Consider the following 144,179-nt stretch of genomic DNA (forward strand, 5'->3'; position numbering starts at 1 on the left):
GGGATTTTTTTCCATCCGCAGATGAACCCGTGGCATCTCGGTTGCCAATTGTTATGGAGAATGGGAAAAATGGAAGGTGTAGTGGTATTATTTTTGTGATTATCATTCTTCATACTCACACACGCACACACGTAAATACTCCCTGTTCATATGTGGCCCACACGTAAAAACAAACACTACACAGTCAATAATTAATAAGAGCAATTAGTATGTGTTTCAGCGAGGCTGAAAATTGTATTATCTTTTATATATTTTAAAATTGTTAAATCCCTCTTTTGTCAAACTTAACCCTGTTCGTCGACGCAGCGATTGGTCTCGTTCGACGGGGAATAAAATCAAGAAATCGAATTCAAGATCTCAGAACTCTCAACTCATAATTTCAGCAGAGATTCAATTTTCATCAAATTCCAGATATTTATCATGATCGTGTTTCGACATGAAACCTTGCTTGCTCTCCCTTCCCTAGTCCCTCCTCCTCTTCTTCCCCCCAGGGGTGAGTCACCATTTTCGCGGGTTTTCATCGAGAGGAGCATGACGTGGTCATCCCGTGACCCCTCCGCGTCCAATCGGAAGGCAGACAAAGTTCAAGATCTGGAGAAAAGTGGAGAAAAACGCGGCTTTTTTTGTCGATGAAATGATGCTGTTCGGACACACTCTTCTCTGTCTCCGTGGGTCTCTCGCCCCGACTCCCCCCCCCCCCTGACCTCTCGTTGTCTATCAAGGCAAGGGGATTCCGCTTCCTGAGCTTGCCTAAATAAAAGACCCTCAGGACTTTCCATGGTGTGCTACGACTTCTTCGTATGACGCTGGTCAATCACTACCCGAGTACGATTGCGATGTCAGCCGCCTACAGAATGCTACGTCTCTGATATCAAAAACACCACGCTGATCCGCTTTCATAATGTCTTCCTCGGTTACGCAGCTTCCACCTCATCGCGACTAGAGCTGTCTTCCTCCGATAGGCCGCATCCATGATGATGAACCCCGATGAATTCTGACGGTCAACTAGATCTTCCGTCGTCGATCATGCTCTTATCCTGGACCGTAAGTAATTGAACTCTAATCCTCTGACAAAGCATATGTTTCGCCCAAGTAATGTCATTACCCTCCCCCATCTTGACAGCTACACCGTCATGCGAGTTGTAAAGAAACGGTAAAATGTGTTAAATTTTTTGTCTGTATAATTCCATAGGGGGCCCCTAAGTTCATACTAAGTGTTATTGTTTTGCTCATTGTACATTAAAATTTTCATTATTTAAATCTCTCATTACTTGGACTCCTGGTGTCAATAGTTAGTCGAGATTGTGTTGTTTTTTTGTTGTTGTAAGTTTTGCAGCTATAACGAGCCTGGGTGTATGGAATAATATCCCTCCCCTCTCTTCACGGCCACCCCTAGTTAAATTTCTAAATAAGTTATAGTAAACGTTAACAACTAATCTAAAGAAGCTACATAACACAATCACTCGCTTCAGCTCCTTTGCCACCTGAAAGGAAACATACATACATACATGTCACATGCAAGCACTGAACAGAAATGACAACAAGTGCTTAACATCAAGTAGAAATTGTCAGGAAAGAACATGACAAACATCGCAGTTCTGTTAAATGAGCGGGACAGAAGCAAAAAATAAATAAAATAACAGTGATATGGTGAAAAATATTCCCATGAAACATCACAGTCCATCCAATGAATATCCAGGATTACAAAGCAGTGGGAATTCGAGAGACTAAACACAAAATAGTCTCACAAAACATCACAGTCCAGAACAAAACCAGCGTTGTGGTAATTCATGGTTCACCGCAGTAGATCGTAGAACTTACAAATATATATATGGGTACATGTGAGTAAATGCAAATACATAGAAAAGATTATACAAATACAACGCCACAACAGGCAAACTGCCCAACGAGGTGGCTGACTTAAGAACATCATGGATCCCCTACCTACTACTGCTACACCACACATGCACCCCCACCCCCGCGGAACCCCCAACGAATCGGTACATGCGGGAATGTGCGTGTACGTGTAATGCAACCTGACGAAGTTTTTTGTTTCTCTGTAATGCTTGTTATGTGTAGTGCTGCCATCTGCCACCAGTTTTTCTAACTATGAGTGAAGTGTTATGATTGAATGATTTATCGTTGTAGGACTGTTGCTCTCTGTGGCGAGACTTTTTAACGGGGAGATCGGCTCGAATTTGCGCCTTGAAGTTGGGAACCACAGAAAACCAACTTCAGCCTACCACCAAAGATACATGAATATGTGAAAAAATATAAAAAGGCAACGGAAATCTGAAGAACATCATTGTCCTAATTTCACTAAGATTTGACAATGGGAATTCATGTGAAACCTCGTTGTTCGATGAAAGAACGAAAATTTTATGGCTCGTAATCGGAATCACCTACATCATGACCCTGTACAATAGCAGTCACTGGTCTAGGATGGATGAGAGTCTTGATTATTTTCAAGTTGATTAATGAGTATTTTTTTTATCGTGGAGCCAGAGGTACTGAGCACTGAAGTCATTCACGATTGAACATCATTTGCCTGGACCCGGATGTGTAGATTCGCGGTCAAAGGGTAAGTGGTCACGTAATTTTCACTGTAACTTTTCCTCGGGTAAGGTTGATAACAAAACACTGGTTCCTTGTTTTCGGAGAACTAACTTCGATGTTTTGAGAGGAAGGTTAGAGGAAGTTTTCAAAGACCGGTTGGAATCAGTAGGGGTGGTAAGTCAATGGGAAGAATTTAGTACTAAGTCATACCCTTTGTTCGAAAAAAGTGTATTTGTACATCGCACCCTCTATGGTTAACGGATAGCGTGCGGAACCTTTATCTTGAAAAGAAAAGAGCATTCAGAGAGTATAAAAGTGGACGAGGTGACCTATCATTGTTTACTGATAAAAGAAGACTGTTGAAGAAAGCGATAAGGGATAGTAAAAAGCAAGTTGAATCTAGATTGGCAGATAACATTGGCTCGATACGTCAATAATGGATGTAAGGGGACAGTTGACCCTAGGGTAGAGAGCAATGTAGGCATGTGTAATGCTTTCAATGACTTTTTCGCGTCGGTTTTTAATGGAGATAATGATATTCAATATACGGGTGTTGCATGTGGTAATAAAATCCTCAACGATATTCAAGTAGAAGACGTGGTGGTCATAAATCTTCTAAGAAATGTATGTGCAAGCAAAGCACCAGGAACAAATGATATCTATCCCAGGGTCCTCGGGGAATGTGCTAATGAATTGTTGGGGCCAGTCGCACAGATATACAGGAGTAGTGTTGCTGAGGGTATCGTCCCAACAGATTGGAAACTTGCTAACGTTGTTCCGATATTTAAGAAGGGTAGTAGAGAAGCGGTGTCAAATTATCGTCCAGTGAGTTTGACGAGCTCCCTCTCGAAAATTTTGGGAATTATCATCAAAAGGCAGTTTGTGAAGTGGATAGGCGAGAACAATGTATTGTCGGATAATCAGCATGGGTTCAGGAAGGGGAAGTCATGTGTAACTAACCTTCTTTGCTTCTATGATCATGTGACTAAGGCTTTGGGTAAGAGCAAAAATGTAGACGTTGTTTACCTTGATTTCCAGAAGGCATTCGATCTGGTCCAACATGGCAAACTCTTGAAGCGTTTACACGAGATTGGAATTGGGGGTAACTTGCTGAATTGGATAGAATCGTGGTTAAGAGATAGGTCGCAACGAGTTATGGTGAACGGGGAATTCTCTGGTTGGACAGATGTCACAAGTGGAGTTCCTCAGGGAAGTGTCCTTGGCCCCATACTTTTTTCACATTTTATCGATAAACTCGATCAGGGTATCGATGGGATTACTAGCAAATTCGCACATGATGTGAAGCTAATGGGAGTAATCGGGAATGAAAGCGATAGGGAGTTGCTCCAGACCAACTTGAACAAGATTGCAGCATGGAGCATGACGTTTAGCGTAGATAAGTGCATGGTCGCTCATTTTGGTTCGAACAACCCACGGTTCTCTTACGAGTTGAATGGTGTCACTATCCCGGATGCAACTAGAGTCACCGATTTGGGAATTCTCATTGACGAGCGACTTAGGTTTTCTGAACATTGTTCAGCGGTTGTCAAAAAAGCGAATAGAATGCTTGGTCTCATTTTCAAAAAGGTCTCTTCGCGTTCTCCTAAAGTCATTCTTCCGCTTTTTCGAGGATTAGTTCGTCCTGGACTGGAGTATGCTGTAAGGTTTTGGAGACCATTCCTACAGAGGGACATAGAATTGGTTGAAGGGGTGCAGAAAAGAGCTACGCGTGTCCTTATTGGCACACAGGGCTTGAGTTATGAAGAGAGACTTCATTTTTTGAATATGTTTACATTGGATGAACGTAGTTGTTGAGGAGATATGATCGAAGTGTTCAAAATATTCAATGGGATGGATAGGATGGACCATGAACTTTTAGCACACCGCCAATCGACTGCTTTTACAAGGGGACACCAGTATCGATTGGTGAGGGACAATGCAAGGCTATGGTGTCGCAGGGAGTTTTTCTCTAATAGCGTTGTTAATAAATGGAATAGCTTACCCCTGGAGGTAGTAAATTGTAACACAATTGACACGTTTAAAAAGAAATACGATAAACATGTTTGGATAGCTTCTTGATTTACCCATTCTTAGAATAAGACAACCATAGGTATTCTTTATGGGCATTGTATATATTGTTTATAATTTGTGTTGGTTGCTGTTTTTTTTTTAAATATATGACATCCATACTTTTATGGGCATCTTTTTATCAGCCACCTCGTTGGGCATTTTGCCTGTTGTGGCGTTGTATTTGTAATGGTACGCTGTGCCCTCCTCCCCGCATTTGCACTTTTCTGTTCTCTTGTGGAACCTGGCAAGGTAGGCGGGAAATGGACCGTGTTCAGAAAAGAAGAGGATCATTTCCCTAGTCCATTTCCTAAGCTTGCAGTTAACGGTGGGGAGCAGAGTGAAAATTTTGCGACCAGTCTTTCTCTCGTTAGACCATCGATGACCATACCATTTGGTCATCATTTCTTCATGAAGAATGTTGGTTGCCCATGACCTAGGGAGAAAGATCGTGAAATATGGTCGTCGCTGATTTGGCCAGTTGATCGGCCCGTTCATTACCATATTTGCCCTCTTGGGCTTTCACCCAAGCAATTTTAATATGTGGATTGTCACATAGAACTTGACGGATTTGTCGGGCCGTACGATGTTGAAATAATGGGTCTTTGATGGAAAATATGGATGACAGAGAATCAGTGTATATACTCACTGCTTTTTTAAATTCTAGAGCCTTTTGGATGGCCATATAAATTGGAAAAAGCTCCGATTGGAACACAGTATTGGAGTCATTTAATTTACATGACCATTCGTAGATTTCCATACCTCCTTCAAGTATGATGAAGGCTGCAGCCACGCCGTTTTCTGATTTTGAACCGTCCGTGAAGATGTTAAGGTCGGTATTCTCCTACCCTATTTTTGCAGGTGCAGTGGAGATCTGTTCTTCTTGTGGATAATCCGCTTTGTGGTGAGTCCAACCTGTTGTCTTGGTCTGGAGCTGGCAAGAACTGATGTTGGTGCCATTCTGAAGCTCGATATTTTGTTTGTTTCTGTGTAGCATACCCTTTTTAGCTTCAAAATGCGTCGCGGCAGACGCGACAGCACTCGAGAGGGAATCGAAAATGTATTGGTTTATACTGTAAACGCACCGATACGCCACCACCTGCGGCGGAGGCGACGAGTTTTCGCGAAAATTTACATTTTCTTCGTGGGGAAGGCTTTTGTAACCTATTGAAAGGTCTATTGTGCGTCATCGTCTACTTCAAAGGTTGCAAGAAAAAGAAGGGCTGGAAGGGAAAATCAAGACACTGAACTTGGCGCTTTATTACTGTATTTCGGATATTTTTTTTGGCGAAAAAGTATCAGTTTATTTCCGACACAAACTGAGCTTTATAATTAAAATAATTACTGGCAAAAATTTTCTTTTTCTTTTATTTTTTTGTATGCAAATTTCAAAGTGTCTAGTTGTTTGATTTTCTCACTATTGCGTTCCCCCCTAGTCATGGGCCCTTGCAAGCGGAGGCCGTTCTAGATCTGTGTCGGGCTCCAGGCCACTCACAAATGAATTTATAGCGTGGAAAGGAGGGCCGTCTTAATAGTCATGGGGCCTCCGGCCAAGTGATTTTTCTGAGGCTCTGCACAGCAAATTCTTGAAAATTTCAACCGGTTCTCATTTTTGTGACGGCCCCGCGTTACACATGCGCATTTGCCCATGCGTTAAGACAGCAATGGTGGAAACACAAAAAGTAGGAATTGCCCTGGAGTCCGGTTAGTGAAGACTGCAAATTTACGAGTGCGTTATCTTTCATGCATACATGTAGTCAAACTTGATCATGACACTCTTCATGAAGTTGTTATTGTTTCGCTCGTTGAAACTGAGATAGAAGCAGGGGCCCAAATGCATAAGGGAGTCTAGTGTAACACAGAAGTAAAAAAAACAATAAATGATTCGGAAGCAGGCGGGTCTGGTGCCCCGGGCGATGGACCTGAAAGGGCACCGAATACACCCTTTAACTGCTTCTTCTACACGCAAGGGGTGCCAAAATTCCGGCTTGGGCCGTAACTGAAATTTTCGGCGCCCAAGGCAAGTAGGATTTTGTCCCCCCCCCAACTTCAAAATTCGATTATTTTATAACGGTGTTTCTTTATTTCTACCTAAAATTGCCACCTCCTGAATTTTGGTGACCTGGGGGTCTATTACGCTCACATCGTTATACAACGATGTCGTTAGTGATGTCACGCCCTTAACGCAACTTCTCAACGAGCCCCATAAAATAAATCTCAACGACCATCGTTAAAAACTTGATTTTTCTCAGCAGCCTGTGGTATGTCGTTATCGATTTTACGAAAAAATCTCTCGGCCGAGAGTAGCGTCAGGAAGAGCGGAATGAACCAATCAGATAATTTTCTTCACTGCTGATAAGTCATCATCACTATCAACGAGCACTTTATCACGTGCATTTATTTCCGTGTTTACCTCGTGTATCGCTATTTATTTGCCAAGTTTTCACCGTTCTTTGCCAACTGTTAGATTCATTTTTTTTAAATTGTGCTTTTTTATATACATTCGAAAATGGCAGAGGAATTCCATATCATAAAAAAGAGAAGCGCTAAAACTACTGCACATCAATATTCAGTTCTTGTCGAATTCGTTAGCACGAATCAAAAGGTGTTGGAAGCCAAACATTGCAATACTGTTCCATCCCAAATAAAAGAGTCACTGTGGACCAGAGTAACGGAACTTTTAAATGCAGCTCCTCACGGCCCAAGAAAAGAGAAGCACGAGTGGAGGAAGGTGAGTTTTTCATCCTTGTTAATTATTCTACATGATTTACGTCACTGAGACTCTAATTTTAAAAAAGCTGGGAGAAAACGTATGTTGTGGTGTTTTTTATTTCACATTGCATCAGTCGCAATAACCATTTATGACTTTAAGCCTAAAATTCTCAATGTAATGTTTTGAAATATTTTTCCCCACATATTTTTGTCAAGCTGAGACATAGTGTAATTGAATATCACGTGTTTTAATTTCATTACCTTTTAACACATTTATAATTGGCAGGTTTGGACAGACTTCCGATCGAAGGTGAAGGGGAAGCTGAGGGACACAGCTAAGGAGCGGAAGAAAACTACTGCAATTGAGAAAAGGGTTGCAGACATCATCGGCCCTTTAGAACTATATGGGGATCCAGATGTCCCATAGATTGGAGTAGGAATAGAGCAGGTTTGTTTACAACTTATTCTCGTGGCAACTGTTCATTTCTCTGTACTGTGGTATTGACATTCATTTTCAATACACAATAGCTGTGTATACATTAAAACAGTTTTTATAAGTGCTTTTTAAATTTGCAACAATTATTTCTGTCTTTTCTTAACAGGAAAATGAAGAGATTACAGTTTGATGTAGTGCAATGCACACAAGTTTTTCAAGAGGGTTATCTAATATTTCTTTCTCACACTTAATTAACAAAAATCACTAATTACATTGTTGCTTGTACTTGCACATTAATTGTGGGTAACAGCTAAATACCTGTGTAAATAACTTCATATTACACCCTTCTTCACCTTTTTATTCAGTAGCTGGAACAACTGCGGTATTGTTGGATGTAATTGATTCTGGTTGTCCTGCTGATGAAAGTTAGTGTCCTTACTATTACATTTAAAGTATTTTTTTTTATGTTTAGACAGTTGACTGAACCACAGGTTATTTTACATTTTTACGAAATCAGTTTTCAGACCGAATAATGTTCCATATAACTTTTTCTATGATTTCGTTGATCTACAATGTTATAATTAAATTTCCCTCAACCTCTTATTAGGTACACAGTTCATCACCGCAGATGTGACGTGTGGATATAGTGCCTGCACACCAAGTATGTTTTACATAATCGCAAAGTTGTGTAATTCACACATTATTCAATCTTTTTCAGACTCATTCAAATTAACTAATTTGAAGTATCTTAATTTGCACTTATTTCTTTTTGGTTAGGTACATCTACAGCCAGTCCGATGACGATGAATCAGCTAAAAACTCTGTGGCAGCAGTGAATCAAAGCAAGGGTAAGTTGAATTGAAATGCTAACATTAAATTTCTCATGATGGAAAATAATATTCAAGTTAGAAATGGGCTTGGGTGGAGGGTATCTCTGAAATAAATTGATGTAATACCATTCTACCACATTGAAACTTATGTGCAATGCTAAACCTACCTATAACAATATTTTCTTCGGTCCCTACAGTATCTTTGCGGACAGGTATTACTGTGTAATCACCTAAAATCAATGTTTTCAAAACCTGTTATGGTCAGATCATGACAGGTTTTTCTTCAAATACGTGACATTGTTTGAAAGTGTTTTTTTTTTATTCTTCAGATGGAATAAGTGAAACACCTGTGAGAGTGAAAAGGAATTTAAAAATATCGAGTGTTGGTATGCATTTTTTTCCTTCATGTTCTAGTACCATTCACATGCGTTATTATATTCGTCATTGTTTTTGAACTCCATTTTTCATACTTTAATTGTGATATTCATAATTTTAAGCAGCACATTCGAAATATTAAATACTTGTTTCCCACTTGACAATTTTCTAAAGGGATGAAAAAGCGCAAGAGAGAAATGGAAGATGCTGATATGGAGGAAATTTTGAAGACTGACCAAAAGGTCGAAAAAAATATTGGAAAGATGGTCACAAACATTGCGGAAACAAATTCCCTCATCAGGGAATTACTTTTTGAGGTGAGGGAGAGTCGGAAAGTAGACAAGGCCAAATTGGCAGCGGCAAAAGAACAATCCTTGCATTTACGAGATATTTCCAAATACTGTAATAAAAAATTGTGAATGGTGAATGTGTTTGTTACTTTCATTTAAAACATTCTAGTGTTTAAGCTGTTTCTATGCTTATACAGTGAAATATAAGACAATGGTAATGCTATATGGGAGTTGTGTTTACAGGTGGAATTGTTTGCATTGCATGACATATCACTCATCAGCCAACAAAATTAAGTTCAATGCTGAGTGTATGTATACCATCTTTTTCAATTAGATAAATTTTTATAGCCGAACACCCTCTATTCAGTGTAAATCAGCCTTCTATTATAACCGTTACGAGATTCTAAAGTAGGAATGCATTTGAATCCTCGGGTTTAATAAGAGAATGAAGATATTCTGCTTCAACTACTCTAAAAAAATTGCTGAATTTTATTCTGTCACTCTGTTTTAGTCATCTTCAACAAGCACTGCATCTCGAATGGAAACTAGTGACAAAATCTTTTCCAATTTCCTTCTGGTAGAAAAAAATGTTCGTTTCACCATTATAATGGTGCTGTTTGGGAAAGAGTAAAAACTGAGAACGCTAAGAAAGTTTACGATGCCAACTAAATGTGTCTGTAGCTGTATAATGAGTCTGGAAGTTACAAAAGGCGAAAACAAGTCAATATGTACACGCATCATGTTTGTGCATAGCAGCTCCCCGTGGATGACCTGTCTCAAAGTGAGTTTGATAGGCACGGGTCATTACATTTTCTAAAAGCGTATTTCAAATTTATTTTTTTAAAATCTACATTAATTCTTTAATGTTACATGCTGTACTGAAGATAAAAATATGAAATAAGGGAATTTTCTCTCCTCTTTCCACAAATCGACAGTTTCCTTATATTTGTTTTTCTGAAAAATCATGTTTAAAAATGGGGTGGGGGAGTAATACATGTGGGATATTAACAAAAGAAAACTTAAGCCAGAAAATCTGAACAGTAACAATTTGGGCTATTGAAGGTGAAGTATATGAGCACAAAAAGCGATGACAATGAGGTGTGATAGATTTGGCGTTACCCAGAGTGGACCACGAAGCGGCCTATCACATTACACCCCTTGAATGGAACTGTTCCCCACAAAAAGGGGCCACAATAGTAGACAGATCCTAATGAACAGTAGGTGTCCAACCTCACACTGGTTTTTGTATTGGTAAGCCAATTAGTAGCAGCAAAGCTTATAATTCCAATGTGTGAGGGCGCTCGCATCAGTGTTACAGTATATTATGTATATTTTATATATCCCCTTATCAATTTACAAACTGGACAAGTAGGCTGCACAACCTTGTGTTATTATGTCTTTGAGAGATCTGGAATCGGCAATGGGTTTCGATGATTTCACTGAAAAAATATGTGAGGTCGAAAAGAGACCAATTCTCTACGACAAAAGAACCTTTTCGGAGGAAGAGAAGGAAACATTTATATTTGAAATATTACTTATTACTTTACATTTTGAATCAAATTAGACGTTTTTGATGATTCATTTTTGAAAATGAATGCATGCGCTTGCCCATCATGTGAGCTCAAATTTTGTCATACTGCCAGCTTACCGCACCGACAGGAGAAGTGAAATATGCACTGAATGAGGCTCATATAAGCATATCCTTCTGGGTCGGGCGGGATCGAAGTGGAGCACCACTTTGAAGTTGTAATGCTAGTTCTTCGTTTTGAATTTCTTTTCCATCATTTTTCCTGACATAATTATGCAATACACAACAGGCTTTAACTATATGGTCACACATTTCAAGTTTAACATTTAATGGCCTATGAGAATTCTCCATTTGTTTGCTAGAATTCCAAATGCACATTCTACTGTTCGTCTAGCATAGGATAGCCTGTAGTTATAAATCTTTTGAAGTTTTATTTGGATAAATGGCCTCCCCCCCCCCCCACACACACCAGATGTTTCGACAGGGGAAAGGCCTCGTCCTCAACCAAAACAAATGGCGAGGGTGTGCCCTCATCATAGTTTGGTATTTCCGCTGCCGCCATAAGCACCGACATCAATCGCTGAAAAACAATAATCAGCATCTGCAATAGCCAACGAAACCAATGATTAATATTTTTTTATAATTGAATGCTTTTGAGCCAGAATTGTCAGGTCTTTCAATTCTTATGCGCTTTCCATCAATAGCTCCGACACAGTTGGGAAAATACGTGCGTTCCAAAAATTGTTTTTTATAACCAACCAATCGACTGTTTTTTCTGCCATATAAATTATCTGCACGTATGCTCAATGATGTCACGGATAGTTGTGGCACCTATCAAGTACTCGAAATACAGTGATTTAATGTTATTACCAGATGCAAGGTTTTTTAACAACTGGATGTTGCGAAGATATATTTTGGAAAAAGAGAAAATTCAACTACCCCTGCGTGGAATCGAACCCACGTCCTTTCACTTTCCGGGTGAACGCACTAGACTACAGAGGCACCGAATCTCTCAATCTTTCCTTGGAACTCGTGTACACTGAAAGGGACCGTACATGGACGGCCGGACCAGACTCAGGCCAAGCTCACAACTTGTTGTTGCAGAAACACCGGTCTAGGGCGTTCACCCGGAAAGTGAAAGGAAGTGGGTTCGATTCCCCGCAGGGGCAGTTGAATTTTCTATCTTTCCAAAATATATCTTCGAAACATCCAGTTGTTAAAAAACCTTTGTATGGTAGCGGAGAGTGACGTCATCCTTGTACAGATGCAAGGTACATGGGAAAGAAATAATATTGGTCATTCTCTCAAAATTGGACGAAAAAAAATGTTAAGAAGGGTTACATGAAGAGATAATATGTGACTCAATACTACGTGACTAAGGCTTTGGGTAAGAGCAAAAATGTAGATGATGTTTACCTTGATTTCCAGAAGGCATTCAATCGGGTCCAACATGGCAAACTCTTGAAGTGTTTACACGAGATTGGAATAGGGGGCAACTTGCTGAATTGGATAGAATCGTGGTTAAGAGATAGGTCGCAACGAGTTATGGTGAACGGGGAATTCTCTGGTTGGACAGACGTCACAAGTGGAGTTCCTCAAGGAAGTGTCCTTGGCCCCATACTTTTTTCACATTTTATCGATAAACTCGATCAGGGTATCGATGGGATTACTAGCAAATTCGCAGATGATGTGAAGCTAATGGGGGTAATCGGGAATCAAAGCGATTGGGAGTTGCTCCAGACAAAATCCTGAAATCATTCTTCCGCTTTTTCGAGGTTTAGTTCGTCCTGGACTGGAGTATGCTGTAAGGTTTTGGAGACCATTCCTACAGAGGGACATAGACAAAAAAGCCAAGATGGCGTCGAAGTCTGTAGACGCACGTGTAGTCTCGCTCTTTAAAAATAAGCTCGATTACGTGTTTCAAGCCCTCTCCTCTAGGCACAATATGGATACGACCATGCGGGAAGGTGCCAAGGCCATGGTGTGCGAAATGCTGGGCTCCATTCAGCTTTTAGATGCATTAATCAATGAAAAATGTTTTTCCACGGACGATGACCAAAAATCCTCGGCAAAGAACAAAGAAGCTCCTCTGACTTTGCCCGTCGCCACGTATGCGAATCCATCGCCAACTGTGCCAAATACCCCCTGGTCGGTTGCGAATAACAAGTCTGTCCGTGGTTCCATTGTGACTCTCCCTCCGAGTTCCGTATCCCCTGAAGTCAAGCAACTATCATCGTCGGCATCATCAGGTCAATCCACAACCAATGTCATCGCTCGAGGTGGTGATGATAATGATGCCCCATTCACTGAGGTGAATAGAAAACGCCGCAAGAGGAATGTGATGAAAGGTTCGAGAACCGAAAGCTGTCTTTTGTCCGCGGGTGTGTCAATCCCTAAGGATATATTGGAAGATGCGACAAGAACACTTCTGTTGATGACGTGATTAACTTTATGAAGGCTGAAAATATTTCGGTGAGTGACTGTGAACGGCTGAGCTCGGCTTCATATTCATCTTTCAAGTTAGCGGTACCAGCTAATGTAGGTGCAAATCTTCTGACAGACAGTTCTTTCTGGCCAATGGGTGTTGTGGTGCGTCGTTTCTACCCATCCCGACGTAGGGTCAGTGATATTCGACCAAATCCCTCAATGCCTAGCGAGAAAATTGATCAGCCCATAGCTGATGCAGCTGTGAACTCGGCTGTCATTGATATTCGATCGAATCCAGCAACGCTAAATGAGAAGTCAAATCTGTCCACACCTAATGCAGCCGTTAACGCGGCTGAGATTCCGGTCTCCTGTGATGATACAGATCAGGCAGTACAATCGGAGCAATGACTGTCTGACAAACTGAACTCTCACGTCTCTACTAAAGATCGGCTACTTGTTTATTACCAAAATGTTCGAGGTCTACGAACCAAAACCCATGACTTTTTTACTTCGGTTCTTTCCTGTAACTATGATATAATCTGCTTAAATGAAACATGGCTTCAAGACGACATTTCTAATTCGGAACTTTTTGACAATAGATACATTGTGTTTAGGCAAGATAGAAACCTTGTGCTCACAAACAAACGAACAGGAGGAGGATCTCTTATTGCAGTCAAAAATTCTCTATGTGCGAAAAGGATAATTCATGATGCGGCACCTGAAGAGTGTGTGTTTGTTGAAATTAAAAATGTCAGTTCCCGTGTAATTATTGGTGTAATATACATTCCTCCCGGCTCGTCCGTGGAGTTGTATCAGACATGTTTCTCTTTCATTGCCCACAATTGCGAATTCTCTGAATCTGACTGCATAATAGTTGGCGATTTTAATCTTCCGTCTTTAAATTGGATCAGTGGCGTACCTCAACACAGCTGTCTGCGAGATATCGAGCTTGAATTTTTATCATTTTTTAATTATCATGATTTTCAGCAACTGATATCTTCACCGAATTCTAATGGACATTACTTGGATCTTTGCCTTGCGAAGCTTCTTCGTGTCAATGTAGTAGTGACCACATGTGATGATCCATTAATTAGAGAAGACCTACATCACCCCAGTTTCGAGATTAATATTTTTTGTGTAAAAAATAGTTCTCGGGGTGTCGCTAGAAAGTACGTCAACAGTGAATACAACTTTCGTAAGGCGGACTTCTTATTATTATATAATCTTCTGGATCAAACAGACTGGTCTTGCCTTCGAGCTCACTATAAAGTAGACGATGCTCTTACTTGCTTCTATAGTTTAATCTTCGCTGCATTTGACTCTGCTGTCCCTCGAAAAAGTGATTCCAAAAAATATTTTCCTCATTGGTTCGACACTAATATAATCAAGGCAATACGCAAGAAAAATTCAATTAGAAATAAACTTCTATCTAGTAATGGTCGATTGCATCTTAACAATTTTCGTGACCAACGTAGACTCGTTAAATCCCTGGTCCGAAGTGCACGGGACGCGTATTATCGCCGCATTGAAGATGATATTTATACGGACCCTTCTACATTTTGGAACTTTATGAAATCTCAACGACGAAAACTTATTCCTTCATAATTGAAGTTTCTCGGGGTGAGTTTTTCGGAGGATGAGGAAATTGCAAACAAATTCGCCGAGTACTTCCAGTCTGTATTCTCTTCTCAGGTTCAAAGTACATCTTGGGAAGACTACAGTAGTGAACATCAGATAGCTAATAGACTTGATATTTTTGACATTGGTGAAATAACAAAGTGATGTTATCGGCGCTATACGGCATATGAAATCTGCCAAATCCATAGGCCCAGATGGTATCCCAGCCTTCATAATCAAAGCATGTGGAAATATTTTTTCAGAACCTCTCGTAATTCTCTTTAATATCTCCTTGCGTAAAAATATTTTCCCATCTTCTTGGAAGCTTGCAAATGTCATTCCGATTTTAAAAAGCGGTCTAGTATCTGAAGTCGCCAACTATAGACCCATTTCTATTTTATCCACCGTCTCTAAACTCTTCGAGCACATCGTATATTGCAAATTGTACAACCATATCCGTCTTGAATTATCTCCATCTCAACATGGGTTTTTGCCGAATCGGTCTACTGAAACAAATCTTGTTCATCTCACTCACGATCTTGCTAAGTCAATCGACGCCAACAAGCAAACAGACGTCATTTACACGGATTTCACTAAGGCTTTCGACAAAATAAATCACCAGACACTACTTTACAAACTCCGTTCTTTCAATGTGTCCGAGAACTCTATCAATTGGTTCACCAGCTACTTAAATTTGAGAACATCCCAAGTTGTATTTCATAACGGAATTTCAACAAAGTATGTTAGTGGATCAGGTGTTCCCCAGGGTTCGAATCTTGGACCATTGCTGTTCTTAATATTCGTGAATGACCTTCCTCGATGCTTCAGTGCATCAAAGTGTCTGATGTATGCTGACGACGTGAAAATTTATCGCGAAGTTGGGAGTCTGGAAGATTGTAGGTCTCTTTGTAGAGCCATGCAGTCTCTCCATGATTGGTGTGGGGCTAATTTCTTCCAGCTTAATGTTCGAAAATGCCACGTCATCAGCTATACAAGAAAATTGTCATCGACCGAATTCGACTACACCATTGATGCTGTTTCGGTCAGCCGTGTTTCCGTAATCAAAGACCTTGGTGTTTTCTTTGACTCCAAGCTTGCATTTACCGATCACATATATGATCTCACCAATAAATGCTTAAAACTGCTAGGATTTGTTGTGAGGAGCAGCAATAATTTCAAATCAATCACAACAATCGCGACACTTTTCAGGACTTACGTGCTCCCGAAACTAGAGTACTGCACTATTATATGGAGTCCTCACAACAATCTAGACTCACTGATTCTAGAAAGAGTTCAGAACAGATTTCTACGTTACATGTTTTACAGGCAATTTCACGTCTACATCAATGACGTAAGTACAACTGAACTGCGACGTTTTTTCCATTTCCAATCATTGAAATGACGAAGAAGAAGTTACCTTCGCTTTTTGTATAAAATTGTCAATAATATAATTGATGACTGCCACCTTCTTCAACTTGTTGATTTTTCTGTGCCAATTGGAAATAGGCCTGTTCGGCGAACTTTTCGCCTCCCTAAACCCCGAACAAATATTTTACGACGGTCCCCTATTTTTGAGATTGATTATATATATTGCACGTGCGATGTGAAACCCGATATGTTCAATTCAACTATAAGGGAATTTCTTAAAAGTATGTGTGAGTATTGAATATTCATGTTAATATGCTTTTTCCGTATGTATTTCCATTGGTTTTTTTTTTTGTAGTTTGTTGTATTTATGTTTTTGTATTTTTCTTCTCTTGTCCATCTCTGTAATTGGGCAATCCTTGACTGTTGAGACGTAAATAAATAAATATAAATAAATAAATTGGTTGAAGGGGTGCAGAGAACAGCTACACGTGTCCTTATTGGAACACGGGGCTTGAGTTATGAAGAGAGACTTCATTTTTTGAATATGTTTACATTAGATGAACGCAAGTGTCGAGGAGATATGATCGAAGTGTTTAAAATTTTCAATGGGATGGACCATGAACTTTTAGCACACCGCCAATCGACTGCTTTTACAAGGGGACACCAATATCAATTGGTGAGGGACAATGCAAGGTTATGGTGTCGCAGGGAGTTTTTCTCTAATAGGGTTGTTAATAAATGGAACAGCTTACCCCCGGAGGTAGTAAATTGTAACACAATTGACACGTTTAAAAAGAAATACGATAAACATGTTGGGGTAAATCGAGAAGCTATCCATTCTTAGAATAAGACAACCATAAGTATTCTTTATGGGCATTGTATAATATTTTATCATGTGTATATATTGTTTGTAATTTGTGTTAATTGCATTTTTAATTGGGTTGCTTTATTTTTGAAATATATAACATCCATATTTTTATGGGCATCTCTTTCTCAGCCACCTCGTTGGACATTTTGCCTGTTGTGATGTATTTGTATACATGTAATTGAGACTTCTATACTAGTAGATAGTATCGTAAATATATTATTTATTGGTATTAACAAGGCCATGGGAGGGAGGGGGGACTTGGTGGGTCTGGTCCCCCCCGAAATGTAAGAAACTGACTGAAAAATGGCCGAATCTATTGTTCTGTCATTTCCCCCCCCCCCCGGACTATATTTCCGACTATGGGCCTGATACATTGGCGTACGCAAAGGGGGGGGGGGTTCTATCTCCCAATCCGAGATTATAGTGTTATTTTGAGAAGACACCAACGAATAAGGCAAATACACAAAAAATAACCAAAGTCCTAATGCATTTCAACACCAATGGGTGCCGTCTTCAGAGGAAAAATTTAACCACTAGTCTCGCTGACCGAGTTTTCCACTTGGGTTGAATACCAAATCTTCACGCTCGGTTGCTCAGCGGAAGAAGTACGTCTGTTCACTTCAAACGTCGTGGTCAGAATGAAGCTGTCAGCCTGCGCAAGATACTAATGCAGCGTCCTAATTGGACATTTGCGGAATAGTGCTATCCGATTGGTCCCTTCGAATTTTCTTGTAATTCCCGCTCGAAATGAATTTTAGCCATGGTGTTGCGATCGGGGGTGTAGATTTATTATCGTTCACTAGTATATTTTTGAAGGCCCGAATATATGTGCCTTCGTAGAAATCTAGATCAACTGTGGACTTGACTTTGTGAAAAACTCTCGCTTCTTGAAATTTTAATTTATGACCTTCTTACCAACAGTGAGCAGCGATGGTCGATTTTTCACATTCCTGATTCTTAACACAGCGAGCGTGTTCATTTAATCTTGCTTTTATGGGTCTCCTTGTCTGTCCTATATAACCAAGAGAGAAATTACCACATGGAATGTAATAAAGCCTTGGAACTGGGAATTAATTTCTGCGACAAACCTAAATTTAACTCAATTAATTTCATTGCCCCTATAGAAAAGTCAGTTTCACGCAGTAAGATTCTACCTGAACAAAAAGACACCCTGAGATATCTCATATCCAACATTTTGGTGGATAATGAGCGAAAGAACAACAAGGTCACTGGGCTACTCACCTGACCAACGTCGAAGCATCAAACAACTGCAAAATGATAATAATATCGTAATATCTAGAGCAGATAAAGGTGGGCAAATTGTGATTATGCCTAAAGAGCAATATTCGGAGTTGATGACATCACATATTTTGAGTGGTCCTTATAAAGAATTAAAGAAAGATCCATCTGATTCTCACTTGAGAAAATTGAAAGAAGTTGTAAAAACCAGTGTCTCTCTTCCGAGCATGCAAAAAAGAGCGTAATTCCATCAAACGCCATTTCGTCACGGATCTATGGCCCACCCAAAGTGCACAAACCAACACTATCTCTCCGTCCCGTAGTCTCTAACATAGGTACACAGCCTCATAAAAGCTCGTTAAATTCTTTGTCCCAATTCTCTCTCCACTCACTAAATCAAATAATAATACAGTTAGAAATTCATCTAGCTTCGCTCAAATAATACGTACAATTGAACCCAAACAGCTCAACATGGTGTATTTCGACGTAGTATCAATGTTTACTAACATTCCCATAGGTGGTAGTATCAGTTGTCTAGAAAGACGACTTAAAACCCGCAATTTTTCACAGCCCGAAATAGAAGAAATTTGCAATCTCACCTTCACATGTATCTCACAAACAGCCTTCAGTTTCGATGACAAGTTTTACACCCAGACAGATGGTCTAGCAATGGGCAATCCCATCTCGCCGATTTTGTGTGATATATACACTGCTGGCCACCGTAAATGCAACACCCTGAAGGAAGCATGCAAATAATATGAAATTTACAATATGCATTAGCGGAGGTGAGATATGCAAATGATTAGAATTTCAGCGCAGACGCACATCACGCGCGCCTGTGGCACCACTTCAAAGCGCTATTTAAGGCACGGCAATTGTGTTTTTCTTGTGGTTTTTTCAAAAAAACGATCAATTATGCCTCGTAGAAAACAGCCATCATCTTTTGATCAAGTATCCGAGTTCGACAGAGGAAGGATAGTGGCCTACCGAGATTGTGGATTATCTTTCAGGGAAATCGGTAGTCGTGTTGGACGAAACCAAACAACTGTAATGCGGATATGTGATCGTTGGATGCAGGAGGGTACGACGCACCGACGTGTTCGATCGCATCCCCCTCAGTGCACCACTTCACGTGATGACAGGCGTATTGTGCGTATGGCAGTGACGGATCGCTCAGCCACATCACGAACCATAGCACAGCACATTCAGTCTGTACCGCATCATCCAGTGTCTGCGCGTACCATTCGACGCCGTTTACAGCAGAGTGGTCTGTCCGCAAGACGTCCATTGCTTCGTCTACCCTTGACGCAGAACCACAGATGTCTCCGCCGCCAATGGTGCGATGAAAGAAGGATGTGGACGGCACAATGGAATGAAATTGTCTTTACTGACGAGTCACGCTTCTGTCTGCAACACAACGATGGTCGGATTCGAGTCTGGAGACACCGTGGAGAGAGGATGCTGAACAGCTGCGTTATGCACCGCCACACTGGTCCTGCACCGGGTATTATGGTATGGGGCGGTATTGGATATCACTCTCGCACTCCTCTAGTACGCATTGCCGGTACTTTAAAAAGCCAGCGCTACATCTCCGAGGTGTTGGAGCCAGTTGTCCTTCCTTACCTTCAGGGCTTGCCCACAGCCATACTTCAACAGGATAATGCGCGACCACACGTGGCACGCATTGCCCAAAGGTTCTTCGTCAATCGCCAGATTGAATTGCTTCCCTGGCCATTGAAATCATGCTCCCACATGACTTCGAGATTGTATCCACCTTGACGGATTTTCTGCTCTTGCTCTAGTGTCTTCTTGTGAAGTTCCCACATATACGTATGAGTACTGGGGTTCACCATATCTTTTTCGAAGCACTGCGGGCAGCCGTGCCAATAACATCCTGAAAAAAAGAAACAAAGCACATATAAATAAAATGAAACATATGTAGTAAAGCAAACAAAGTAATAAAATTAATTAATATTACTTACAGTGAAACAGATAGACCGTGTTTGTTTCTGTACAGAAGCCGTCCACACTGAGACCAAACACTCTATTTTCTCCCGTCCCATTTCTGGAATGATGAATGTTCAGGCTATGCTTGTGGCTGAGATACGCTAACCATTCAACGCCTAGACGGCTGCTGTTCGTTTGATTGACGTATCCGTTAACAGGCACCATTCCAATCGTGCCTTCGTCGATATATTTTGACCTGTAGGTCGCCATACAGGCCGAGGCAATGGTGAGGTACTGGAATGGGTCGACGCCGGTTAATTCCAAAAACTCCTTACGAAACTGCAAGCAGCATCGTCGAAGAATATCAACGTCTGACCTAAAAAATGTTAAAAGAATGGAAAAAATAATCGAAACGAAAAAAAACAACAATGAATAAAATATACTCAATATGGAGGAGAAAACAACTTACTTGCAGTATTCGTAAGTATTTTCCGCTCTTTCTTCCCTCGTACCAGTTGTCGAATTTCGCTTTCACTTCGACGGCGAAAGCTTCCGGATTGAAGAAGTCCTTGGAAGGAAGGGGTCCATTGTAGTCCTGATTTTCCGGTCGGTTGAAAAGGTGGAGAAAGTACCCTTTCTTCAGTTCTTCCAAAGTCTATAAATTTAATCATTTGATGCTTGGTCAACATGTTATTGCGATATCTCTTGTCTTTCTTGGTGTTGCAATTTGGGTGGCCAGCAGTGTATATGGACGACTTTGAGAGTAAGCTATTGAACGTTGTGCCCTTCTCATTTTATCGAAGATACGTGGACGATACTTTTGTGCTTTGGGACGGCTCTAAAGATGACTTGGAGCAATTGTTGCTCGTTATGAATGACATAGACCCTCATGTTCAGTTCACAGCCGAATTTGAAACTAACAATGAACTCTTTCTTGGACGTATTAGTAACGAAACAGAAATCACAGTTCCATACCTCTGTCTATCGTAAGCCTTTCGCGGTCTCATTACCACCTCATTTCAGATCTTGCCATCCCATGCAACAGAAACTTTCGGCTTTTCGCACCTATGTAGCAAGAGCATTTAACATCTGTTCAGATCGGAACACATTAGACCATGAACTTGAAACCATCAGAGCAATTGCGATAGACAGGGGGTTCAACACCACGATCGTTGACGAATTAAGTAGAAAATTCTTGAAACCGCTCTAGAAAATATTACAGAGAGACCACTCAGAGAAAGTGTAGTCATACCCTACGATCCAATACTCTCACTGAAGATCAAACCGATTCTTAAAAAGTTTAATCTAACAACCATAGATGTGCCCACTAAAAAATTTGGTTTCATGCCCCCTAAAGATGCTATACCGCATAATAAACAATGGGGCATTTATTACATTCCATGTGGTGATTGCTCTCTTGGTTATATAGGACAGACAAGGAGACCCATAAAAGCAAGATTAAATGAACACGCTCGCTGTGTTAAGAATCAGGAATGTGAAAAATCGACCATCGCTGCTCACTGTTGGTAAGAAGGTCATAAATTAAAATTTCAAGAAGCGAGAGTTTTTCACAAAGTCAAGTCCACAGTTGATCTAGATTTCTACGAAGGCACATATATTCGGGCCTTCAAAAATATACTAGTGAACGATAATAAATCTACACCCCCGATCGCAACACCATGGCTAAAATTCATTTCGAGCGGGAATTACAAGAAAATTCGAAGGGACCAATCGGATAGCACTATTCCGCAAATGTCCAATTAGGACGCTGCATTAGTATCTTGCGCAGGCTGACAGCTTCATTCTGACCACGACGTTTGAAGTGAACAGACGTACTTCTTCCGCTGAGCAACCGAGCGTGAAGATTTGCTATTGAACCCAAGTGGGAAACTCGGTCAGCGAGACTAGTGGTTAAATTTTTCCTCTGAAGACAGCACCCATTGGTGTTGAAATGCATTAGGACTTTTATTATTTTTTGTGTATTTGCCTTATTCGTTGGTGTCTCCTCAATATTCTTGGGCAAAGTGGATCAACTCTTCTAGTGTTATTTTGCAGGAGAAAACGTAAAACCCCGCGAGAAAATTCTGCTTACGTCTATGGCCTAGTATTAAAATGTTTAGAATGCAAAATTAATGTTTTTTAATGTTATTAGTATTACATAAGTAATATAAATGTCATTACGATTCCAATAGTTTCAACATTATTAATATAATTTGTGTAGCACTAATAATATTTTCATTTTTGTACAGCGTTAATACTATTTTCATTTTAATAATATTGCAGATGCACATATAAAATCATTACAACTGTAAACTTTATCTTTATAATGTTGTGTTGTCAAGTATATTGCAAAAATAAAAATGTCATGTAAACACATATTGCATAAAAATTTTTAATTTGTCACTAACAATGGGGTGTGATGAAAATTAGAAACAAATATATCCTATTTCATCCCAATTTTTTTTTATGCCGCTATGTGATAAACAGCGATATATATTGACTGACTAAAGAAATAGCCACAGGCAAAATTTCATTTAAATGAGTTCGTGCGCGTGTTCAGGACATAATGAATGTGAGGGAAGTATTTATTTTTTATGCTTGGCTAAAACTCACCGATTACAAAATTCATTAATTCTTAAACGAAACGTTGCAAAACTATCTAATTTTTATGTTGTGAAAATAATCGTTTGCACAAAAATGTCCCACTTGCATAAATGGGTAAAAAATCAATTATTGTCACACAGCAAAAATAGTTTTTAGCTGGTTGACAAGAACTTGAAAACCCTGTTCCTGCAAACACGATTTAGTCCGATTCATAATGATTGCCATGTATATACATAAACTATTTAATAAGACCATATTGTTAGGAAAAAAATTTAGTAATGTTTTTTCTTTCAGGGATTGAAATAGAAAAGAAATGGAAAAATTTGAGAGACAGGTTTGTGAAGGAATTGGCAGTGCAGCGTGGCAAATCGGGTCGGGGTGCTATCCCGAAGGAAATAAAATATGTTCATTTCGAATCTATTATTTTTAATGCCTTAATGAGACCAGTTCCAATATAGCGTCTCCTCCGCCGGGTGACAGTGGAACAAGTGGTCGTGCCTATGAACAACTGGAACAGGTGTACATCAGCCAAAAGTCTTGTAAAAGAAATTCTAAAGATGGAAGTGACTATGAGAATAAACTGTTAGAGATAGCGAACAAAAAGCTCATGTTGACGAGTGTGATAAGGAAAGGAACTTCGCGTTAATGCTGGTTCCGATGATGAAAAGAATGAACGCACAACAAAAACATTACGCAAAAATAGAGATTTTAAATGTCATGGAATGAGCATTAGCATAATGCTAATTTTCATGCTACAGTTGCCGTTCGAACGCTATTTAGGGTTTTTCACAATGGAGATCACATTCCAATACAAAAAACTTGGTGTTGCCATTTGATATTTTCGAAATTTTCTCACTGTAACCGTAACAGTGACACTGTTGTTTTCCATATCATTCTTGAGCGCATACCTCAAAATACCTTATGCCAAAATTTCATTCAGTTTCTGTGAATGGTATGATAGTGGCCCATATGTCGGGATAGTTTTTTTATAATCACCCTGTATATTTAAGTCGAACCCAGGCCCTCTTGCATGCTTGCCTGGTATGCAAGAGGGCCTGGGTTCGAGTCCCGGCGGAGACGTGATGACTTTTCTTTCCGAGCTCACCTCAGCATAGTATCCGGAAAATAACTGTTTCCTTGTATTAACTTCAGTTATCAATGAATTACACGTTTCGAGCACAAGGCGAGAGAAGATGAAGCAACTTTGTGCAACACGTTGGTTGGAAAGATATGACTCGATGGCCGCCGTTGTGGAACTGTATGAACCAATTATGGAAAAAAAAAAAACTCCAGTTGATATCAGAATGGCGAGATAAAGACGCATCAACGCAGGCACATTCTTTGCTGTGTGCTATGACAACCTGCCAATTCATCATTTCTCTTCGTCTACATAGTGTGTTTTCTTCAGCATTCTTTTGTGCAGATTTTTACAAAGCTCCGCTATTGAATCTTGAAGGTATAAACAGTGAAATAAAATTGTTGAGGGAAAATACTGTTGAACTATTTGCAGAAATTTTCGCTTCTGCTTGAAGCATATCTGACAAATTAGACTGTCCAATGAAAATCCCCCGAATGGCTGACCGTCAAACTACCACGGTGAAAACATATTTATTCCTTTTCTAGATTCTTTTATTTCGCAATTAGACTTGAGATTTTGGAAGGATTTCAATTTTGCCGAAAGATGTTCCGAATTTATCAGTTTTCATCAGCTTCTGATGAGTCTTGCGTCACTCAAAGTTCTGCGCTGCAGATGTAGATTGTTTTTCAGGAAATCTCTGCATTGTGAACTGAAGTTGTGGTTGACAAAATTATCGAAACTTGAAAAATCTAAAATCCCCATGACTGCAACTGAAGCATTGTCAATTTTCCACACAACCGTGAAATAATAACAAAAGTATTCAGATTGTTAGAAATATTGGCAGTACTTCCAGTACAAGATTCATCGAAAGACTGGTTATTTGTGGAGATGAAGCTTACAAGGAAGAAAATTCACCACTGCCCCCACGGGGACTCTCGTCCGGCAAGCGAGAGACCGGGGTTCGTGTTCTACCATCTAAGCTATGGAAGCAGATAGAATATTTCAACCTTGGAGCGTATATATATGTTCAAAGACACCGTACATGGACGGCGTCAACAATCAACTAATAGCTCGTGAATGACAAAGGCCAACCAGATGGCCATATGCATATAGAAATTTTCTATATGCAGTACTTCCAGTGTCCACTTGCAGGAATGAACGATCGTTTCGACTCTTCGCCGACTAAAAACATATTTAAGAAATTCGACGAGCAGTTCCAGAATGAATGGACTCTGGCGCTGCTGAATATTCATATAGGACGTACCCCAATTGTGGATGAGGTTTTGAATTTTGTAAAAAACCCCGCAGTTTTTTTGGTGATAGCATTATGAATGGTAATTCATTTATTTTAATCTTACGGTTCTTTTTAAGGATGTGCGATTACAATAATTTAACTCTGTATGTTGGAAATTGCTATTTTTAGTTTGTATTTAAATGAAAGGCAGAGAAATCAAGCTTTTTTTTTCAGAAAGCTTTTAGAATTTGTCATGTTCTAACATGTCATTAGTCATGACGAACCAGCGAGAGCTGGATCGTTCGCTCTTTGTGGTCTCACCACATGTTAGCCCCCGATTTCACCTCATTACTATCTGATACGCCAAAAAAAAACCCTTAAAATTGGCAGTATAACGTGTAAAGCACCGGTGTCGTCTGCGATAAAGTTACAAACTATACAGTGAGCGTGAAGTTGGCTTCTTAGCGTAACATCCAAGCCACCCAACACACTTCGGGACAAACCTCTAGAGGCGGTAGATCGAGTACTACCACGACCTCCTATATAATATGGTTATATAGGAGGTCGTCGTATATACTACGTGATTATCCCCTTTTTTAGTCAGCCGTTTTTTTGCTAATAGCGCCACCAGTTGTAAGGCCATACTTCGATGTTTTTTATTAGTTGAAACGAAATCAATTACGAAATTTAACGACTAATTATCGTTATGCTAATTTTCCCTATATTTTTATTTTGAGTAGTCATTTGCTTTGGCGTAGCTTGACCTGATTGTTACTTGCTCCTTAAAAAAAATCAAAATCCAATCCAACTAATTATTACGGCCGGGGATCGTAACTCAGCGTCAATTCCCTGGTTCGCAGTTCATACAAAATCGACCTTTCGAGGAGTCGCATCGGGTTTGAGCAGAGGTCTTCAACCTTTTCCTAGTAGCGAGCACTGGCTGTATCCGTTACCAAAAAGAGCACTTTTACGGCGAGTTTAACTTACGAAAGCATGAAACGACGATTTCAGTCCCTGAATGCAATTCCTCCAAGGCATAGGCGGATATACGGGGGAGGGGGGCATGGAGGGCATTGCCCCCCCCCCCAGCGTCAAAGGTGGTGGAGTCTGATCTAAGGTATACGTGTATATATGAATTGACATCATTGTGCCTCCCAGACTTTCAAGTCTATCTCCGCCTATGCTCCAAGGTGTTTAATTGGAACGTTAAGTGCTCGCGAGCACGAAATTAGACACGAGCGTAGAACACTCTGGCTACTTTAAGGAGCACCATGGTGCTCGCGAGGAACGAGTTAAAGATGTCTGTCCTAGAGGTACAATGGAGGTAATGGTTTGGGGAACGGGAGAAGAATCTTTTAGAGAAAATGTGAGTTCAAAAAAATTTTCAAATTGATTGAGGTGGTATTTTTGAAGATATTTTCTTCCGATATCATTTTTTTTACAAAAATATTATTTTATCTTGGAAGAGGTGGCTAGCTCCCCTCTCCACGGACAGGTTTAGAAAAAAAAAATTACCGCCCCACCCCCCTTTCCTGAGGAAATCCTGCGTACGCCTATAATGGGCAGTATATAATGGTTGTATATATTTCATCATGATTTAGTTTTTTTTATTGCTCTTATTCGGTTGCTGTGTTTTTGATATAGTTTAGATATGTATTCGTCATTCAAATTTATTATGGGCAACTTTTTTTCAGCCACCTCGTTGAGCGTTTTGTCTGTTGTGGCGTTTGTACATATTTGTATTTCTCTGAGACAGAGATAAAGGAAACATTAGACAGTATGGTCAGTGACAAAGCTCCCGTAGAGGATGATATAACTGCAGGAATTATAGAGCTGTTTGAAGTCAATGAAAACCCATTCAAGAAAGTGAAGAATTCGGAAGTTTTCCCTTGAGGTCTGGGAAAGGTGAAAGTGATGCTGATTTAAACACCCCGGATTGTTACAAGCTTAAATTTCTGTTGCCGGTGTGGGGCAAAATCTTCGACAGACTTGTAACTAATAGATTAAAGTGTAGTTTGGAAACTAGGAATGGAATCAAACAGTATGACTTTGAGATAAGATCACTATACGCATTTCACTGTCGTTAAAGAGCTGGGTTGAAAAGAAGCCGCCATCTACTGGTAGCCGCCTGAAGCTCGTTTGGGAAAATATCTGTATTCTTTTTCACGGAGCAGTTTTCAACATCAATAACTTTTTCTGAAGCGTTTGAAAAATGACTGCCTTTGGTCAGCGCCCGAGCGGCAAGATACTCGTCTGGCAGTCATGTTTCAAACGCTTCAGAACTCCATTCCATTATTTTTTAATAAATTGAATACCCGCAACTGCTCAAACATTATTTTGTTTACATATTTCGAACCACGGTATTTTTTTAAAACGGTGATCGAACACTTTTCTCTCTCTGGGTGTTTCCAGTTCATAAATCAATTTTCAAGGATTAGAACGAAGAAAAATACTACACAAAAATTTGTGTTCAAAACTCAAATAACAGACCATTATCCAATATTAGGATACATTGATTTTCAAGATACATATAAAAAAGTAACAAATAATATTGAATGTACCAAAACCATAATTGATTATAATAAATTTGAAAACTTTATATCAAATATCTCCATCAAAAATATTAATGCTTTCTACATATTATAACACTTAACTCAAACCTGTGGACTAGAAAAAGGGCAAAAAGATCAACAAGTAAAAATAAATGGATTATAAAATACAAAAAGTATCCAGGCATAATTACATATGAAATGGAATACAAAAACTATGATAAGACACTGAAAAACCAAATTAAGCAAGCCAAATGTGAATATAAAGAAAACAATGGAAATATATAAACAACTTTGTACTCAACAAATAAAATTCTTACAAATCACCAAGACTCAATAACATTGACAAATCAACTTAACATGGACTTTATTACAAGAAACCTGGATAGAGAAGATAATGAACACATGTATGAAGATGACAATGACTGTGTTTCAAATTCAATGGTCAGCATGGAAATCGAAATACCCACTTTGAAAAATTAATAAATGATTTAAATGAACATAAATCAAGTGGGTATGACGGCCTAACACCAAAAATGTTGAAAATTATTGCACTATACCACATTGATATCTTAAAAAAGAATAATTGATTCTTCAGTAAGTAAAACTCATTTTTACGATGAACTTAAGTTCTCCCTTGTACATACAATATGGCTAACTACAGACCAATCTCAGTTCTTCCAATATTTTCAAAAGTTATTGAAAAACATATGAATGGCCAACTAATTAGCTTCTTAAACCATAACTTTATTGCATGCAATCAGTATGGATTCCAGCAAAACAAAAATACTGAAATGGCTATACTAAAAGTCTGTAATTATCTAAATAATGGTAAAAACAATAACAAATATTGCATAATAGTCTATCTGGATTTAAAGCAAGCATTTGATAACGTACACTTACATATATTAACAATAAAATTACATAAGGCTGGAGCCAGGGGACATGTACTTGAATGGTTCAAAACTTATTTACATAGACACCAAGCTGTTACTATAAATAAGGAAATTAGTGATTACCACGAAACCAAAAATGGTGGGTCCCACATTATTCTTAATTTATATAAATGACTTTTGCAAAATGCACCTGAACGGACAGCTAATCTCATTTGCAGACGATACAGCATTATATATAGAAGATGACGATGTAACAAATCTTTTAATAAAAACTGAAAATGACCTTAGAAATATCAATCAGTGGATGACAAAAAATAAACTTAAACTAAACATTAGTAAAACAAAATATCAATGCATAAAAACACGAAGACTTCATCATGACACTGAAATTCACGTTAAAAGCCCTAGCTGTCACCCACAGGAACAACATAACTGTAATTGTGAACTCATAGAAAGAGTTTACGACTATGAATAACTTTCCTGACACAGGGGTGCAGCAAAAAATTGCTACCGCAGGGAGTACCCCATCGAGGGGTTAGCGCGCCAACCTCTCGATGAGTATAAAAAACAAGCATGCCGTTCGGAATCGGCAATAAATTGTAGGTCCCGGTCTAATTAGCCTACGTGTGCATAAAATGACCGTGGTGTGACAAAAATGATCAAACGAGTATGAATATCTAGGAATAATCATTCAAGATGACCTAAAATGGAGTGCTCATTGCAACAAACTTTTCAAAAAACTTAGATTACACACAGTCCTGATATATAGATTGAAGTACCTAATAGATGCAGACTTTCTAAAAGATATTTTCTATGCTTGGGTGTTCTCTATAATAACCTATGGCTTATGTGCTTGGGGAGGTGCATACCAAACCAACATTGAAAAACTAAGCAACATATATGATAATGGACACATATCGTGAAAACAATAATAATACAGCTATATATTTACAGAATGATTAACTTCTTAACAAGAAACAACGAATGGTTACAGAGAAAAACGAATATCAAATACCAGAAAAGTTTCTCTTTCAATGCACCTAAAATAATGAATATTTTCCAATCGGAGCACCAAACAACTAACAACACTAACAAAAAGTATGAAAGATATCAATATGTGTTAAAACGTCTGAAATAATGAAAATGATATTTTCCTAGCATTATGAAATATTTTGATTGCTCTATTTCATCTTCACATGCCCTGCTAATAATTTATGTGATAGTGTCTAGATATGCTATGTCTTCCACACTGAATCGTTTACAATCTATATAATTCTTGAACTTTTTGCGAAACCTTCACAATTGTGAAATTCCAATCGTCTATTTTATGTTTTTTCTCATTACTTTGTCTTCATGCAAATAGAAAACCTAATAACATTGTAATGTATTTTGGTTCAAATTGGTGGCTAAACAAATAGAAATATTCAAAGGAAGAGAAAAATATGTATATATATGTATCACTCTTTGTATTACTTTTACTATTATTTTTTTCTCTCTTATTTTGCTTGTGTAAACAGAAGAAGATATAAATCTTATAGGCTTCCTGGAAGGAAAATTATCCCTTGGGGCCACACAGATGTCTTTCTTGTTTGTGTGTGCGCTCAATTTCATATGTATATTTGTGTATCGTCACATTGGAATAAATTTATGATTTTTTTCATTTATTTACGATTGATTTTACTTCGAGAAAAAAGAACCATCGTATCATTTTTTTGCGTTTTAAACGTACCATTGTTAGTGCGTTGTACATAATGGAACACTTTTTGCTACTTTCGGGGTTGTATGTATACTTTTATTGTTCTATTTTTCATTTAAATTTAATTTTGTGTTTTGGAATTGTTTTGATACATTGATTCATTGTTATGTCTTATTTTCTGAATTTTTAATGTTTGGGATCATTGTATTCATAAGAGAATAAAAATAAAAAATTAATTAACTTATGTTTTTATTGTTGATGTGAATGCGGTGTTTCGTTTGATACTTTTAGAATTTCTATTTTTTGGCCATCCATTTATAGAAATGTAGCATCCTGCAGTTCATCAGAGAAGGAAAAACTGAATGGCACACTTACAGAAACAATGAGCAAATTGTTTTTTATCCAATCTCCCCCAAATATTCCCAAAGGGACCCGTCAACCCAATGGTTCGTGCTGACTAGGTAAAGGGTTGTCTGTTGTCTAGATATTTATTCATTGAAAAATAAATCGCTAACAATAAAGATTAAATTAAAGGAAAAAAAAATTCTTAGGAGACAAGTAAAAAAATGTTTATTTCTTTGAGACAAGTGAAAAATTAATCAAGTTCAGCATCTTTAAGACGATTAAACAAAAAAACAAGGTATATACAGGGTGAACACGACATGTTCTGCCAAATGAAAGCGGGTGAAAGACGAGCATAAGTGGAACATGAAACACCCCTAAAACCCTGCCCTATCCCGCACTGTTTTCGAATTTTATGGTGCATAATCGATTATGGAAACAAACTCAAGTCTGAAAACCCCCAAATTTGTGATGTTTCTGAAAGATCTATATATATAACTAAGCACACATTTGGAAAGAAATCCTATAAGGTGACACACCAATTTTATTGAAATAGCTGGATTTTTTTATTGGTCGGGTACTAGCGCGGAAACATTACCGCAGTTCAAAATCGAATTGTCGCCAAAAATTTTCATCGCCAGTTACGCAAACACCCTTCTAGCTACAATCTGTCAAATTTACCAAAAACTTTTCCATTGAACCGCTTTCGAAACAGCTTACAATAAAGCACATCGGTGGTCTAGTTCAGTCTTTCGTTTTGCAATGCATCACTGAAATCTGCGTTCGTCGAAGTAATTGTAGTAGATTTTGGTGACAATTCAATTTTTCACTTCACCAATCTGTCAGCGTTTGAAGCACGCCATTAAATACAGATATGCCAATGAAATTCATGTGTGTTGCAGCATATAGTTTTTATACCAAATATGAGTTTAATTTGCGTGTAGGCCTCTCAGAAACTCACAAATCTGGATTTTGCAGACCTGATGGACTTTTCTTCTATAATCGATTATCCACCATAACTTGAAAACGGTTTGAGATAGGACAGAGTTGATGGGGTGTTTCATGATCCACTTGGGCATGTCTATCACCACCTTTTCTTTGGCAGAACATGCCACGTGTATTGTGTTTTGACTACCTTCAAGTGTCGTAAACAGACTTTTTTCAAAATGCTTCTGGTCCAAAATAAAAACCAATTATGGCATCTTTTTGTGCTAAAGTTCTTTTCCTTGTGGATCTATGTTAGATTCATCGATGTTGCCACTATTGGTAAATCTCACCCATGGGTTGTCGTGGATCGTGGCCATTCGAAAACGACTGGAAAATTCTCTTTCTTTTAAAACATCGGCAAATGTTTGGGGATAATTAGTTATAACACCATCCACACCTAGCCTGATGTAAAAGAAAAAAAATTCAATATATATTTAGTACCGAACTTCATATCTAAATATCTTATCAAAGAGTAATGTAAAATTGGCAAATGTTACTGAGTGAGGGGAGTCATTCAACTATTTTTCACATGATTAGACCGAACACACTGTATACAGGATGTTCTGTTAATGGACCGACAAACTCAGAGGGTTGGCTGTTTTATAGTACGCATTTATTTAAATACCACGCTACAGAAAACAATCCAATTACAGCAAGGTATGATCTAAATATTGTGAATACAATACACAGATATAAAATACATAATAGAGAAACACTAGTCAATACCAAATAAGTAAAATGAAGGCCTGCATAAAATCACCGGATCAATTAAAAATGAAAATAAAAACACACCACGATTAAAAATAAAATGGAAATATTTTTTAAAGGCTCAAATATACAAGAAATCATTTAAAGAAAAAAAATCGCTGATCAATCGGAGAGAAGCTCTTTGAATTTACCAATAGGTGTTGCAAATATATTAAATTCGTCAGGTAAAATATTATACAAAATACATTTATAGCACAAGACAGAACAATCAATGCACTTAAAGTGAGCTATATGAAAAATTTATTTGACATTGTGTTGTACCGTGTGATCAAGAATCCTATTTAGGATAACAGAAAAGAACAATCGATATTACCATTAACCTCCAGAAAAATTTCAAAGGAATGAAATTTCTTCTCATTTTTTGGAGACTGGTAATTAAAAAAATTTGTTGAAATTGTAATGTCATACGCTCTAAATTTCTTAAAATGCAAATATCTCATAAATGAGTTTCGTATAATTTCAATATCATCAATAGCATTATTGTAATGAGGATTCCAAACACATGCACATTCAAGTTTTGATCGTATTATACAAATACAACGCCACAACAGGCAAAATGCTCAACGAGGTGGCTGAAAAAAGATGCCCATAATAAGTATGGATGTCATATACACTGCTCAAAACAATTGGGGGAGCACATGGTTTTAACAAAATTACGCAAAGATGTATACCGATAAGTAACATAAAATGAATCATCCATAATTTAAAGCCTAGCAGGAAACGGAAGAAGAAAACTTCATATGCAAATCGAAGTTCATGACGTCTAAGAGCAGAAATCGGGATGTTGCAGAAACGTCTGTTTTACTGCTGAACTTTGAAATTCGATTGCGCAGTATTTTTTTTTGAGACAAGGTGACTTGAGGATGTCTCAACAACGTGATTTACCGGAATCCATGGCATGGTGTGTAATAGGCAGACTGGAATCCGGGCAAACACAACGTAGTGTCGCGGACGCTGTTGGAGTCGCCAGAAGTGTTGTTGCAAGGCTGTGGAATCGATTCCAAGAAACAGGAAATGTTAGACGTCGACCAGGGCAAGGTCGGCCACGCGCCACTACAACAACTGATGACCGGTATATACGGTTAACAGCCCGTCGAAACAGAACACAAAATGCTACGCAGCTGCAAAGACGGTTGCTCTTGGCAACAGGACGAAGGGTGTCCAGCCAAACAGTACGTAATCGGCTTCATGAGGGAGGGCTCTATGCACGTAGGCCAATGGTCTGCATTCCGTTGACCCCCCGCCACCGTGCGGCCTGAAGATGGGCTGCTGAACATCGAGATTGGGAGCAACATGATTGGAGCCAAGTGCTGTTTACAGACGAGTCCCGATTCAGTCCGGAGTGTGACACCCGACGTGTTCTGGTATGGAGGGACAGGGGCACTCGAAATAACGCCGCATTCGTTCGTGAAGGTCACAATACAGACGAGCTGGTTGGATGGTATGGGGTGGAATCAGCATAGGCGGACATACGGACCTGCATATCATTCGGAATGGCACTTTGACGGCCCGAAGGTATGCAGACGAGATACTGCGACCTCATGTCATCCCTTACGCTAGAGCCATTGGAGATTCCTTTATTTTCCAGGATGATAATGCCCGACCGCATAGAGCTCGTCTGGTAGAGAACATGCTTGAAGCTGAAACAATACAGCGTATGGAATGGCCAGCGTGCTCTCCTGACCTGAATCCGCATTGCTGCGCGACCAAGGCCGCCTGTTACTGTCCGAGACTTGCAGATTGCACTTCTTGAGGAGTGGAACAGTATTCCCCAAAGTCTGATCGATAACCTCATCGCATCCATGGCAAACAGGTGTGCAGCAGTCTTAGATGTTCGAGGACACCACACGCCCTATTAAAACTCATGCATCATGTCTAAACAGTACTTTTTTTTATCGTTTACATGTAACCAAATTGTTGCCCTAAATCATCTTTTCATGTTTTTTTCCATATTTTCAAAGAATTAAAGCTTAATTCCAAATTTTTTTACGTCTTTTTTCTGTATTGCGCATTGATAGGCGTTTACTATCCATTGTATGCCAATACGTGGCTGTCTCGCACGTTTTTCTTCACTTTTTTGCTTGATCCCCTAATTGTTTTGAGCAGTGTATATCTCCGGTATGCAAACAACTATAATTCAAAATTGATGAGAGGGTTGTTCTCAACTTTTGGACCAATCACCCTCCATCCGGGCTTTGTATCTGTGAAGAAAGCTGTGAGAGCAAAGTTCATCGAAGAGAAGGTTATTGCTAAACTGATAATCATGTCTTACGAGGAATATCAAGAATCTGCATACAGAGAAGCGAGAAAACACAGAAGTGATGGAATGCAGAAAGCAATGAGAATGACAAGTAATTATTTTTTCCACGCCACTGTGTGGAGTCAAAAAAAGACGAATCGGAACATCACTAGCATGGCTGCCTACGAAATACGCGTCGAATATTGAAAGCTCGTGTGACGTTACGACCCCTCCATTGCCCCACCAAGTCGAGGGAGAAGAGAAACGACCCAAGGGGGTGTCGAGACAGGGAGAGGAGAGCGACTTTCGGGACCTAAGGAAAAGGTCCTGGACTTGGACAATCCGAGAAAGAATAATGAATACATTAATTGATTCAAGTTGTACATATCCTTATAACTATACCAACAATATTTTTATGATTTTGAACCTTCGTCTCTCGCTCATTACTTTTTGACTTGATTATTACGAAACCAACGAACCAGCGGGGTCAACTGGCCTCACAGTTCGTAAGAAAGAAGCAATGGACATCACCAAAGCCAGCAAGTTCTTCTCGTAAGTCATTTACGCATTTCTACCATTGGCGAGGGAGACGATGGACCGGGGCCGTCTTCAGAGGCGAATTTACGGTTTTTGCCGCTTGTCGGCTACTGACGTATTTTTATTAATGTCTCCCGTTTATAAAGACCATTGAGGAAAACGTTGCGAAACAACGGGGTGGGTGGACTGGATACACATCGGTTAAATGAAATACACTAAATCACACAAGGAAACGCACGTCCTTCATCATCACACTTTATTTACGGGGAGACATTCCACTTAACATGTTGCCAAAAGGAGAACCACAATACTCTTCATGCTTTTGGCATAACCAGCCATTATAAAGGCTTCACATTTATATCGTAACACTCCTCCTTGCTAAATCATGACGAAAGGAAAAATAACATTGTTGCGCTTCATCCTCCTTGCCTGCAGCTGGTGTGCTGCTGCACTTCCTAGCCTTTGGTTCATTCTCTTCCTTCTCCGGCACCGTTATCGACGTCGGACTCGTAGTTCTTCGATTTCTTACCTTGGTGACCATCACCGTGTTTCTTGGACGGCAAAAAAAACTACTTCATCCTCTTCTTTCTCTCCAATACCATTTCATCGTCCCCTTTTTGTCTGCCGGCCTACGGCCTTTCGCTTCAGTAACTTTGATTCGTAATCTGAATCCGAGCCGATGTCGTCATCACTGTCCTCCTCGTGTTCGGAACCTTCTTGCTCGTCATCTTTAGCTTTTGTCATCGACGCCTTGCGCTCGCGATTTTTCGGACTGGCTTTCACGTCGGCGGTACCATCCTTGTCGGAGTCGTCGTCTTAGTCGCTTTCCTTGGCAGCTGCTTTAGCGGGTCTCTCTCGCCTTTTCCGATTAGAGTTATCGTCGTTATCAGTCGTCTTCTTAGCCGATCTAGCTGCCCGACCACGTTTCCTGGTTACCGGTTTCTCTTCAATGACAGCGTCACTCACTTTCCCAGCTTCCTCAACAGCGACTTGTTCTACTTCTTCTTTCATAACTGCTTTCCACATTTCTGCATCAGATGATTCCATCCAGGGGCGTCGGAAGTATTTCTAAACTGTGGGTGCTCGTCTTTAGTTTTATATCGGAAATTTTAATTTCTGAATCAATTCTGGGGGTGCATGCTTGAGCACCCACAGCCCCCCGGCTCCGACGCCTCTGATTCCATCGCATCTTCGATCTGAATATCAGCATTAAACTGCGCTTCATTGACAGCTTTGTATGACACTGGATTCTCATAAAAACTTGTACGTCTTCTTTGTCTCTTGCTGCTTCTAACATCTGGAGGTTGATTCGCAGCGGTTGTAGACTGTTTCGACTTTCCAACCATTTGCTCTGCATCCTTCAAGTCGGGCAATGCATCCCTTAGAGGGGCTCCAGGAGGTGTCACTTGTACTTCTTGGTTATTTAGATTGTCAGTTGAAAGGAAGTGAATTAATAGTCAATCTGTTTTTCAATTCAGGAGGAGTCAGTCTCATCAAACCTCACATACCTACTGGGGAAAAATATGTCTTCGTCTACGTTCCACAACTTGTATCCCTTGAGCCCTTCAGCGTATCCAATGAAAACGCATTCATGTGAGCGCTTTCCTAACTTTCCCTTTACTTCCGTTTTATCGATGTGCGCATACGCTTTACAACCAAAAATTTTAAGATGACTAGTTTTGACAGGCCTTTTTGTCCAAAGTTCTTCGGGTATACCTCCCTGGATAGCTTCAGATGGGCATTTCGCAAATAACAGGCGGTAATGACGGCATTTGCTCACAAGTTGTCTGGGACCTTCGAGTCTAAAAGAAGGCATCTGGTCATGTCGAACAGGGTGCGATTCATTTTCTCAGCTACCCCATTCTGCTCTGGAGTTCTAGGGACCGTGAGCTGCCTCGATATTCTATTTTTGTTCAAAAAATCGTTAAATTCATGACTGATATATTCCCCTCCATTGTGGCTTCGTAGAGTAGCGATTTTAACTCCATGGAAATTTTCAACAGTCCTTTTGAACTCAATAAATTTCTCGAGGACTTGACATTTGGATTTCATAGGCTTCACTACTGCATACCTTGAGTAGTCGTCAACAAAAGTGACAATATACCTTGACCCTCCTTTATATGTAGGCATGATAGGTCCTGTGGCATCACTATGAATGAGCTGAAGTGGCCTCGATGCACGTTTGGTCTCTCCTTTAGGGAAATGAATTTTTCTTATCTTTCCAAGGACACAAGTAGAGCAAATATTTCCATCTTCCATTGCTTCTGAACAACTGTTGACAGTGTCATACTGCTTCATGAGCTTCTTCACTGCATTCAAATGAAAATATCCTAAGCGTCGGTGGATAAGATCCTCATGCCTTGAGATACGCGCTTTATAAGTCCTCGCTTCTTCAACCTTATAAAGTCTCCCACTTCTATATGCAGTAAGGATTACTCTATTTCTTTCATTAAGGTCCTTGACCCCTTGAAATGAAAGTCATTTCCATCTCCTCGATTCTTCCCACTGAAAGGAGGTTACCGTCGAGCTCTGGTACGTACAGAACGTCAACTAGATAGAATGTTTCTTTACCACAGGATGTAACAGGCTTCAAAACAACTTCCATTTTCTCGGAATTCGAAGTGGAAATAGCTGACTTCACAGTTGTCAAATTGAGAAACATATATTTTTATGAACACATGTGCTCCGTTGCACCACTGTCTAGATACCAATCACAGCTAGACTTCTTGTTACCAGCGTTGGCAGTCAGTGTCCGATTCGCGTTCTGCGAAACTATCTCGGCCCGATGGGACGTGTTCTTCGACGGGCAGTTTCTGGCTATGTGTCCCCAAACACCACAGGCCTGAAGGACATTTGCTCCTCACTTGGGGTCACGTTCTTGGAGCTTCCCGCATTTACCGATAGGTGGCTTCGTTCGGATGGGATCCATCTAAATAAGAGAGGGGTCTGGGAGGTTTACGATAGTCTTAGGTCAGGTTTTTTACTCCCAGACCACGTAGTCGGGAATGCGGGTTAGTTAATGATAATCACCAACAGTACTGACTTGAAATTACCCACCTCTGACTTGGATGGCTTCTCGATTGACAACAAACCACCGGGCAAATTAAAATGTGTGTTAATAAATGCCAGGAGCTTGGGTAATAAGAAAGATTTTTTAGAAACTATGATAGTTGTGGAGGGCTTGAATCTTATAGCCATTACAGAATCTTGGGCAAACGATGGGGATGAATCTTTCTTACACATCTCAGGATACGATACTTTTTTGAGAAATAGAGGGGTGTAATGTGATAGGCCTCCTCGTGGTGCACTCTGGGTAATGCGAAATCTATCACACGTCATTGTCATCGCTTTTTGTGCTCATATACTTCACCTTCAATAGCCCAAATTACATGTTTATTTCTACACATCTTGCAGTACATGTCTTGCGTCTCGTTTTGTCCTGTACATGTTTGTCTTCTGTGTCCAACCCCTCATTGTGGGCCCCGCTCCGGCGGGGAGGGGTCCTCCCGGATGGGGCATTGCTTCTAGCGTATGCTCCATCCGGGACGCTGTCTACCTGCGTGGAGACCCGTAAGGCTGGAGATGGGGATCCTGGTTAGCCTGATGCGCTAGCTTTGGCCTCGGATTCAGCCGAAACGGGAGGCCTGGATTAGCCCCGTCTGGGTCAATCGGCTGGTCGCCTCGGTGGCTGAAGGGGTTACACTACTGGGCAGGTAGAGGGACCGGGCCTGTCGGACTTCGTGAGGTTTCTTGGTGCTGCTTCACGTCGCTCTTGGATCTGGAACGCGTCTGCTCGCCTGTTTCGGTGGTGTATAGTTCCTACCTAACCTGGCGTTGCCACTAACCTTCATCAGTTACGTGTGCGCGTCCCCTCGTAGGGCTCCATGGTGGGCATGGTCGGTAGGGGCCGAACAAACTATCTCCAAAATGGGGAAAAATACAAATGCACCAAAACGTCAACGTATAGCTATGAGCGAAACAATTGTCACTGAACCTGCTCCTACTGTTTCATTTTTCTTCTTGCATTCTACTGACACCGATAAACCTCTGGCCAAAGCATCACCATTCTTAATAGACAAAGCTCTCTACGGCGCAATAGGCACATTAAAATCAGTGAAGGCTCTTCGTTCAGGAGACCTTCTAATTGAAATTAACACACCGAAACAATCCGAACTTATTCAAAAGCTCACATCTCTTGGGAATATTCCCATAACAGCAAAAATTCATCCCACGTTGAATTATTCACGTGGTGTCATTTCAGATACTAACTTGATTAACATGGATGAAGAACTACTATCAGAAGAGCTGGCGTCTCAAGGCGTAACATCTGCCAAGCATATCATGAGCCGCAAAGATGGCAATCCAGCTCCATCACGTAACATAATCCTGACATTCTCATCACCGACATTGCCGAAAGATATTAAGATAGGCTATTATAGCCTCAAAATCCGCCCATACATACCTAACCCCGTAAGATGTTTCAACTGCCAGAAATTCGGTCACTCACGAACGGCATGCCGCAGTCAACCCACCTGCGCAAAATGCGGTGAGAAGGACCACATTTCGGACAACTGCACTTCAACATCATTCAAGTGCGTCAATTGCGGTGGCATTCACCCCGCATTTGACAGAAAGTGTCCGAAATGGAACGAAGAAAAAGAGATCCAGAAGATCAAGGTCCTTAATAACATCTCGTATATCGAAGCACGTCGTCGCATAACATCTAACCAAGCTCCAATAGTTGGTAAATCATACGCCAATACGACTTCACAATCACCGACTGCTAACAAGATTAACAATGTAACAAAAGTTTCTATTACAACTCAGACCGAACCAATTGCTAACACATCCACTCAAACTTCATCCAATCAACCATGCAATAGTTGTGGCTGCTGTTGTTCCGGAGGGAGTCCACTACCTCCGAAGAAGAAGCGGGAAAAGCAACAGCGAACACATTCAAAATATCTACTGGTACCAAACCGAAGATTAGTTCTGGAAATAAAACAAAAAAGAAACCTTTCAAGACGGGGTATTCCAAAAAAGCCATACAGAGAGCTTTGACACATCCCACCGTTAAAAATGTGTCACTTATCGATGATACATCGATTGGTGACATGGATCTTGACAATCCTACAGAATCCGGTACTACCCGCCGCAAGATTGACCGGAATAAATTTAAGGACCTTGAACCGTCTACTTCTATTTGAAATTTGAATTTATGGCCAACATAATTCAATGGAACATTCGTGGTGTTAGATCCAATTACGAAAATCTCAAGGATTTGATCAATCGATATCATCCTGTTTGCGTGGCACTCCAGGAAACTTTTACGAAGCCCTCGGAGACATGGAACATTTGGCGACATTCCCTGTTCCGTATCGATTACGATGACGGGAGTAGAGCCTGCCGCGGTGTTGCTCTGATGGTTCCACATCACGTGTTGTCGCGCGTTTTAACGCTGCGCACGAACCTGCAAGCCATCGCGGTGGAAATCTCTACAGGCCTAAGAATTACCATCCGTTGTATTTATTTTCCACAAAATGACACCATCTTACAGAGAGATCTAGAAGATCTGATTGATGAATTACCTCCACCATTTTTTCTTCTTGGAGACTTCAATGCACATAACATGATATGGGGTTCTAACAGCAACACCCCTCGTGGGGAAATGGTTGAACGGCTGTAAGACGACATGGACCTTGACATCATGAATGATGGCAGTTTCACTCATTTCCATGCCCCAAACAATAGTTTCACTGCAATAGATTTATCATTATGCTCACCTTCACTCTTGCCGAACTGGTCCTGGTCGGTCGATCCGTACCTCCACGGGATCAATCATTTTCCTCTAGTGGTTAAGTGCCTTGATCGAAGCCATAGCATACCTGAGGGTCCTCCTCGGTCGCCCGATGGGCAGACTTCACGGTCAGGATATGGTTTCGAAACCCGATGTTAACCACTGTATTGACCTTGTGACCAGTTGCATGATCTCAGCAGCCAATGAAACAACACCCAAAGTCTCCTCGAAACTTTCCTAAACCTTGGTGGAACCACGAATACAATCTTACGATTAAAGCACAAAAGAAAACATGGAGTAGGTTCCGGCGGTATCCTACCCATGACAACAAGTTGGCATTTTTAAAAGCAAAGGCGATAGCGAGAAGAACCAGGCTCCTGGCACAAGTTTACCACGGGAATCAATTCATCTAAAGTCATTTGGGACCGGATCCGAAAAATCAATGGTCATTATCAGTCTCATCCAATCACTATTTTAAACACCAATGACACTATCATCAGCGATGTGAGGGATATTGCGGATACCATCGCCGCCCATTTCGCCACTGTTTCCAGTGATGCGAACTATCCCCCATCGTTTCATCCCATTAAATCATCAGCCGAACGTACATCGTACACCTTCCGGCATTTTACACCGGAGGGGTACAACTCATTGTTCACCCTTCATGAACTGACGACGGCCTTGCAGCGAAGTCCTGACTCAGCTGTAGGGATCGATGCCATTCATTATTCCATGATTCGGCATCTCTCATCTGAATCACACTCACATTTACTCATATTATTTAATCGGATCTGGGTCAGTCACTCATTTCCTGACACCTGGCGAGCAGCCATTGTTCTTGTATTCCCGAAGCCTGGCAAAAATCCTCAGCAACCTAACAGTTACAGACCTATTGCTTTGACCAGTTGCCTATGTAAGCTCATGGAACGCATGGTCAACTATCGCCTTATGCACTACCTTGAGGTTAACAATATTTTATCTAAACATCAAAGCGGCTTTAGACGGTTCAGGTCTACGACATGCAATCTATTACGCCTTGAGACATCAATAAGACATGCATTCGTAAAGAGGGAGCATGTGATAGCTATATTTTTCGATATAGAAAAGGCCTACGATCGTACATGGAGGCACGGAATTCTTTCCGACCTCTATAATTGCGGCTTGCGGGGCAACTTGCCCATTTTCATTAAGAACTTTCTTGCTCGCTGCATCTTCCAGGTACGGATCGGAAGCACATTATCAGCTCCCCAAATTCAAGAACAAGGTGTACCTCAAGGTAGCATTTTAAGTGTAACACTTTTCATTTTAAAACTCAACGGGGTGTTGAACCCACTCCCGTTGTCTGTCACTGGCGCACTCTACGTGGATGATCTGTTGATATCGTATCAATCAGTGAATATGAGGTCAGCCGAGAGACAATTACAAACCGCACTCAACAAGATCAGCAAGTGGGCTCATGATAACGGTTTCTCTTTCTCCGCTGACAAAACCGTCGCTGTGCATTTTTGCCGGCGTCGAGACCTACACGATGACCCACAGTAGTTTCTCAATAACAATCTAATACCTATTGTAGAAAACACTAAATTCCTCGGCATCATATTCGACAAGAAACTCACTTTTAAACCTCATATGGCACAGTTAAGAGCTCGTTGCATGAAGACAATGAACCTCTTGAGGGTCATCTCTTCTACATCGTGGGGAGCTGACCGTAAGTCGCTCCTTCACTTATATAAAGCTTTAATAAGATCGAAGCTCGACTACGGCTCCATTGTATACGGGTCGGCACCTCGGAGCTATCTGAGTGTGCTCGACCCAGTCCACCATCTCGCCCTGCGGATTTGTTCTGGAGCATTCCGGACGTCTCCAATGGAGAGCCTGTATGTCGAATGCAACGAGCCATCACTGACATCAAGACGCCAACAACTTTCTTTGAAATATTATATCAAAATGAAGTCTTTACCAGGTCATCCACTTCATCGTGTCATTTTTAATCCCTCATTTCATAGACTTTTTGCTGCTCGACCTTCATGTGTTCCATCTTACGGTCTTCGTATGAGGACACTTGTGGAAGAACTAGAATTAGACATCAGTCGTGTGGCCCCAGTTGCTTGGCAACTGGCACCATGGGAGCAGTCTCTGCCACATGTCTCTCTTTCATTATACCCTAGGGCCACCACAGCAGATGTCATATACCGACAGATATTCTTCAGGCACAGGGGTAGGTACAACAGGTACTTCCCCATATATACCGACGGCTCCAAGAGCCCTGGCCATGTCGGTTGTGAGGAGACATCTTTCAAACTTCACGACACATTCTCTATTTATTCGGCAGAACTGTACGCAATCCTTCAGGCTCTACGTCATATACGACGCAAACGCCACCGACGATGAATCATCTATAGCGACTCTCTCAGCGCATTGCAAGCACTGTGTTCCTTCACTTTTCACACTCATCCATTCATTCATGCCATTTTTCATGAACTACATTACCTCACTCATCATGGTACTGCAGTAAAATTTTACTGGGTACCAGGTCATGTAGGAATACCGGGCAATGAAAAAGCAGACACCGCAGCTCGAACAACAACCAACATTGATAATAGCCTTTTGGTACCTTCAAGTGACCACTTCTCAATCCTCCGGGAAGTGATGCATCGCCGCTGGCAGGATCATTGGAACAATCAAGTTAATAATAAACTGCATGCCATCAAGCCCACACTTGGCCATTGGCGTTCGAGCTGCAGAACTAACCGAAAGGAGGAAGTTCTGCTTGCCCGGTTACGCATAGGACACAGTCGCCTCACACAATCATATTTGTTATTACGAGAGAGTCGGCCAGAGTGCCCACATTGTCAAAGTCCATCGACCATTGCTCATGCTTTTACTTGTTCACATCATCGTCATCATTTCACGACCGCTTTTGGTCAGAGTCATCTTTCACATCATGACATTTTAAATGACAATAGCGATGCATCTCGCATTTTTAAATTCATCAAAGCCATTGGTTTTTATAACAAATTATAGTTTCACAATTCATGTCATTGTTTTACGTTTGTTTTCCTTTTTATATGTTTTAGTTTTTTAACACGACAAAAGGACATTTTTCTGTCATGTTTTGGCGCAGTTTGGCCAAATTGGTCCTTGCGCCGAGAAATTCAAAATCCAATCCAGTCATACCCTTTGTTCGAAAAAAGCGTGTTTGTACATCACACCCTCTATGGTTCACGGATAGCATGCGGAACCTTTATCTTGAAAAGAAAAGAGCATTCAGAGAGTATGATAGGTCACCTCGTCCACTTTTATTGTTTACTGATAAAAGAAGACTTTTGAAGAAAGCGATAAGGGATAGTAAAAAGGAAGTTGAATCTAGGTTGGCAGATAACATTGGCTCTGACCCAAAATCATTTTTTCGATACGTCAATAATGGATGTAAGGGGAAAGTTGGCCCCCTCTCGATAGGAGGCTCTAGGGTAGAGAGCAATGTACGCATGTGTAGTGCTTTCAATGACTTTTTCTCGTCGGTTTTTAATACAGATAATGATATTCGATATACGGGTGTTGCATGGGGTAATAAAACCCTCAACGATATTCAAGTAGAAGACGTGGAGGTCCTAAATCTTCTAAGAAATGTGTGTGCAAGCAAAGCACCAGATGATATCTATCCCAGGGTTCTCAGGGAAGGTGCTAATGATTTGTTGGGACCAGTCGCACAGATATACAGGAGTAGTGTTGCTGAGGGTATCGTCCCGAGAGATTGGAAACTGGCTAACGTTGTTCCGATATTTAAGAAGGGTAGTAGAGAAGCGGTGTCAAATTATCGTCCTTTGAGTTTGACGAGCTTACTCTCGACAATTTTAGAAATTATCATCAAAAGGCAGTTTGTGAAGTGGATAGACGAGAATAATGTATTGTCGGATAATCAGCATGGGTTCAGGAAGGGGAAGTCATGTGTAACTAACCTCCTTTGCTTCTATGATTACGTGACTAAGGCTTCGGGTAAGAGCAAAAATGTCGACGTTGTTTACCTTGATATCCAGAAGGCATTCGATCGGGTCCAACATGGCAAACTCTTGAAGCGTTTACACGAGATGGGAATAGGGGGCAACTTGCTGAATTGGATAGAATCGTGGTTAAGAGATAGGTCGCAACGAGTTATGGTGAACGGGGAATTCTCTGGTTGGACAGACGTCACAAGTGGAGTTCCTCAGGGAAGTGTCCTTCGCCCCATACGTTTTTCACTTTTTATCGATAAACTCGATCAGGGTATCGATGGGATTACTAGCAAATTCACAGATGACGTGAAGCTAATGGGGGTAATCGGGAATGAAAGCGACAGGGAGTTGCTCCAGAGCAACTTAAACAGGATTGCAGCATGGGCAAAGAATGGAGCATGACGTTTAGCGTAGATAAGTGCATGGTCGCTCATTTTGGTTCGAACAACCCACGGTTCTCTTACGAGTTGAATGGTGTCACTATCCCGGATGCAACTAGGGTCACCGACTTGGGAATTCTCATTGACGAGCGACTTAGGTTTTCTGAACATTGTTCAGTGGTGGTCAAAAAAGCGAATAGAATGCTAGGTCTCTTCGCGTTCTCCTAAAGTCATTCTTCCGCTTTTTCGAGGCTTAGTTCGTCCTGGACTGGAGTATGCTGTAAGGTTTTGGAGACCATACCTACAGAGGGACATAGACTTGATTGAAGGGGTGCAGAAAAGAGCTACGCGTGTCCTTGTTGGCACACAGGGCTTGAGTTATGAAGAGAGACTTCATTTTTTGAATATGTTTACATTGGATGAACGCAGGTATCAAGGAGATATGATCGAAGTGTTCAAATTTTCAATGGGATGGATAGGATGAACCATGAACTTTTAGTATACCGTCAATCGACTGCTTTTACAAGGGGACACCAGTATCGATTGGTGAGGGACAATGCAAGGTTATGGTGTCGCAGGGAATTTTTCTCCAATAGGGTTGTTAATAAATGGAATAGCTTACCGCCGGAGGTAGTAAATTGTAACACAATTGACACGTTTAAAAAGAAATACGATAAACATGTTGGGGTAAATCGAGAAGCTATCCATTCTCAGAATAAGACAACCATAAGTGTTCTTTATGGGCATTGTATAATATTGTTTATAATTTGTGTTAATTGCATTTTTAATTGGGTTGCTGTATTTTTGAAATATGTGACATCCATATTTTTATGGGCATCTATTTATCAGCCACCTCGTTGGGCATTTTGTCTGTTGTGGCGTTGTATTTGAAAAACATCGAATTCTTCTCTCATTATTTCTGGAGTATCTCCCTGATTGTACGCGAGTTTTTCCTATATCGTCAGTTTTAAGAGCTCTATCGCTCACAGCTACGCGATTCGTTTGCGTATAGTCACGTAGTAACTTCCACAATCAGACGCGATTTTACCATTTTTGTGGATAGTTCGTTCTCATCACGCCTTCGCACTCTTTGGGTAGGCCCATTAACTTCACAAGAGCGACTTCCCTGTCGGTGAAACCATATCCACAGGACGCTACCTTTCGATATAAGTCCATCAATCTTCCCAAGTATGCACTTACGCATTCGTCAGGCCTCATCGACATATTAAAAAACTCTCTAAGAAGCTGTAGTGTGTGTAATAATCCGAACTTCGTGTGAATGTCCCTCAAGAATGCCCAAGCGTCCCTCGCTCTCGCACAGTCCGCGATATCGTCTAAAAAGTCATCTTCGACCACTAAAAACAGAAAAGTGAGGGCCCTTTCATTGGTTTACTTCTTGTCCGTATCCGGGTTCTATGGCATCCCAGCAGTCTTTCTGCACTAGTGCGGCGCGCGTCCGTATACTCCACGCGTTTTAATTGTCCCTATTGAGTTTTGGAATCTTCAATTCCTCCATCTCTATTAGGCTTAGTTCCACGCGTGTAGAATTTCTTCGATCCTTTGTGAAATTAGATTTAACTTATCTACTTCCCACTTACCGATGAAACGTCTACCCAGGAGCCTTCGTGCTGATAACGTGTTGCGAAACAACGGGGTGGGTGGACTGGATACATCGGTTAAATGAAATACACTAATCACAAAAGGAAACGCACGTCCTTCATCATCACACTTTATTTACGGGGAGACATTCCACTTAACATGTTGCCAAAGGGAGAACCACAATACTCATGCTTTTGGCATAACCAGCCATTATAAAGGCTTCACATTTATATCGTAACAAAGTGTGTTTGTGGCTTCAATAAAGGGAACATGTACAATACACTTAATAACGTACAAGGATACCGAACGATTGCGCAGACATCAAAGATGTACAGGATCATTCAAATCTGTCTCAGTTGCTTCAAGTATAGCCAGAGAAGAAACAAAAATACCAGCACACAGACTTCAAAAATATTGGGGAAAGGGGCTCCCTCTCTCTCGTTTGCTTGTGAGAGCTCAAGTATGCAGTTTCTTCACGACCGTGGGATGTCCTTTGATAACGTCATAGGAGGAGGCATCAATTACAGGACGCCTTCTGAAGAGCGTGCAGAGACGAAGAAATACGAAAAGAAAAATTCCTCCAAGATTGGTGGGAAATGGAAACTGCACTTTGGTTTCGCAGGACCATAACCAAGAGTTTGGGACAAAACTGAGAGCAATCATGCAGAAGTTTTTGGAAAGTTCTGCCAAAGAGACGAAATTGCCACGAATGCGGACGGAGGGAAAAGGGGGAACTTCTTATAAGAAATGCGTGTGGTCAAATCACAATTCTGTACATATTTTTTTGAAAAGAACATACTACCCTTCGTTTGAATCCAAGGCTCCCTGATTTCCTACCACCCCTTTCATCAAAATCCTTTCGACAAAACCTTCAACTGGAAAAAAATTTAGCATCTCAAATCTACATGAGCATTCTTGATTAATATCTGCCACTCTGTTGGGCGGTCAGCTAAAGCCATTCCCTACATTGCGTTGAAACCTATTTTATTATCCATTATTTTGAATATCTAGTGATATATTAGTATTGCTTGGGTAAACTGTTCGAAATCCCTTTTCTTATTCTTCCTAAAAACTCCTTTGTCATCAAGATAAGCCTCCTAGTAATCCCATCGTTGGAAATCTGTCTTTTATTAATTCATTTAGCGCTCAACATCCCAAAAAATTTTCCTACCTACTATGAATCGTTTTTCTGATTTTAGAAAATACTCCTTTCTGAAAAACTAGAGATTCGAAAAAATGAAAGAGTTGGCACATCTAAAGTCGTTTATCCCATGTATATACAACGATTCTCCGTGCACTATGACTACAAAGTCCCACAACATAAGACATAATTCGGGATCATCGTCAAGTTGATGTCCTGATCGGAAATCTAACAATCACTTATAATGAGGTTGTTCACAATGATTTGGACTTCTATGATCAATGATTTGGATAAGAACTACAGTGAATGGAATAAAAATGACCAAGATCCATTTGAAGTGGTCTGCTTATATTGATGGGTCTAGGTCAATATCTATGATCTAAAATACAGTGAAAGTCTCTGTTTAAACAACGAAGCCACTCTTTGAAGTGTAACTTACAGCTATTAAATTAGCAAGTGAAAAAGCAGTCGAGATGCGAGTGACAAATCTTGACGTATACAGTGATTCAATGTCGTCACTTCAGGCACTCAACTCTACCAAGAATGAAATTCTGGGCAACTGTAAGATTGCAATACGTTTACACTGAACACGTGTCCACATAAGGGAAATGTAATTGGTCGACCAAATAGCCAATGAAAAACTAATCGTTGACCTGAGTACATGGTTAACCAAAACACAGATAAAAACTATGTTGGTCCATTATAATCTCGGGAAATGGCAACAGGATTAGGCATCCTCAACAAAAGGACGTGCCACTTATAGTTTCTTCTCACACACTGATGGAAATAAACTTATCTCAACCAGTTTTTTGGATATTACCAGGGGTGGCACCACGGTAAAGAGAGCTCCTGTGGGGAAAGAGATGCAAGACAAGAACACTACTTATATCACTGTACGTGTTGGAAATCTGAAATGTAAAGAACAATTCCAGTGCCAAGTAGAAATCTGAATATGAAGATATTGTTTAGAAACAGGGCTTGCCGCGAATTTTACATCAAAGTGATAAAAGAATCAATGCATTTATATTTGTACTGGCAATAATTTGAGTGTTCTTTGTTTTATATGATCATGATGAAGTGATTGAAAAGTTTCGAATCCTTAGTATACAGGGTGCTCTGTTAATGGACCGACAAACTCAGTTATTAGTAGGCATCAAGAAGAATGAAAATTGCAATGGAACAAGTCAGAACTAATACTAGTTTATTACTAGTACTTTTATATGAATCTTAATTCTGTGGAAGTTTATCTTATTTGGTCATTGATTTTGTGTGAACCTTGTACTTTAAGGTTTTGCGTTGGCCATATTGATTTTGTATTACGCAATGTTTTTCTGCTAGCTCCACTTAAAATTGACAACCTGAGAGGTAACTTTGATTATTGTATATTAACACATTTTTTATGTATCGATATATATGGGCACGCAAGAAATTGCGTGCGTAGATATATCTTCTTGTCAAGGGTTACAATTGGATCAGCGGATGGTTTTGATAACATTTTGGTCTTAAATCTACGAACTGTTGGAGCGATGCCGGATTCCTATCGTAATATCGACCTTCAGAGTTATGTACGCCCTAAGGGGCAAGTCATGTAACTACTTGCTCAACATTAAGTTGGCGTATTATTTCGTAATAACTGTCCACGTTAGTCATGGCAACTTATGGCGAAAATGAAGTTTAAATACCCAAATGGGTGCCAAGACCTCGGGTTGCAACCCTAGTGCTTCCCGAGGCATAACAGAAAAATGAAAAAGCTGTTTTATCACCCTTTTTTTTATCCTCCTTCCTCCACGACAGCAATAGTCCAAGTGAAAATCGAAATAAATCCTTACGGCACATACACTCGTGTAATAATCCATAACCCACGTTATAAATCGGAATAATCCACACAAAATTGAATAAACGGTACGCGGATACTACCGGATTAAAAAAAAGAAAAATCACGAAAATGAAAAGTTACAAAAAATTACCGGAAAAATAAACTCTGTGTGGCATTTGAAGAGTTGCTATTCCTCGACCCAACAGAAGCAGTTTAACATCGTGAATAATGAGGAAAAAAATCGGTGCTGAAACGCGACTGAGCAGAATACGCAGCAACAGCACCATATCGCAATCAAAGCGAAATGAGACGAAGTTCAACAACTCAAGTGCAGAAAACGTTTCGTCCAATGGCTGATATACATGCATGCGAATATGCAAATAAGACACATAAGAGGGAACGTAGTAAAATTGTTACAGCTATGACCATAGATGTGATTTTGCTTTGTTTTTTGTCATGACCCCTCATCCCCGAATATAAATACAGTAAAACCTCGTTAAGTTTGTCATTTTTCTTCAGACCCTTCCAGCTCTCATAGACCACAATGTTATTAAACCTTCGGTTAAGTCGTCACTTTGAGAAAGAGGGACAGACTATTTTTATGGCTTCCATTAAAAAAAGAACTTGTTCACAGCATTGCCATATGCTTAAAAGTCACCATAAAATCCTATATACCCAAACGGAACAGTTTAAGTAACGAAAGTTACGCTGGGGAAGTTCATTTGCCGATTAAGGTTTTTGGAACGTTGGGGACTGTTCAGGCTAGATCTCATTTCTGCCTGGGCTCCATTAGAGAAACTGGACAAACCGCGAGACACCCAAGCTCTGTCGCAAGAAGCAACGTAAGCACTTCGGGGGGGGGGGGCATCTCCGGCAAAACCAAAATTTATTGATATGTCAAAGATTACATATTAGTGCAAGGAAATCAAAATTTATGTAAAACAAATTAATTAAGTTTAAGTCAAAGTGCAACGGGCGCGGATAATAAATAATCATAGAAAGCATGGACTCTACTAATTTAAACAAAATATCTTTGTTGAAAAAAATTAGACATTCTTTCCCAAGAGTTGAGGTCTTCAGTTTACTTTTCCCTGCCCAGGGCCCCTCCACAAAGTCAAGTGTTCGAGATTACTTTGTAGTTGCATCATGAACTACTGATGAAGAATTCAAACACTATGAAACTGTTATGAAGAACAGCTACTTATTCAAACAGTTGCTCTGTTAGTCTAAATTAAAAATTACTATTATAAATCAAAGTGTACAGTACATTTCACCACAATAATTTAAGTAATAAAAGATAAAAAAATTGCTATTATTTTTTCTTTCGCAATCTATAAATTTTATTAATATTGTTATTTTGATTCATACTTTAATAAATGTCATATTACTTTAAATTTATACGATTTTCATAACATTGCACATTAAAACTGACGGAATTCCGCTTAAGTCGTCACTCTGCTTAAGCCGTCATAATTTTTCAATAACTTGAGGTGACGACTTATCGAGGTTTTACTGTATTAAAAAAATGAATAAGAAATGCTGTGGTTTACCGTAATGCAAATATATTGTAATATTTGCGAAGCAATAATTGATAGCAGCCATGTATCACACGTTGGCGAGGAAAAAAATGAATTTGGTGCCTAATGGACCGTCTTACATCAGTACATCGAACTCTGGCGAGGGATCTACAGCCACTCGGCGAATTGGCCACACTTCGGGATTTGACACTAACATATATATACAGGGTGGGCAAAAAGTCCATAGAAACACAAAAAAATCATAAAAAACGCTTTGCAGGGTGAGCATCGCTAGGTCACGGGAATTTTTTTAAGCCAGGAAAAATAACAAAAAACAGCCGATAGGTGGCGCTGACGTACACACGTCAAAGAAAAAATACGAAAATAACGAACAGAATGTCTCCAAATCGTTTATTACAGCAGTATGTGTTCCACACGACCACCACCAGAGGGGATAACACATTGCAGGCGAGTCACAAACCCAGCAACGACAGAGTGCAGCAGGTCCACATACTCGGTTTACAACGGTGAAGTGGTTGTGGATTAGGATCACAGTCTTATAACCATCTGACTTGCATATTTCCACCGAAGTTGCTCGTACCAGCACCACTTCACGTTCTCTTAAAGTCATTCTTCCGCTTTTTCGAGGCTTAGTTCGTCCTGGACTGGAGTATGCTGTAAGGTTCTGGAGACCATACCTACAGAGGGACATAGACTTGGTTGAAGGGGTGCAGACAAGATCTACGCATGTCCTTATGTTATGAAGAGAAACTTCATTGTTTGAATATGTTTACATTGGATGAACGCAGGTGTCGATGAGATATGATCGAAGTGTTCAAAATTTTCAATGGGATGGATAGGATGGACCATGAACTTTTAGTACACCGCCAACCGACTGCTTTTACAAGGGGACACCAGTTTCGATTGGTGAGGGACAATGCAAGGTTATGGTGTCGCAGGGAATTTTTCTCTAATAGGGTTGTTAATAAATGGAATAGCTTACCCCCGGAGGTAGTAAATTGTAACACAATTGACACGTTTAAAAAGAAATACGATAAACATGTTGGGGTAAATCGAGAAGCTATCCATTCTTAGAATAAGACAACCATAATTATTCTTTATGGGCATTGTACTTGTATAACATTTTATCATGTGTGTATATATTGTTATAAATTTTTGTTCATTGTATTTTTAATTGGGTTGCTGTTTTTTTTTCTCAAATATATGACATCCATATTTTTATGGGCATCTTTTTATCAGCCACCTCGTTGGGCATTTTGCCTGTTGTGGCGTTGTATTTGTATAAGTATGAACCGGGGTGGAAATATGTCCCTAAGTGTGTGTGTGTGTGTGTAAGCTGCATTGCTTGTGTTTTGCCTTCATTATTGTGTCTTTTTGGTATTTATTTTTGTATCGTATATGAATGTGGCTGTCTATCTGTTGTTTTTGCAATGAAAAAAAACCATCTAGACCAGCGGATCTCAACCGGTGCTCCGTGGCCCTCGAGGAAAATAAAAAAAAGAACCAATAAATTTGAAAAAAATAAATGAGTAACTTTGAATAAATAAAAAATAGGCCTACGGGGCTCCACCATAGAAATTATATACTGGAAAGAGCTCCGTGGGTCAAAAAAGATTGAGAACCTCTGATCTAGACAAAACGTTGTATGCGGGTAATATCGAAGAGTGCACTAAGACAATTTTCACACCTACCGTTCTTTTCAAGCAGTTTTTGATTTACAAAGCCGCAACTAGGGAGAGCGGGTCCACTGTATCGAGTGCTGAACTAGAGGGGGATGTACAGGGCCACAACGACATGCGTGGTCAGCCGGGGCAAGCACGCATTTTGGCGCCCATTTTTAATATTGAAGGAGAGATGAAAGGTAAACATTTGTGCACCCCTCTGGCTTGGAGTTCGGAACATCAGTCAGTGCCGTTTTAACGCATGGCCCGGGGGTCTCAAGAGAAGAGAGGTTTCACAAAAATGAGATCCGGTTGAAATTTCCCAGGTTGGGCCTCCGGAAAACCACTTGACCCGGGAGCCCCATGATACTCTTAAGACGGCCCTGGTATCAGTCCCGCCTGCTTCTCCCTAGTTGCGGCTCCGGTGCCGGGGGGGGGGGGAAGTTTCCGATTTGCTGACTTGATAACAAGGGAAGGGGGTTTGGATAATGCTTACGTCTTCAACCACCCTTTATGAAATATTCTTGATAGCATCTTACTCGGTGCGCCAAAAACGAGAAAAACCTTTCGACACATTGTGGGCACCTTAAAGTAACATTTCTCTCTATTGATAAGTGCCATATAGAACCACTTTAGTGATCTCTAAATGTTTCGCAGATCCAAGTGATCTGGAAATGTGTCCGGGCCGCTTAAGTGCTCTAGAGCTGTGCCACGCATCACTCAAGTGTTCCGTAATTATATGCCTCGGATCACTTAAATCTGAGAATGTGCCGCGGGTAACTTGAGTGATGTAGAACCGTGTGTGCCACGAATCGTTCAAGTGTTCTGGAACTGTGGAACTGTATCCCGGATCACTTAAGTGATCTGAAAATGCACCACGGGCCGCTTAAATGCTCTGGAATTTTACCACGGGACACTTAAGCGATCTGTAAATGTGCCGCTTAGTTCATTTTTACAAAATTAGGTTTGAGGAGGGCAAGCCGCAACAGATGACCCTCAGGGCCAAGGGCTTTTATGCGATTTACCATATATGGCTTAGAGGTTGGGTCGCAATGAATTTATTGAAGATAAATTTTGAGTTCATAGCTTTCAAATAACATTAAAATTGATTATATTAACATATAAAGGTATTTTCCTCCGAAATTTTAATAAAAAAAAATATTTTTTGCATTAAAATAAATTTTTGATTGTCGGGGGGGGGGGGCCTCGAGCCCCCCCCCCTCCCGGTGTACGTCTCTGATTCCACCAATATGCGTTAGGATTCAGAGGGGCGTAGCTGATGACGAAATTTTGATGACAGGGAGAGGGGCTCAAAAATGGCTAAAAACTTGCTTTCGTAATACTTGAACGGCCCCTTTTTAGAAACGTCATTAATGGATGTAACGGAGCAGTTGGCAACCTCTCGATAGGATGGTCTTGGGTAGAGAGCAATATAGGCATTTCCGGTGCTTTGAATGGCTTTTTCGCGTCGGTTTTCAATAGAGAATATGATATTCAATGTACGGGTGTTGCTTGGAGTAATAAAATCCTCAACGATTCAAGTGGCAGATGTGGAAGTCCTAAATATTCTAAAATATATATATGTGCGACAAAGCACCACGACCATATGATATCTATCCTATATTCCTCAGGGAATGTGCTAGTTAATTGTTGGGGCCAATCGAGCAGATTTACAGGAATAGTGTTGCGCTGGGGGTATCGTCCCAAGAAATTGGAAACTCGCTAATGTTGTTCCGATATTTACCGGTCTTCATTCGGCGTTGTAACTCGGGGGCGACCTGTACTGTAACGTCTACTGACATTTCCGTTATCTTGGAATCGTTGCCAAAGCCTAGAGATGACACTTTGGGCAATTCCAAGTTCCTCGGATACTTCCATCTGAGTACGCCCACATCCCAGGCGGCCGATAATTCTACCACGTAAAAAATCATCCACATGCGTCCTCTGTGTCATAACTATTCGCTTATGGCACTGAGCACCTTACAGAACTCTTGTGAACAATTTCACTTCTTTGCCACCATTCCTTATATACCTCCCTCTTACACTCTCGTCATTGTGACGTACTATCGGCATCATCTGGTGGCTTCCTGAAATTTGCATATCATTCTTGCAGATGTGTGTGATAATTCTACAGGTGAAATTTTTACTTTAGATTTCGATTTCCGTGTGATTCTGAATTATCCTTAATTTATGGACATGAGTGTATTTGTTAATTATATTTATGAAATGAATTGTATATTTTTATCTACGATCACCAGTATGGATTGTATGATCCCTTGGTGATTTTATTTGTTCTCCGAAATGTTTAGGATGTATGAATAAATGAATGAATGATTGATAATAATAATAAAATATTGACAAAAAATCGGAAAATAAATAAATTTAAAGTAAAAATTCGACGCAAAAATCTAGTGGCTATAGACTATATTGAAATGTTGAGAGTTATACATTATCTCAAAAACTCCAACACCAGTTTCAAAATCAATAGCCCCAATGTACCCTAACATAGGCGTACGCAGAATTTTCTCGAGTGGAAGTTTCCAGATTTTTCTACGTTTTTTCCTGCGACATAACACTATAATCTTGGCTCGGGGGGGGGGGGGGGGTTAGAACACCCCGTCTCCTTGCGCACGCAAATATACACGTTAAAATACCCTAAAGAACATGAAATGTTTTTCTGTTGAGCAGTGGTATAGTTATCAACAAAGGAAGGGGGAGAAAGTCAAATTAGTAAACACATTGCATTCATAATCGCGCATCGACATTGCAGAACAATATAATGACATTTCTTCATAGTTCCTAGAAAGCACAGTTCGCACGAAACAGCTGCGTTTTGAAACGTATTTAACTCAAATGTTTGCTGTGGAAGAAAGTATTATTGCCTTGGCTTCAGACCAACATCACTTTCAAGACTATTTCAAGTGAGGGCTTAGTTTGGTTCTATATTCAAACCGCAGTCAAGTGATTTGCTTTATAGATATTTAATTCCTTTCAAAATTTTGAAATTTTTTGGCGATGATTGGTTAATGATAATACCGGGTGTTTAAAAAAACATTGCCGAAATGAAATGGCATTTCTTAGGCATAGGATAACAATCGAAAATCATGAGAACGTAGGTGCGCAAACACCATCCTGAGCCGCTATATGGGGTTGTTGCGGCGCTTGTAAATACTTCTGGTTGCGTCATACACATGACATTATTGAGAAGGTGGGGCAGTTCATTCAGCGTTGTGGTAATGCATGTGTCAGTGCGCCTGGCAAAATCTTTGAGCATATTCTGTAGTAGCATTGTTCTTAAATAAATTATTGTAGAAGGATTATTCTTTGCCGTCCTTGTACACTTGCGCACTTGTGTTCGTATGTGAATATAGATTCTTGTCGTATGCCTGAATTTCCCTTTCATTTTGACGATGTTTTTTTTTTTTCAAACACCTTGTGTAACCTTGTTGCTTCAGAGATACACGGTGCATTTTTGACGGTTTTAAATAGTCCTAATTTGTTTTAATGACTCCTTTTTTAAAGTTAAGACTTGAATAAACTTTAAATATCCTTCCACTTACCTCCCGTCGATATATAGCTCGCCTATCATTACTTTTTAAAATTATCCACGGCTATTTTAACATTGACACCACATTCTAATCAAATCTTCACATTTTTCCGATTGACTCAATCATTCCCAAGAATTGAAACCTTTTTTGCATCCACAGATTGCTTCAAATTCAGTTTTTCCCCCATACAATTATTAATTGGAACAACCTTCCATCAAATTCTGTATGTAGCATCAATCGCCTATGTCAAATCCCATCGCCCTCTTGTATAGGCTTCGACCAAATAATATTGTATAAATAAATAAATAAAAAGGTATCTATCTCAAATGTTCGTAATACAGATATCGACCCTAATTAATTAATTAATTAATTTCATTTTTAGAAAAGCATTTCGGCATGCAATAAACACAAATCAATGAAAAAAAATTAATAGTCAATTTTGGTTTAGGTTTGAAGAGGATATTTCGATACTAAATAAAACTAAGTATCTGAAATTTTCTAAAAATGTCGAAATGCATTTAAGCTTCTTATTTATTTCGAATATGTATTTCGTATCAATGATTTAATATTTTAGTAACTGATATACAACTGTATATTCTCATAAGTTCTTGCATTTCTATATTCGTATACATTTGGCGGCGTATAGATTCTATCAAGAAGTCGAATTCAAGTCAGTGTGACCGAGATAACATGAACGCAAGCTTCAGAACAATCCTAATCGTGTTCACTCTCCTCATTTTGTCCTCAACAGGTACGGCAAAATTAAATATTTGATTCAAATGCAATTTATTTTAAATTGATTGAATAAAAAATGTATTTACTTATTTTTCGGTGATGAGAATGATAATTTCAGTGAAAGTTTAATTTTAATGAATGCAAAAGCGCATTAAAATTTGACCGAAGCACTCTGAGTTTTTAATGAATAACATTTACGTGTTTTAATTTTCTGTTCGTTATTGTGAATTATTAAAATATAAGATGCAATCGAGGAGGGGAAAATATTATCTAGTTTCTCATTAAATGAAGAAATTTGTTTTAATTCAACAACAAAAACATGACAACTGGTACAAAAATATAAAAAACAGAGAAACACAAAAATACATTAATTAGGAATATTCACTCTGTAGCCCCAAGGGACTAGGGCAAGGATGCTCAACCTTTATGAGAATGTGGCACTTTATTGGCGACAATTGGTAATATCCCATATCTTCCCGTATTTCCGATCCTGAGAGGAATTTCCGGATTTTTTAATTTTTTCTTGCTTTGTATCCTGCACACTATCTTCACACCAAATTTCATCATGTTTCTAGGGCTGCTAGAAGTGCTTATGATTTTTGACGATACGTGAGTCAGTCAGTGTCAAAATAACAAGACTGAGTTCAAATGTCTCAAGAACTACAAATGATAAAAAAATGAAATTCAGAGGTTTGATTGAATTTGTAAATGGCGTCCCACCCCCATATATGTTGGTTTTAGAGTAATGTTTTTCAAGCGTTTTTTTTCCTGCGGTATGTTATATCTAAATTTAATTTCAGTGTTTTCGAAAAATTGATTCAAGTGATCGTTCAATTTTTTGCATATAGAAAATATAGTCGTGAGAATTTCGAAAAAGATTGATGCAAAAAAATTTAACATAATATGCATTAAATATGCTGTACTTATATTTATTTTTTCACAGTTCTAAAAGAAACCATTGTGTCTCATTTGCAATGAAATCGTGGCAGCTTTCAAAGTATAGAACACATCTCGGGACGAAGATGTTGCAGTTTTGTTTTTTCTCCATTCCTAAAAAGTTTGCCCATCACTGGGTTAAGCCAATTTTTCTCTTTGCTACTTTTTCCCTTTTTATGACTGAGTTGTTTTTGTTTTCTCTCGATGAGCACTCATTTTGCAAAGATTCCTAAACAACACCAAGATTGTTGACAAAATGGGTAGAAAATTGATGAAAACAGCAAGAGAAATCACTTGGAAAATATTACTGAGAAGCCACTCAATTAAACTGTAGTTATTTAAACCATACGGTCCAATAGTCTCACTTAAGATCAAGCCGATTCTCGAAATGTTTAACCTTACAGCCACAGATGTGCCTACTAAAAACTTTTGTTTCAAACCCCCTAAAGATGCTATACTACAGAATAAACAATGGGGCATTTATTATATTCCATGTGGTGATTGCCTTCTTGGCTACATAGGACAAACACGGAGACCCATGAAAACTAGATTAATTGAACATGCTGGCTGTGTTAAAAATCAAGAATGCGAAACATTGACCATCGCCGCTCACTGCTGGCAAGAGGGCCATAGATTCAAATTTCAGGAAGCGAGAGTTTTTCAGAAAGTGAAATCCACCGACGATTTAGGGCGGTATTCACCAACATGGTTTAAACTATAGTCACAATTTTTTGATAAGAGATCGATACGGTTATTGGTTAAATATGCAGGTTTTTAACCAATTTACATATATTGATCTCTTATCCAAAAATTGCGACTACAGTTTAAACCATGTCAGTGAATACGACCCTTAGACTTTTACATCCGGGACTTCAAAAATAAATTAGTGAACGACAGATAAATCAGCATCGCCGTGGCTTAAATTCATTACGAGTGGGAATTTAAATAAAATTCGAATATACCAATCGGATAGCTCCATTTCGCAAGCAGCCAATCAGATTGTTGCAAAAGTCTTACACGCAGATGCTTCGCTTCATTCTTGTCACGACGTTTGACTTGAACAGACATATTGTTTTTTCGTTCCGCTGAGCAACCGAGATTGAAGATTTGATACTCAATCCAAGTGGGAAACTCGGTCAGCGTGATACTCTTATCCTCTGAAGACGACACCCATAGTGTGTCCAAATGCATTTTTTTTAGTATTTCCTGGTATATGTCTTATTCGTTGACGATTTTTGGAGTATTATTAGGCAGTCTACTCTTCCGAATTCTGTTCAGGCTCTTTTCATTCTTTACACATACTTATACTACCCAACTCACGCACATGTACAAACTTATCTTCACACACCAACCCTGGGGATTTGTAAGTCGCCAGACAGCCTGCGAGTGCTGGGCAGTGATGAGAACGTTCAATTCTGGTCGTGCCATTGTTTTTAAATTTTTTTTGATATTTTATATTCGCAGAGTATGTTCTGAGCAAGGTATGTTTTAACTGAGGTAAAAATCTATATAAGTGAATGAGACAAAAATCGTAAAACACAACCGTATGTTATATCCACAGCATATCTTACATCCAGGGTGTTATAAGTGTACATGTGACTTGTATATCAACGCAGACTAACTAGCTACACGCATTGCAGGGAAGTTCGAGACATGCCCAGAACCATCCAGAATGCTGTCCAGACTTTCGTGAGGCCGGTTATGGGAGACCCGCATCACACTTTCAATACCTTCGTTGAACTCTGTTATTTATTGAAACACGTATTCATATACGTGGTGTTTTCTGTGTACTCTGCGGGGTAGGAAATGCTTTCCTGATAAGGTATTGTTATGTCACCCCGAGTTGCCTGGTTGCACCCTACACTTCCTTGAAGTTTTTAAACCTGGTACTGAGACAACTTGTACAAATACAACAGTATTGAACATGAAATTTCAATACCAAAATTACAAAAATCATATTTGTGAAAATTGACTACTGGGATCTCGGAATGAAATTTTGTTTTGGCGCCCTCCAGAACATTCGACCACGAGCCTAAACAATAAATCGCCCCGCCTTGGATCAGTGCCTGCTTTGGCTTCATTTGTAACTGAAGATGTCAGCCTTCCCTCCATTCGATGTTGAATATTTGTCTATGCTACATTCGAAGCTGGAGATATCTGCTGCTGCTTCATTCGTAGCTGATGATGTCTGCCTCGGCTTTATTCGCAGTTGTTGGTGTCTGCCTCCACCACATTTGTAGCTGAAGATCCTTCACTTCATTCGCAGCTATAAATATCTGGCTTGGCCTTATTCACATTTGATGGTGGCTGTCTCAGCTGCATTCCATAATTTCATCATCGCATCGGTAGCTAAATAGGAAAGAATTACTCTGTAAACCAAGTAGCATAGATAGGACCATCCTTTATTTGCAGTGTTACTCGCAAGCAACATGAGTTTCTTACATTTTTCAAGTGAAGCCATTATATATTATGAGCTCGTTTCGGCATTGATGCTTCTAAACAACTCCTAAACATTCGATTTTTAGCTGTGTAAATATATACTCATTCTCTATAAATTGTGTATGAAGTTTCTACAATCACCAGCAGAATGGTTCAAAGGTACACATGTCTCCTAGTTTGGGGCAAGCCGTGCAATGAGGATTGTTAGCCTTTGCATTTTGGAGTGAAATACCGTTTGTGGAGGAGAGCTAATCATTGCCACTCCTGGTCAACTCTAGCACTGACTCACATCTGATCACCGCCTCGTCTAAGGGCCCACGTTTGGTCCTCTCCGACTTCTACCTCAGCCCCTCGAATCGTAGAGGCTGACCATCATGATTACCCGCTAGATTCGCTTCACACGGGGATACTGAAGTATTACGACTGATAGGAGACTCGGTATGCAGAGAATCAAACACGTATATTTCTATGGAGCTCCTCACACGAAGATATTTGCGACAAAATATCCAACGCAACGGAGTCACTGGTGAATTGACGTGGTAAGCGAAAGAAATATTTGTAGCGCTACTCCATGATATTTCTTTGTGTTGTCTACGGTCTAGTTTGTACGACGGAGCGACCAGTATTTGATTTAACTTTTAATAAGAAATGCTCCCTAATGTAGATCCCCCATAATCTTCCTCGACTGGAATGCGTGTGAGATAAATATAGGTCACACACGTGTGCGTGGGAGGATACAGTAAAAACTCCATTTCCGCTTCAAGATAAACAGTTATATTTTTTCTGTTGGTACGGTAACAACGTGATCTGCTCTTATCGAAATAAAGCTCCATCTTATAGAATCTACCACTCACTAAAAATAATTGATGTTTACAACATGTAGTTGTGTAAATTCGGCTTACCTTAACCAATCTAGCGAAAGCGCGTGAATTCCCCATTAACTATAACCAGAACCTGATATGACCGTCAGTGCATGTTAATTATTATTATGCAGTCCCTCATCAGGACTTTCAGATAATCAGCTGATTTATTAATTCTTAGTCTCTTTTCTAATTCCATAGAATGTAAGGAATTCACTTTGTCCGTAATGAATAGTGTACGATAAATGTTATTTTCAATGTATGGATGTGTTATGGCCTCCACAAGGGTGGGACTGTCCGGGCTCCCCAGCCCTCCTTCTCCTAACTAGATCATGGCCTGTCGCTCTGTCTCAAAGATAATTTAGCATGTGGCCGAAGACATGGGCTATGCTGGAAGCTGTGCATGTATGCGTTGTGAACCTAACGATAACTCTATTTTTGTGTAGTGCTGCCATCTGCTTTTCTAACTGTAAATGAAGTTGAATAATTTATCGCTGTAGGACTGTTGCTCTCTGTGACGAGACTTTTGAACGGGTAGATCGGCTCGCATTCGCACCTCGAAGTTGGGAACCAAAGAAACCCAAATTCAACCGATCATCATTGTGGCAACGGTAGGATTCGAACGTGGGTCCTTGTGACGCGAGTCCACTATGACCATTTGACTACCGTCTTGGTGCCCGGGACAATTGCTACCTTTTTTTGTCTTCTCATGCCATAAAATTTTGATTTGGGGGCCCGCTAAAGGATGTGGGGCCATGGATCTACCATATAATTTTCGTCTATTTATCCTTTTTTCGCTTAAATAATAGTGTAGGATGATAGTTATAATAGAATATCGCCAAATTCATCGCTGCTAGAATCACCGAAAATTTGATTTTTTTTCCTGCCCCGGTTCATAATGCATAGGAAGATAAGAAGGTGAACTAAATACAGCGTCGTTTTTATTCATTTTCCAGGGCTTTGAGATTTTTTTTAGCAGCGGCGTGTGAGGAAGAACGGGCAACTCGACTCTCAAGTTGCGACAACTCGAGTTCGATTTGAGTGTACAGCCTTCCTCACACGAGGAAACTAAAATCGAGCTCGAGTTGACTTGAACGAGTCACGTTGCCCGTTCTCTCCCACATGGCCTTACTAAAAAATATTCAAAGCCCGGGAAACTGAGAATAACAGCACAGTCTATAGTACTTATCTTCCGGTATAGGAAAAATCGTAACAAAGAAATAAGTAAAATAATTTCTATTATATGTGAAATTGCTACAGAATTTCAGCTCACAGGTAAATACACAATTTCTTTATTTAAATTGATATCATTTTGAAATGAGAATAAAATGGTATAAAATTATCTAATTTGCTTTGAGTGTTCTCAATAAATATGCCTCTCAGTACATATATGTTGGATTTATTATTATGTTAGTTAAAGTATTGTCACGTCGGATTTTGAGCAGTTTCATGCGATGAAACGGCAAAAGCTACGGTTCCGAGAGGCAAAAAAAAAAAAAAACTAAGCAAAACTATAGACAAAAAACATTAATTGTTTATATTTCAGGGAATGATTTTCCCCGAATACGCTCACATACAGATGTGCGTGTACGTGACCTAAATTCCAGACATTCCAAGCAAGGGGGAAAAAATCGGGGAACATACCTATAAAACATGTACTTGTTTAGGTGAACATTGTGAAAGTTGACCGTAATAAAACATGTACTTGTTTAGGTGAACATTGTGAAAGTTGACCGTAATTTTAAAATTCCTATATATTTATATATATATATAGGTGCTTACCCAGGGCGTGTCTTAAGAATATCATGGGCCCCCGAGCCATCGTGTTTTTTCTGAGACCCTACTTGGCAAATTCACTTGGTTACTCCAGAAAATTTTCACCAGATGTAATTTACGTGACGCCCCATCTTCTGAAACCCCCTGGGGACCGGGCCCATGTGTTTATCACAGACCCGTCATTTGGGGGATCATTGACTATTGCCCTCTGGCTTTCAAAAATACACTAGAAATTGTATATATATACATAGTGAGTACATGTTCTTTGCCCGCCTGGTTTACCATTTCATTTAGTGGTGTCGGAGCCGGTGTTGCTCAAGCACCCACGGTAATTTGTGGCATGGATCCGAGCCCCCCCACCCCGAGAATTGATTCAGAAATTAAAATTTCTGATATAAAACTAAAGACGATCACCCACAACCACAATTTCGAAACACTTCCGACGCCCCTGATTTCATTATAATTTCAAAATAATATCAGTTTAAATAAAGAAATTGTGTATTTATACCGGTGAGCTGAAATTCTGTCGAAATTTCATTAAATGCTTTTTCTGTGATCTATTTTTTTAATATCCTTTCAACTGATAACTATTTACTCTGGATTGCTTTCGAATTTCCGAAATGAATTTTAAATTTAACGCTGGGATTTGGATTTGGATTTTAAATTTTCTGGCGCAAGGACCAATTTGGTCAAACTGCGCCAAAACAAATTATAAAAATAAGAAAAATCATCCTTTTGTCATGTCAAAATACTAAAATCATACATGATAAAAAGCAACGTAAAGCATAAAAAAATGACATGAATTGTAAAAATCTATAATTTGTTATAAAAACCAATGGCTTTGATGAATTTAAAAATGCGTGATGCATCGCTGTGGTCATTTAAAATGTCATGAAGTGAAAGATGACTTTGACCAAAAGCGGTCGTAAAATGATGACGATGATGTGAACAAGTAAAAGCATGAGCAATGGTTAATGGACTTTGACAATGTGGGCACTGTGGCTGACTCTCTCGTAATAAAAGATATGATTGTGTGATACGACTGTGTCCTATGCGCAACCGGGCAAGCAGAACTTCCTCCTTTCGGTTAGTTCTGCAGCTCGAACGCCAATGGCCAAGTGTGGGCTTGATGGCATGTAATTTGTTATTAATTTGATTGTTCCAATGGTCCTGCCAGCGGTGATGCATCACTTCCCGGAGGATTGAGAAGTGGTCACTGGCAGGTACCAAAAGGTTATTGTCAATGTTAGTTGTTGTTCGAGCTGCGGTGTCTGCTTTTTCGTTGCCCGGTATTCCTACATGACCTGGTACCCAGTAAAATTTTACTGTGGTACCATGATGAATGAGGTAATGCAGTTCATGAAAAATGGAATGAATGAATGGATGAGTGTGAAACGTACAGGAACACAGTGCTTGTAATGCGCTGAGAGAGTCGCTATAGATAATGCATCGTCGGTGGCGTTTGCGTCGTATATGACGTAGAGCCTGAAGGATTGCGTACAGTTCTGCCGAATATATAGTGAATGTGTCTGGAAGTTTGAAAGATGTCTCCTCACAGCAGATGTAGGCACAACCGACATGGCCAGGACTCTTGGAGCCGTCGGTATATACGGGGAAGTACCTGTTGTACCTACCCCTGTGCCTAAAGAATATCTGTCGATATATGACATCTGCTGTGGTGGCTCTAAGGTATAATGATAATGAAAGAGAGACATCTGGCAGAGACTGCTCCCATGGTGCCAGTTGCCATGCAACTGGGGCCACACGACTGATGTCTAATTCTAGTTCTTCCACAAGTGCCCTCATACGAAGACCGTAAGATGGTACACATGAAGGGCGAGCAGCAAATAGTCTATGAAATGAGGGATTAAAAGTGACACGATGAAGTGGATGACCTGGTAAAGACTTCATTTTGATATAATATTTCAAAGAAAGTTGTTGGCGTCTTGATGTCAGTGATGGCTCGTTGCATTCGACATACAGGCTCTCCATTGGAGACGTCCGGAAAGCTCCAGAACAAATCCGCAGGGCGAGATGGTGGACTGGGTCGAGCACACTCAGATAGCTCCGAGGTGCCGACCCGTATACAATGGAGCCGTAGTCGAGCTTCGATCTTATTAAAGCTTTATATAAGTGGAGGAGCGACTTACGGTCAGCTCCCCACGATGTGGAAGAGATGACCTTCAAGAGGTTCATCGTCTTCATGCAACGAGCTCTTAATTGCGCAATTTGAGGTTTGAAAGTGAGTTTCTTGTCAAATGTGATGCCGAGGAATTTAGTATTTTCTACAATAGGTATTAGATTGTTATTGAGAAACAATTGTGGGTCATCATGTAGGTCTCGACGCCGACAAAAGTGCATAGCAACAGTCTTGTCAGCGGAGAATGAAAAGCCGTTATTATGAGCCCACTTGCTAATCTTGTTGAGAGCGGTTTGTAATTGTCTCTCGGCTGACCTCATATTCACTGATTGGTAAGATATCAACAGATCATCCACGTAGAGTGCGCCAGTGACAGACAACGGGAGTTGGTTCAACACCCCGTTGAGTCTTAAAATAAAAAGTGTTACACTTAAAATGCTACCTTGAGGTACACCTTGTTCTTGAATTTGGGGAGCTGATAACGTGCTTCCGATCCGTACCTGAAAGATGCGGCGAGCAAGAAAGTTCTTAATGAAAATGGGCAAGTTGCCCCGCAAGCCGCAATTATAGAGGTCGGAAAGAATTCCGTGCCTCCAAGTACGGTCGTAGGCCTTTTCTATGTCGAAAAATATGGCTAGCATATGCTCCCTCTTCACAAATGCTTGTCTTATTGATGTCTCAAGGCGTAACAAATTGCATGTTGTGGACCTGAACCGTCTAAAGCCGCTTTGATGTTTCGATAAAATATTGTTAACCTCAAGGTAGTGCGTAAGGCGATAGTTGACCATGCGTTCCATGAGCTTACATAGACAACTGGTCAAAGCAATAGGTCGGTAACTATTAGGTTGCTGAGGATTTTTGCCAGGCTTCGGGAATGCAAGAACAATGGCTGCTCGCCAGGTGTCAGGAAATGAATGACTGACCCAGATCCGATTAAATAATATGAGTAAATGTGAGAGTGATTCTGGTGAGAGATGCCGAATCATGGAATAATGAATGGCATCGGGCCCTACAGCTGAGTCAGGACTTCGCTGCAAGGCCGTCGTCAGTTCATGAAGGGTGAACAATGAGTTGTACCCCTCCGGTGTAAAAGGCCGGAAGGTGTACGATGTACGTTCGGCTGATGATTTAATGGGATGAAACGATGGGGGATAGTTCGCATCGCTGGAAACAGCGGCGAAATGGGCGGCGATGGTATCCGCAATATCCCTCACATCGCTGATGATAGTGCCATTGGTGTCTAAAATAGTGATGGGATGAGACTGATAATGACCATTGATTTTTCGGATCCGGTCCCAAATGATTTTGGATGAAGTAGATGAATTGATTCCCGTGGTAAACGTTTGCCAAGACTCGCGTTGAGCCTGGCGCCTGGTTCTTCTCGCTATCGCCTTTGCTTTTAAAAATGCCAACTTGTTGTCATGGGTAGGATACCGCCGGAACCTACTCCATGCTTTCTTTTGTGATTTAATCGTGAGATTACATTCGTGGTTCCACCAAGGTTTAGGAAATTTAGGAAGTTTCGAGGAGACTTTAGGTATTGTTTCATTTGCTGCAGAGATGATACAACTGGTCACAAGGTCGACACAGTGGTCGACGTCGGGTTGCGAAACCATATCCTCCGTGATTTCTGCCTTGACCGTGAAGTCTGCCCATCGGGCGGCCACAAGCTTCCACCGAGGAGGACCCTCAGGTATGCTATGGCTTCGATCAAGGCACTTAACCACTAGAGGAAAATGATTGCTCCCGTGGAGGTCCGGATCAACCGACCAGGACCAGTTGGGCAAGAGTGAGGGTGAACATAAGGATAGATCTATTGCAGTGAAACTATTGTTTGGGGCATGAAAATGAGTGAAACTGCCATCATTCATGATGGCGAGGTCCATGTCTTCTAACAGCCGTTCAACCATCTCGCCACGTGGGGTGTTGCTGTTAGAACCCCATATCATGTTATGTGCATTGAAGTCTCCAAGAAGAAAAAATGGTGGAGGTAATTGATCAATCAGATCTTCTAGATCTCTCTGTAAGATGGTGTCATTTGGTGGCAAATAAATGGAACAGATGGTAATTCTTAGGCCTGTAGAGATTTCCACTGCGATGGCTTGCAGGTTCGTGCGCAGCGTTAGAACGCGCGACGACACGTAATGTGGAACCAGCAGAGCAACACCGCGGCAGGCTCTACTCCCGTCATCGTAATCAATACGGAACAGGGAATGTCGCCTGATGTTCCATGTCTCCGAGGGCTTCGTAAAAGTTTCCTGGAGTGCCACGCAAACAGGATGATAGTGATAGATCCAATTATGAAGAACTCAAGTATTTGATCAAAGACCACGAATGTTCCATTGGATTATGTTGGCCATAAATTAGGTAGAAGTAGACGGTTCGAGGTCTTTAAATTTATTCCGGTCTAGTTTCCGGCGAGTACCACCAGATTCTGATACATTATCAAGATCCATGTCACCAATTGACTTGTCATCAATTAGTGCCACATTCTTGAGGGTGGGACATTTTATTGCTCTGTATCGCTTTTCTTGAATATCCGGTCTTTTTGGATTTATTTCCAGAATTAATCTTGGGTTTAGTAACAGTAGGTTTTTTGAATGTGTGCACTGTTGCCTTTCCTGCCTCTTCTTCGGAGGTAGTGGACTCCCTCCGTAATCCAGCAGAGCAAGAGCAGCCACAACTATTACACGGTTGGTTAGATGATGATGTTTGAGTTGATGTATCAGCTATTGGTTCAGTCTGAGTTGTTACGGATGCTTTGGTGACATTGTTAGTCATATTAGCTGATGATGGATTTGTTACCATATTAGAATATGATCTATTACCTATTGGAGTTTGGTTAGAGGTTATACGACGGCGTGCTTCGATATATGAGATGTTATTGAGGACCTTGATCTTCTGGATCTCTTTTTCTTCATTCCATTTCGGACACTTTCTGTCAAATGCGGGGTGGTCGCCACCGCAATTGACGCACTTGAATGGTGAATTAGTGCAGTTGTCCGAAATGTGGTCCTTCTCACCGCATTTTGCGCATGTGGGTTGACTGCGGCACGCCGTTCGTGAGTGGCCGTATTTTTGGCAGTTAAAGCATCGAACAGGGTTAGGAATGTATGGCCGGATTTTGAGGTTATAATAACCTATTTTGATATCTTTCGGCAATGTTGGTGATGAGAATGTGAGAATTATGTTTCGTGTGGGAGCTGGATTGCCATCTTTGCGGCTCATAATATGTTTGGCAGATGTTACGCCTTGAGACGCCAGCTCTTGTGTTAGTTCTTCTTCATCCATGTTAATTAAGTTAGTATCTGAAATGACACCACGTGAATAATTCAACGTGGGATGGATTTTGACTGTTATTGGAATGTCTCCGAGAGATGTGAGCTTTTGAATGAGTTCGGCTTGTTTGGATGTGTTAGTTTCGATGAGAAGGTCTCCTGAACGAAGGGCCTTCACCGATTTTAAGGTACCAACTGTGCCATAGAGAGCTTTATCTATTACAAATGGTGATACTTTGGCCAGCGGTTTTTCAGCATCTGAAGAGTGCAGAAAGAAAAATGAGACAGTTGATGAATTTGAAGCAGTTACAGTGACATGTGTTTGGTTTGAAGCAGTTCTTTGACGTTTTGGTGCATTTTGATTTTTTCCCATATTTGAATGGGTATTGTTCCACTCCCACCCACCATGCCCACCATGGAGCCCTACGAGGGGACGCGCACACGTAACCGGTGAAAGTTAGTAGCAACGTCAGGTTAGGTGGGAGCTATACACCACCAAAGCAGGCGAGCAGACGCGTTCAAGATCCAAGATCGTCGTGAAGCAGCACCAACAAACCTCAACGACGTCCGGCAGGCCCGGCCCCTCTACCTGCCCAGTAGTGTAACCCCTTAAGCCACCGAGGCGACCACAGCCGATTGACCTGGACGGGGCTAATCCAAGCCTCCCGTTTCGGCTGAATCCGAGGCCAAAGCTAGCGCATCAGGCTAACCAGGATCCCCATCTCCAGCCTTACGGGTCTCCACGCACGGCAAACACGCAGGTAGACAGCGTCCCAGACAGAGCATACGCTAGAAGCAACGCCCCGTCTGGGAGGACCCCTCCCCGCCTAAGCGGGGTCCACAATGAGGGGTTGGACACAAGACATGTACAGGACAAAACAAGACGCAAGACAAGTACTGTAAGATGTGTAGAAAAAACATGTAATCTTGGCTATTGAAAGTGAAGGATATGAGCACAAATAAGCGATGACAATGACGTGTGATAGATTTAGCATTACCCAGGGTGCACCACGAGGAGGCCTATCACATTACACCCCTTTAACGCTGGGTCACCCATGGTCCAAATTCGAATGACAAAAATATGAAGGAATGCTTGAGGCGATTTCCGCAACGAAAGTTGGCGGTGACCAGCATGCCAGTCTCCAAGTGACTGAGTTGGGTTCGATATTTCCTCGCCAATACACCAATTTCCTCGTGTGAGGGCTTCTGTAGCAATATACGTGTTAGTCTTCTGGAAACGGTTTCTTATCGGTTGCCGGACTTTAGTTCCCTGTGTGAGGAGGGCCTACCCGTGCCACCAGACTCGGAGTCGACACACCTATGTCTGTGAGCGTTTTGAAATTTATCCTTTTAACCGATAAAATTCTGTTTCCTTAATTCGCCTCCTTACCTTCATCCCCTTGACTATTATTCCTGAAGTAATCATATGTAATTGCGAATGTAATTGTGAGATCAATAATAAGGGGCCCCTTTACATATCACATTATTCATAAATCTTTAAAATTTCTGTGCGATTTCAATTTTCACTCTTATTCCCATTGTCTCTTATCTCTTACACTACTTTCTAATTTTTGTTAACATTCATTTTACAGTGAACCTGGGAAGTTTTTAATTGTGCCCGTCTCTTCTCATCACGGTTATTCCTCTTAACGTTAATTTCATCATTATTTGGAAATGTTAGTTTGATCAAAAATAACAGAAGTTGCTTCTGTTATTTTTCGGCACAAAAGGCGGCACACTTCCAAAAAGTACCCAAATAACGTGTAGTAATCAGATTTGTCATTCATGTTGCAAGGGATTCTATAGTTATTGAAATAAAAAATTAACTTTTTATACGGTGCCCGAGTGCGCAAAAACACAGTCAGAAAGTTGTTGCCCTGTCTCCTGATGCCAACAAAAAAACATTCCACGTTTCTAACAAGGAAAGGTGTCACCCTCAAAAAGTTTCGAAAAAATAACCAATGATTCTACTCATTTAAATATGCAGAAATATAAAAATATCCGGCGGAATTATTATGGGTCACTCAAAAAAAATTGCAAATATTAATATTTTCAACGCCAATAAAGGCCAAGAATGAAATTAAAAATCCCGATACCCTAAAGTCTTAGAACGACATCATTCAAACAGCCAAAAAAAGAGAAACTAGAGTTTCTAAGAAAAAAAGTTTTTTACGGATATCACAAAGAAGCGAGAGATGATGAGTAGCCAACTGTTGCCATTTTAATAGTTTTTGTAACTTTAATAATTGCATTCCACCGCTAATTTTTTGAAGTGAAACTTCTATAGCGACATAAAAATGAAAGTTGGTGAAGGAGAGAAAATTCATCACGAAAAAGTGAAACGCTTTCGTTTTTCCTTTCAAAAACCCGTTCCGTAGAATAACTGATTGCGAGATGAAGTCCCGAGCGATTGGGTGGTGGGGAAGACATCGGTCATTCGGCCGTGTAAGAAAATAAATGAGGGGGGGGGGAAGGTATAGCGTCTATGGATATGAAAACACGAAGCAATGAATATCCTAAAGCGCCTGGGCGGAGCAAGCTACTCTCGTGACTTACTCGCGCTATTAATAAGAATTACTAATTGAATGGTTTCCTACTCGCAGTCAGCATCCATAGAGTGGGAGGGGGTTTCGGATTTGCTGATTTTTTGATGTAAGGGGGGAGAGGGGGGTTTGAATGACGCTTACGTCATCAACCACTCTTTAGAAAAATAACTCTTAAATGGCATCTTTACTGAGTACGCCATAAACGAGAGAAAAACCTTTCCTAGATTGTGGGCACCTGAACTAATATCCCGCCTATTGATAAGTCCTCTATAGAGCCACTTTAATAATATATCTAAATGTTCTGCTGATATTTTAAGTTACCCAGACACGCTTCCAGATCACTTAAGTGCAGGGCCGGATCCTGATTCCTGCGAACTACGTGGTCGCCGGGGCGATTTTTTGTTTTTTTTCCAAAGGTTAATATTTTCAGAAAAAAATATTATACAACACAGCAATAAGGACAAGGTCGAATCTTAACGAGATGGCGATATAACTGTCCATTTGGCACCAAACGTGTTGAACCGAGCCGAGAGCGGTAGAACATTGAACGGACACTCTCTTCCCCCACTAATAGACTCGTCCATCAACTGGCGGACTGCCGCAATCGCTTCCCACAAGGGTTTCTCTCCCGGAATTCTCGCAATTAAGATGCACCGGAGTATTTTCCGGGAATCTTGCCACCTTTCCCGGGCAAACTAGCCGATTATTGCTAGCTGAACAGTTATTTTAACTGAAAATAATTTTCGTATGTTTGTTATTTTAAGGCATACCAGGTACATTTTCTGGCTATTGATTCTTTCTTTCAAAGATGAAAGCAGTCATTCCTGAACATATGCAGGGTATTCCTTAATTATTGTAGCATCCTTGGGGTGTATTGTTACTCCAGGAGGTGTTTGTTACATTTCTGTGACGCCTAGACAGGGTTTTTTTAGGAAAGTGCAAGGAAAAAAACGATGGATGACTCTAAATACACTATTGACAAAAGTACGGGACCGAGTAGCCTATATGATAAATTCCTCTGTAGAGAGATTTCAATAATAAAAAGTTAGAAATATGGTTGAGGAAAGACATTAAAGCCTCACTATCTTTAGCAAATTTATGATGCTGTGTATGAAACCTCCCATGATGAAAAAATTTATGCTTTTAACAAAAACACTGCTTTAGGAATCGGTCAAAAACTGCAGAGTTTCAAGTTCCTTTGCTGTTTAGATACTGTTTAAAATAAACACGGTTAGTAAAATGTTACAGAATATCACCTGTGATCTACAAAGTTCAATGAATCTCATCAAAAGTGTCCAAGGGTTTCTTAAAAACATGAGGGCTGATGATGGAGTCAATTTGATTATTACAGACGCAACAGTGCTTGCAGGAAAAGTGCGCCCAACCATAGGAGCCGAAACCTAGGGCTGAGGTAATATAAGCCCCACACAATAGTTTCTTAAAAAACAATGTAATGCACCCTCCCTCTCCTGCGTACGCACTTTAGTTCCGCATATACGGGACGACCAGCAACTTCCCCCAATGTTTTCTTCATGTCGGCGCTATTGCGCCCAAGGAACATAAAAAACAATTCCCTTATGAAAGTGAGGATGAACTTATTTTTGAGCTGGGAAAAGATCTTTCAAAGTAAACTTTTTAACGTTGTGCCCGACAAAGCGATGAAAACACTGAAAGAAAGGTTCCATCTTATGGAAAACCACAGCAAAAGCTTCGAATTCTATATCAAATAGAGAATCTGCGAACATTGGATAAGGAGGATTTGAATAAAGCGTGTTTGAATCTTGAAATTGTGTTGAGTGATGAAGAGGAACGTGGCACTGATGGACATGATTCCTTTCAACAAACTCCAAATATTTACAACTATATGTTGATCCCCGGTACCTCTCCAGCCAAAGCCTTATCTTTCATCACAAAAAATGGCTATGTGGATTCATTTCCGAACGGTTTTGTAAGCTTTAGAATACTGCTCACTCTTCCAATATCAGTGGCGAACGTTGTTTTTCAAAGTTAAAATTAATATAGTTGATCTTAAATAACTCTTTAAGTCAAGAAAGATTGAATGGACTAGCATTGATGTCCATTAAAAGTAACATTCTCAACGAAATGGATACGAATGCAATAATGAGAGATATTGCCAAACGGAAGGCCTGAAAAGTTTCTTTACAACATTAATGTTGGATTAACAACAGAAACAAGGAGTTTCGACTTATGTTTCAGTTGTAATTATCAAAATAAAATTTTTGATATACCTTATTTGATATGCATTCACCTTATTAATTTCCATTAAATTCAGCGGATGACAGTCAGGACACCTTCCTTGTTAGTGGTGTATTTAATAAAAATTGCTCACATAATTATTAAAATCAGAACGTTGTTCTATATTCATCGACAGTTATAATATTGCCATCGGCCGTTAATATCCTTGGGGACCTACGGATGTATTAAAAAAAATTGTAATCACATTATGATTCTTTGCAGAATATATTTATACAAATAAATACAAATATAAATACAACGCCACAACAGGCAAAATGCCCAACGAGGTGGCTGATAAAAAGATGCCCATAAAAATATGGATGTCATATGTTTCAAAAATACAGCAATCCAATTAAAAATGCAATTAACAAAAATTATAAACAATATATACACATGATAAAATATTATACAATGCCCATAAAGAATACTTATGGTTGTCTTATTCTAAGAATGGATAGCTTCTCGATTTACCCCAACATGTTTATCGTATTTCTTTTTAAACGTGTCAATTGTGTTACAATTTACTACCTCCGGGGGTAAGCTTTTCCATTTATTAACAACCCTATTAGAGAAAAATTCCCTGCGACACCATAACCTTGCATTGTCCCTCACCAATCGATACTGGTGTCCCCTTGTAAAAGCAGTCGATTGGCGGTGTACTGAAAGTTCATGGTCCATCCTAACCATCCAATTAAAAATTTTGAATACTTCGATCATATCTCCTCGACACCTGCGTTCATCCAATGTAAACATATTCAAAAAATGAAGTCTCGCTTCATAACTCAAGCCCTGTGTGCCAATAAGGACACGCGTAGCTCTTCTCTGCACCCCTTCAATCAAGTCTATGTCCCTCTGTAGGTATGGTCTCCAAAACCTTACAGCATACTCCAGTCCAGGACGAACTAAGCCTCGAAAAAGCGGAAGAATGACTTTAGGAGAACGCGAAGAGACTTTTTTGAAAATGAGACCAAGCATTCTATTCGCTTTTTTGACAACCGCTGAACAATGTTCAGAAAACTTAAGTCGCTCGTCAATGAGAATTCCCAAATCGGTGACTCTAGTTGCATCCGGGATAGTGACACCATTCAACTCGTAAGATAACCATGGGTTGTTCGAACCAAAATGAGCGACCATGCACTTATCTACGCTAAACGTCATGCCCCATTCATTTGCCCATGCTGCAATCTTGTTTAAGTTGGTCTGGAGCAACTCCCTATCGCTTTCATTCCCGATTACCCCCATTAGCTTCACATCATCTGCGAATTTGCTAGTAATTCCATCGATACCCTGATCGAGTTTGTCGTAAGAGATTATACGAAAGAATTACGTAAAATAGAATGCTCAGCACTAAATCACGAAGAATAAAATAAATATGTATGTAAAGAATACAACACCACCCTCTAAAAAAAAGTATTAAGCTACGAAGTACAATTTATACTTATTAGAAATAGCTAACTATCTCAAAACACTAACACTACAACAATAGGCCCAAATGGAAGGAAAACAAAATTATTGAGAGTACCCGGGAAAAAGTATACACTGTTTGCTAAACTAACGTCCAAAAACCTACGAACTTATATCAAAGAAGCGAGCGAACCTGGCGAAAAAACAACGAAAATGAAATGCGAACGAGAAAAATAAATTTAAGTCGATCGAAAATACACAACGTAAATTAACAAAAAATGAGAGCAATATAATAAAAAAAAACCACTTATCTTACAATCCAACGTGCGCTGAAAAAAAGAAAATCACCGCAGAATATGACCCAAAAATAAACAACACGCTAAGTAAAACTCAAAGAAAGACACAAAATGGCGCACTGGCGTGACGGATAATCCTTCGGTAATCTCCCGGCAACGGTTTCGGATAAAACTTCTTCTATTGGTCGGTGAGCGGAGCGCGATAATAGCACGTCCGTTCCCAACGACGGCGAAGACGAAATGAAAAATGCCATTAATAATTGTCCATTAATAATTTCCTACACATTTATCATTGAGGTGGGGAAGGGGCGCCAAAATATCATTCGCTTATACTTGAAAAATGTCTAGATCCGGCCCTGCTTAAGTGCTCTGGAACTGTGCCGCGTCACTCGAATAATCCGTAAATATGTCGCAGAACACTTAAATAATCTGAGAATGTTCCGCGAGTAGCTTGAGTAATGTAGAACTACACTATACGGACCGCTTAAGTGCTCTAAATGTGCCACGGACTGCTTAAGTAATAGGCACAGGTTTAGAGATCCCTTAAGTGTTCTGAAGCTGTGCTGCGGGTCACTCAAGTGATGTATAAATGTGCCGCGGTTCGACTCGAGTGATCTGAAAATGTGCGATGGGTGGCTTAAATGCTCTGGAATTGTGCCACGGGTCACTTAAGCGATCTGTAAAAATGTACCGCTTAGTTTATTTTTACAAAATTAATTTTGAAGTGGCTCGCAAAATTCGGCACGCGGGCCATGGGTTGAGCTCACTGGCTTAAAGGGTAGGTCGCAATGAATTTCTTAAAGATAAATTTTCAGTTCTTAGCCTTCAAATAGCATTGAAATTAAGAGAAATTTATTTTAGAACAACATATCAATGTATTTTCTTCCAATGTTTTAAAATATTTTTTGCATTAAAAAAATATTTTCCATCGCCTGGGGAGAGGGGTGCATGGGGAAGGCTCGTGTTCCCCCTACCCCCCATCTCAATGTGTGTTAGGATGTAGAGGGCAGAGCTTACGAAATTTTGCTGGGAGGAGGGTCAAAAATGGCTAAACATTTGCTGACGTAATACTTGGATGACCCCCATAGAGAGTAGGACTAGCAATCCAGAGGTTACGGGTTCGATTGTGGCTCGTCCCATCTGTTAGAATTTTTTTCTGGGTCAGATGAATATATTTAAGTTTTTTTCTGAGGATGGCACCTCTTTGGACAGGTTTCTTGCAAGTGCAATATTCACCAAGATATTCGAAAAACGGAGGAAAGATTTGCGGAAAACCGTTTTTCTTGCATTTAATGCTGTTTTTTTCCGAAATTCCTTCGTTTAACCAATTCGAATATCTCAGTGGAAATGCAGAATTTTGTTGACATCGGAAAGGACAGGGCAACATCTTTTTAATTGAGTTTTTGAGCCCAGGGTGTCCGTATTAAAATAAAAATGTTAACTTTTTATAACTACTCAAACCCTTGCAACTTGAATGACTTATCTGAGTATTACACGTTATTGGATACTTTTTCTACCTGGAAGTACGCCTCTCTGGGATCAGTTGGCACGCCTATTGAAAAGTGTTCTTTAACAGCAGAGATATCCACAACCCCAGCCCTTGATGTTTCGTACAGAGAATCTCTTGGGAGCCTCGTGTTTCTGGTTATGATCACTTGACCCGATATGGCTTACACAGCTGGTTTGCTTTCTCAGGTATCTTAAAGAGTGCCATTAGAATGTCGTGAAAAGAACGCTGAAATACCTAAAGGATACTGTGAATTGGGTATTTTATCGTCCAACTGATTCCAAAACTAGTACTTCAGATTATGCAGGGGAACCTGTAGCAAAGAGATCAACCTCAGGCATGGTGTTTTTATGCAGCAGTAAACAAAACATTATATGACATTAACTGACAAAAGGCATCAGGAATTGGCATATGTTAGTTTTATTACACAGTGCTAATTATCAAATGGGGCCCGATGTAATACTGGGTGATTATAAAAAAACTATCCCGACATATGGGCCCCTAACTATCATACCATTCACAGAAACTGAATGAAATTTTGGCATAAGGTATTTTGAGGTATGCGCTCAAGAATGATATGGAAAACAACAGTGTCACTCTAACAGTTACGGTTACAGTGAGAAAATTTCGAAAATATCAAATGGCAACACCGGTTTTTTTTTTTGTACTGGAATGCGATCTCCATACTGAAAAACACTGAATAGCGTTGGAATGGCACCTGTAGCATGAAAATCCCCGGAGCTAGGCAAGGAAAAAGTAAAAAGTACTTTGCCGTGCACCAGAGCATTAATGTTCGTTTCATTCGTCACACCGTTTCTTCGGCTGAGATCCCAGCCTGATTAGTCCTCCACAAGGTCATGTGGAAAATTTGTGAAACACAATAAAATGCTTTATTTTATGCTGCTTCTGTCCTTATTGGTTGTCCTGACTTTTAGCCTATCTACCGCCGGTGATTTTCATGCTACAGTTGCCGTTCGAACGCTATTTAGGGTTTTTCACAATGGAGATCACATTCCAATACAAAAAACTTGGTGTTGCCATTTGATATTTTCTCACTGTAACCGTAACTGTTAGAGTGACACTGTTGTTTTCCATATCATTCTTGAGCGCATACATCAAAATACCTTATGCCAAAATTTCATTCAGTTTCTGTGAATGGTATGATAGTTAGGGGCCCATATGTCGGGATAGTTTTTTTATAATCACCCTGTATATATAAATATATTACATCGCGCGCGAGAATGGTACTTTTCGGAACAATTATTTTTCAAAACACACAAATGCGTTTGTCATTTTGTATAGATTAACCTGCATTTTGATGCATTTTCATCGTCCATGTGTCGGAGAAAGTAATTCACTTCATCCATTGGGGAAAAACTTTTCGCTCATTTTGATCAAGTTTTTCCTCATCTTCAGAACATTCCTAAAGTGGAGGCTTCCCTCAACTGGAACTATTATTTCTTTCATATTTACATATTGCTGATGCAACACACAACCATTCTTTTTTCAATTAGACTTATTGACACCAAGTGAGTAAAAACTCTAATAGGCAATTTGTTTGTTCTTGGTACACACCGGTAATACGCCTAGTAGATATCTCAGTGTATTCCTCCCATGGATGTATTGTAGGCTTTGACTATCACAGACTGAGGAATGCCAATTTTTTTTTTTGAATAGTTCCTTGGCTTTTTTATATTATTCTGCTCTTATTAGCAACTGAAACCACAGTTCACATTCTTTAAATTCATCTTCCGCACCACAAATTGTATGACAGTTATTGTCGCTGTCATCATAAATATCTGAAAGATCACTGTGTTGCAGGGGACAGCTTCTATTTCATCAGGACTCAGGAAGTCTAAATAAAATACACGCATCTGACGATTCGAATAACTAATAAAGTACGCAATGTATACGCATTTTTATTTAAAAACACATTGCAATACTATTAGAAAGCCGAGACGAAAATTCATGGACAGAGAGAAAAGAAAATTATCTCTACTCTGAATTGTAGGAAGATCCACAATTAATGTGCTGCGTTTAATGACTTGAAAATAATTTTTTCTAGTTGTTCAACATGCCCCTACATCTGGTTATCTCAAAATGTATTTTTAACGATTAAATTTTTGAAAATAAATTAAAAATTCTTACTAGTTCAAATACGCTCTGTCACCACAATTTCGTCAACCTGCCTTTGTATTCGCTTGTTTTCGCTGGTAATATTACGAGTAGCTTTCTACCCGAATCGATCAAAAGCTTGAATTTTTAAGTGTGTTAGAAAGAGGGTTGGAATTGAGTACTATTTACGATATAATAAGAAACACACACACAGGAGATCGTATAAAGGTCTAAATATGTGTACCTCTGGCGCGAAGAGGAAATACAGTATTTGTACAGATTTTTTTTTTTTGAGTATTTATTTTTACAAATGCATTTTAAATTTTTAATATTCTTCAAGGGGGCACCCCCTCTCGCGTAATCCTGTCCGAACACCCACAGGTTGAAAATACCTCCGACGCTCCTGATTACAAACTGCTTTATAGTTTGTGTCTTTTGTTAATGAAAAGATGTTGAAATCGGAGTTAATATCACTTTGTATGGTTAAATGTGTGAAATAGATTTAGTAATTTAGGAAAAATGTAACACGTTTCTCTCATATTTTCTGTTACTTTATTGAATCTAGATTTCATTTTGTTTTAACTTAATTTTTTTTTTCATTTCATTCTCTCCTATCAGGCTTCGCTACCACGCCAAGCACTTTACCATCTAATGAAGAATTCGCAACTCGAGAACTACCTTACCGTTGTTTTGATCGTCTATGTGCAAGGTATTGCCAATTCATTATCAAAGCAGATGGAGGTATTTGCGAGAAAAAATTTTGCATTTGTGAAATGCGCGCCAGACTTTCTCCTGCTGAAATACAGAAACTAGAAAGTGAAATTCGAATAATGAATTATTATGATTTTTAAGGGAAATGAAAAATGCGTTTTTTTTGTGCGTGTAATTTCACAAATAAAATAACAAAAACTCAGTTATAGAAAATGGTTTTTTTCCCACTCGAAAATACATTTTATATAGTCAAGACCATTGTTGGATGGTAATTGATTACATTTCGTGTATTTCAGTGAAGAGGAGTTGATTACTCGGTAATAAGACTTGAGTATATAATCGAAATAAAATGAGTACGATGTACTCGATTATGAATTTTCTCACAAACGACGAGAGCAAATACAATTGAATATTGATGTCATTTAAAATTTTGAGTATATGAACATAGAGATTGGCTATAGCGATAACTGACGTCACGCTTGCACTCGAAGATAGTGGATGAGTCAGCCTGGGATAGGGTAGCAACCCAGACTGACTTATCCATCATTTTTGTTGAACGTGAATATAATGCTTCCCTATAATGATTTTCTTAAAATTAGACGTCGGTTTGTAGAAAAAACTGGTTTTGTTGCGCTAAGATGGAGGACAAGTCTGCCTGGTATTCCATTTGACTTCGTCAGCGGTTTCAAAGAGCCCTTGTTACTATTAGTCTAAAATTAGTATAAATGGGGGAAAAGTGCCGTGAGATATTTTGAGGACGAAATTATGCATATGAACATAAATATTGGACTGATTCCAATACGGTCATTTTTTTGTTGCACCACGATCATTTTCTGCACACGAGGGCTGATTAGACCTGGACCTGCAATTTATTGCCGATTTTGAGAATGATTATATATATATATATATACACTCACCGAAAATGTGGGTTTCCCTGCAATCTTTCTGTTATACCCAAGGAGAACAACAATGGATCTTAAAGTAATCGGACGCCTCTTTCAGAAGCTCCTGCGATTTTGCTATTAGTGGTGGTTCTGTTCTGAATTCGGCTGCAATTGGGGTGACCCGAATTCGACGACTTCAATAGGAATCCAGTGATACCAAAATCAAGTTCCTGTGATGACGGGCTGAGAAGATATCATCGTTTTCTGGAGCCGAGGAGCTGTCTATCTCCGTCTCGGCCATATTGGTTGCTGACCCTATTGAACTTTAAAGCTTCTTAACTAGCCCATAACTATTAAATTTTAATTAACTTTGTGGTTTTGGCTTTCGCCATTTTAAACCTAGCATCTTGATTCATAATCAAATGATTGCTCATCGATTTTGAAGTGATTTTCGTCTGAAATTGCCATATTCTATACTACCATTGATTTCTAATTGGAATGGAGATGCCTTACCATTATATGGCGAATATAGCATTACTATAAAGGCCAGCCCTTATTCTATTAGATTATAGAGGCCTCTTTATTATCGCTTTCAGATTCTATTTAAGCTCGAGATCAGAAATCAACATGTGGTGCTATCGTCTCTTTATTGGACTATGCGGTGGAACTGAAATACAAGTTTACGAAAATAAATAAAAACAAATAGGTGAACAAACATCCGAAAACATCCCAGCTGGCTAGAATTCCAGGGTCAATATGAAATTTGATCAATTGAGCCAATATTTAGCTCAGACGAGTGCGACGCCACAGCAGGATCAGAGCGGTAACACAGATGCCCCTAGTGCCAGCGTTTCAAGACTTATGGAGGCATTAGACTTACCCAATGTACCCGGGGAATCTTCATCTGATGAACGATGCCGCCGGCGATCGATAAAGGTTTCCATTCCTCTCTACAAGATGGTCCTGAGGAGAAATTTTCTTAAAGCAACAAGCAAATTGTCCGATGTCTTGACTCCAACACTGCCTTCTCTCGTTCAAGCAAACACCAAACCGATCTGTATGAAAACGACTGTTCGGGTCAGCCCCGATACGGAAGAGACTCCCGTCAGGGGTCCATACACTTACGACGCAGCTCTACACATCTGGACACTTTTGACCGATCCGAGAAGAGATTCATTGAACCGACCTCATTATCGTCTTCCTGTCAGTGAGCACACCAACCTACAAAGTTTACTCAAAGATACAATAGATGCTGTTAAATCGACTTGGGAACTTCTCAGTGCCACAAAAAAGGTCACTGCAAAGAAAGTGCGACACAATGTGCCGTTGAAAGATCAGAGCATCGTCGCACATTTGTTAATTGAACTTGTTAGGGAAATTGTTGGTCTTCCAGATGGTACTCGAACGAGAACTGAGCAGGCTCCACAGCCCACATTGACAAACGGTGCGGAAGACAAACAGCCTATATTCAACTCTGTGATTGCGAGTAATCCAACCAACCAAACCCACAGTTCTACACAAACGGTCGACACCGAAACTAGTACGTCCCATACGAACGCTATGGGTTCTTTTCGAATTGCGCACAAGTGTACGCAAGCGGATCTCTCTTTGCAAGATCCTTCATCTACTCAAAAACGGCAGCGGAATCATAGGAAAAAAAGGAATCAATCTAATAACAACGAGGGCGATAAGACAAGTTTGGTAGTGATGTCGAGCAAGAAAACCGAGTTGAATCTCTCATCTGTGGTGCCTCCGCTGATCCTTGATACAAACTTATACGGTCAGGACAGAGTAGAATCAGACAAGCAAGAAGTTTCTAAAGCTCTGGTGCCTGAGCGACAGAGAAAATGTTTCCGGGAGGCGAACAACAACGACTTGAGGGATCAAAGTTCCCCAAACGGGTACGTAATAACGGACGCCTGGCCACTGCTACAGTGTGAGACGGAATCAACCGTAAACCAAGACAAAGTAACCGAAAACCCAGTATCGAACAAAGTGCTACCCGAATCTAATGCACAAAAGCGATCCTGGTCGGAAGTGGCCAAAACCAGAAGCCCTAATAAAAGACAGTACGGCTATCGCGTGCTATTGGGTTATAAGAGCGCCCAACAGATGACCAAGAATTCACGTGAGCCTCCTAGGTCCGGTCAGCCAATATGCGACGACGTTGAGTCAAATATGAACGGATTGACTCCATCAGATTATAATATCGTTGATGTATGGCCAACGCATATAAAGAACTGGGCCGACAGATGCGACGATTTTGAACGCAACCTAACTAGAAATACTTCTGCAAATCCGGTCCACAGGAGCAGACGAATTGTGGATGCTGGTAAAGAACCTGCTAAACGTCATCTAAATAAAGCAGAGGAACGGGAAGAACGGGAGCGCAGCGTGATCAGAAATACTTGGATCAATTCTATACGCAGGAGTAAACGATCTGATGATGTTGGTAAGCAGTCTGCCAAGAGTTATGTGAACACCGTGAGTGAACGGAATTATTGCGAGCACAGGTCCCACAGAAATTCTTACGACAACTGGACAATCAGGAGCAGTCAGTTAGTCAGGACTGGTAAACAACCTGCTAGACACTACGTGCATAATATGGAAGGAAGGGATTACGGTAGATTGAATGGCTCAATGCAGGTACAACGGAAAGAGTATGCACAACACAATTACGGAGCATCTCATTGCTCGGAGCGCATATGGGGCGAGAAAGAACACATTGAAGATACAGCATGGCATAACCGTAGAAAAAGAGGTGACCCACGAAACATCTGGAACAGACAAGAACGACAGACGCACCCAGTATATACTAGGACAATCCATTGGGGTACGACTAATACCAATCATGAGGCGGCGGGGACTCATCCGAGACCTGATAGAAGATCAAGGAATCGCTGTATCAATTGCGTACTGTTAAATATGGCCCAGGGACTGAATTTAAGCACTAATCACTGCAAAACCAGCGGAGAGTGCCACAGCAACCTCCTCATTCAAGGCTTGCGATATCAGAAAAACTGCTTATGGGAGACCAGATAGGTTTTCAGGACCCCAGTGACGACAGTACCCTGCGGCTCCTTCAACTCAATATGGATAAATCAAAGGACTGCACATATCATTTGGTGAAGTTTTCCATAGAGAATAAAGTAGATATCGTGCTTGTTCAAGAGCCGTGGAGCAACAAAGGTTCCTTGTGCGGCTTGCCACAACGATGGTCCACCTGGACATCCTTGGACGGTAAGAGCGCTATCTTAGTTCCATCAACACGCATTCACCCGGCTACTTTTCGAGTAGGGAGGCATTTCGTGGCTGTCCAAATCAGTACAGTGAGCAAAGAGCTCATTCTGGTTAGTGCGTACAAGTCACCATACGAAGACATAGAAGAGGCCATCAGAGAACTGGAAGACGTCTGTCAATCCTCCCCAGAAGTCGAAAAACTGTTTTGCACAGATCTAAATTGTCATTCATCTCTCTGGGGCTATAAAGACACAAACGTCAGAGGAAGAAAACTGCAAAACTTCCTCAGTGGATGTAATATGTTCCTTTTTAACACTAGCCGCACAGGACCTACATATGAGTTGGCAAATGGCCGAGGCTGGCCGGACCTGACTTTCACGACCTCTCCGTCGCTATTTCAGAATGTCACTTGGTCCATTGGCGAGGAAGATTCCCACAGTTCGCATAAGTATATTCACTTGTCCTTGCGTGTGGAGTGCGGATCAATCACACAAGGTCGTTATAGAACAACAACTAGGAGGCTGCGCAAGCTGGCAGCAGTCACAAGACCGCTGTTCAATGTGCTCCTTAAGCAAATTGGGACGGTTTCAACGGAAGATGGTGTAAATAATACCATCGACAATTTTATGTTGGAATTACAGAGAAAATGCGCAGATACTCTTGGGTACGTCCAAATGAGACCAAATCGTCTTCCAAGCTGGTGGACCCAGCAGTTGGCCATTGAAAGAAAAAAGGTTCGGGCACTGGAACGGAGATTTATAAAGGCCAAAGAGGACAAAAATATAGCTAGAGCGCAATACAAGAAAGCAAGGACAGTATACAAGCGTTCTGTTGAGAAGGCTAAAATCACCAGTTGGACGAAGTTTTGTGCCGAGGCAAGCAGTCCTTACGGTGGAGCATATCGTTCAGTATTTAAATGCAAACGTATACCGCCTCAAGTGAGGATGAGTTTCAATGGTATGTTCAACTCAACCATTCTTGAGGCAGCAGAATACCAGCTGAATCTTATATATCCGGATACAGTAGAACGAATTGCTCTAGTGCAGAGACGAAGCGACGTATTCGAACATGATTTACCAATTACGACGTCAGAGATAGCTCACATAGTGAATAACCTCAAGAACAGAAGCGCACCAGGCTGTGACAATATCAACATCCCAATTCTGAAGAAACTTTTTGAAGAATATGCTGAAGTCTTTACCTTCGTTTTCAATAAACTGCTAGACATATCGGTGTTTCCTCACCATTTCAAAAAAGGGAAGATTCTTCTTTTTCTGAAAAAGGATCGTGATCCAGAGTCCTTGCGATCATATCGTCCAATATGTCTTCTATCCACAATAGGAAAAGTTTTTGAAAAGGTTCTGGTCCAGCGTATTGTGTATTATTTAGAACAGGCTAATTGGTTAAGTCCTCTCCAGTTTGGTTTCCGCGCTGGAAGATCAGCGGAAAAGGCCATTGAGGCTCTTCTTCGTGTCATCAGAGACAAACACGCCCATGGTCTTCAAACAGCTGTCGTGTCGGTGGACATACGTGGTGCTTTCGACTCCCTACGCCACGAACTCATTATAAACCAGTTACGTCGAACGCCACTTCCGTCGTCTTTGGTAAGTATCGTGGAGAATATGTTGCGAGACCGTTACATAACAATGACTACTGATGGAGGTGTAGCAACAAAAGAGCAGCGTCAAGGATGCCCACAAGGATCCTGCAGTGGTCCTTTACTGTGGACGCTGGTGCTTGATACGCTGTTAAAACTTAACTGGGGTCCTCATGTCTACATACAAGCATTCGCAGATGATCTCATTTTTGTAATATCAGGGGACGACCACGACGACATAACTCTCACTGCGCAAAATGCATTCATGTCTCTGTCGAAATGGTTGAGTAATAATAAGCTGCAGATGGAAGTGGAGAAAACCACGTTTCTTTGGCTTCATCCCAAGAAACAGAAGCCGAGGATCGTTATCAATGGATTACGGATTTGGCCTTCCAAAGTAATTAAATATCTAGGGGTGTACATAGATGACAAGCTCAGTTTTATGACACATATCGCTAAGCAAGTAGACAAGGTACACGGTACCCTCCAACTCCTTCGTAGAGTAGCCGGACCAAAATGGGGGCTCCAGCAGAATTTTAGGAATATTTTATACAGATCAGTTGTGCAGCGTCAGCTTTCCTTTGGATGCGCCTCTTGGTTTCGGTATCCTACGCAAACACAAAGGAGAATTATGGACATAGCCCAGCGCCCGTTCCTGTTGTATGTATCCGGGGCCTACTCCACCACTGCAAATGAAGTCTTATATGTCGCCACAGGGAATCCGCGGCTGAGCAGTTATATTGAATATGAAGCCCGCAAGACCAGCATTCTTCATTTGGATGAAGACGTTGTCATTAGTACTCAATCACTGCAAGCGCAGGCTTTTGAAAAGCAACACAAGCTATGGCTCATGCATCCCAGCGTGGACATTGACGCAAATCAGGTCGTGCTGTCTGGTGCTGAATGTATTAAGCTGGCTCCTGGAACAGTAAAGATCTATACAGACGGCTCGAAGTCTTCTGACGGTACAGGGTGCGCTTATGTAGTTATAAAAGAAGATGGATCCATCGAGGAACAATGGAGCAGGCGGCTCGCAAAAGAAAACAGTGTTTTTCAAGCTGAAATATATGCGATTCTGAATGCCGTTTCAAGGGCACACGCCTTATCGAAACCAGTGCTGATCCTCTCAGACAGCGCTTCGGGCCTGTTATCAATCAAAAACCCACGTTCTGTGCATCATAATGTACGGAAGATTCGCCGAATTTTATGCGCCAACACGAGAATCCGATTGGCCTGGGTTAAAGCCCACGCAGGCATCTTTGGCAACGAAATAGCCGACAAACTTGCCAAGGAGGCCACAAAACTTCCGTCTCAAGACGACCAACTTTGGCCAAGGAGTTTGGTCCATCGGGTGCTTAAAGAGGACGTGTTGCAGGGGTGGCAGACCAATTGGAATACATGTGCAGCAAAGGACGCATACAAGATACAACGACGAGTTCAGTGGCGTTTGAACGTATGGCCTAGAGAGAAAACAATCGCTATCACCGAGCATGGCCCTTTTCCGGTGTATCTTCTGCGTTTTAAACGTTCTAGTAACAGCGTATGCATCTGCGGTTCAAATGGTTCCCTATGGCACTATATAACCACGTGTCCCCAGACGAGAGACTTCCACTTTGGCCAACTGCCAGAGTCCAGAATGCTTGCTTGGAAAATGAGAATTCTAGACAGCCCTCTGAACTTTCAACGTTTGCAGAGGTTGATTCGATTCCTGGACCGCAACCTACATCTACTCCACAATAAGACACAAGCTGCGGGATCAAGGGGACGCAATTCGCGCTTTGAGGACCCGTCTTACGAGCCAACAAGAGAGGTAACACGGTTACCTATTAAAAAGTACAATTTACGGCCAAGAAGACATGCATCGGTTGTTTCACCGACATCTAATAATCGATACAATTTACGCCCAAGAAGACAAGTGTCAACTGTTTCATCCTTTTTCCGGCGGGTGTGAATGAAATGGAGATGCCGGACATATGGACGTCAATTTATATCTTATTACAGCTTGATTGCCGAGATTGTTATATTCTAGATTGGATAAACTCACTTCCAGATTCTATCACATACAAGACAAAAATTATCTTTGATTATTTATATAAGGACTATTACGATTACGGACTGATTATCTGTGGATGATGCTATATGATCACAATTTGTACGATTATTTATTCCAGATTATTTATTGTATATATGTATATCATTGTTATTTTCACATAAATTAATAAATTTCCGGATACACCCATCCCCCGGGAAAGCTTCGATATCTCTCTGAGATGGGAAGCGGGGTGTGTCCGGTCCTTCAATGTTCAATGTTATACCCAAGCGTCAGGAAAGTTTCTGAAAAGAATAAACCGGTGTGCACCAAAACGGTATGCCGTGACTTGTTAAAAGGTGCTGTTGTTAGACGTGCTCTTCCGGAAAAAGTAATATAGGACAAAAATTCTTTGATTATAAAACTATGTATGTACCGCTGCACACCAATATGACAGAGGATAGCAATTAGAATATTATTTCTAGATACATAATTGTCTAACTTATGACTTTCAAAACAAAAGCCACAGAATAATGGCGGGACGGAAGCCAACAACGGGGAACGTCCAGACATGGATTCGGGGGGGGGGGGGAGGAACGTAAGTGGAAGCGAATCTTGCAAAGTTTGTTCGATTCAGTACAAAAAAGAAAACAATAAAAAATTACTTACCCCAATCCTTTCCTCATTGTTAGCTTCAAGTCCAATGTCCACCAATATACTTTGTCGATGTAAGTTTTACCGGACTTATCTCTTTTCTTTAGAGCTTTTTTTAAACGGTCAGTGCCTCTTGGAAGACAATTAGTGATTCCATCTCCTAGCCAAATATGATCTTCGATGTTTAGTGATTGCCAAACTTTCTTAGTCTCCTTCAAGTCTTCATTCCCCAAAGCACTAACGCCTGCCGTAGTTGATACATACCAACATCATACATTAATTTTAAAACTAAGCTTATCTTTACAACTATTATCAGTAATCAATTGGCAAAATTGAATCGGTAGTTCGAGAAATATCTTTCGTTATATGCTTTTTCCGGACGTGAAATTTCACCAGTTCGGTGAAACTGGTGGAGCCCATCCATATTTTTATTTTTGTCTAGCTGACGTAGTGGTCCCAATTATCCACACCAGGAAGTTTAATCGAAGGTATAAATGTTTAACGTATCTGATTCACAAAACTGAACTGATTCACAAAACAGAATTATTGTTTTTGACGTTTAGAAAAAAGTGCAGCATGGGTAAAGTTGATAATTTTGCAGGTTTGCCGCTCGGAACTGCTAAGCGTGGTTATACGAGCAAACAAAGACTGCTGTACATTACGGAGAGAATTGTACGTCATTCCTATACAAGACACGATGCCCCAAAAAAAAGCACGCTTACGATGGCTTAGACGAGTGGTTCTCAACCGTTTTCTCCCGGTAGTTTTGGCTACGCGCAATTTCTGCATATAACATTTGAACCCCCCCGAGGGGCTGAACTTTGGAAAACCCGTTCTTAGGCCGGGATTACACTATAAAAGTTTTCTTAAAGTTCTTTTTGGTTGGATTTTTCAAATTTTATAAAAGATTTTATCGAACTTTTATAGTGTAATCCTGGCCTCAGTGAGTCTTTACGTCATGAAATAAAACTACTGATCAAATTTCATAAATATTGCTCTAGTAGTTTCAGCTCGGCGATGATGAATCAGTCAATTAGTCAAAACATGTTATAATACAGTGTTTCAAAAAGTCGGATAATAATTATTCAACTCTTAATCCGTTTCGATCGAATTATGTATAGGTAGAAAGAGGAAAATCTCGAAATTCACGCAGTTACAGGTAGCGCTAACGCTCTTCCTTCGGTGTTTGTCAAGATGGTGACTGTGCAACAGAAATTGTTTTGTTTCGCGAAGTGTCAGTCTGTAACAACTGTTCATCGTGCTTTTCGTCGACAATACCCTGGTGTTGAAGTTCCTACCGCTCAGAGCATTAGGCGATGGTATAAACAATTCCGAGACACGGGTTGTCTGTGTAAAGGGATATCCCCTGGCCGTCCCCGCATGTCAAAGGAAAATGTGGAGCGCATCCGAGAGAGTTTCGCACGTAGACCACAGAAATCCACTCGCCGTGGATGCAAACATGCTCGCAAAAGTTTTGGACGAATTTGACTACCGTATAGACATATGCCGTGCATCCTAAGGTGGACAGGGTGAGCATCCTTTAATGAGCACCTTTAATTTGGTTTGTAAAAAAAATTTGATTAGCTATGTAATGTAAAATTAATCTTAAGTGTCTGTGTTTTCAATATTTTTCGTAATATACGCATTTCATATCGGGTGATTCTTTTTTAAACACCCTATATATACAGGGTGGTAACTATAGACCGCCCAATAATTACCCATGGGATTCCTTGTAGAAAACTAATGAAGAAAAGTGTTTTCCGTTTCAGGATCCGACGAATATTTAATGAGTTATGCTTTGAATTTTGTGATGCGCGTGCCATTTTTCTAACGGTCAGTTACGTACCAAGCACACGACGAAAGTAAATTTTTCCGCCAGAAGCGGGCTGCCACTTCTTAAAAATGAAATGAAATATATCCAATCCCATTAGAATCCAAGTTCGGCCTTTCACGATTAGCGCTTTTTCTCACAATGTAGTGTGATAACCTTGTTGTTACGTGTAATTACGTGTTAGTTTCATCCACTATATTGGAACATTTATCAAAAGATTTGTAAAGCGTTAGCCAAATGAGATCTACTTGAACATTTTTTAACCAATGTGACATCGAGTCACATTTTCATACCGATTTCTGCATGTTGCAATGAAGATTTTTCATTTCTTTTTGACTGCAATATTAAGTACACACAAAACATGTACAACAAAAAAGGGAAAAGAAACTGGTTTACTTTCTCAATTGCTTAGTGTCGTATCATTTTTCGGTCAAAAAAAAACAGCATATTAAACGTTTGGTGTACGTTCGGTGAATTTGGCAGGATTTTGAAGTAACGTCATCAATTTTTAAAGCGTTATAACTGTATGGGTCAAATCAAAAAACTGAAAACACTTTTCCGTATCAGTTTTTCACAAATGTAATCAATCTCATGTGTAATTATTGGGCGGTCGATAGTTACCACCCTGTGTAATCATACGTTGTTTGAATGACGTCACTCCAAGTTTCTAGGGTTATGGGATTTCGGGATTTTTAATTTCATTCTTGGCCTGTAGTGGCGTTCAAAATATTAATATTTACAAATTTTTTTCAGTGACCCATAACAATTAAACCGGACATTTTTATATTTTTGTGCCTATTTAAATGAGTAGAATTAGTGGTAATTTTTTCGAAGCTTTTTAAGGATAACACCTTCCGACCCTTTCCTTGTTATTTTTTATATGGGCAGTGTATATTATACTTTATCATAATTATTAATTTTTTTGTGACAATTGGTCTTATTTTGAGCTGCTGTAATATATATATATGGCATCGTCTTATATAGAGTGCATCGTGAACCACGTGTAGCTTTCAATTTACTACTGAGTGACGATGTAGATAGGTATACAGGCATGATACAGAATACCCCACTATTGTCTGGCAACTCCAGTTTATCTCCCAAAGCGTGCTCAAAAAATCCCGTCCGTGAGTTAATGTTCGAACATCTACTTTAAAATTAGCGCAATCTTCAGACGTTGCATTTTCCCAAACTTTCAAAATATGAAGTTTGGAAAGACCGAAGTTCCTAGCCTAGAATTGCTATTGTAGTGCACTGAAATTGGCATAACGAGCATTTAGAGGAACTTCCATATAGAGGTTGGCCAGTATCCCCGGATCTAAACTATATAGATAATCGGAGAAAAAGGAAACCTCAAAATAGAGCAGAATCAGAAGCACCCATGAAACTTGATGAAATACGCATCAGCTAATGACCCAGTGGTTCAGGCTTGATATCAACTACATTTGGGCTTTCGTTGGATCTGTGAAAGTGCAGCTGTGATTCATTCAAAGGGAAGAGTAACTATTAAGATAAATTATACACAGTGTCTATAGTTATGTGCCCGATTAGTGCATAAACTTCGCGTTCAAAAAATAACTTGAACGTAAAATTGGAAAACAAGACTTCTGATATCAATACAATTACCTATCATTTCTTTATATCTGTCGAATCCCTGTCTTTCAAGTTCCTGATAAAAAGCCTTCACGAATTTGGAATACTTAGTCGATGGAATCATCAGAAGTAAATAAGCTTTTCCTGGTAAGTTACCTAAATATGAAAAAAAAAATATTTTTTTTATTTAATTTGACTAAAGAGCACCAAAACATATCCTTGTCGGAATATGATCATATGAGAAACGCACTTTAGAATCATTATAAATAACTTTAACTATCATTAAATCTACAAATAATTTTAAAATTCAAATGATTGTAAATTTTGGATGTATAAATTTTTGAATGTTTCCCTCAGATTGTGCGTTATGCTTTTACGCGAAACATGAAAAATATTAAATTTTCGATAATTCAAAAAAACATCACCTTGTTGCCAATAATATTTGATAAATATATCAGCAATGTCGATTCCAGCTCCCCGTAACTGTTGTTTAGATAGACCAGAAATTTTCATATCAGCGACTATAAGTACAAGTTCTTTTCTGTATTTGGAGTCACCTATAAGACAGGCAATAAGGAAGTCATAAAATGTTCAAGTTTGAGTTTAGGTTAAAACGTTTAATTCCCGAATGCACCGGTTGGGGTTGTGAGACCCATACATACATACATATATATATAATCATTTACTGACAGGAACAATTTTCTACAGATTCTCGTTAATTTCCTATATTCAAGCTCGTTTATCTACTGTGAGAAAGATTTATTTGTATCTGGGTCCGTGAAACTCATCCCCCCCCGTGCAGACAAGCAACATTTTTACCTAATGTTAATTGATATGGTTATTTCAAAAAGACTGTAAGGAGTAGGGCTCGGACTTTTATGACCTAAAAAGATGAAATGATCATAATGCACTAATAAAAATAAAGAGTATAAATGTTTTTTTTAATGTAATATATAATTCAGTATGGGCCCGTGAGACCTAACTCGTGCACTGAAGGATAAAAATCGACGATAACTGACCAAATCATGACAGAAATATGTGGGTTCTCTCAAAACCTCAGTAAGTTGAAAAACTACCAAATAACTAATTGTTAACAATAAGAAGGAAATGCGCTGAACAAATAAAATAAAGTGTATTTCCGATTGGAAGATTCAAATGCTTTCGTAGTATTTTCGTCATGACATGTTCACCTTGGTAGACACTTTCAGTGATTGTTGGAAAGTATTGGTCCACTTTATTGTATCGAACATTGTGTTTATTGTTATTATTGAAACGAAAATTTTCTGTTGAATTTTCAAGCCCCCAATACTTTTTTTGGATTTCCTGCCTGACAATTTTGATCCATTTTTTCAAATTCAATTACCTGGTGCGGTTAGACGCCTCATGTACTTGACATAGTCGATGATATATTCGTACTTGTTGCATATCCTGAAACAATCGCACGGAAAACCATGGTAGGTATATTCTGCATTGCCTTCCTTGTCGAAAGAAACATCAAACTCGATACCGTTTGCACCTTCATTAAGAAAATCTTTCACTTGGTGCAAATCGTTTGCCATATGCCCTATATTCCATACCGGACGTCTCGAGTCTCCGTGGACAGACCACTGCATAATGCTTTTCTGTAAAAAAAAATGCGTTGATTACTCTGCAGACAATTAAATTTTGTGCTTAGAAACATTATTTTGTGTAGTTATTTTTTCTTCCCTTCTGGCATTAGAAACCTTTCGAAATATCCAACACAGGGTGAATGTGACCTGTTTTGCCAAACGAAAGGGGTCGATAGACGAGCCCAAGTGGAACGTAAACCACCCTACCAACCCTGTCCTATCTCGAACCGTTTTCAAGTTACCGTGGATAATCGATTATGAGAAAATATAGGTCAATCTGCTAAGAAACTTCACAAATCTGGATGTTTTCAATTTACACGCAACCTAAGCAAATATTTGAAAAGAACAGAGAAAAATCCTTTTAGGTGATACCAATTTCACTGAAATATCTGGATTTACTGCTAGCTAACGCTTTGAAAGATTGGCGAAGCTAAAATATTTCTGCAATTACGCAAACACTCTTCTAGCTACAATCGCGCAAAATCACCAAAAACTTGTTCATTGTATAAGTTTTCAAAGGGGCTTACAATAAACCTTATTGGCGTCCATACTGGTTCAGGAGGAATTTAGTCCTTTGTTCCAAATGCATCACTGAAATCTGCGTTTTTCAAAGTAAATATTTGACAAAAATTCGGAATTGGCGGTTACAGATTTAGGTGACAATTTTATTTTGCAGAAAAAATCCTACACGGTGACACTATCTACATTAAATGACGAGCTATACGAGCACTGAGAAATTGGTGAAGTGAAAAATCGAATTGCCATCAAAACCTACTAAAATTACTTTGATCACGCAGATTTGATGTATTTCAAACCAAAGACTAAATTTCTCCTGAACTAGACTACCGATATGATTTATTATAAGCTCTTTTGAAAGCTGGTGCAATAGACAAGTTTTTGGTAAATTTTACCGATTGTAACTAAGAGTTTTTGCGAAATTGGCGATTAAAAATTTTGGTGACAATGCTTTTTGGAATTTCGCCAACCTTGCAATTAAATCTAGATATTTCGATGAGGTTAATTTCACCTTATAGTAAAGTTTTTCTAAATATGTGCTTTGTTTGCGTGTAGGTCTTTCAGAAGCTTCACAAATACGCATTTTTCTTCCATTACCGAACTCGAAAATGGTTTGAGCTCGCAGGATTGGTAAGGTGTTTTATATTCCACTTGGGCTCGTCTAGCATCCCGTTTCGTTTGACAGAATAGATCACGTTCACTCTGTACCGTAGCCGGTCAATTTGTCGCGCTCAACTCGTCGCACATCAATTTGTCGCAGTGCCAATTCGTCGCGGTACAAATTCGTCGCAGAGCCAATTCGTCGGGACGTCAATTTATCGCAGAGTCAACTCGTCACGCGATCTGTATGTAGGTTTTTTGTCTCATACGTGAAAAAATAAACATGAAGAAAAGTTTTTTTCCCCATCAAGAAATGCACACAGTTTACTAATTTTTTTTTTTTTTTTGTCGTTTCGAAAAAAATCATCGAAATTAAAATTGCAATTGATATTAATGTTTTATTATTCAATTATTGTAAATGTTAAAAAAAATAATTTTTGCTACGATAAAATTTTAAAATTCTGTAAAAAAATGTCGGTATTTATGATATTCCCAAATTACAGCGGAGGCTCTCTTTAAGTGTAAACTTGTATCGGTCTCATGTGGAATCGAGACTCCCACCAACATTAACCACTACAGTATCTCCACAAGAACCTGAAATAATTAATAATTTAATTAAATTAATATTTCATTTTCACCGGATAAGCCACACTTGTCGCTTTCTCTCGAGATTTCCATTACTCGTAGCGAGGGGAGTTGGGGCGCACACCGAGATGATAAATTGTGATCACATACATTTTAAAAATTTAATTTGAACCGGATAAGTTGCACTTGCTGCTATCTGGCGGGATTTCCATTTCTCCTTTGCGTACGCCAATGGCCGTAACTAATCCAACACCGGGGGTCCTTTCTCGGGGTCCTGGGACAGATATTTTCTTGCCTCCCCCCCCCCTTAAAAAGGAAAAAAATTATACAAAATAAGTGTTTATTTTTTGTGAGTAGCCCATTTGGTTAGAGGCCCCGGTTGCCTCAGACTAGTTACAACTCCGAAATACATCCAAAGCATCATTTTTGGATCATGTTAGAAAATTTTGAACTTTAGAGCACTCGCTAAAAAAATTCGAACTGATTGATAGTCGTGAAGAATGAGATCGGAGAATGAAAATATCCCCACAGATCACCTAGAAGCGGTTCCAGAGACTTCGCCTGCACAGGTATAGTAGGGGCCTTAACGGGCAGAAGTCAAAATTGATTGGTGTTACTCGATGTGCCCAGCCGTAATTTAACGCGTGGCCATACGTCTTGCTTTGGGGGGGGGGGGGTAGTTTAGAGTTTGGGAACGTCTTGTTTTAGGTCTCGACTTTCCTTTTTTTCAGAAAATTGTATTTGATTGCCAGATAAGTTTATTTACAGTATAGCTCTTATTGAGGAGTTGAGGAGCCGTTATTGCTTGTACACTCATGGTCCCCACATCTTCAGCAGATGAACCGCAATAGTGAAATCATAGTGTGAAAAACAAGAAAATTACAAGAACTGTTCCGAGCTCTCAGGCTAGAGCCCCCGTCATCCCCACCCTTAGGGACCATTGTACAATATTATGAAGAACTAGTATTACGATGCGAAGTTTATGATGGAATTTATTTCAAAGAGAGAGAGCGAGAGTCGTTTATATTCATAAATCGTTAAATTATGGGAAGAAAAGAAAAGTAATAATAAAAAGGGGGAAGAAATTTTTTCTAAAACATATATGCATGTCTGTTCAGTGGGATCTGGGCCTAGAGGCAGCACCTAGTTATGAGCCGGTTCATTCAGTCGGCGCCTTTGGTCTTTGCTATTTGTACGTGGATTCCCTTGAGACGCAGGGGGTTCCCGTCTCGGCTGGTATTTCCAATAACACAATATGCTACGCAGTGGAACCTCGTTTATACGACGTTCAAGAGGCTGTTAATACGGTACATCCATATAAATGAACCCGTTGAAACTTCTGTGAAAAAGACCTCTCCTATAGACCGCAAACAAATTCTGTAATTCAGTTGTTTTAATTGCAATTCAAATTTTGTTGACATAAAACCTCATACTTGAAGAAAAAAACCCACAAAAGTTAATTTTTATTAAATCATGTAAATGGCTTAAGAAACCATAATTCACATAACATTACACTTGCGGGGTGTAATGTGATAGGCCTCCTCGTGGTGCATCCTGGGTAACGCCAAATCTATCACACGTCATTGTCATCGCTTTTTGTGCTCATATACTTCACCTTCAATAGCCCAAATTACATGTTTATTTCTACACATCTTGCAGTACTTGTCTTGCGTCTCGTTTTGTCCTGTACATGTTTGTCTTCTGTGTCCAACCCCTCATTGTGGGCCCCGCTCAGGCGGGGAGGGGTCCTCCCGGATGGGGCATTGCTTCTAGCGTATGCTCCATCCGGGACGCTGTCTACCTGCGTGTTTGCCGTGCGTGGAGACCCGTAAGGCTGGAGATGGGGATCCTGGTTAGCCTGATGCGCTAGCTTTGGCCTCGGATTCAGCCGAAACGGGAGGCCTGGATTAGCCCCGTCTGGGTCAATCGGCTGGTCGCCTCGGTGGCTGAAGGGGTTACACTACTGGGCAGGTAGAGGGGCCGGGCCTGCCGGACGTCGTTGAGGTTTGTTGGTGCTGCTTCACGGCGATCTTGGATCTTGAACGCGTCTGCTCGCCTGCTTCGGTGGTGTATAGCTCCTACCTAACCTGGCGTTGCTACTAACCTTCATTGGTTACGTGTGCGCGTCCCCTTGTAGGGCTCCATGGTGGGCATGGTCGGTAGGGGCCGAACACATTATCTCCAAAATGGGGAAAAATCAAAATGCACCAAAACGTCAAAGAACTGCTATGAGCGAAACTATTGTCACTGATCCTGCTCCTACTGTTTCATTTTTCTTCCTGCATTGTACTGACACTGATAAACCGCTGGCCAAAGTGTCACCATTCATAATAGACAAAGCTCTCTAAGGTGCAATAGGCATATTAAAATCAGTGAAGGCTCTTCGTTCAGGAGACCTTCTCATTGAAACTAACACACCTAAACAATCCGAACTCGTTCAAAAGCTCACATCTCTTGGAGACATTCCAATAATAGTCAAAATCCATCTCACGTTGAATTATTCACGTGGTGTGATTTCAGATACTAACTTGATTAATATGGATGAAGAACTACTAACAGAGGAGCTGGCGTCTCAAGGCGTAACATCTGCCAAACATATCATGAGCCGCAAAGATGGCAATCCAGCTCCATCACGTAACATAATCCTGACATTCTCATCACCGACATTGCCGAAAGATATTAAGATCGGTTATTATAGCCTCAAAATCCGCCCATACATACCTAACCCCGTAAGATGTTTCAACTGCTAGAAATTCGGTCACTCACGAACGGCATGCCGCAGTCAACCCACCTGCGCAAAATGCGGTGAGAAGGACCACATTTCGGACAACTGCACTTCAACATCATTCAAGTGCGTCAATTGCGGTGGCATTCACCCCGCATTTGACAGGAAGTGTCCGAAATGGAACGAAGAAAAAGAGATCCAGAAGATCAAGGTCCTTAAGAACATCTCGTATATCGAAGCACGTCGTCGCATAACATCTAACCAAGCTCCAATAGTTGGTAAATCATACGCCAATACGACTTCACAATCACCGACTACTAACAAGATTAACAATGTAACAAAAGTTTCTATTACATCTCAGACCGAACCAATTGCTAACACATCCACTCAAACTTCATCCAATCAACCATGCAATAGTTGTGGCTGCTGTTGCTCCGCTGGATTCCGGAGGGAGTCCACTACCTCCGAAGAAGAAGCGGGAAAAGCAACAGCGAACACATTCAAAATATCTACTGGTACCAAACCGAAGATTAGTTCTGGAAATAAAACAAAAAAGAAACCTTTCAAGACGGGGTATTCCAAAAAAGCCATACAGAGAGCTTTAACACATCCCACCGTTAAAAATGTGTCACTTATCGATGATACATCGATTGGTGACATGGATCTTGACAATCCTACAGAATCCGGTACTACCCGCCGCAAGATTGACCGGAATAAATTTAAGGACCTTGAACCGTCTACTTCTATTTGAAATTTGAATTTATGGCCAATGACACTATCATCAGCGATGTGAGGGATATTGCGGATACCATCGCCGCCCATTTCGCCACTGTTTCCAGTGATGCGAATTATCCCCCATCGTTTCATCCCATTAAATCATCGGCCGAATGTACATCGTACACCTTCCGGCCTTTTACACCGGAGGGGTACAATTCATTGTTCACCCTTCATGAACTGACGACGGCCTTGCAGCGAAGTCCTGACTCAGCTGTAGGGCCCGATGCCATTCATTATTCCATGATTCGGCATCTCTCACCAGAATCACTCTCACATTTACTCATATTATTTAATCGGATCTGGGTCAGTCATTCATTTCCTGACACCTGGCGAGTAGCCATTGTTCTTGCATTCCCGAAGCCTGGCAAAAACCTATTGCTTTGACCAGTTGTCTATGTAAGCTCATGGAACGCATGGTCAACTATCGCCTTATGCACTACCTTGAGGTTAACAATATTTTATCGAAACATCAAAGCGGCTTTAGACGGTTCAGGTCCACAACATGCAATTTGTTACGTCTTGAGACATCAATAAGACAAGCATTTGTGAAGAGGGAGCATATGCTAGCCATATTTTTCGACATAGAAAAGGCCTACGACCGTACTTGGAGGCACGGAATTCTTTCCGACCTCTATAATAGCGGCTTGCGGGGCAACTTTCCCATTTTCATTAAGAACTTTCTTGCTCGCCGCATCTTTCAGGTACGGATCGGAAGCACGTTATCAGCTCCCCAAATTCAAGAACAAGGTGTACCTCAAGGTAGCCTTTTAAGTGTAACTCTTTTTATTTTAAGACTCAACGGGGTGTTGAACCAACTCCCGTTGTCTGCCACTGGCGCACTCTACGTGGATGATCTGTTAATATCGTATCAATCAGTGAATATGAGGTCAGCCGAGAGACAATTACAAACCGCTCTCAACAAGATTAGCAAGTGGGCTCATAATAACGGCTTTTCATTCTCCGCTGACAAGACTGTTGCTATGCACTTTTGTCGGCGTCGAGACCTACATGATGACCCACAATTGTTTCTCAATAACAATCTAATACCTATTGTAGAAAATACTAAATTCCTCGGCATCACATTTGACAAGAAACTCACTTTCAAACCTCAAATTGCGCAATTAAGAGCTCGTTGCATGAAGACGATGGACCTCTTGAAGGTCATCTCTTCTACATCGTGGGGAGCTGACCGTAAGTCGCTCCTCCACTTCTGAAGTTCTGCTCACCCGGTTACGCATAGGACACAGTCGCCTCACACAATCATATTTGTTATTACGAGAGAGTCGGCCACAGTGCCCACATTGTCAAAGTCCATTGACCATTGCTCATGCTTTTACTTGTTCATATCATCGTCATCATTTTACGACCGCTTTTGGTCAAAGTCATCTTTCACTTCATGACATTTTAAATGACCACAGCGATGCATCTCGCATTTTTAAATTCATCGAAGCTCGACTACGGCTCCATTGTATACGGGTCGGCACCTCGGAGCCATCTGAGTGTGCTCGACCCAGTCCACCATCTCGCCCTACGGATTTGTTCTGGAGCTTTCCGGACGTCTCCAATATAGAGCCTGTATGTCGAATGCAACGAGCCATCACTGACATCAAGACGCCAGCAACTTTCCCTGAAATATTATATCAAAATGAAGTCTTTTCCAGATCATCCACTTCATCGTGTCATTTTTAATCCCTCATTTCATAGACTATTTGCTGCTCGCCCTTCATGTGTTCCATCTTACGGTCTTCGTATGAGGGCACTTGTGGAAGAACTAGAATTAGACATCAGTCGTGTGGCCCCAGTTGCTTGGCAACTGGCACCATGGGAGCAGTCTTTGCCAGATGTCTCTCTTTCATTATCATTATACCCTAGAGCCACCACAGCAGATGTCATATATCGACAGATATTCTTTAGGCACAGGGGTAGGTACAACAGGTACTTCCCCATATATACCGACGGCTCCAAGAGCCCTGGGCATGTCGGTTGTGCCTACATCTGCTGTGAGGAGACATCTTTCAAACTTCCAGACACATTCACTATATATTCGGCAGAACTGTACGGAATCGTTCAGGCTCTACGTCATATACGACGCAAACGCCACCGACGATGCATCATCTATAGCGACTCTCTCAGCGCATTACAAGCACTGTGTTCCTGTACGTTTCACACTCATCCATTCATTCATGCCATTTTTCATGAACTGCATTACCTCATTCATCATGGTACCACAGTAAAATTTTACTGGGTACCAGGTCATGTTGGAATACCGGGCAACGAAAAAGCAGACACCGCAGCTCGAACAACAACTAACATTGACAATAACCTTTTGGTACCTGCCAGTGACCACTTCTCAATCCTCCGGGAAGTGATGCATCGCCGCTGGCAGGAGCACTGGAACAATGAAGTTAATAATAAACTGCATGCCATCAAGCCCACACTTGGCCATTGGCGTTCGAGCTGGAGAACTAACCGAAAGGAGGAAGTTCTGCTCACCCGGTTACGCATAGGACACAGTCGCCTCACACAATCATATTTGTTATTACGAGAGAGTCGGCCACAGTGCCCACATTGTCAAAGTCCATTGACCATTGCTCATGCTTTTACTTGTTCATATCATCGTCATCATTTTACGACCGCTTTTGGTCAAAGTCATCTTTCACTTCATGACATTTTAAATGACCACAGCGATGCATCTCGCATTTTTAAATTCATCAAAGCCATTGGTTTTTATAACAAATTATAGATTTTTACAATTCATGTCATTGTTTTATGCTTTACTTTGCTTTTTATCATGCATGATTTTAGTATTTTGACATGACAAAAGGATGATTTTTCTTATTTTTATAATTTGTTTTGGCGCAGTTTGACCAAATTGGTCCTTGCGCCAGAAAATTTAAAATCCAATCCATTACACTTGCTTACATGCTATTTACTTCAAGATTTTAGAAAAGGATACATATATTCTTTGAAAAGGTCTTATCGTTGCTTGTTTCGCTGATTTGTTTTTATACGCAAAAAATATAGTTCATTTTCTCCGGTTCTTCAAAATTTTTCTAGAAGAATATAAAAGTGTGTGAATACTAAAAAAAAAAATAATTCAAATAATTCTCCTTAAGTGAGAGACGTATAAACGGGGTGATTTCACACGTACTCGCGCAAAACTTCTCCTTCTATAGCCACTTATCATGATATGTCATATACAATTTTTTTACATTGGGGTACTGTACATATAACTATTTCGAGACTTCTATGCACCTGAAGCCCTTGGGCTATACCTAAGCAGGTCCATCTGCTTAAGGCTGCCGGCACACTACGGTTCGGCTGGCGCGGTTGATCTTATCAGCAACCGTGAAATTTTGCGTGAAAAACACACTGCTGTTAGCAACCGGGTTTTTTTATTTTTTTATGTCACGTGACATCTCGGGATTGGCTAAATTTTTTTCGCCAAGCTGAAGTTGGCTCCAGTTAGCATGCAAATTCGTGCTCATAAGCTGCATTGCAGTAAAACCCCGTCTTAACGGATACTCCCTCTTTTACGGACAAATAATAATTTACAGATGTATAATATAAAAACGTATGAATTTCAAACCTCTTTTTAACGGTCACCCATTTTACATGTATTTAATTTTTTTGTCCTGTCCGTGTTCACAAAAAGGAGTGGGTTTTACTGTATATACTAATAAAAATATTCATGTAATGAAATTTAATTTTCTGTAACAATATTTGCCATTTGAAATTAATTCAGAGTTGAAGAAAGACAGCCTACAAGTTGACCCATTTTTGATGCTTTTACGATTCGTGACCAAATCGCACAAATTTTTTTATATATGATGACTGGAATCATCATAATTAATTTAAATAACATATATATTAAAAAACTATTTAAGCACTGACTATATTAAGCACTGACTGATGCTCCGAACTCCGAGCCAGACAGGAGCGCAAATGTTAACCTTTCATCTCTCCTTCAATATTAAAAGGGGGCGCCAAAATGCGTGCTTGCCCCGGCTGACCACGCATGTCGTTGTGGCCCTGTACATAAGTATGTATGTTGCAAGGTTTAAGGTACATACAGGGCCGCAGCTGGATACTTTTTTAACTGGAGCTAGCAAGCTTTTGGCGTCCCCGTGTAAGGAAAGGTTAGGAGTGGTGTTAAAGGGGCAATTCGGCGCCCCCTCTAGTTCAGCACTCGATACAGTGGACCCGCTCTCCCTAGTTGCGGCTTTGTAAATCAAAAACTGCTTGAAAAGAACGGTAGGTGTGAAAATTGTCTTAGTGCACTCTTCGATATTACCCGCATACAACGTTTTGCCTAGATCAGCGGTTCTCAATCTTTTTTGACCCACAGAGCCCTTTCCAGTATATAATTTCTATGGTGGAGCCCCGTAGGCCTATTTTTTATTTATTCATCAAAGTTACTGATTTATTTTTATTCAAAAATATTAATAATTATTTTTTTCAAATTTACTGGTTCTTTTTTTAATTTCCTCGAGGGCCGCGGAGCCCTTGGGAGTTCACACGGAGCACCGGTTGAGAACCGCTGGACTAGATGGTTTTTTTTTCATTGCAAAAACAACAGATAGACAGCCACATTCATATACGATACAAAAATTAATACCAAAAAGACAGAATAATGAAAGCAAAACACACACAATGCAGCTCTTAGGGACATATTTCATCCCCGGTTCATACTTAGGCTTTTAATAAATGTTTCAAAAGTTTGATATGGAGAATTTGCAAATATAAAAATATATTCCTTCAGATGTCTGATTATTTTTACTTCTAATTTTTTATGAATTTATTGTAAATGGTTGGGCCCCGTGGTAATTTGTACTCTTTTGGATGAGGTAACTAATTGGTTTTTTGCTGACACGTTATAATCGGGATCCAATGCATTTCATTCAAGTGTTCTAAAATATACATCTCGGTTTTAGCGTAATCACGTTAGTTTATGAATGTCATTATAACCGAGTTTTAATGTGTGCTCATGTAGAGCAAAAAAATTTCACTAGTTAGAAATTTTTTTTTTCTTCATTGGTTTTTTTTATTGTTATCAGTGCAAAAGCGCCAAACAAAGAATTAGCTTCTGTCGAATAGAACTTCACCATACAGTTCTTCGAATTTGTCTTTTCCCCTCATTTTTATGGCAACCTGAGAAGGAGAGCAATTCCTTTGTCCAGTGCATCCGAAATCCCGTCACCCTCCTTGTCAAACCACTTAATAGACAATGGAAGAGAGCAACCGCAGGTCCAGCCGAACCGTCATCAGGGAGCTCAAGCCTTTGCAATACATGATGGCAGCTTTCCGGTTACCCCAACCGTCCAAAAAAATTTGGATTTTCTCGGTTGAAAAAACCGCGCTCAGCGGTTGCAGTTGTATCTGTGCGTTGACAGAATAAAACTATAGATGATGCCTTCCCCCCCAACCTCAACCGCGTCCAACCGCGCAGTAGTCAGGTCCCAGCCTAAAAGGGCGGAAAGGTACAGCGTTTACGAGTGAAGTTCGATAATGCTTTCAGGATGAGCACCCGCAAAGACCATATAATCGCCATTAAGAAAGACGACTATAGGTCAGTCGCATATATTTGGCTGGCTTATTTGAATATTTTCAGATAGTTTTCATTAGCGTCTAAGTTTTCGGTAGCGAAGGTTTGTGTGCTCTGTCTATACATTTCTGTTGGTAAAAACATGGAGTTTTGCAAAACCGAACGTGGAAATGATATGTTGGTTTATGAGGGTTACTTGTATATCCAGGAGAGGAAATATCAAGATAAAACGATATGGAAATGCAGAGAGTGGCATAAAAACAAATGTAAAGGTCGTCTTCATGTTAAAGAAGATAATGTTGTGAAATGCATTTGTCATAATCATGTGCCCGATGCCGGAAAAGTTGCTGTTGCAAAAGCAAATAAAAACTGGAGGGTTCAGGCCTCAACTTCGCGGTGTTCTACGAGTGAGTTGGTAGCTGATTTTATTAAAGAAATTCCAGAAGCAGCTGTCAACGAAACTCCGTCTGTAAGTAATCTGAGAAGGACTGTGCGGAGATATCGGGGTGAGTTGAATAAATATCCGGTGAATCCTCGGAATTTATGTGAACTTGTACTTGATGAACCTCACACTTTAACCTCTGATGGTAAACGATTCCTTCTCTTTGATAATGGATTTTCATCACATTCCCGAATTTTGATTTTCGGGACTGATGAAAATCTTCATCTTCTGTCTCGAGAAGTTAATTGGTTCTGTGATGGAACATTTAAGACAGTTCCTCTGCTCTTCAATCAATTGTATTGTATACATGTGTTATCACATTCAGAAGTTTTTCCCACACTGTACGTTTTGATGGAAAACAGGAGGGAAGAAAATTATCGCGATGTTCTGAGAGCATTAAAACATCTGAGATCAGACTTGAATCCTGCAACAGTTATGTCAGACTTTGAACGCGCAGCAATTTCTGCTTTCCAAAAAGAGTTTCCGAACGTCAAATCCAACGGGTGTTTTTTTCATTTTACGCAATGTTTATGGAGAAAAGTTCAAGAGTTTGGTTTACAAAGGAAGTATTCTGAAGACGTCGAGTTTTCGGTTCAGTTACGGATGCTGAATGCACTGGCTTTCGTTCCTGAAAACAAAGTGGTGCCGATTTTCGAAGAACTTGTCAGTTCAGACTATTATGCTCAAAATGAGGAAGAACTACTTCAAATCGTGAATTATTTTGAAGAAACTTGGATCGGAAAATGCAATTCACAGGGTGTTCGACAAAGACCTATGTTTCCTCATGATATATGGAACTTGCATGAGGCAGCGAAAGCAAGTATGCCGAAAACGAATAACGCCGTAGAAGGATGGCATAGGGGACTCGCTTCTTTGGCTTCAGGGCATCACCTCTCAATATTCAAATTTATTGAACTCCTGAAGAAAGACTACATTTTGACCAGACGAAAATTTCAGGAGTTGGAGTGCGGTAGAAGAGAGCACCAGCAAAAAAAAGTTTATCGAGACTCTGCAGAGCGAATCCAAAAAATTGTAAGCAGTTTCGATGATGGAAATGCTCTTAATTATTTGAGAGCTCTAGCTAGAAACTTTCAGCTTCAAGTCTAAATGGACGTTGTCTCTCTAAGGACGTTGGAAAACGTAATTACTTTCAAATACTTTTCAAGCTTGCTATCTGTATGTAGCGTAGTTGACCTTATAGTTAAAAGTTGTTTCTCTACACATTTCATGTTCCGAAATTACAAAAAAAATTTAATGCAATCGCGAATGAATAATTATTACTTTTCTTTATTTGAATTTTTGTTGTATCATAAAAGATAGATATTAAACGGATTACAAAGTAATGTGTTACTTTTTAAATTAAATTGTTTGAATTCAATTTAAATTCAAATAAATTGAAAACTTTTCTTACGTTTCGTTAAAAAAAGAAAAGAAAAAAAATTATAGTAGTTTAAAATAGCATCACTTATTATTCCATTAATCATCATCAGGCTTTTTATTACGATATTCAGGTTATATAAGTGTTTATATAAAATGGTATTTACTAAAAGGTACTGAAAGTAAGTAAAAGTTTAGATATTGTGGGGTGTTATGTACGATATGAATTCTTTTAAAATAATTATCCTGATAAATGTAGGCTATAATCAGAGGCGGATTTATGGCTTTACCACCTGTGAACTATTCAAACCTTGCCTCCCTTTTCCCTTTCTAATTTGTGTTCTTGATCACCAATTACTCAAATTTGTTGCGCCGCCCCCTTGAACTTGTCATTCTCTCCCCACCCAGAAACTACGCCTCTGAATATAATCCTATATTCTTTTCTAATGTTAATTCACTCGAGTTGCAAGAAGAAATTTTTAATAATCGTCGACTGGAGCCGTATGAGTGTCATGTACAAAAAGTTACATATAACGGGCTAATTAAAAACCTGATTTAATTTTTTCTATTTGAGAGTTGTAATTTTAAAGTTGAAAAAATAAATTAATCAAAAATTGATTGACATTTGCAGTGGCGTCGGAGACAGCGATGCTGTGGGTGCCCACGGTACTTTATGGAATGGGTTTACGCACCCAGAGATTTGATTCAGAAATCAAAATTTCCTATGTTAAGATTCAGACAAGAACCCACAAGTTCCAAACACTTCCGGCGTCCTTGGCCGGAGTCAGAACTGCGAACATGAAGAAGCCATTGAGGGGGCTGAAAATTGTCATTCGTTCCGTATATACGGCACTCAAACCTACATGCCAGCCTTGGAACCAAGCCTTTCCGTAGTGACAATGTTCATCATCGGGAAAGTTGGGGGGGGGGGGGGACAAAACTTTTTTTTTTCAATAAAAAATCTCGAAGAAAAAAAATCGAAACAAATTTTTTTGGGGGGAGGGGCAATCCCCATTGCAAATCTTTTTCTCGTTTTGTTTTTCCAACTCAAATCAATTTCCTTCAACTTTTGAAAGAAAGTTGTGAACTAGCAGTAATACCTGGCTCTACCCGGGTTTTCTTCATACACTGGGAGCATTAAAACAGTGACAAACCATTGCAACAAAAGTAGGCATTCCAAAAATCATTGTTGCTGGACAGTTTTTTTACCCTTTCATGCATTTGCTATAAGTTGGGACCTGTTTGGTACATATACAAAATTTTGCAAAGATCGGTATGGAATTGTAGATTTGTATAGAGTACACACAGGAAATCAATTTTATATACATAGGTTTCGAGTTATTTGTCCCAATCTGCGAATGAAAGTTGAACTGTCTTTTATTTATCAAAAATAACTTTAGGCGATGATAAGTTCTCTTAGTGTAAACCGCAACTTTTTCCGCCAATTGGTTGATTTGTAATTAATTTGATAATTATTCTTGGCTTGCTATTTATTCTTTGGAGATTCTGTCTTTGCGTGACTTCATTTTGTACTCTCGATACGATAATTGAATTCAAAGAAATCCTTGAACAAAAGTAATTTCTAAAAAAAAACAGACTTCCGTACTTTTTACGATTTTGCCGAAATTCCGTATTTTAAGGTAGAAATCCGTAGAAACTACTGAAAATTTTTCGTAGTAGTTAGAAAGTATTCCCGTACGCAGGAGGCGGAAAAGTTCATTGTATACTCATGAATTATTTGGAGGGGGATCTCCGCCCCTCAAAAAATTTATTGGGGGGGGGGGGGGTGAAATGGCCTCAGCCACAAGGTTCCCTTGCTTATGACCGGAGTGTCTGAATATTATCATAATAATGCAAGATGATTTGAAATGTACATGACGTTGCGAAAAAATAATTTAAAAATAAGACTTTTACAGCTGTTAGGTATAGAAACTTAGGCCGGTATTACACTATAAAAGTTTTCTAAAAGTCCTTTTATAAAACTTGAAAAATTCAACCAATAAGATTATCGGTTGCATTTGCTCGAATGTAACATATGAACTTTATTGGTTGAATTTTTTGAGTTTTATAAAAGGGATTTTATCAAACTTTTATAGTGTAATATCAGCCTAATGCCAGTATTACACTATAAAAGTTTGATAAAATCCCTTGTATAAAACTCAAAAAATCCAACCAATAAAGTTCATAGGTTACATTCGAGCAAATGCAACCGATAATCTTATTGGTTGAATTTTTCAAGTTTTATAAAAGGACTTTTAGAACACTTTCATAGTGTAATGCTGGGCTTAGAAATATTGTCGGTAAAAAATTCCTCAAAGATGTATTCTCTACATAGCAGATATATATTCAATAGTGAATTAGGGCCATTCAAGTATTACGTAAGCAGATTTTCAGCCATTTTTGACTCTCCCCCTTGTCAGCAAAAATCAGCAAAACACTGACCCCTATCCCCTCCCCTGTCAGCAAAATTTCACCAGCAGCTTAGAACATTTCATATCTTCAAAAAGGGGTGGTTGATGTCGTAAGCGACCTTCAAACCGCCCCCCCCCGTCATCAAAAGTCAACAAATCCGAAACTCCCTCCCCGATCCTGACGTAATACTTGAATGACCCCTTAGGCAAATTGCGCTTTGGGATGGGCATTGATCCTAATTTATCATCTTGGTGTGTTCCCGCAACACCCCTCGCTGCGAAAAACGGAGATCCCGCCAGAAAGCGGGAGTATGGCTTATACGGTGAAAGTTGAATTTTGAAAATTTATTTTATCGCAATTTATCATCTTGGTGTGTTCCCGCAACACCCCTCGCTGCGAGAAACGGAGATCCCGCCAGAAAGCGGGAGTATGGCTTATACCGTGAAAGTTGAATTTTGAAAATTAATTTTATCGCAATTTATCATCTTGGTGTGTTCCCCCAACTCCCCTCGCTGCGAGAAATGGAGATCCCGCCAGAAAGCGGGAAGTGTGGTATGAATACCATGAAAACTGAATTTTAAAAATTTATTTGATCGACGTACTGACTCTGCGACAAATTTGTACCGCGACGAACTGATTCTGCGACAAATTCGTACCGCGACGAACTGACTCTGCGACAAATTTGTACCGCGACGAAATGAGTCTGCGACAAATTTGCACCGCGACGAAATGAGTCTGCGACAAATTTGCACCGCGACGAACTGACTCTGCGACAAATTTGTACCGCGACGAAATGAGTCTGCGACAAATTTGCACCGCGACGAACTGACTCTGCGACAAATTTGCACCGCGACGAACTGACTCTGCGACAAATTTGTACCGCGACGAGTTTGTAGCACGACGAATTGACGCTGCGACAAATTGATTGCGACGAATTGTCGCGCGACAAGTTGAGCGCGACGAATTGACCTAGACCCCTCTGTACACAGTGAAATCTCGATACTTTACTGACCAAGAAAAAATATCGTTGTAAAGGGATTATCGTGCGCACGGTTATATCGACAGCAGGGCCGGAACTAAAGGGGGGCATGGGGCAACTGCTCCGGGCGGCAATATCAGGTGGGAACAAAGAACACCTTTATAAAATTATCGAATTTTAAAGTTGTGGCGGCGGCAAAATAATGTTTTCCCCGGTCGGAAAAAATCCTAGTTACGGAGTTGATCAACAGACAGCTTTTGAATATTTGACTACAGGAATGTCCTTCATAAATATGGTTGTAGAGGAATTCATCGTTATATCGTTGAGGTGAGGTGTCACTCTATGTAAGGATTTTTGAATAGACGTTATGATTATCTTAATCCTCAGCTATAAGAGGCAAATGCTGGATAATGGCCACAAATCGATAAAATTTAAAAGGTGGTGATAGAACTGTAAAAATTTCATAATGTCTTGGTAGAAACGACAAGAAACACATTTTAAAATTATAACTTTATATTCTTGTTGGGGGAGGGGGCATCTTCGACTGCCAGTTCCCCTTTTCTCTTCACATCATATTTTGTTTATTTCGTACCACTTCGTCAGAGTGCTATGAAAAATTACATGTGAAAACACCAGCTTACAGACGAATTTTACAATGTTAAAGCAACAAAAGATCAATGAGATTCATCAAGGACCCTCTGAAATGGGTCAATTGCTCCATGAGGCTCCCTCAGCTTGCAGTCCTGTTACACTCCCCACTAGGGCAACGAAAAAGTTTGTATTCATTTTTCCAATGACTTCAACCTAGAAGCGGGGAGCCAATACGAAGATTTTTGGTGGGTTCCGTAAGGGGATTCATGTCGGGCATTCGCTTTAGCAAACTTTTTACTATTAAAGCAACAAAAATCCATGAGATCCACCAAAGAACCGCCAAAATGAAACCTGACAACTTCTCCACGGGGGCCTTCAAGCTGGAGCCCTGTCACACTTCCTCCTGTGATGACCACGAAAAAAAAGCTATTTGCAACCACAAAATGCTATGGGCCCCCACATCCAGTAGCGGAGACCCAATGCACACATTTTTAGTGGGGCCATATACTGAATTTATTTCGGGCTTTTGCTATTGCGAATTTTAGTGTTAAAAACAAAAAAAAAAAAAAAGATTCATCCACGGCCCCTCAAGGTGAAACCTGTCAACTTCCCCATGAAGGTATCTGTCGAATGGTCAACCCTAGGTATCCGGACCCTGTGTGTTGGGAACACTGGTGATATATACATATCTCGCGGTACATACGCATAACTTGATCCCAATAGGTCAAACGTTTCCCGATATATTCGGGAGTTAAATGACCCAAAATCGTAACCGATTTCAGTTGCATAGAAACAGGCATATGTTGAGTTTGTGGTTTTATATTAGAGTAGAAATTCTTCCACACCTGAAATATTTATTTTAATATATATACCTTCGGGGTCTCTTTAATGTCTGTTTATTTCTAATCGATTTGTGCTTTTGAAAATATGAGTAAAAATTTCTAGTGAGATATACATAATGAATAATACTCACCTCGTGAAGTAAAATCCAACATGCGGTAACAAAAACACCAAATCTTTTAAACATATTTCACTGCAACAATTATCTTTGCCACTGTCATAAATAGAAATTGCATGTTTATTTGAAACATTTCATCGTACTTTTTCATCGATTCTTTTTCGTTATTATTCTAATCGCTTTTAACAATATCTTTGTATTTCACACTCTAATCTTGACAAAAAAGAAAAATTATGAAATAAAACCACACATTTTTTCTTGTCAAGATAACGTTATCAACTTTTTTTTTTTTTTGTTATTTTCAGGCAACGAATTGTGATTAAACAAAAGAACAGTTTCGAGCTAGAGTGAATACGGCAATGAAATATTCGACATCACATCGATTGTGGTGAAGTTTTGTTGGATGAACTACTAATGTTTAATGGAGCAAAACCAGACTAAAGATATATAATAGACGTGACTTGTAAAACTTGTCGATCATTTGATCATTTTCTGCACACGAGGGCTAATTAGACCGGGACCTATAATTTATTGCCGATTCCGAACGGCAGGCTTATTTTTTATACTCGTCGAGAGGTTGGTGCGCTAACCCCTCGATGGGGGACTCCCTGCGGTAGCAATTTTTTGCTGCGGTCAAGTCGCCGTTTTTTTCTTTCTTGTCCCCCTGTGTCAGGAAAGTTTTCTGACAAGGACGAACCGGGTATCGAACTCGCGACACCTCTAAACATCCTTTGGTACTTTAGGCGAGTATCTTATCGACCGGGCTACCGCGCCCAAAACTTGTCGAACGTGAAGAAAAGATCAGCAGCACTGTTGGGGAAAGAACAGGTTCTGCGCTATTACATTTGGCTCGTTTTCGCAGAACCTGGTGATTTCATGTCAATGCTAGGATATTGCTGTAACGAAATTTGACTCGATCAAGTTGATATTTATTTTTTGATTTCAATTAAATTTAATTTAATTTGGACAAACTTTCCTTCATTCATTCTTTTGTAAAATATTTAGGGAGTATCAGATTTGAAAAAAAATCAATTATATAATATAAACAAATATTGAAAAACGAAATTTTTTTATTTTCCATAAGGGATAATTCCTAATAATTTAAGACTTTTGAGTTTTTAATATTTATTATATAGCCGATCTCTTATGTATACATACATACATACACAGCCTATTTCATTTATATTTTTAAATATTCTCTTTTCATTCACTTTGCCACTTTTAATTTCAAAACTTTATTTTCACCGGGAATTATTAAAACAAAAAAATTATCTTCCAAGAACATTACAATATTACAATTACTCTAAATCATACATTTATTATGAGTATATAATGCATCATATACTGTATTATGTTATTTAATGTAACACATTCACACACTCATACCATATTCATTAATGAAATATTCAAATAACAAGCAAAAGTTTCATTTCCAACATTCCTGAAAAACCTTTTATAACCTTATCACACAAAAATGTAAACTCTTACATAATATTTCAGGAATAAAATAAATTTTTCAAGAAAACTGCAAAACCTCATCGCGTCAGTACTTTTTCTAAATTATAAAAAAATGAAATTTCGTGTAAAGTGTATATGTAACATGTGTAACCTCTTCGCTCCAGAAGTATACATATGTGAATCTCCATTTTTTAGGCATTAAGTAGTTTTTAGAATGATCCTTTCTTCAAGTTAACATCTCAGATACACACAGGGACGCCGGAACGTATCTGCTCGTATTGCTAAAGCAATACCAATCATTTGAATGGTATTGCTCAGCAATACCGTCTCCGCCGTCGTTGGGAACGGACGTGCTATTATCGCGCTCCGCTCACCGACACGCCAGTGCGCCATTTTGTGTCTTTCTTTGTGTTTTTCTTCGTTCTCGTGAGTTTTACTTAGCGTGTTGTTTATTGTTGGGTCATATTCTGCGGTGATTTTCTTTTTTTTTAGCGCACGTTGGATTGTGAGATAAGTGGTTTTTTTTTTATATTGCTCTCATTTTTTTTTAAATTTTCGTTGTGTATTTTCGATCGACTTATATTTATTTTTCTCGTTCGCATTTCATTTTCGTTGTTTTCTCGCCAGGTTCGCTCGCTTCTTTGATATAAGTTCGTAGGTTTTGGACGTTAGTGTTAGCAAACAGTGTATACTTTTTCCCGGGTACTCTCAATAACGTTGTTTTCCTTCCATTTGGGCCTATTGTTGTAGTGTTAGTGTTTTGAGATAGTTAGCTAATTCTAATAAGTATAAATTGTACTTCGTAGCTTAATATTTTTTTTTAGAGGGTGTTGTATTCTTTATATACATATTTATTTTATTCTTCGTGATTTAGTGCTGAGCATTCTACTTTACGTAATTTTTTCGTATAATCTCTTACGTATATTTTGCATGGTAATGTATTTTACATTATTTTAATTTCCAGTTAACGTTTCTCATTTTCGTATTGTTAAGTATTATTATTATTATCTAGCTTTAGCAATAGTGTTAGTATGCCTCGACCTCGACTATTGTTGTGTAGAGCTTGCGACGGGAGGTTTCCCTGGTCTAGGGGTATAGTAGCTGATAGTTTCAATTGTAAAGGGTGCTTGGATAGAAAAAGGCTGGAACACGAGGTCGAAGCTTTACGGGAAAAAGTTAGGGTGCTAGAGGGTCCGGTTATAACGGACCCTCTGGTCGTCGAGCCACCTGTTGATGAAGAAGCAATCTCCACGAACAACGACATTTTAGAGGGCGAATGGGTGGTCGTGGATGAGGTAGAGGGGGATAGTGATAGGGGTTTAATCATCGGCGATTCTATGGTTAGGGAACTTGGGAACCGAGTGTGTAGGGATTTTCGGGGTTTCGAGCGCTGTTGTCTTCCTGGGGGGAAGATTGGCAACGTTCGAGACGTTTTTCATCGCCGAAAGTTGCCCTTGCGGGTGATTCTGTGGGTGGGAACAAATCAGGTAGGAGCGAATATTAGTGAGTCTCTGTCAGAATACCGGGATTTACTATTATCCGCTAGGGAGGGGGGTTCAGATGTGGCAGTGATTCCAGTGCTGCCAAGGGGTAGTAGGGGATATAGGAGTAGGATCCACCAATTCAATATAGGCCTGAAGGACATTTGCTCCTCACTTGGGGTCACGTTCTTGGAGCTTCCCGCATTTACCGATAGGTGGCTTCGTTCGGATGGGATCCATCTAAATAAGAGAGGGGTCTGGGAGGTTTACGATAGTCTTAGGTCAGGTTTTTTACTCCCAGACCACGTAGTCGGGAATGCGGGTTAGTTAATGATAATCACAACAGTACTGACGGGGAATTACCCACCTCTGACTTGGATGGCTTCTCGATTGACAACAAACCACCGGGCAAATTAAAATGTGTGTTAATAAATGCCAGGAGCTTGGGTAACAAGAAAGATTTTTTAGAAACTATGATAGTTGTGGAGGACTTGGATCTTATAGCCATTACAGAATCTTGGGCAAACGATGGGGATGAATCTTTCTTACACATCTCCGGATACGATACTTTTTTGAGAAATAGATCTGATAGGAAAGGGGGTGGAGTGTTGATATACGTGAAATCATGTTTGAAGGCTAGAGAGTGTAACGTGCAGAGAAGTGATATTGAAACCATATGGGTTGAACTTGAGAACAAAAGACGTCATAAGCTTATTGTTGGGGTTTGTTACAATCCACCGAATAGGGATCAAAACTATATCGCCAAAATGCATGATGAAATTTCCTACATGTGTAAGCGAAAGAGGGTTCTCATACTAGGGGATTTCAATTACCCAGGTATTGATTGGGAGAACCTTTCATCTGGAAATCAGTATGAAAGAGACTTTCTTAAGTTGGTGCTCGAAAATTTTTTGTATCGGCATGTATCAGAAGCCACTAGGGGTACTGCTATTTTGGATTTAGTTCTTACTAGTTCTGAGGATCTAGTTGAACATGTTTCGGTGGGGGAAGAGTTTTCTTCCAGTGATCATCGTATCGTCAGATTTCTCTGTAACTTTTCCTCGGGTAAGGTTGATAACAAAAGACTGGTTCCTTGTTTTCAGAGAACTAACTTTGATGTTTTGCGAAGAAGGTTAGCGGAAGTTTTCAAAGACCGGTTGGAATCAGTAGGGGTGGTAAGTCAATGGGAAGAATTTAGTACGAAGCTGTCCTCTGTTTTGCACGACGTCATACCCTTTGTTCGAAAAAAGCGTGTTTGTACATCACACCCTCTATGGTTCACGGATAGCGTGCGGAACCTTTATCTTGAAAAGAAAAGAGCATTCAGAGAGTATAAAAGTGGACGAGGTGACCTATCATTGTTTACTGATAAAAGAAGACTGTTGAAGAAAGCGATAAGGGATAGTAAAAAGCAAGTTGAATCTAGGTTGGCAGATAACATTGGCTCTGACCCAAAATCATTTTTTCGATACGTCAATAATGGATGTAAGGGGACAGTTGGCCCCCTCTCGATAGGAGGCTCAAAAGTAGAGAGCAATGTAGGCATGTGTAGTGCTTTCAATGACTTTTTCGCGTCGGTTTTTAATGGAGATAATGATATTCGATATACGGGTGTTGCATGGGGTAATAAAACGCTCAACGATATTCAAGTGGAAGACGTGGAGGTCCTAAATCTTCTAAGAAATGTATGTGCAAGCAAAGCACCAGGACCAGATGATATCTATCCCAGGGTTCTCAGGGAAGGTGCTAATGAATTGTTGGGGCCAGTCGCACAGATATACAGGAGTAGTGTTGCTGAGGGTATCGTCCCGAGAGATTGGAAACTGGCTAACGTTGTTCCGATATTTAAGAAGGGTAGTAGAGAAGTGGTGTCTAATTATCGTCCAGTGAGTTTGACGAGCTCCATCTCGAAAATTTTGGAAATTATCATCAAAAGGCAGTTTGTGAAGTGGATAGACGAGAATAATGTATTGTCGGATAATCAGCATGGGTTCAGGAAGGGGAAGTCATGTGTAACTAACCTCCTTTGCTTCTATGATTACGTGACTAAGGCTTTGGGTAAGAGCAAAAATGTCGACGTGGTTTACCTTGATTTCCAGAAGGCATTCGATCGGGTCCAACATGGCAAACTCTTGAAGCGTTTACACGAGATTGGAATAGGGGGCAACTTGCTGAATTGGATAGAATCGTGGTTAAGAGATAGGTCGCAACGAGTTATGGTGAACGGGGAATTCTCTGGTTGGACAGACGTCACAAGTGGAGTTCCTCAGGGAAGTGTCCTTGGCCCCATACTTTTTTCACTTTTTATCGATAAACTCGATCAGGGTATCGATGGAATTACTAGCAAATTCGCAGATGATGTGAAGCTAATGGGGTTAATCGGAAATGAAAGCGATAGGGAGTTGCTCCAGACCAACTTAAACAAGATTGCAGCATGGGCAAATGAATGGAGCATGACGTTTAGCGTAGATAAGTGCATGGTCGCTCATTTTGGTTCGAACAACCCACGGTTCTCTTACGAGTTGAATGGTGTCACTATCCCGGATGCAATTAGAGTCACCGATTTGGGAATTCTCATTGACGAGCGACTTAAGTTTTCTGAACATTGTTCAGCGGTTGTCAAAAAATCGAATAGAATGCTTGGTCTCATTTTCAAAAAGGTCATTCTTCCGCTTTTTCGAGGCTTAGTTCGTCCTGGACTGGAGTATGCTGTATGGTTTTGGAGACCATACCTACAGAGGGACATAGACTTGGTTGAAGGGGTGCAGAGAAGAGCTACGCGTGTCCTTATTGGGACACAGGGCTTGAGTTATGAAGAAAGACTTCATTTTTTGAATATGTTTACATTGGATGAACGCAGGGGTCGAGGAGATATGATCGAAGTGTTCAAAATTTTCAATGGGATGGATAGGATGGACCATGAACTTTTAGTACACCGCCAATCGACTGCTTTTACAAGGGGACACCAGTATCGATTGGTGAGGGACAATGCAAGGTTATGGTGTCGCAGGGAATTTTTCTCCAATAGGGTTGTTAATAAATGGAATAGCTTACCCCCGGAGGTAGTAAATTGTAACACAATTGACACGTTTAAAAAGAAATACGATAAACATGTTGGGGTAAATCGAGAAGCTATCCATTCTTAGAATAAGACAACCATAAGTATTCTTTATGGGCATTGTATAATATTTTATCATGTGTATATATTGTTTGTAATTTGTGTTAATTGCATTTTTAATTGGGTTGCTGTATTTTTGAAACATATGACAACCATATTTTTATGGGCATCTTTTTATCAGCCACCTCGTTGGGCATTTTGCCTGTTGTGGCGTTGTATTTGTATTTGTATTTGTATAATACCAATCATACCAATCACCATTTGAACATAGCTCAAATATTGCACTGAAAGTGCATTTTTTTAATTAAAAGTTTTGAAGAAATACCCTTTCCTTGTGAGGAATTGCATAGCTGTAGCTCTTTTTGTTTGCTAGTCATTTCACGTCCAAGGGACTTTCCCATACACCCTGTATATCCATTAAGCATGAGAATAAAATGAGCATCATAGAATCTGAATACCACAACGGTAGTCACAGCAATAGACTTGAGACAGTACGTTTCATCGCCGATTTCAGACGTATCTGAACCCTTTGAGTGGTTTAACTAGATATCTCGCCTTCTTATTTTAGCATTAACTTTACAATCTCTCTCTCAGTGGAACACTTTTCCCTATACCAATGGTTCACAAACTTTTGTCGACCACTGCTCCCTTGCCTAATTCATGATTTGTCAGCGGCTCTTCAGGATAGATTAATAGATATTTTCCCGTATAAACATTTTCCGTAACTTCTTCAAAGCATAGATAGGTGCACATATCAATATCTCAAGCTCGCCGAGACACCTCACATAAGGGTTGGCGATGCCCCTAGAAACAGTGACGCACACTTTGAGAAAGCTGCTTTATACCATAGGCGGAGATAGTCATGGAGGTCTGGGGAAGGGCACGATGATGCCAATTCCTATATAAATATATACATTAGATTAGTCGACTCCCCCTTTAACGCTGGGGAGGGGGGGGGGCATCGTATCTCCGCCCATGCTCAATACCCATTACTTTTTCATTACTTTATACTCATTTACTGCTGAAAATCATAAGGAAGCTTATTGCTCTTATGCCATGTATAAAAGGGATAAGAAACATCAATCAATAGTCTCATCAATGTAGTTAAAAATACAAAAAAAAAGTCGCTGAGAAAATAAAATTTGAAAAATAATAATAAATACAATAATGACAGCTTTGTTATCTGAAGTTTATACCACAAAAAAAAAAATCATACTACAGAATCGTTTATTCCAGAGCTATTACCAAAATTAAAATTCAAAGCTCAACATAAGTATAAATAAACACACACATAGAAACATGTATTAAAAACATCCTAGTGAAATGAGATGCTGTATATTGAGATTCATAGACGAAGGAGAAATGGTTCGACGTTTGTATTTCCATTTTTCCCGACTTACAAATACAAATACAACGCCACAACAGACAAAATGCCCAACGAGGTGGCTGATAAAAAGATGCCCATAAAAATATGGATGCCATATATTTCAAAAATACAGCAACCCAATTAAAAATGCAATTAACACAAATTATAAACAATATATACACATGATAAAATATTATACAACGCCCATAAAGAATACTTATGGTTGTCTTATTCTATGAATGGATAGCTTCTCGATTTACCCCAACATGTTTATCGTATTTCTTTTTAAACGTGTCAATTGTGTTACAATTTACTACCTCCGGGGGTAAGCTATTCCATTTATTAACAACCCTATTAGAGAAAAACTCCCTGTGACACCATAACCTTGCATTGTCCCTCAACAATCGATACTGGTGTCCCCTTGTAAAAGCAGTCGATTGGCGGTGTACTAAAAGTTCATGGTCCATCCTATCCATCCCATTGAAAATTTTGAACACTTCGATCATATCTCCTCGACACCTGCGTTCATCCAATGTAAACATGTTCAAAAAATGAAGTCTCTCTTCATAACTCAAGCCCTGTGTGCCAATAAGGACACGCGTAGCTCTTCTCTGCAGCCCTTCAACCAAGTCTATGTCCCTCTGTAGGTATGGTCTCCAAAACCTTACAGCATACTCCAGTCCAGGATGAACTAAGCCTCGAAAAAGCGGAAGAATGACTTTAGGAGAACGCGAAGAGACCTTTTTGAAAATGAGACCAAGCATTCTATTCGCTTTTTTGACCACCGCTGAACAATGTTCAGAAAACCTAAGTCGCTCGTCAATGAGAATTCCCAAGTCGGTGACCCTAGTTGCATCCGGGATAGTGACACCATTCAACTCGTAAGAGAACCGTGGGTTGTTCGAACAAAAATGAGCGACCATGCACTTATCTACGCTAAACGTCATGCTCCATTCATTTGCCCATGCTGCAATCCTGTTTAAGTTGGTCTGGAGCAACTCCCTATCGCTTTCATTCCCGATTACCCCCATTAGCTTCACATCATCTGCGAATTTGCTAGTAATCCCATCGATACCCTGATCGACTTTGTCGATAAAAAGTGAAAAAAGTATGGGGCCAAAGACACTTCCCTGAGGAACTCCACTTGTGACGTCTGTCCAACCAGAGAATTCCCCGTTCACCATAACTCGTTGCGACCTATCTCTTAACCACGATTCTATCCAATTCAGCAAGTTGCCCCCTATTCCAATCTAGTGTAAACGCTTCAAGAGTTTGCCATGTTGGACCCGATCGAATGCCTTCTGGAAATCAAGGTAAACAACGTCGACATTTTTGCTCTTACCCAAAGCCTTAGTCACGTAATCGTAGAAACAAAGGAGGTTAGTTACACATGACTTCCCCTTCCTGAACCCATGCTGATTATCCGACAATACATTATTCTCGTCTATCCACTTCACAAATTGCCTTTTAATGATAATTTCCAAAATGTTCAAGAGGGAGCTCGTCAAACTCACTGGACGATAATTTGACACCACTTCTCTACTGCCCTTCTTAAATATCGGAACAACGTTAGCCAGTTTCCAATCTCTCGGGACGATACTCCCTCAGCAACACTACTCCTGTATATTCTTCTTGCAGTGTGAAGGAAAAAATACATAAATGACTTCAAATAAAAAGGGAAGATACACAATGTTTTAATTATCACCAGGAAACCTCTCCGCTACTACTTCCAGAACGCATGTAAATAATCATTTTAGCATTCTATATTTACAGAAGACAAATCTCAACAATGATTCTTGTGCACGAAAGAAAAGATGATTCGATAAACGAGATCAAACACTGTGATCGCATGCACCACGAAAATCTCTTTCCTGAACATACATGCATACACAAATTATACATCATGTTGTACAATGGAAAAGTGAAGGAACATTTTTTGAGTAATTAAAAAAAAGTATTTTAATTAAATCACTATATTTACATGTTTTTTTTTTCCATTACTTTTCCGTACTGCCAACGGTAAAAGCCACCATCTACCCCCCTCACCCACGGAGAACCTATTCATAGAATCAGAATTTTAAGGCGATTGCTGGCTCTAAGTCACCAATGAATTCATGTTTGAGAAGTCTGCACACTTTCCCAGACGTCTGGCTTGCTCATTATCCCCTAGGGTTGACAAAACAGAATTTTACTTAAAAAAGGGCACCATTAACCAAATGTCGTTGTCATTTTCTTCTAACCATTGTGATTTGTTTTGTGGTGTTCAAATCAAAGCCGGCACCACGGGGAATTGCAAACGCATATAGCTTCTTTTTTCCTCGGAACCAAATATTTCTATAGGGAGAGGAAAAGATCGTTTTGCAAGACCCATTCAACACATGCGTTCAATTAACAATATTTCAGCAGTCGGTCTTTTTTTTCTACTCAGCGAAAAAAAAGCCGCTGATAGCATACAATTAGGCTAACGGCACACTACGGTTCTGCTGGCGCGGTTGATCTTATCAGCAACCGTGGAATTTCGCGTGAAACACATACTGCTGTTAGCAACCGGGGATTTTTATTTTTTAATGTCACGTGGCATTTCGGGAATAGCTAAATTATTTTCGCCAAGCTGAAGTTGGCTACGATTATCATGCAAATTCGTGCTCATAAGTTGCATTGCAGTAAAACCCCTCTTAACGGACACTCCTCAGATGCGGTCACCCACCTCTTTTACGGCCAAATAATAATTTACAATTGTATAATATATAAAAGTATGTATTTCAAACCCCTGATTAACGATCACCCCTCTTTCACGGACGAATTTTTTAGTCCTGTCAGTGTCCGCAAAAGAGGGGTTTTACTGTATATACTAATAAAACTTTTCAGGTAATTAAATTATATTTAATATACTGTAACAATATTTGCCGTTTGAAATTAATTCGGAGTTGAAGAAAGACAACCCAAAAGTTGTCCATTTTTGACCACTCTTACAATTCGAGACCAAATCGCACAATTGTTTTTGTATATGATGACTGGCTATTCAAATAACATAATAATGGACATGAATTTAGCACGTTTTTCTTTGTAATTAAAGTAAATTTCCAATTAACTAAGTTTCTAATTTATGGAAATTAATCATAATTATAATTTCGGGAAACCCCATGTGCCAAAAAAAATTATTTCTGTTGATGGTCAGGAAAAAAATTTTGCCGCCACTCCGAACTTGCTATCCCGGCCCGCGTAACACCATGTACATACGGCACCAGGGCCGCAACTAGGGAGAAGCAGGCGGGACTGATGCCAGGGCCGTCCTAAGAGTATCATGGGCCCCGGGGCAAGTGGTTTTCCGGAGTCCCAACCTGGTAAATCCTAGAAAATTGCAACCGGATCTCATTTTTGTGAGACCTCACTTCTCTTGAGGCCCCCGGGCCCATGTGTTAAGAGGACACTGACTGATGCCCCGAACTCCAAGTGAGAGGGGTGAGCAAATGTTATCCTTTCATCTCTCCTTCAATATTAAAAGGGGGCGCCAAAATGCGTGCTTGCCCCGGCTGACCACGCATGTCATTGTGGCCCTGTACATCAATATGTGTGTTGCAAGATTTAAGGTACATACAGGGCCGCAGCTGGACGCTTTTTTAACTGGAGCTAGCAAGCTTTTGGCGTCCCCGGGTAAGGAAAGGTTAGAAGGAGTGGTTAAAGGGGTAATTCGACGCTCCTCTAGTTCAGCACCGTGTACAATGGACCCGCTCTCCCTAGTTGCGGCTTTGTGTGTGTATGTAAATCAAAAACTGCTTGAAAAGAACGGTAGGTGTGAAAATTGTCTTAGTGCAACTCTTCGATATTACCCGCATGCAACGTTTTGTCAAGATGTTTTTTTCATTGCAAAAACAACAGATAGCCACATTCATATACGATACCAAAAAGACAGAATAATGAAAGCAAAACACACACAATGCAGCTCTTAGGGACATATTACCTCCCCGGTTCATACTTCTGATAATTTTTTATGAATTTATTAGAAATTGGTTGGGCCCCGTGGTAATTTGTACTTTTTGGATGAGATACTAATTGGTTTTTTGCTAAAACGTTATAATCGGGATCCAATGCATTTCATTCAAGTATTTTAAAATATATACCTCAGTTTTAACGGCGTAATCACGTTACTTTATGAATGTCATTATAACCGAGTTTTAATGTATGCTCATGTAGCTCATGTAATGTATGCAAAAAAAATTTATTAGTTAGAAAAATTTAATTTTTTCTTCATTGGTTTTTTTTATTGTTATCAGTGCAAAAGCGCCAAACAAAGAATTAGCTTCTGTCGAATAGAACTTCACCATACAGTTCCTCGAATTTGTCTTTTCCCCTGATGTTTTATGGCAGCCTGAGAAGAAGAGCAATTCCTTTGTCCAGTGCATCCGAAATCCCATCACCCTCCTTGTCAAACCACTTAATAGACAATGGAAGACAGCAACCGCGAGTCTAGCCGAACCGTCATCAGGGTGTTCAAACCTTTCCATTACATGATGGCAGCTTTCCGGTTACCCCAACCGTCCAAAAAAATGTGGATTTTCTCGGTTGAAAAAACCGCGTTCAGCGGTTGCAGTTGTATCTGCGGGTTGACAGAATAAAACTAAAGATGATGCCTTCCCCCCAACGTCAACCTCCTGCAACCGCGCTTAGGCTGGGACCTGACTACGGCGCGGTTGGACGCGGTTGAGGTTGGGGGGGAAGGCATCATCTATAGTTTTATTCTATCAACGCACAGATACAACTGCAACCGCTGAGCGAGGTTTTTTCAACCGAGAAAATCCACATTTTTTTGGACGGTTGGGGTAACCGGAAAGCTGCCATCATGTATTGGGAAGGCTTGAGCTCCCTGATGATGGTTCGGCTGGACCTGCGGTTGCTCTCTTCCATTGTTTATTAAGTGGTTTGACAAGGAGGGTGATGGGATTTCGGATGCACTGGACAAAGGAATTGCTCTCCTTCTCAGGTTGCCATAAAAATGAGGGGAAAAGACAAATTCGAAGAACTGTATGGTGAAGTTCTATTCGACAGAAGCTAATTCTTTGTTTGGCGCTTTTGCACTGATAACAATAAAAAAAACCAATGAAGAAAAAAAAATTTTCTAACTAGTGAAATATTTTTGCTCTACATGAGCACACATTAAAACTCGGTTATAATGACATTCATAAACTAACGTGATTACGCTAAAACCGAGATGTATATTTTAGAACACTTGAATGAAATGCATTGGATCCCGATTATAACGTTTTAGCAAAAAACCAATTAGTTACCTCACCCAAAAGAGTACAAATTACCACGGGGCCCAACCATTTATAATAAATTCATAAAAAATTAGAAGTAAAAATAATCAGACATCTGAAGGAATATATTTTTATATTTGCAAATTCTCCATATCAAACGCCTAAGTATGAACCGGGGATGAAATATGCCCCTAAGAGCTGCATTGTGTGTGTGTTTTGCTTTCATTATTCTGTCTTTTTGGTATTTATTTTTGTATCGTATATGAATGTGGCTGTCTATCTGTGTTTTTGCAATGAAAAAAAACCATCTAGGCCAGCGGTTCTCAACCGGTGCTCCGTGTGAACTCCCAAGGGCTCCGCGGCCCTCGAGGAAAATAAAAAAAGAACCAGTAAATTTGAAAAAAATAATTATTGATATTTTTGAATAAAAATAAATCAGTAACTTTGATGAATAAATAAAAAATAGGCCTACGGGGCTCCGCCATAGAAATTATATACTGGAAAGGGCTCTGTGGGTCAAAAAAGATTGAGAACCGCTGATCTAGACAAAACGTTGTATGCGGGTAATATCGAAGAGTGCACTAAGACAATTTTCACACCTACCGTTCTTTTCAAGCAGTTTTTGATTTACAAAGCCGCAACTAGGGAGAGCGGGTCCACTGTATCGAGTGCTGAACTAGAGGGGGCGCCGAATTGCCCCTTTAACACCACTCCTAACCTTTCCTTACACGGGGACGCCAAAAGCTTGCTAGCTCCAGTTAAAAAAGTATCCAGCTGCGGCCCTGTATGTACCTTAAACCTTGCAACATACATACTGATGTATAGGGCCAAAACGACATGCGTGGTCAGCCGGGGCAAGCACGCATTTTGGCACTCCCTTTTAATATTGAATGAGAGATGAAAGGTTAACATTTGCGCTCCTGTCTGGCTCGGAGTTCAGAGCATCAGTCAGTGCCGTCTTAACGCATGGGCCCACCAGAGCACGGCCCGGGTGCCTCAACAGAAGAGGGGCCTTCCAAAAATGAGATCCGATTGAAATTTTCAAGGATTTACCATGTAGGGCCTCCTAAAAACCACTTGGCCCAGGGGCCCCATAATACTCTTAAGACGACCCTGGCACCAGTCCCACCTGCTCCTCTCTAGTTGCGGCCCTGATGTCGTATGTACAGGGTATTAAGCGGGCCGGGGTAGCAAGTTCAGAGGGGCGGCAAATTTGAGTAATTCGTGGTCAAGAACTTTAAATTATAACGTGAATAGGGGGCAGAGCAATTCGAATAGCCAGCACGTGGCGAAGCCATAAATCTGTGTCTGGAAACGGATTTAGTGTGAAGCATGTAAATAATTTCGTATGAGGACATTACGTTCCCTTCGTGTCATCGCATCATCTGGAAAAAATCATCTGATAACTGCTCGGGAGAAATGATGAACGAAGAAGTTTTTATGAAGTTTTTCGTTACCACGGTTCTTCGTGTTCATCACAACGAATTTATTAATCCTCCGTTGATGGATGTTCTTAATATTATTATATAGCGTTATACTGTATCATGTGTGATTGAATAAATTTAAAAAAAAATTACATTAAACGAAAATACATGTTCCAGTGGTTGCCAATTTTTTTGTGAGCTAATGGCCCTTTGTACCGTATTTCCTTCTCGTGCTGCCCCCCCCATCTTTCCCCAGGACGGGGGGGGAGGCACTTTTTCACTTGCTGGTCGAAGCGCTGTAGTAGTGGTGGGTTGGTAAGATACGGGGTAAGATACGGGGTTAGAGATGGGAAGAATTCAGGGTACATGGGTTCAAATCCACCCACCTCCAAGTAATTGCACTTTTTGCCGCTGTGGTGGTCGAGTGGTTATAGTGCCGGACTCGTGATGCGAGGATCCGGGTTCGAACCCCACAGTGGTGGTCGGCTGAAGTTGGTTTTCTGTGGTTCCCAACTTCAAGGCGCAAATGCGAGCCGATCTCCCCGTTAAAAAGTCTCGCCACAGAGAGCAACAGTCCTACAACGATAAATCGTTCAATCATAACACTTCACTCATAGTTAGAAAAACTGGGGGCAGATGACAGCACTACACATAACAAGCATTACACAGAAACAAACTTTACGTCAGGTTGCACTACACGTACACGCACATTCCCGCATGTACCGATTCGTTGGGGGTTCATTGGGGGGTTTCGCGGGGGGGGGTGCATGTGTGGTGTAGCAGTAGTAGGTAGGACCTCCAAAAAATGGCTCGGGGATCCATGATGTTCTTAAGTCAGCCACCTCGTTGGGCAATTTGCCTGTTGTGGCTTTGTATTTCTAATTGAACTGCAGCTTAATCCCATTATAGCAAACTTCCAAGAGACCGGATCACTTCGTTACAACGAAATATCCTTGTACAGGAATTCCAGGTTGTTGCCGTTGTGCCTATGTAAACTGTTGTGGGAGGTTAGAAAAGTTTTCGTTAGAACGAGATTTTCACTGTAACGATATTCGTTAAAATGGGGTTAGACTGTATTTGTTTTACTTCATAAATCTCCCCACGGTCTCATTTAGATATCTTGAAAATTTGGATGTACTCGGTTAAACAGTTTTTGAGGAAAAACTACTCGAAGTACGAGAACTTAAACTGTAATCACCCATTATGTAATTATTTACACTCTAAACCGGAGGTCCTCAACCTTTTTCCTAGTCGTGAGCACTCGCTGTACCCATCATCGAAAGGAGAGCACCCTTACAAGTTTGATCATACGTATGCATGAAAAATCAGGATGATTTTAATCCTCGAATGCAATTTGAACGAGGTAATTTGATTGAAACGTCGATCGAATTCCAGCAAGCAATTATTGGACAGGAGCTTCGAGAACTCCAGTTGCTTCAGGTAGCACCGCGGTGCTCGCGAGCAACAGGTTGAAGATGCCTGCTCTAAACCATTATGTTACATCTGGTCATGTAGGCCCTATGTGAACAAGAAGCCCAGGGTCACGCGAATATGGGTGGCTTTAAGATGGCCTTGGTTCCACGAACAGCTTTGCTGATTTCGCAAAGTAGTCCCTTCCCCCCCCCCCTTATTTCTGATGTACACCCGAGGTGTGGGTCGCTTTTTCTCGGAATTTTCGGCATTATCGCTCGGAAGGACGTCACGACGGCTTTGCATTGCCGTGAACCCCTGCAGTGCTTTGGAATGGCTCTTGCTATTCTTACGAGCAGGCCGAAGAAGCCGCGAGGGGCAAAAGTTTCAAGAACCCCCGCCAAGGCCTTCCAAACGGGTATACCAGTAGGTAACCGTTTTTCAGTTTGTTTGCCTTCATCCGGATTTCTGAGAATTATAAGAAAAACCATTATCTATTTTAAGGGCAATAGACCTGTTGGGAAAAGTCATAAAATTTAGATACTGCACTTCCATTTAAGCCCAATTGACTAACCTTCCATGCACGCCCTTGGGAAAACGAATGGTCTTTTAAAAAAAGGGACTTCGCGAAACATAAAACAAATTTCGTGGAACCTGTCAACTCGGACATCTTCTACATGGGACAACTTTGAAAGGCACCGCCATAATCCTACAACACAGAATGTCGGCAATACCGAACGGCTTAATTTAATTGTAATGGAACCGTAGAGGTGTCCAACTTCAGACAGGTTTTGGTATCAGTAAGCCAATCTGAAGCCGCAGCTACGCTTATTATTGGAACGCGTGAGGACGCTTGCATAGTGCTGCAGTACATTACTAATCATATTTTATCCACCTCATTTCTTATTTACCAGTTCCATTAGTCAGCTGTGTCAACGAAATTTTTTTGTGCCACCATGTCTTCAGCAGATTCTGAGTCGTTAATGGCTAGCGATAGTTATTCCGAAAAAATCATAAGCGCGGTTGAAAAAAGACCGGCTTTATATGACAAAACTCTTAGGCAATATAGTGACCGAATTTTGAAATTAAAGCTGTGGCACGAAGTGTATCAAGATGTCTGTGAAAATTGGATGACTTTTTCGGAGGACGAAAAAAAAGAAGCAGGTAAACATATTTCAAATATTTTTATTACTTTCACATTTCTAAATTACATGTTTCTCTCTCATGATGCATTTATCTCCATTATTGCATGTACATGCACTCACCCGTCATGTAAGCTTAAATTTTGTCATACTGCCAACTCACTGCACCGACAGGAGAAGTGAAGTATTCGCTAAACGCGGCTCTTATTAGCATATCTTTCTGGGTCGGGCGGGATCGGAGTGGGGCATCACTTTCAAGTTGTATTTCCAGTCCTTCGTTTTGAATTTCTTTGCCATCATTTTTCCTTACATAATTATGCAATATACAACAAGCTTTAATTATATGGTCACACATCGCGAGTCTGACATCTAATGGCCTATGAAGAATTCTCCATTTGTTAGCTAAAATACCAAATGCACACTCCACTGTTCGTCTAGCATAGGACAGCCTGTAGTTATAAATCTTCTGCAATATTGAAGAAGTTTTATTCGGATATGGCCTCATTAGATGTTTTGACAGAGGAAAGGCCTCATCCCCTACCAAAACGAATGGCAATGGTGTTCCCTCTTCATAATTTGGAATTTTCACTGCCGCTGGAAAATTCAGCTGATCATTTTGTAACCTCTTACCAAAACGGGACTTCATAAAAACACTTGAATCGCTGTTGGAGCCGTAAGCACCAACGTCAACAGCAGAAAAGCAATAATCAGCATCAGCAATGCCTAACAATATCAATGAATAATATTTTTTATAATTGAATGCTTCTGAGCCAGAGTTGTCAGGTCTTTCAATTCTTATGTGATTGCCATCAATAGCACCGACGCAATTTGGGAAGTACGTGTGTTCCAGAAATTGCGCCGCGATGACCAACCAATCGTCTTCTGTTTTTTCTGCCATGTACATAGGCTGCAAACATAACCACAAATGTTCACACGTATGCTCAATAATTTCACTGATAGTTGAAGCACCTATTAAGTACTCGAAATACAGTGATTTGATGCTGTTACCAGATGCAAGGTACCTGAAAAATGTAGATAATAATAGTAAGTGCAGGTCAGTCTCAAGAAACTGGACAAAAAGTAATCGAAATTTGTCAAATAAATGTCAACCGAACACCCCAAAATATTCTCAGTGGCACTTCCTGCAACAGCACAAGCTGATCCTGAAAACATATGCAGAGGCAGTGTTGGGGCAGTGTGGCCGGTGCAATTGAACAGGTCGTTAAATAATCAGGGTCAGGGGCTCCGAAAAAAGTTGAAAAAGGTAGATATGCATTGATAGAAAATGATTTTTAAGGAAATTTAAAACGAGTAACATGTAAAAAATAACCGAGAGATATGGAGTATAGAGTGTAAAATCGAGTACAATATAGTTGATTTCTTTAGGAAAAGAACCCATCAGCACATACACACATACATACAATAATCATAGGGGATCGTTCAAGTATTACGTCAGCAGATTTTTAGCCACTTTCGACTCGCCCCCCCCCCGGTCAGCGGAAGTCGGCAAAACCTTGACACCCCCCCCCCCCTCCCTGTCAGCAAAATTTCCTACCTCCTAACTCATATTGGGATCAGTGATGTGCGTGGGAGGGAGGACATAGGGACATTGTCCAGAAGATCAAAAAGCCATTTCCCAATGTAAAGAAATGTTAAAAAATTAAAATTTCGAAAGACAACACGTTCATACGTGGTTATAATCAGTTTCTGTCAATTTCAAAGTTTGATAATTTGATACTTTTTGTCGCACCGCGGTCATTTTCTGCACGCGAGTGTTAATTAGACCGGGACCTGCAATTTAATGCCGATTCCGAACGGCAGGCTTGTTTTTTATACTCGTCCAGAGGTCAATTTAAATCTCATCTGAAGTCTAATTTTAAGGCTGACTCAAAATTCCTCTATAGGAATTTCATTGCGACTCACCCTCTAAGCCAGAGGTTCTCACCCTTCTCTGACTCGCGGAGCTCTTTTGAGTAAAAACGTTCTGTTGCGGAGCCCTGTAGGCCAATTTTTTAATTATTCATCGAAGTTACTGATTTATTTTTACTATTTAAATATATTTATAACTGTTTTTTCTTTAATTCACTACTTTTTACTTTATTTTCCTCGAGTGGCCGTGGAGCCCCTGGAGAGTGCACAAGGAGCCCCAAGGGCTCCACGGATCACCGGTTGAGAACCGCTGCTCCAAACTATATATGCCTATATAAATCACCCCCCATACATCTATTTAGGTCATATAAAAATACACACACACACGAACTCTTTTCTCGTCGTTTACCCCTCCAAAAGTCATAGGACATTTTGGGATGAATGAGACAATGTAATTTCATTAGCTTAATTAGCTTATTAGTTTTAGAAAAATTGAGACTCTTACTATGTAATAGTTTCCCCCTTATATTTTGAAGCATTTTATTTTTTTTGAGATGTTTTCTTAATTCTTTTCAATAAATTTGTAATGATTTCTGGTTACACACGAATTTTAATACTTTCATGTAGTAGGACATTAATTTTATTCAAATCTGGTCACAGGAATAAACTTTTTTAAAGCTTTATCCATATTGCGGCTGTGATTTAAATTTGTCTTTTAATTTTTAATTTAATTTAACTACATTGCACTACAATGTTAATCAAACTGGTAAATCAAGAAGCTGTTAATACTGTGAATAAGACAGCCGTAATTATTTTTATGGGCATTGTCTAATATTTTATCATGCATATACAGACTTCAGTTTTTGTAATTGCATTTTTAATTGGGTTGCTTATTTTAGAAACGTATGGCATTCATATTTGTTATGGGCATTTTTTTCTCGGCCACTTCTGTTTCTAAGTGAAGTATTCACTGCGATATTCGAGTTCGAGAAACGGAGGAAATTTGGGAGAAAAACGGTGTTAAATGTAGGTAAAACGGTTTTTTCACATTTAATGCTGTTTATCCCCCAACTTTTCCCCGTTTCTCGAAATTGAATATATCAGTGCATTACATTTCATTTCACTTATAAACAAGGAAATTTTTTTTCTTGGCATCAGGTGAGACAGTGCAACGATCTTGTAAAGGGGTTTCGTAACAAACGGGACTGTGTAAAAAGTTAATTTTTTTTATACTTACACAACCCCTTGAAATATGAATGACATCCGAGTACTACACTGTTTATTTTTTTCAGGGATTAACATCCAAAAAAGATGGAAAAATATGCGTGACAGCTTTATCAAAGAACTGGCAGCACAGCGTGGGAAATCTGGCCAGGGAGCTGTGCAAAGGAAAAAAACATACGTTCATTTCAATTCCCTACTGTTTTTGATGCCTTCCTTGCAGATGCGCGAGACCAGTTCAAACGTCGCATCTCCTCCGCCAGATGCAAGTGGGGTCAATAATGAGCAACACATCTCTCCACAACTAGTGTTGAAGTTTTATATTCTGCTGGTTTACAGAATGGCAACTCTTCTGTTTTGTTTATCTTGTACAATTTACTTTTGATATGAGTGGCAACTATCAGTCTTGTTTATGCGGCCATACTGTACGGATGTATCTGTCTATCTCTCTATACAATTAAACTTATATTACGGGATTCCCTGCGCCCGGTCAATGTGTTTGACTATGAATTAGTTTCATAATTTTCACAGGTTATGTCCCCAGCCCCTGTTGACAAGTTAATTGTAAGTTTTGAGGGATTTATGTTCTTTGTGAACAAGTTCTAGTTTCCGAATCCGTTAGTTTACGTTTCGACTACCACGATGGCTGCAGTTGAGATTTCGTCAATCAACAAATTCGACGGCTCGAATTATTCCCAATGGAAGTTCTTGGTGAACTGTGCGTTGAAAGCTAAAGGAGTCTACGACGTGGTTGTAGGCGAGAATGCTAAACCGGATGCAGGTCCTGCCCTCGCACGATGGGAGAAAGCTGACGCAACAGCGATGTTTGTTATCACCTCGGCGATGGAGATGACCCAGATATCCTTGGTGCAGAACTGTCGTTCCTCGAAAGAAATGATTGACAAACTAGACTCGATTTATCAGCAAAAGTCCGCCTTCAACAAAATGTTAATGCTGGACAGATTTCATCAGCTGAAAATGGAAAGCAGCGAGTCAGCTGTGGAGTATATAGCGAAAGTTGAAAACCTCGCTCGTCAAATCACGGACGCCGGTGAAGAGGTGAGTGATGTTACAATCACAACGAAAATTCTTAGTACTTTGCCGACAAAATACATGAACTTTCGTCAAGCCTGGTTGTCTATGGATTCAAGTAAACAAACCGTCGCCAATTTAACGGCACGTCTCATCGATGAAGAGATTTCGATTTCGCGCAACGAACAGAGTGAAACTGCGTGTGTCTCAGTTTCTAAGCCGAAGAAGTACTATTCGTCGAAAAACAAAAATTTTCAGAGTCATGAAAAATCCGAAAAGCGTCTCGACAAGTCGAAAGTGATCTGTTATTCTTGCCGAAGGAAAGGGCACTATGCCTCCGAATGTAAACAACGAAAGCACGACTTCAATCGTCGTTCGTCCGAAAATGGTGGTGCGTCCAATTTTACCGATGTGAATCATGATTTGCTCAGTGCTGAAAGTGTCTCCAGTGCTCTTCAATCAGGTGAAAATGAGTGGATTCTTGACAGTGGCGCATCTGCTCAGATGACGTGTATTAAAAAGTGTCTTAATGATTATCAAGAGGCAGATGGTCAAATTAAGCTCGGCAACAACACTGAATTATCCGTTCTTGGTAAAGGTAAGGTTTTGATTAAGAAATTCGTGAATGGTACATGGAATAATGGGGAGATCCATGAAGTATTATATGTCCCTGGTCTAAAAAGAAATTTACTGTCGGAAGGTGTACTGGCTACCAGGAACATGAAGATAATTAAAAAAAATCACTATGTGAAAATTTATAATGACAATAGATTAATTGCTGAAGGTATTCGCACTGCAAATAATTTGTATAAAATGCTTTTCAAAGTCATATTTAGTGATGAGGTAAATATTACAAGTAACAACGACTTGCAATTATGGCATGAAAGAACTGGTCACATAAATATGAAGGCTCTTAAAGAGCTATGTGAACGAAATATTTTGAAAGAAAATATTAATTTTTCTGATGCCGAAAAATTCTTATGTGAGGCTTGTCAGTATGGACAGCAACATAAGCTATCTTTCACAAGAAGGGAACATAAATCGACTATCCCAGGTGAACTAATTCATTGTGATCTTTGTGGACCGATGTCTGTTCAATCGGTGGGAGGATCAAATTATTTCATTCTTTTTAAGGATGATTTCACAGGCTATCGTTCAGTTGCTTTCATAAAACACAAAAGTGATGCATTTGAACAGTTCAGAAAATTTGTTCACCTCTGTGAAAACAAATTTCAACATGTTGTCAAAGCAGTCAGAACTGACAATGGAACTGAATTTATCAATAACGAGTTCAACAATTTCCTTGCTCGTAAAGGCATCTTGATGGAAACAACGGCACCATACACACCCGAACAAAACGGTCGTGCAGAAAGAGACATGAGAACAATTGTTGAAAGTGCCAGATCAATGCTGTACGCAAAACAGCTACCTAAATACTTGTGGGCAGAAGCAGTGAATACTGCAGTATATATTCTGAACAGAACACCAACAAGTCAAGCTCCAAATTCTACTCCATATGAACTTTGGACTGGAAAGAAAAATTGCCTGAATCATCTCAAGATTTTTGGAAGCGAAGCGTTCATTCCGGACTCTCAAAAAATAAAACTGGAACCCAAAAGTAAGAAGATGATTTTCGTGGGATATGATAGAGACTCGAACAACTATCGATTATTCGATCCGAATAAAAAAACTGTGAAAGTGTCGAGAAATGTCAAGTTCGATGAAGTCCATGATGTGAAGATGCTTCCCTCAACATCCAAAGTACATGTCATTCCGGATGAAAACAATGATATAAGCCCGAACTGTGATGAAGATATGCAAGATGATATGTCTGATCACGAATCTAAGAATCCTGATCCTGGAAGAGAAACCCATAGGTACAATCTTCGAGATTGATCTGCAATAAAGTCTCCTTCTTACTTCGAAGCGAATGTGACAGAAATCGAAACACCTGTTTCATATGAAGAGGCGATGTGTTCTCCTCAGTCACAGGAATGGAAGAAAGCGATTAAAGAAGAAATCGATGCTCTTGAGAAGAATGAAGTTTTTGACTTTGTCAATCTACCAGATTTCAAAATGGGTATTCAAAATTAAATATTTCCCAGATGGAAAAATTAAGAAGTTTAAAGCAAGGCTGTGTGCAAAAGGCTTTTCGCAGATTGAAGGAATTGATTACTCAGAAACCTATTCACCAACTTCAAGATACGACACGATAAGGGTTCTGTTTGCTATTGCTGTCCAACGCAATCTCAAGATAATGCAATTTGACATAAAGACCGCTTTTCTCCATGGTGAAATAGAGGAAGAAATATATCTTGAGTCACCTCCGGGATTAACAAGCGATGACAACAAGGTGTGCAAACTAAAGAAATCTTTGTACGGTCTGAAACAAGCTTCAAGATGTTGGAACAAGAAATTCTCAGACTTTCTAAAAAGTTATGGTTTCGTACAATCAGTTGCAGATTCGTCAGTTTATTTTGGGACATTCAAATTAAAGACTGTGTTACTAGCCCTTTACGTAGATGACGGTTTACTATTTTGTAAAAATGAGGACATCCTCATCGAAATCGTCAATAATCTGAAGAACACTTTTGAAGCTGTGGTGTGTGAAAAGGGACTTTTCGTTGGTATAGAGTTCATTGAGAAGAAAAATTCCATCTTCATCCATTCGAAAAGTTATATTCATAGAATGCTGAAACGATTCTCTCTTGAGAATGCAAATCCGGTGAGTGTTCCTGCGGATCCCAATGCTATAATATCTGCAGACTCAACACCACTTGAAAAAGGTTCAGTACCTTACCGTGAAGCAGTCGGAACATTAATGTTTCTAGCTATCACTACTCGTCCCGACATAATGTTTGCCGTTAATATCGTGAGCAGGTACCAAGAAAATCCTGGATTTTGTCATTGGAATGCCGTCAAAAGAATCTTTAGATACCTGAAAGGTACATCATCGTACGGAATCGAGTATACACAACAGAGCTGTGATGAATCAACCTTGGTTGGTTATTCTGACGCTGACTTTGCGAATGATGTGGACACTCGAAAATCGACATCAGGATATGTGTTCAAGATTAGCGATGGAGCTGTGACATGGGCTACCCAAAAACAGTCAGTTGTGTCTACATCAACCACAGAAGCAGAATACATCTCTGCTTCGACACTCTGTGGTTAACTCAACTTCTCAAGGATTTTGGTGAAATTATTAATGTCGATGGAGTACCCTTGTGCATTGATAACCAAAGTGCCATAAAACTCATCAAAAACCCGGTATTTCATAAGCGAACCAAACACATAGACGTTAGGTACCATTTCATAAGAGAAAAATATGAGGATAAATCCATCTGTGTGAAATATGTTAAATCAGTTGATCAAATAGCCGATATTTTCACCAAACGCCTTCCAAAAGAGAGGTTTGAAAAATTGCGAAATATGCTCAATGTGAAAATTTCATGATTATATATATTTTTTTTTGACAATGTTTGTTTTATATATATGTTACCTGTAAACCATAGAATTGGTGGGAGTGTTGAAGTTTTATATTCTGCTGGTTTACAGAATGGCAACTCTTCTGTTTTGTTTATCTTGTACAATTTACTTTTGATATGAGTGGCAACTATCAGTCTTGTTTATGCGGCCATACTGTACGGTTGTATCTGTCCATCTCTCTATACAATTAAACTTATATTACGGGATTCCCTGCGCCCGGTCAATGTGTTTGACTATGAATTAGTTTCATAATTTTCACAACTAGAACCGAGTGATGTGCGTCCGAATTCGTCTTCCTTGCGGAAAAGGAATTCCAAAGATGGTAATGACTTTGAAAGCAAACTGTTGGAAGTAATGAACAAAAAATCTCGGCACGATGAATGCGATGAAGAACGGAACTTCGCACTGTCATTGGTGCCCATAATGAAGCGATTGAACTCGGAACAAAAACATTTTGCAAAGATAGAAATTCTGAATATCATGGAAAAGGCAACGTCCTATCCATTACCCTCAAGTTTCCATGCCCCCCTTCAAGTTCCCATTACCCACAATCATTCTCAAGGCACATCGTATTCACGTGGCGAACCTTGAAATTTGTATGCTCCTCCGCCAATGACTTTCCAATATCCCCTCCCCATTTCCCAGACACCTATTCAACCATTTCCCGTTCCTCCATCGACAATCCCACCAATAGAATTGACCCCAGACCCCCGCTAATCCAGCGACAGTTGCTCATTGCTTCGCCAGTAATGATTTCTTCTACAGATAATTAATTCACATGAAACAAATAAATTGGTATTTTTCAATCTCAACGCTTGTTTAATCGTTTGCTTATTGTTGCTTGTTTAAAGTTGTAATTTTATTTTCCGTGAAATCCGTAAAAGATTTGGGTTGGTCTGTTGAACTCATAATACAGTGAATCCCGCTTATATCGTTCCCAGTTGAAACATTGTCCCGCTTATTACGACTTATATATTTACATTTATTATATATTTATATACTTAAATTTTATGATCTCTTATACTAATCGAGATTTTCCGTTTAAAGCGTTTCCCGTTATCAACGCATTTTCAGGATGCTTTTTTTAGAAACGTTATAAGCGGGATCCACTGTACATTTTAAAGTTACAATGCCTACGCGACATTAGTGAGAAACATGGACACGTATTCGTTGCTCATTCATTTCTAATCTGATTTGCAGAGATGATGACAATGTCTATTATTTCCCACCTTTCAGAAAAGAGGAGAATAACGACATGATGTCTAAAAAAACGTTCACCACCCCAAGAGCAGTCAACTAACATTATTCAACTACCTTGACTGGATTTCTTTAATAGGAAGTGTTCCAAAGAAGTCTCAACTCAATCGGATTATTCTTTTTCCAGGAAAGGGAACAAAGAATAGTCACTCACAGGATTACTTTGAAAAAAAAAATTCTTCCTTACCTCAGAGTAACAGAAAGCCGTTCTTCCGGTGGTATGGCTTTACGGAATGATGTATCTTGAAATATGATATAAAGGACGAACTTGCTCAAGAAGCTTGTCAAAGCTTTCGATCGACATTCTGTAATAGTTAAAAAACTTCTCAGGATGTTCACGCATATCGGAATAAAGTTTATAGAAATAACCTTTCGTGAAACGTTGGATGGTTAAGGGATGAACCCAGTACCTATGAAAGCGTCGGCGTCGCTCATTTCTCCGATTTCTCACGATTACGTAAGAAATACAAGCTGTCGTCTCGAAGTCCATACTGGAAATAAAGTAATGATACGCAACGCATAACAGGTGTAGAGGAAGGTGGGATCACAACAAAGATCTCAGGATTCAGGTTACCTCTTAATGTCATGCATCGCTTTTTGCCAAAAAGCGTCTTGGCGCAAACATTTAGAGTGCACAATGTATTTTTATGAGGTTTTCTTTTAATCCCATTTTTGACTAACGTTGCGTTTGTGCAATGCTTTGTTTAATATTTTTTGTAAATATTTTTATGAAAGGGGCCATTGAAGTATTACGTAAGCAGATTTTCAGCCATTTTTGACCCCCCCCCCCCTTGTCAGCAAAAGTCAGCAAAACACTGACCCCTCCCCCGTCAGCAGCTTAGTATCATATATATTTCATATCTTCAAAACAGGGGGTGGTTGATGATGTAAGTGACCTTCAAACCCCCCTCGATGCTGACGTAATACTTGAATCACACCAAATGAACATTTTTGGGAACTAAAAGTTCTAATGAGTATCAGAATATTTTTTTAAAACATGAAATTCAGAAATTTCATTCCGATTTCCTATCTGAATTTTTTTTTCCTGACCATCAAAAGAAATATATATTTTTTTTTTTTTGAACAGGAGAAAATAATTTTTTCCTTGACTTTTTTTTGGTCATATGGGGTTTCCCAAAATTACAATTATTGTGTTTAATTTCCATTAATTATAAATTTAATTAATTGGAAATTTACTTTAATTACAAAGAAAAACGTGCTAAATTCATGGCCTAGTTTTCTTTAAGCCAAAACTTCAAAAATATGTTACTTAAATAGTTTTTTAATATATATGTTATTTAAATTAATTATTATGATTCTAGTCATCATACAAGCTTATATATAAAAAAATTTGTGCGATTTGGTCACGAATCGTAAAAGCATCAAAAATGGGTCAACTTGTAGGCTGTCTTTCTTCAACTCTGAATTAATTTCAAATGGCAAATATTGTTACAGAAAATTAAATTTCATTACATGAATATTTTTATTAGTATATACAGTAAAACCCCCTCCTTTTTGTGAACACGGACAAGACAAAAAAATTAAATACATGTAAAATGGGTGACCGTTAAAAAGAGGTTTGAAATTCATACGTTTATATATTATACATCTGTAAATTATTATTTGTCCGTAAAAGAGGGAGTATCCGTTAAGAGGGGGTTTTACTGCAATGCAGCTTATGAGCACGAATTCGCATGCTAACTGGAGCCAACTTCAGCTTGGCGAAAAAAATTTAGCCAATCCCGAGATGTCACGTGACATAAAAAAAATAAAAAAAACCCGGTTGCTAACAGCAGTGTGTGTAGGGAACCCAGCTAACAGCAGGGAAAAAAATCGTTACTGCTGGGGCTGAACTTTCCCCTTTTCCTTAGCGAGGTTTTTCTCCTTAAGCCCGCTGTTTTTCCTTAGTTAAGGAAAGAGGGAAAATTTCCGTACTTTCCGCTCGCTTTTCCTTAACTAAGAAACACTTTGCTTCCTTAGTTAAAGACAAAGGTTGCGCTAGTTAAGGAGATGGGAAACCCTCTCGTTAAGCTTGAGGACGACCACATTTTCCGTAATGGCGGCATCCATGTTGCTTTTAATCCTACTGATTATTTTGGTCGTTTTTGACGTTTTTGGTCCTACTGATTATTCACGACTAATTCCAAGGTATCAGTGTTCGACTGAGGCATTCGAAATGTCGGAGAAAGACTTCGTTAGCCTATTCCGGTTAAAAAATGCTACGGCGAGGAAGTTATGCGAGGAATTGCGGCCAGCGTTACAGCCCAAGTCGAAAGTCAAGACAGCACTTACTGTTGAGCGAAAGGTTAGCGATGATTTACGATAAAAAAATTTTATTGCCGAAATATCATTGAAATAAATATTCTATCCTATGCCACGGCCCGGGGGCCTCACAAAAGTGAGATGTGGTTGAAATTTTCTAGAATTTGCCAGTAGGGCCTCGGAAAAACCACTTGGCCCGGGGGCCCATGATACTCTTAAGACGGCCCTGCCCCATGGCCCCATATCTCGGAGCAGGGCCCCCATTCTGGGCCGTAACTAGCCCGGGGCACTGCCTCGAACCAAATGAGGGAGTGGGGGTGACTCACAAATAAGGTTCACTTATCGCGCGTATTTTTTTTTTAAGGGCCCTGAAAAGGCATGCTACGGCACTGCATAAACTTTCATGGGGGGGGGGGGGGGCTCTGTCATGCAATTTACAGCGTTAAACATAAAAAATGAGAATCGTTCCATGCCCCATAGGTGCAGTTCTGTCAGCCCCAGGGTCGTCTTAAGAGCATCATGGGCTGATTCTCATCAAGTGATTTTTCTGAGGTCCTACATAGCGAGAATTCTCGAAAAATTCAACTACCTTTCATTTTTCTGAGATCCCCGAGCCGTGCTCGGGTGGACCCATGCATTAAGACAACACTGTGGGGGTGGCCGTGCCTACATGAGTACAAAGTTTAACATTTCATCAATACTTAATTTGGAAATTTTTCAAATAAAGCTTCGCAAACCACGCGATGGGATGACATGAAGCAAATAGTTATTAAAATGGGGTTTTCATTTCTTGAAGCAAACTAAATGATTAGAATTTCATTGGGGCATTCTTACTTGAAATTTGAAAAATAAGTAAATTATTTTGAGAGTCAACTCAAAAAAAGTAATCTATAAATATTTATCTTGCGTTTCCTGCGTGGTTGGAATTCTGATTTTAAGAAATCGCAAAAAACGTGGAAAACTTGAACACACATTAATCCTTGTGGACATTTCAGTTTTTAAACATAACTAGTGTTCCAAGTTGAATTTTAAATGTGGTTTTCACCAGGTAATTGTAGTGGAAGAGCCCACATTTTCTTCAGGCTAATGAAGTTTTCATTTTTTGATAATTCAAAGGGTACGATACCCAATAAGCCGGAGAAATGTAGTGGGGGGGGGGGGGGCTATCGAAAAGTAATACATTCTATTGCTACAAAAATGTAAGGAAATACTTTCACAACATTGTGTGCATACCAAAGAAAATCATTACAAAACCTAATGTATAAAGGTGATTTCAGACACACCTGCAATTTCGCTTGCATCATCCCCGGCTCCTCCACCTGTAATGATAGTGACACTGTATATTTTTCCCACAATTCTTGGTTCTTTACTACGGCATGTGGTTACATATCAGATTTCTCATATTCCCAGGTTTTGTGTGCACTGCGGTTTTACGCCAGCGGTGCATACCAGAAAAGCATTGGCCAACACCTGGGTTTGGCAATGAGCCAGCAGACAGTGAGTCGTTGTATCATCAGTGTGACAGAGGCGATAAATGACTTACTGCTCAATAAATATGTGCTGTTCCCTGAGGAGTCTTCAGACAAAGTTCTATGAACGGTACAAATTTCCAGGGGTGATCGGTGCTGTTGACTGTACCCACATCACCATCGAGACGCCATCAAAGTTTGACGCGACATATCCAGAGGCGTATTACGTCAACCGAAAGATGTATCATTCTATCAACACACAGTTGGTGAGTAAATTGTTTCAACTTTCGCGAAGTATTTTCACTTAGTTTAATTTGAATTACAGATTTGTCAAAGTGCAGCATTTTTTGCATATTCCTTCCAGATATGTGATGCTAATTTAAGAATTCTCAATGTCAACAGCCGGTACCCTGGAAGAACCCATGACTCGTTTATATGGAGAAGCAACGCTAGAACTTGTCTTGAAGACGAATACTCTGGCTCTGATCCAGCTGGTTGGCTTATAGGTAGGTGTATGGCCATTTCACTTTTTTTTTCACTTTTTTAACATTACGAAAGTCTAAGTAGTGAAACTTGTCAGACATTCTTTCCCCATTTCAAAGATTATTATATGCTACTTCACTTTTTCAGGTGACAGTGGTTATCCACTTGAACCTTGGCTGATGACACCCATATTCAAGCCCCAGACTGCTGCGGAGAAGGCATATAACACTGCCTTCTCCTCAGCAAGATCTGTCGTGGAGAGATGCAATGGTGTCCTGAAGTCAAGGTTCAGGTGCCTAAGCCGATACAGAACATTAAAATACGAGCCACTCATCACATCCAAGATCATAAATGCGTGTGTGGTTCTTCATAACATGTTCATTGATGAAAAATCTCACATGCTGAGGGACCCAGCATTTGAAAGGGATGGCCTTATTGCTGCTCCGCGTGGAACAGTGGATGGGAATTGCTCTCAACCGCAGAGGAGGAATGCGGAAAAGATAAGGGAGACCCTTATCAGTGAGGCATTCAGTTAACTCGGAGTTGTAAGTTTTTTATTAATAATTTATTATATATATGTCATGATATATCTATCTTATTTAAGCTGGTGTTTATATCATCATTTTATGCTTGAAATGGGGATTTGTTTAAGTGAAGAATTGTTTGATCCTTTCAGTCAGGAATGGTACGCCGCTCTTGAAAGGGCCAAAGAAAGCTTTCATGGTCCGTTGACCATAATAACATGAGCGGGACACCAAAAATGTCCCGCTTGGGTGGAGATTTCTTTCCTGAGCTTCAGCTGTACATATTCACATACAGTGAAACGTCTATGTCACAGTACTCTAGGGACCAGAGTGAAACTATTCAAAGTGTGTCGCACCAGAGAGTTAGTGTTATACAGGCGATAATTGTTACAGCAGTGTGTCATTCGTACAGGTGTATGACTGACACCCCAGTCTGGCCTGACTGGTGCCAGGTTCTAGCATTGATTTTACTTGGCAAGGAATGTTGATTTTAAGATGGGCAAATTGCATATTTCAGTTTCTTGGCAAGCTGCGAAACGATTTATGAAGAATTCCAACAAAAGTAAACCGAAAAAATATTCAGGCGCTTGTCCAATTTCTCAGGAGGTAAACATGGCGTTTCTCTAACAAAATACTTTCAAATAACGTTTTTTTTCCCTTGGGGTACAAGACCTAGCATAATGAAATCAGAAATTATAGCAATTACGTTTAGGAACTTGTAGGTTCCAATACCTACTTTCTAGTCACCATGGTGACCTCGGATTTGTCCACCCCTGCATTATATACAGTACAGCCCCTCAGTGCTAGGAGTGTAATGTGATAGGCCTCCTCGTCCTGCACTCTGGGTAACGCCAAATCTATCACACGTCATTGTCATCGCTTATTTGTGCTCATATCCTTCACTTTCATGTATATTTCCACACATTTACAGTACTTGTCTTACGTCTAGTTTTGTCCTGTTCTCGTCTTTAATGTATCACCCCTCATTGTGGGCCCCGCTTAAGTGGGGAGGGGTCCTCCCAGATGGGGCATTGCTTCTAGCGTATGCCCTATCTGGGATGCTGTCTACATGCGCGTTTGCCGTGCGTGGAGACCCGTAAGGCTGGAGATGGGGATCCTGGTTAGTCTGATGCGCCAGCTTTGGCCTCGGATTCAGCCGAAACGGGAGGCTTGGATTAGCCCCGTCCAGGTCAATCGGCTCTGGTCGCCTCGGTGGCTGAAGGGGTTACACTAATGGGCAGGTAGACGGGCCGGGCCTGCCGGACTTCGTTGAGGTTTGTTGGTGCTGCTTCACGACGATCTTGGATCTTGAACGCGTCTGCTCGCCTGCTTTGGTGGTGTATAGCTTTCACCTAACCTGACGTTGCTACTAACCTTCATTGGTTAAGTGTGAGGTCCCCTCGTAGGGCTGCATGGCGGGAGAGAGTGGAACAATACCCATTTAAATATGGGAAAAAATCAAAACGCACCAAAACGTCAAAGAACTGCTTCGAATCAACCAAATGTAACTGTAACTACTGCTTCGAATTCATCAACTGTTTCATTTTTCTTTCTGCACTCTTGAGATGGCGAAAAACAGCTGGCCAAAGTATCACCATTTCTAATAGATAAAGCTCTCTATGGCACAGTTGGTACCTTAAAATCAGTGAAGGCCCTTCGTTCAGGAGACCTTCTCATCGAAACTAACACATCCAAACAAGCCGAACTCTCGGAGACATTCCCATAACAGTCAAAATCCATCCCACGCTGAATTATTCCCGTGGTGTCATTTCAGATACTTAGTTCTTCTTCATCCATGTTAATTGACACAAGAGCTGGCGTCTCAAGGCGTAACATCTGCCAAACATATTATGAGCCGCAAAGATGGCAATCCAGCTCCCACACGAAACATAATTCTCACATTCTCATCACCAACATTGCCGAAAGATATCAAAATAGGTTATTATAACCTCAAAATCTGGCCATACATTCCTAACCCTGTTCGATGCTTCAACTGCCAAAAATACGGTCACTCACGAACGGCGTGCCGCAGTCAACCCACCTGCCCAAAATGCGGTGAGAAGGACCACATTTCGGACAACTGCACTAATTTACCATTCAAGTGCGTCAATTGCGGTGGCGACCTTCCCGCATTTGACAGAAAGTGTCCGAAATGGAATGAAGAAAAAGAGATCCAGAAGATCAAAGTCCTTAATAACATCTCATATATTGAAGCACGCCGTCGTATAATCCCTAACCAAACTCCGATAGCTAGTAGATCATACTCTAATATGGTAACAAATCTATCGTCAGCTAATAAGACTAACACTGTCACCAAAACATCTGTAACAACTCAGACTGAACCAATAGCTGACACATCAACTCAAACATCATCATCTAATCAACCTTGCAATAGTTGTGGCTGCTGTTGGTCTGCTGGATTCCGGAGGGAGTCCACTACCTCCGAAGAAGCGGGAAAAGCAACGGCTAACACATTCAAAAAATCAAGTACTAAACCCAAGATCAATTCTGGAAATAAATCTAAAAAGAAACACACACACACAGTTAAAGACCGGATATTCAAGAAAAGCGATACAGAGAGCAATTAAATGTCCCACCCTCCAGAATGTATCACTAATTGGTGACATGGATCTTGATAATTCGTCAGAAACTGGTGGTACTCGCCGGAAAGTAGACCGGAATAAAGACCTTGAACCGTCTACTTAATTTATGGCCAACTTAATTCAATGGAACATTCGTGGTCTTAGATCCAATTATGAAGATCTCAAGGATTTGATCAATCGATATCATCCTGTTTGCGTGGCACTCCAGGAAACTTTCACGAAGCCCTCGGAGACATGGAACATCAGGCGACATTCCCTGTTCCGTATTGATTACGATGACGGGAGTAGAGCTTGCCGCGATGTTGCTCTGCTGGTTCAACATCACGTGTCGTCACGCGTTTTAACGCTGCGCACGAACCTGCAAGCTCTCGCTGTGGAAATCTCTACAGGCCTAAGAATTACCATCTGTTCCATTTATTTGCCACCAAATGACACCATCTTACGGAGAGATCTGGAAGAACTGATTGATCAATTACCTCCACCATTTTTTCTTCTTGGAGACTTCAATGCACATAATATGATTTGGGGTTCTAACAGCAACACCCCTCGTGGGGAAATGGTTGAACGTCTGTTAGACGACATGGACCTTGCCATCATGAATGATGGCAGTTTCACTCATTTCCATGCCCCAAACAATAGTTTCACTGCAATAGATTTATCGTTATGCTCACCTTCACTCTTGCCCAACTGGTCCTGGTCAGTTGATCCGGACC

General features: G+C 40.1%; 1 protein-coding gene across 1 annotated transcript; it reads right to left on the reverse strand.

Moving 5' to 3' along the window:
- Positions 1–30,453: 30,453 nt before the first annotated feature.
- On the reverse strand, positions 30,454–110,777 carry LOC149074627 (dermonecrotic toxin SpeSicTox-betaIIA1-like). The gene is made up of 6 exons (XM_089247002.1): positions 110,619–110,777; positions 92,850–93,108; positions 91,912–92,043; positions 91,520–91,642; positions 88,081–88,309; positions 30,454–32,048 (listed from the first exon to the last, which is right to left on the reverse strand). Exons 1-6 carry the CDS (start codon positions 110,670–110,672, stop codon positions 31,871–31,873), a joined length of 975 nt encoding a protein of 324 aa, XP_089103128.1. The 5' UTR covers positions 110,673–110,777; the 3' UTR covers positions 30,454–31,870.
- Positions 110,778–144,179: the final 33,402 nt, after the last annotated feature.

This window comes from Pholcus phalangioides, unplaced genomic scaffold, assembly GCF_987345545.1.
Source record: "Pholcus phalangioides strain wild (caught in Gottingen) unplaced genomic scaffold, Ppha-v1.0 ptg000017l_1, whole genome shotgun sequence".
In the NCBI taxonomy this organism is placed as follows: domain Eukaryota; kingdom Metazoa; phylum Arthropoda; class Arachnida; order Araneae; family Pholcidae; genus Pholcus; species Pholcus phalangioides.

Bases quoted from the DNA above. Each gene is read 5' to 3' on its own strand.
- LOC149074627 (XM_089247002.1), bottom strand. From the start codon at position 110,672: ATGTTTAAAAGATTTGGTGTTTTTGTTACCGCATGTTGGATTTTACTT. The intron at 92,044-92,849 runs GTAATTGAATTT...CCTGTCTTATAG, and splicing joins GAGGCGTCTAACCGCACCAG to GTGACTCCAAATACAGAAAA. The intron at 88,310-91,519 runs GTAATTGTATTG...CAACTACGGCAG, and splicing joins CAGATATAAAGAAATGATAG to GCGTTAGTGCTTTGGGGAAT.